This window comes from Aotus nancymaae, unplaced genomic scaffold (assembly GCF_030222135.1).
Source record: "Aotus nancymaae isolate 86718 unplaced genomic scaffold, 86718_ANA_hifiasm-v0.15.2.pri h1tg000064l_1, whole genome shotgun sequence".
NCBI classification, from domain to species: Eukaryota; Metazoa; Chordata; class Mammalia; order Primates; family Aotidae; genus Aotus; species Aotus nancymaae.
In genome coordinates, this window is record NW_026988479.1 from 25,457,931 (window position 1) to 25,591,760 (window position 133,830).

Genomic DNA, 133,830 nt, shown 5'->3' on the forward strand with positions numbered 1-133,830 from the left:
ATGAAAGAAGAGCAGGGAATTAGCCTGGAGCAAGCAGAAGCCGAACCCTTTCCTGGAACCTCAAGCTCAGCCTGGAGGGCTGTGCTCCTCATTCTTGGCAGCAGCTCCTACTTTCATTTGTCCAGGAGCTCTATCCCCTCCTCCCCTTCGAGGGCAGTCTGCAGATGGAACAGAGGAAGGGTGGGAAGAAGCTGTGGCCCAGAGAGGGTGAGTTCGCTCACCAAGACATACAGCCAGGAATCAGACACCAACTGTGATCCAGGTGGTCGTGGGACTTGGTGGGGTGTGTGTTGGGGGGTGCTTCTCAAAAGTGTTGGCTCATGTGAAGCTGTCATGGAGTCATGGGTCTATTGCTGGTCTGATCTCCAGAACACACGTGAGCTCTGGTCTGCGTAAGTGTGGCACCCAAGGGAAGAGCAGCACTGTGTGTGTTGGTGATTAGGCCAGGTGCACACCCTCCAGGGGAAGAGGGGCTACAAAAGGCCTGGAGATGGCTCCCTCTGAAGCAATGCCCCACATCTCCCTAGAGACCTGCAGGCTGCATCCTCCAGGGATGTAATTCACCTGCTCTCTGTGCTCACAGGACTCACACTCGGTCTGCAAGCAACTGATGGGAGCCCCTGTGCGGCCCAGGACTTGTCATCTCAGCACTCGCCATACAGTGACCGTGTCAAGGCCTGCTGCCAAAGGGCTTTGTGTAGCAGGGCATATGGGCAAGGAACAAGGACAAAGTAAGGAACGGGGAAAACAGAGGGCTCTGGCTTGCTCAGGGGCCTTGCTGGAGGGCCCAAAACGGGAGTAGGAGCCAGCCAGGACAGGAAGAAGAGGTTGAGAGAAAACTCCTAGCTCACAAAACAGCCGGTGGAAAGGTCTTGAATCAAAGGGGAACTAGGAATCATTCAGGGATTCTGGAGAAGTCCCTGGGGCTGAGGGGAGGGAGTGAGTGGGAGGTAGGATTAAAGGTTGGGTCCTGGGTCTTGGGGGCTGTGGGTGAGAGGACCCTGTCCCTCTGACCCAACGGGGGCAGATCCTCGGTTTGATCCTAGGCCCAACTCTGTCCAGCGAGGAAGATCCGGGCGGGATCCCGAGGCGCGGCCCCACCCACGGTGCAAGGAACACAGGGGCGGGGAACTCCCGTTCTTCCCGAAGTGCCCGCTAGATGGCGCCGGGTCTCCGTGCTGTGGGGGGAGAACCCGCCTCAGCCTGGCAGGTACACGTGGAGGGTGGAGGGTGGAGGGTGGAGGATGGGGGGTGGGTACAGGGTGAGGCGCCTCGTTTCTAAGCCCAGAAAATGGTTGGGACGTCCCAGGATGTGGTTGTGATGTGACGACGGCCTTGATGTATATTCTCCTTTTGTGTCCCATCACACCCCGGGAGCTCGGATTATTATTCTCATTTTGCTGAGCAGGAAGCTTTAAGTGGGAGGTCAGAGCTGCGCCCAGGTCACTCAGCTGGTTCAGGGTGGAGTAAATGGACAAAGATGGCATCCCGGCCTCCGTGCTCCCTACCTGCCCGCAGGCCGGCTCCCAGAGGGCCTGCACTCAGTCCATCCAAAGGGAATGGTAGGACCCGATGGGCTGGCAGTACCAGGGCATGGATCCCGAGTCATTTATTCATTCAGCAGGTTTACTGAGCACCTACTGTGTGCCAGGCCCTGGTGAGCGATAAAGCAATGGATAAGACATGGGCAAAACAATGGATAAGACATCTCCTTCCCCGTGGAAGGGACAACCTAATGGGGAGGCAGCCAGGGTTATACAAATAAGCCCGCCAACAACTTTATCATTAGAGATTGTGGTAAGGGCCATGAAGGAAGCACGCAGGCCTGAAAAGGTTGCAGGATAGGCTCACTCTATTGAGGTGGGCAGGGCTCAGGTGCAGGGAGGACTCAGGAGGAGATATGGAAGCTGACACCTGAAGAGTGAGAGGGGCAGCCATGAGGAGGGCTGGAGGAGCAGCCTTCCCAGCAGAGGGGACAGCAGTGTACAGGCTGCCAAGATTGGAGCCAGAGAAACTGCAAGGAGGTGGGGTTGGGACCTCGAGAGGGGAAAGTGGTGAGGCTGTCCCTGAGGGCAGGGGCCAGATCCTCTGGGCCTGCTAGGCCCTGCCCTGTCGAGGAGTATATAGGTTTTGTTGTTTGTTTGTTTGTTTGTTTGTTTTTTGAGATGGAGTCTAGCCCTGTTGCCCAGGCTGGAGTGCAATAGTGCTATCTTGGCTTACTGCAACCTTCGCCTCCCAGGTTCAAGCGATTCTCCTGCCTCAGTCTCCCAAATGTAAGGCCAGTTGCCTCGCCGGGAGCACGGACGCACACACCACCCCACCCTGCCGGGAGCTCGGACACCCCCCTCCCTCACCGGGAGTTCAGACACCTCCCCCGTCCCTCGCTGGGAGCTCAGACATACACACCCCCTCACCGGGAGCCCGGAAAAAAAGCCCCGCCAGGACCTACCCGGTACCATTTTGTCCCATCTGGGCCCCACTCACCTTGGGCACAACCAATCAAACGCCTCCACTCCCTATAAAACCCCATGTCTGAGAGGAGTCCCTGCGACTTCTCCGGCCCCTCCTGTTGGACCGTAGAACCTCACCCGGGAGCCTGAATAAACCCTTCGCAGTGGATCTTCTTGTGCTGGCCTCAGTTTCTTAGTTTTAAACTCGGCAAGAACAAACCTTACACCAAGTAGCTGGGATTACAGGCACATGCCACCACACCTAACTAATTATATTTTTAGTAGAGAAGGGGTTTCACCATGTTGGACAGACTGGTCTCGAACTCCTGACCTCAGGTGATCCACCAGCCCTGGCCTCCCAAAATGTTGGGATTATAGGTGTGAGTCACTGCACCCAGCCAAGTGTAGATTATATTCTAATTGCATGGGAAGGTGGTGAAGAGCTTTAAGCAGGGAGCTTTATCCACATATTCTGATTTGTGTCTATAGAAGTCCACTCTGGGCCGGCCGGGCGTGATGGCTTGCGCCTGTAATCCCAGCACTTTGGGGAGCTGAGACAGAAGGATCGCTTGAGCCCAAGAGTTTGAGTTCAGACTGGGCAACACAGCAAGACCTTGTCTTTATAAAAATAAAATAAATGAAAGTCTACTCTGGCTTTGGAGAATAGACTGAAGGTGAGCAAGAGAGGGAGCAGGAGGAGGTGGAGACGGTCATGCTGGTGAGAGGTGATGGGGGCTCAGACCGAGATGGCAGCTGTGAAGATGGAGAGCAATGGTCAGATCTGAGAGATACTTTGGAAGCAGAATCTCTAGAATTTTCAGATGAATTAGATGCAGGGGTGAGGATGATTCTAGGTGCTAGGCTTGAACAATGGATGGGTGATAGGGCTATTAACCGAGGTGATGGGGAGGTTACAACGGGGGTGGAGGCTGGAATCAGGGTCAGGCCCTGCTATTTTTGGAGCCTTCTGTGTGATATCCAGTAGAAGGATGGGGCGGGCAGTTGGAGTTATTGGAAAGCTCACGACTGCTGATGTAATCTCAGGAGCCTCTAGGTTGCATTTTATGTCAAGGGATGGGATGAGATCCCTTCACACAGTCCACAGTGAAGGCCCCATCACTGGAGGTGTGCAGGACAGGCTGGCTGATGCCAGTCAAGGCCACTAGAGAGAGGAGGCCCCTTTGAGGGGAGATGGAATGAAATAGACCCTGAGGATGCCAGGGACCAGGACTCAGTGCCCCTGGGGCCAAGCGGAGGAGCTGGACATGCTGGCTCTGTCTCTTTGTCTGCTTAGATCTTCCTCTCCTGTGGCACCCTTCCCCCACTACCATCTGACAGGGCCCAGAGACACTCAGACCCTGGGGTGGGGCCAGGGGTAGCCGCAGGGATGGGGCTGTAATTTCAACTGGGGGCAGGGCTCCTGAGTCTCAGCCACCTGGTGTGAGGTTCCTTTTTCTGGCACCTCCACATGATTGTCTCAGCTGACAGCCCCACCCTCCCACCACTGCAGCTACTCAGCACCTCTCAAGAGGAGGCCCAGCCCAGGGAGCAGATCTCTGCTGTGTCCCACCTGGAAAGGCATTGAGTCAGGTGACCCAGCATCCCCAGGGGTGGGGGAGGTAACTGATGGGGCTGCCAAGCTTAATTAGTGGTTGTGAATCCCCGAAACCTGCATCTGGAGAGGCCCCCCCTCCAGACTTTCATCTTCAAAACCTCCCAGCCAGCCTGGATGAAAGGGCCAGGGAGGGGCCAGGTATTAATAGTAATTATTAGTTTCACTAATAAAGAGAAGAAATGGGATTATCATCATGCTCAACAAGTTCTCCCCTCTTTGTCTACCTCTTCTCTCCTTCCTGTGTTCCTGTGGGCTCTTTTTCTTTCCTCTCTTCCTCCTTTTTTTTTTTTTTCCTCTTTTTTAATTTATAGAGATGGGGTTTTGCCATGTTGCCCAGGCTGGTCTTGAACTCCTGGGCTCAAGCAATCCTGCTGCCTCGGCCTCCCAAAGTGCTGAGATTACAGGCGTGAGCCACCGCACCTGACCCTTCTTTCTTTTTCTCCTCTTCTATAGGTCCTGCCACTTCCATCTGTCCTTGTTTCAACACCTTGGGAGCTGCCTGACTCTTTCGGATCCCTTGCTGTCTGTTGGGGTGTCTTAGGCCCTAGGACATTGGGGGAACACCTGTGCTCGTCTGGGTTGCTGAGGGAGAGATTTGTTAGGATGTCAGTGTCCATTCATTCATTCATTCATTCACTGTTTTATAAATAATAATAATTTTTATTTTATTTTTTTGAGACAGAGTCTCTGTCACTGAGGCTGGAGTCCAGTGGTGCAATATCGGCTCACTGCAACTTCCACCTCCCAGGTTCAAGTGATTCTCCTGCCTCAGTATCCTGAGTAGCTGGGACTACAGACACTTGCCATGACCGGCTAATTTTTGTATTTTAAGTAGAGGCCGGGTTTCACCACGTTGGCAAGGCTGGTCTCGAACTTCTGACCTCAAATGATCCACCCACCTCAGCCTCCCAAAGTGCTGGGATTACAGGCATGAGCCACCACACCCAGCAAAAAATAATTATTGAACATATACTGTGAGCCAAGCACTGGGTTGGGCGCTGAGGATTTGGTGCTAAATAGGACAGATGTGGGCTGTGCCCACCAAGTCAACATCCTAGCAGGGAAGATGGACGATAAACAATCAATGACAAATAGGCATAGGGTCACAGATTGTGGTGCACACTATAAAGGGAATAAATCACAAACAGGATGGAAAGCTATGTGGGTGGCTACTTTAGACTGGGGCACCAGGGAAGTGATATTTGGCAGAGACCTTAATGATAAGGACTCAATTATGAGGGAAGATTGGAAAAGAGTTCCTGACAGGAAGAACAGCCTTTGCAAAGACCCTGAGCTTAGCATGAGGATGTGAAGGGAGGAGAAAGTGGCCGGGGGCAGTGGGGAGAACCAGAGGAAGAAGGAGCAAGATGAGCCGGGGACAGGACTGGCACCACAGGCCTATGGCCTCTACAGTTGCACAGGACCCACGCTTGGTTGAATGCCCTGTGGTTGCTGTCCTGAAATACTTTTTATCTTTTTGAGACAAAGTTCCACTCTGTTGCCCAGGCTGGAGAGTGCAGTGGAACAATCTCAGCTCACTGCAACCTCCTCCTCTTGGATTCAAGCAGTTCTCCTGCTTCAGCCTCCCGAGTAGCTGGGACTATACGCGCGTGCCACCATGCCCGGCTAAGTTTTGTATTTTTAGAAGAGATGGGGTTTCACTGTGTTGGCCAGGCTGGTGTTAAATTCCAGACCTCAGGTGATCTGCCTGCCTCACCTTCCCAAAGTGCTGAGATTACAAGTGTGAGCTACCTCACCCCTCCCTGAAATTTTTTTATTTTATTTTATTTTTATTTATTTATTATTTATTGAGACGGAGTTTTGCTCTTGTTACCCAGGCTGGAGTGCAGTGATGGGCACGATCTCAGCTCACTGCAACCTCTGCCTCCTGGGTTCAAGTGATTCTCCTGCCTCAGCTTCCCAAGTAACTGGGACTACAGGCGTGTGCCACAACACTGACTCATTTTTGTATTTTTAGTGGAGACAGGGTTTCACCGTGTTGGGCAGGCTGGTCTTGACCTCCTGACCTCAAGTGATCCACCCACCTCAGCCTCTCAAAGTGCTGAGATTACAGACGTGAGCCACAATGCCTGGCCTGAAATTCTTCATAATGATTGAACAAAGGCATCTGCATTTTTATTTTGCACTGGCCCCTGCAAATTATGTAGCTTGCCATGGTTGGGAGGTCAGCAAAATAAGTGAGTATCTGTGCTTAAAGATGTAAAGGCTGCTTAGCTTACATCTTTAAGTGTTGAGTGAATGAATAAATGAATGAATGATTTTGCTTTTGCAGAGTTCATCTACAAGGCTGTCAGAGGGCCACCTTTGCCTAGACCAGGGGCTGCTGCTGCTATGCAGAGAGGGGTCATACTCAGACACGGCCCCAGAGTGACCCCAAATCCTGCAGTATCTGTTAGATTTTCCAGGGCCCACTGCCTACGGGGTTCCCAGGGCTGTATGCACCAGGCCTGAAGCAGCACCTTGAACAGGTGGGTGAAGCCAGGCTCACCCCACCTCTGCATTGAGAAACAATGACTCCTCTACCCAAGGTAGAAACTTTCCTGTGAAGCCTGACTCTAGAGCCAGACAAACTTGAGTTCAAATCTGGCTTTCACATTCTGATTAGTGGATGTGACTAAGTGTACTTTGTACTGGTGATTTGCTTCTCTGAGCCTCAGTTTCCTCATCTGTAAAATAGGGATCACTACTACTTAGAGTTGTTGAAAGGATTAAATAAGTAATAAGAGGAAAGCTTTTGGCACAGTCAGAACTTAGAAAATATTTTCTTTTTATTTATGTATTTATTTATTATTATTTTTTATTTTTTAATTTTTTTAGAGACAGAGTTTCACCATGTTGGCTGGGCTGGTCTCAAACTCCTGACCTCAGGTGATCTGCCTGCCTCGGCCTCCCAAAGTGCTGGGATTACAGGTGTGAGCCACTGTGCCCAGCCAGAAAATATTTTCAATAATAATAGTATTATGGCTGGGCGTGGTGGCTCATGCCTGTAATCCCAGCATTTTGGGAGGCTGAAGTGGGCAGATTACCTGAGATCAGGAGTTTGAGACCAGCCTGGTCAACATGGTGAAGCTCCGTCTCTACTAAAAATACAAAAGTTAGGCGTGGTGCCACGCACCTGTAATCCCAGCTACTCAGGAGGCTGAGGCAGGAGAATCGCTTGAACCCGGGAGGCAGAGGTTGCAGTGAGCCGAGATCACACCACTACACTCCAGCCTGGGCAACAGAGCGAGACTCCATCTCCCATCTCCAAAAAAATAAGAAGTGTTATTATACAATCTTTGCAGAATTGGGTAAACATTTGCTTTTGCCCCTAAATGTCTGCATAGTCATGAACAGGTCACTGAATCCTCCTGAGCCTGTTTCCTGTTCAGTTGGGATGATAGCAAGCTAACCCCTCTCTGACCAGGATGGTTGAGGAGGAACCAACACCATCACTGGATCACTGTGGAGCTTCTTTGTAAATTGATGTGCATGTGTGGACCGCTTGCACATTCCAGACCCACCCCTATCTATCCCATCTTAAGGCAGGCTTTCTCCAAATCTGCCCACCTGGAAGGAAAAGCACCCTCAGTTCTTGGCAGTCTCTGGATTCTTAGCCCTGCACTGCTGCTCTCACACTGGGAAGTTGGCCTGGGAATGAACGTTAAGTTCAAGGTCCCTGGTTAGGCAAAAAAGAGGCAGGTCCAGAAGCTGGAGTAGGGGAAGGGGAGGATGAGCTGAGTGAGGACAAAGGAGCTAGAGCCAAAATTCCTGTTGGCCTTGCTTCCTGCCTCACTTTGAGGCAGGAAGCAACCAGAAAGCTGCAGAGAATTAGTCCTTGACAAAGGACCCGGGCAACAGTCTCAGGCTGGGCAGAGCCCCCACTTCATCTCCCACATATGCTCCCCAAGGCTGATTTGCAGGAGCTTCCAAAACCATTAGGAAGCTCTAAGCAGCACCAACCTGAGAAAGGGAATTTCACCCCACAGGAGTCCTTGGCCGAGAAACTAGGCAACTGGGAAAGAGAGAATAAAAGCCCCCACAGCTGGGCGTGGTGGCTCACACCTGTAATCCCAGTACTTTGGGAGGCCGAGGCGGGTGGATAACTTGAAGTCGGAAGTTCAAGACCAGCCTGACCAATGTGGTGAAAACCCTGTCTCTACTAAAAATTACAAAAATTGCGGCCGGGCGCGGTGGCTCAAGCCTGTAATCCCAGCACTTGCGGGTGGATCACGAGGTCAAGAGATCGAGACCATCCTGGTCAACATGGTGAAACCCCGTCTCTACTAATACAAAAAATTAGCTGGGCATGGTGGCGCGTGCCTGTAATCCCAGCTACTCAGGAGGCTGAGGCAGGAGAATTGCCTGAACCCAGGAGGCGGAGATTGCGGTGAGCCGAGATCGCGCCATTGCGCTCCAGCCTGGGTATCAAGAGCGAAACTCCGTCTCAAAAAAAAAAAAAAAAAAAAATTACAAAAATTAGCCAGGTGTAGTGATGGGTGCCTGTAATCCCCGCTACTTGGGAAGCTGAGGCAGGAGAATTGCTTGAACCTAGGAGGTGGAGGTTGCAGTGAGCCGAGATCATGCCACCGTACTCCAGCCTCAGTGACAGAGCAAGACTCCATCTTAAAACAAATAAAAATCCCCCAGAGCCATCCCAGAGCAGAGAACAGGGGCTCTGGGGTCAGGCTGCTTGGGTCCGAGTCTAGCCTCTGCCACCATCTAGCAGTGTGACCTCGAGGTTACATAGCCACTTTATAGCAGCCTGGGGACTTGAATTCAGGCCATCTTACTCCAAGGTTTGTGCTTTTTCAAATCTAGATTGGACGCCTGCCTTCCTGCTGTACCCCGCATCTTCCTCCCCAAACCAGACTTTGGCCGAGCTGGATCCCTAGAGGCCAAAAGCCAGGCTGTTTTCTGTTGCCCTCTGTGGCAGGAACTCTGTCACTTCCTTCCCAGTTCTCCTGACCATGCGAAACAACCTTGGGGCTTTCCTCCGAGGGGAAACCCAGCCTGGAAGCATCCCATGGAAAATGTGGCTGCCAGTGACCTCTGATGTTTGTCTCCTTGGCTGCCAAGGGTCTGAGTGCTTGGGAGCACAGCAAGGTGTGGGGCTTCCTCAATGGGTAATGCCCATGACTCCCAGGAGCCTATACTCAGCCTCTCTCTGGCTCTGTAGCCTGGGACAAGTCATAGCCCCTCCCTGGGCCTCAGTTTCCCACCTGTAAAAAAGGAGAATGGGCCAGACATGGTGGTTCATGCCTATAATCTCAACACTTTTGGAGGCTGAGATGGGAGGATTGCTTAAGCCTGGGAGTTCAAGACCAACCTGGGCAACATAGTGAGACACTGTCTCTACAGAAATTTTCAAAATTACCTGGGTATGGTGGCTCATGCCTGTAGTCCCAACTACTTGGGAGGCTGAGATGGGAGTATTGCTTGAGCCCGGGAGGTCGAGGCAGTAGTGAGCTATGATGGCACCACTGTACTCCAGTCTGGGTGACAGAGTCAGATCCTGTCTCAAAAAAAAAAAAAAAAAAAGGAAGAGGGGTGGCATAGAGTTGAGGAGCAGTGGCAAAGTTCTCACACTGGCCCTCTGGCTGGGAGTTTATGATGTGTTGATGACAAGTCCTCCTGCCATCTTTTCCTCTTGGGCACTTGTGAGGCTAAAATGGGACTGTGGCAGTCAGGCACTGTGGCTCATGCCTGTAATCCCAGCACTTTGGGAGGCTGAGGAGGGTGGATCACCTGAGGTTGGGAGTTCAAGACCAACCTCACCAATGTGGAGAAACTCTGTCGCTACTGAAAATACTAAATTAGCTGGGTGTGGTGGCAGCACATGTAATCCCAGCCACTTGGGAGGCTGAGGCAGGAGAATGGCTTGAACCTGGGAGGCAGAGGTTGTGGTGAGCTGAGATCATGCCATTGTACTCCAGCCTTGGCAACAAGAGGAAAACTCTTGTCTCAAAAAAAAAAAAAAGAAAAATAGGGACTGTGACTATTAAAGGACTTTGAAATGGAATCCAGAGCTGGACAGCGGAGCAGATGGCTTAAAGAAGCTGATGATTGTTTACTGAGACCCCCAGTCCCCAGCTTCAGCTTCAGCACACCTCACCCAGGCTGCTGCCTATGGCCAATCACCCATTCCCCCAGACCCTCTGCAGGACCTATGGTTGTGGGCCAAGGGAGAGCCTGGGGAAAGGTTCCAACCAGGTTTCTGGGCCTGGCATGAGCATCCTGCTATGGTATGAATGTGTGTGTGCCCCCCAAATCCATGTTAAAATCCTAACTCCCAGCCTGGCGCGGTGGCTCACGCCTGTAATCCCAGCACTTTGGGAGGCTGAGGCAGGTGGATCACGAGGTCAAGAGATCAAGACCATCCTGGTCAACATAGTAAAACCCCATCTCTACTAAAAATACGAAAATTAGCCGGGCATGGCGGCGCACGCCTGTAGTCCCAGCTACTAGGGAGGCTGAGGCAGGAGAATCGCTTGAACCCAGGAGGCTGAGGTTGCAGTAAGCCGAGATCGTGCCACTGCACTCCAGCTTGGGTAACAAGAGTGAAACTCCGTCTCAAATAAAATAAATAAAATAAAATCCTAACTCCTAAGGTGATGATATTAGAAGGTGGGGTCTTTGGGAGGTGATCAGGCCACGAGGGCAGAACCCTCATAAGTGGAATTACTGCCCTTATAGAATAGACCCAAGGGAACTCATTCACCCCTTCCACCATGGGAGGATGCAGTGAGAGGGTGCCATCTACAAATGGGGAAGCCAGCCCTCACCAGACACCAAACCTGCCATAGCCTTGACCTTGGACTTCCCAGTCTTTAGAATGGTGAGAAACAGGCTGGGTACAATGGCTTACACTTGTAACCCCAGCACTTTGGGAGCCCAAGGCAGGCGAATCACTTGAGGTCAGGAGTTGGAGACCAGCCTGGCCAACATGGCAAAACCCCATCTCTACTTAAAAAAAAAAAAATTTAGCCAGGTGTGGTAGCATGCACCTGTAATCCCAGCTACTTGGGAAGCTGAGGCACAAAAATTGCTTGAACCCAGGGCTTGCTTCCCCATTTGTAGATGGCACCCTCTCACTGCATCCTCACAGGCAGAGGTTGCTGTGAGCCAAGATCACACCACTGCACTCCAGCCTGGGTGACAGAGCAAGACTCTGTCTCAAAAAAAAAAGAAGAAAAGAAAAAAAGATAGAATGGTAAGAAACAATTGCTGCTGTTTAAAAACTACCCAGTCTATTTTGTGATAGCAGCTCAAATCATAAGACACGAAGACAAATCCCAAAGGCCCCCCATAGCTGTTGTGTCCAGGTGGGTGAGAAGTCACCCACCTGGACATCACCCACTGGGACACAACAGCTGTGGGGGGGCCTTTCTGCAGCCTGCCTGATGTCTGCCATGCTGGGTTTGTGCCTTGACTTCCCCACAAGCAGAGATGGGAGAGGAAGCTTGGGAGTAGGAAGAGAAGCCTGCGGCTACCCAGGGGGCATTCCTTCTGGCAGAGCACAACACTCACCTTGTGCCTAACTTGGGAAACCCCTTCTGTTCTTGGTCTCAGTTTCCCCATTTACACTGTGAAAGGTGCCATCACATGCCCTCAGAGAGCACTTCTGGCTCACCAAGCCCCAGACTGTGGGCCTCTGACTTCTGCTCTCCACAGGTTCCTGGGGATCCAGCCTTAAGCAAATGGAGATCAGTTCCATCCATCTGGGGTTTCTTTCTTTTTTTTTTTGAGATGGAGTCTTGCTCTGTCGCCCAGGCTGGAGTGCAATGGTGTGCTCTCGGCTCACTGCAACCTCCACCTCCTGGGTTCAAGTAATTCTCCCACCTCAGCCTCCCGAGTAGCTGGGATTACACGTGTGCACCACCACGCCCAGCTAATTTTTGTATTTTTAAGTTGAGTTTGGGTTTCACCATGTTGGTCAGGCTGGTCTTGAACTCCTGACCTTATGATCCGTCTGCCTCAGCCACCCAAAGTGCTGGGATTACAGGCGTGAGCCACCATGCCTGGCTCCATCTGGGGTTTCAGTTCCCCTGCTCCATCTGCCACTGCGCCCCCAGATGCCCCCAGAGTGGACACAAAACAATGGGGTGAGGCAGGGGCACACCCCCTCCCCAAGAGGACTGGAAGGCAGGAGCCTTACTTCTTACTTCCACATGGATGGAGAAGTGCCATGCTGGAGGGATGGTGGGAGAGGTGGCTCTGCAAGGGGTATGCCCATCCCCTCTCCCACAGGCTGGCCAGATGGTGGGGGCAGCCAGGGAGGGCTCCTTGCTCTGGCCCTACCCCACAGGCTCTACAGGGAACTGGATTTCTTTCCATACAAAACACATGTGGGGAGAAGCCTTCATGTGTGGGCAGAAGGCTTCAAATGCAGATTTGCGCTCATGAAACATTTTATTATTTTTGTTTTTTTGTGTAAGTTCCAGGATACATGTGTAGAACATGTATAGCTATGTAACCTGGTTTGTTACATAGGTGTAAGTGCCATGGTGGTTTGCTGCACCTATCAACCTGTCACCTAGGTTTTAAGCCCCACATGCACTAGCAATTTGTCCTGATGCTCCCCCTCCCCCCACCCCCCACCCCCCACCCCCCACCTACAGGCCCCAGTGTATGTTTTTCCCCTCCATGTGTCCATGTGTTCTCGTTGTTCAACTCCCACTTATGAGTGAGAACATATGTGGTGTTTGGTTTTCTGTTCCTGTGTTAGTTTGCTGAGGATGATGGCTTCCAGCTTCATCCATGTCCCTGCAAAGGACATGATCTCATAACGCTTTTACACTGTTGGTGGGAATGTAAATTAGTTCAACCATTGTGGAAGACAGGAATCATCCTCAAAGATCTAGAACGAGAAATACCATCTGACCTAGCAATCCCATTACTGGCTATACACCCAAAGGAATAGAAATGATTCTATTATAGGCTAGGCATGATGGCTCATGCCTGTAATCCCAGAATTTTAGGAGGCTGAGGCGGGTGGATCACCTGAGGTCAGGAGTTTGAGACCAGACGGGACAACATGGTGAAACACTGTCTCTACTAAAACTACAAAAATTAGCCAGGCATGGTGGTGCAAAAAAAAATTTTTTTTTTTGTTTAAATCATTCTATTTTAAAGATACATGCACATGTATGTTTATTGCAGCACTGTTCACAATAGCAAAGACATGGGACCAACCCAGATCTGCCCATCACTGATAGACTGGATAAGGATGTGGTTCATGAAACATTTTAATCTGGCGGAAGCATGGTTGTAGCATTTCAGAACTTCCGTATGCTGCAGAACTTTAGCATCTCAGAGGCATAGCATCCTAGAATTTTAGAAAAGTGAGTCACAGGATTTAAGGTTTCTAAATTGTGCTGTCCAGCACTGTAGCCACTAGCCACATGTGGCCATAGAGCACTGAGAATGCGGCTAGTCCAAACTGAGATGTGCTTTCAGTAGAATACACAGTGCATTTGGAAGTCTCAGCAGAAAAGAATTTAAACATCTCATTAATCATTTTTTTATATTAATTACATGTCAACATGATATTTTGGGTATGTTAGTTTAATGCAATATCTTTCATTTTATTTTTAAAATTTTATTTATTTATTTATTTACTTATTGCAATGGGGTCTCCCTCTGTCGTCCAGACGGGAATGAAGTGGCTCAATCTTGGCTTATTGCAGCCTTGACCTCAGGTGCTCAAGCAATTCTCCGACCTCAGTCTCCTGAGTAGCTGAGACCACAGGCACACACCATGACACCCCAGTAATTTTATTTATATTTTGTAGAGAGAAGGTCTCACTATGTTGCCCAGGCTGGTCTTGAACTCCTAGGCTCAAGTGGTCCTCCTGCCTTGGCCTCCCAAAGTGCTGGGATTATAGACATGAGCCACCCACTGTGCCCAACCAAATAAAAGATGTTTCTTATTTTTGTTATTTATTTATTTTTATTTTATTTTTTTGAGATGCAATTTCACTCTTGTCACCCAGGCTCGAGAGCAATGGTGTGATCTCAGCTCACTGCCACCTCCGTCCACCTCCCAGGTTCAAGTGATTCTCCTGCCTCAGCCTCCCGAGTAGCTGGGACTACAAGCACATGCCACCACACCCAGCTAATTTTTGTATTTTTAGTAAAGACGGGGTTTCACCATGTTGGTCAAGATAATCTTGATTTCCTGACCTACTGATCTGCCTGCCTTGGCCTCCCAAAGTTCTAGGATGACAGGCATGAACCACTGCACCCAGCCAGGCTAATTTTTTCACATTAATTTTTTGTAGATACAGTGTCTTACTATGTTGCCCAGGTTGGTCCCAAACTCCTGGGCTCAAGCAGTCTTCTCACCTCAGCCTCCCAGAGTGCTGGGATTATAGATGTAGGCCACAATGCCAAGCCAAAATATATTTCTAAATTTAATTTCACAAGTTTCTTTTTACTTTTTAAAATGTGGTTACTGGAAAATGTGGCTGTTCATACATGGCTTGAATTATATTTCTTTCTTTCTTTTCTTTTCTTTTTTAGACAAAGTTTCGCACTTCTCACCCAGGCTGGAGTACTGTGATGCATTCTCGGCTTACTGCAACCTCTGCCTCTCAGGTTCAAGTGATTCTCCTGCCTCAGCCTCCCAAGTAGCTGGGATTACAGGCACCTGCCACTGTACCCGGCTAATTTTTATTTATTTATTTTTATTTTTAGTAGAGACAGGGTTTCACCGTGTTGGCCAGGCTGGTCTCGAACTCCTGACCTCAGGTGATCCACCCACCTCGGCCTCTCAAAGTGCTGAGATTACAGGTGTGAACCACCGTGCCCAGCCCTTGCATTATATTTCTAATGAACTAAGCAGTTCTAGAATATTAGAATCATATTTAAAATCTCAGAATGTATTATAAGGACACATGCACACGAATGTTCATTGAAGCACTGTTTACAATAGCAAAGACTTGGAACCAACCCAAATACCCATCGATGATAGACTGGACAAGGAAATTGTGGCACATATACACCATGGAATACTATGCAGCCATAAAAAACGATGAGTTTGTGTCCTTTGTAGGGACATGGATGAACTTGGAAACCATCATTCTCAGCAAACTGACACAAGAACACAAAATCAAACACCACATGTTCTCACTCATAGGCGGGTGTTGAACAATAAGAACACATGGACACAGGGAGGGGAGCATCACACACTGGGGTCTATGTGGGAGAACTAGGGGAGGGACAGTGGGGGGTGGGAATTGGGGAGGGATAACATGGGGAGAAATGCTAGATATAGGTGATGGGGAGGAAGGCAGCAAACCACATTGCCATATGTGTACCTATGCAACAATCTTGCATGTTCTTCACATGTACCCCAAAACCTAAAATGCAATAAAAAATATATTTAAAAAATAATAATAAAAAAATCTCAGAATCATGAAATTGTGGCATTTCAGAACTTTATTGTGACAGAATTTTAGAACCAGATTTCTAGATCATTACTTCGCTGACTGAATTTTAGCACTAACTCTCAGAGCCTGGAAGAACTTGAGAAGAATCTTGGTCTTTAGCCCACCCAAGGCAAGGATGCTCCTAGCCCACCCTAAGCAGTGCTGATCCAGCCTCCGCCTACCCCTCTTCTTCGCTGGGTAGAGAACCTTCCCTCTGACAAGGCCACTGGGTGTTTTGAATGGTTAGGAAGAGTTTCCCAATGTCCCGTGGTACCTGCTTCCCTCAGCTTCTCCATGCTCTCAGTAGGTTTCCCTACCACCTGTGGGGTCTCACAGGACAAACCTGCATCTTCCTCCCCAGCAAAGGCAGGGGTGCTGGGTCCTGCCTCTCCCGCTCCCCGGGCCACTGTCCTACAGGCTGCAAGGCCTCACTTGACACCAGTCTCTGCAGCTGGGCTTCAGGGACCCACACCAGGACTCTCAGCTCCTGGCAGGCCTCTCTGCTTCCCCATCCCTCAGCAAAGCTGTTCCTGGGGCCCCAGTAGTGCAGCAGCCATCCTGCCAGCCTCTCCCGATGTGTAGATTACCCTTTCTCTCCATCTGGGTGACTGGCCTGTACCTCCTGGTCTCTTAGTCCTGCCTGTTCCCAGCCCCGGGGAGACATGGGATGAGTGACTACAAGTGCCAGGGTAAGAGGTGGCACAGGAATATATCTCAGGTCGATTTCAGGAGCCCCAGGTCTGCCCAAAAAGTGCTTTTTTTTTTTTTTTTTTTTTTTCCCCAACTTTAAGAGACTAAGGAGGAAGAAGAAAGAGGCTTTCTCACTGACAGTCAGGAATTCCAAGGCAGCGCTGCGGGCCAGTGACTCACCCAGAGGTCTCCACACAGAGCACAAAGGCTGGAATCAGGCAGGGTCTTGGTGGAGCAAAACTAGAGCTGGGACTTGAAGGAAAGGGGTGCTGGGGCTGTGACGAGGTGGAGGGGAGGGCATTCTGGGCAGAAGGAATGCTGAATACATGACCCAGTCCCAGGCTACCTGGATAGGGGGTCAGAGGGTGACAGGTTAGCCAGGTAGGTCTGCAACTGAGGGCAGCTTGGGAGTTAGTCGTGCGCACGCGCGCGTGTGTGTGTATGTGTGTGTGTGAGAGAGAGAGAGAGAGGAAGAGACAGAGAGAGAGAGAGAGACAGAAAGAGAGAGAGAGAGAGAGAATCCCAGTGAGCTATAGGGGAGTACTAAGTAAAAGTAACAGTAACAACTATAGCTTGGCCAGGCATGGTGGCTCATGCTTGTAATCCTAGCACTTTGGGAAGCCAAGGTGGGCAGGTCACCTGAGGTCAGGAGTTCAAGACCAGCCTGGCCAACATGATGAAACCCCGTCTCTACTAAAAATACAAAAAAAAAAAAAAAATTAGCTGGGTGTGGTGGTGGGTGCCTGTAATCCCAACTACTCAGGAGGCTACAGGAGAATTGCTTGAACCGGGGAGGCAGAGGTTGTGGTGAGCCAAGATCATGCCACTGCAATCCAGCCTGGGCGACAAGAGCAAAACTCGATCTCAAAACAAAACAAAACAAAACAAAATCATACACATAGAAAACCTATAGCTATGCCAGCCATAGTGCTAAGCAATTTCCTAATATCTCATTTAATCCTCTCAACAACCTTACAAGGTAAATGCTATTATCCTCCTTCTACAAATAAACACTTGAAGCCAAGTTAAATGACAGTAAATGAGGGCTGACACAGGATAGTCTGTGTTAGATTTGATTCTAACACAGGATAGTCTGACCTCAGAGCCCAAGCACTGGAGAGAGGGTGAATTGCGGAAGAAGGGAGGTGGGGTTTGTATGGTGTGTGCAGAGTCTGAGCGTGAGTGTGACCGCATGCTATGTGTGCTGTGGGGCTTATTTCTGCCATTTCCCTCACTCTTCCCACCCCCAGCCCCAGCTCCATCTCACCCACACACAGCTCAGACAGGTTGAAGAGAGGGCCTTGGAATGATAAGAATGTTCATGCCTGTTGGAACAGAGAGCCCCAGACAAGGTCTGGCCACCACACCAGTCCCAGAGCTGACTTCCCGCCGGGTCAGCACTGCTTCCCTACCCCCTGCTGGTATGTCTATAAGCAGCTGGGAATGGCATCTGGGCTCAACCCTGGGGGTCCTTGCCAGCTTCTGAGATACGCAGGATGGGCAGAGAGGAATGCTAATAGATACTCTTCCAGGTCTTGTTCCAGCTCACCTGCTGGCCACCGCTGGTCTACGCAGGCCCCTCTTACTCCTTGGGCCTCAGTTTCTCCATTTCTATAAGGAGAATTGGATATGTTTGGGGACAGGAGAATGATACAGAGAAACAAAGTGGGCTGTGTGTGTATATGGAGCGCTGGGCCTCGGGAACTGCAGACAACCTCCAGACCAGGCAACTTCAACCACCCCTTCCTGCTTCACTCATTGGGAGCGTTGTCGGATTCTGCTGTGGAGGCACTGGGACCCTGAGCCAGCCATCTAACCTTTCAGTGTCCGTTTGAATCCTTCCCCTCTTCTGGGGGTTACTCTAATGTTTTGACTTGAACGATGTCAAAAAGTGAAGAGAATCAGAATCGCAGAATGAGAAGGCCAGATGACAGAGGAGTGGATGAGAAATGGCCTGTGGCAAGGGCAAGGTCATGCCAGAGCCCCTCTGACCAGCAGCTGCTGGGTGTGGTGACTCACGCCTGTAATCCTAGCACTTTGGGAGGCTGAGGTGGGTGGATCACCTGAGGTTGGGAGTTCGAGACCAGCCTGACCAACATGGAGAAACCCTGCGTCTACCAAAAATGCAAAATTAGCCGGGCATGGTGACACATGCATGCAATCCCAGATACGCAGGAGGCTGAGGCAGGAGAACCGCTTGAACCTGGGAGGCGGTGGTTGCGGTGAGCTGAGATCCCACATTGTGCCATTGCACTCCAGCCTGGGCAACAAGAGCAAAACTCCGTCTCAAAACAAACAAACAAAAAACAAAAACAAAAAAACAATCCCTGGATGGCCCTTCACACCTACCACCCTGACCTCACCTGAGCCTAGCACTCTACTCACCAGGCCTGTACTCAGCCCTGGGCCCTGGACCAGGCCTTAACCTCAAGGGACTTTAAGCCTCTAGCCAATAAGGGTCATTTAAAGACCACTGCGCTTGGGAGTGCTTTACTTTTGTCAGGTTGTAATTGGTGCATTACAATGAACACAGTAAAAGGAGGAATGAAGTGATTTATGTTTATTCACAGAAGCTGTTTTCTTCCCCTTGTGAGGATTTTGTAGATCTTTCAGCCTCCATCCCTGTTCTCTTAGTCAAGTTAAATGGTCCGGGGACTGAAGATACCAGTTTAGCCACAGCTTGGCTCTTTTGCAAGGTAAGGGGATCTCCTGCAGGTTGGTCAAAGCTTCATTTTCTCTTCTGTACAATGGGGGTGAAAAAAAAATCTCCACTATGTCAACCTCTCAGGGCTGCTGTGGAGCACTGAGGAATTGGTGTACACAATGAGAAAGTGCTTTCTAAAAACCAGGAGGGCCAGGCATGGTGGCTCATGCCTATAATTCCAGCACTTTGGGAGGTTGAGATGGGTGGATCAGCTGATGTAAGGAGTTCGAGACCAGCCTGGCCAACAAGGTGAAACCCTGTCTCTACTGAAAATGCAAAAATTAGCTGGGTGTGGTGGCAGGTGCCTGTAATCCCAGTTACTGAGGAGGCTGAGGCACAAGAATCACTTGAATCTGGGAGGCAATTCTCTACTGAAAATGCAAAAATTAGCTGGATGTGGTGGCAGGTGCCTGTAATCCCAGTTACTGAGGAGGCTGAGGCACAAGAATCACTTGAATCTGGGAGGCAATTGCAGTGTGCCAAGATCTTGACCTTGCACTCCAGCCTGGGCAACAGAGTGAGACTCTGTCTCAAATAAGGTAAATAAAAAATAAAGACCAGGAGGAGGCCAGGCACAGTGGCTCATGCCTGTAATCCCAGCACTTTGGGAGGTTGAGGTGGGCAGATCACCTGAGGTCAGGAGTTTGAGACCAACCTGGCCAACATGGTGAAACCCTGTCTCTACTAAAAATACAAACATTCGCTGGGCATGGTGATGGACATCTGTAATCTCAGCTACTCGGGAGGCTGAGACAGGAGAATTGCTTGAACCTGGGAGGCAGAGGTTGCAGTGAGCTGAGATCACACCATTGCACTCCAGCCTGGGCAACAAGAGTGAAACTCCATCACAAAACAAAACAAAAAACAGGAGGAAACTGCTACATGTGAAACGGATTGTGCTAGCTGAATCCTATGGCAGCTCCCAGGAGTGAGGGATGAAGGTCTGGGGAAGGCATGACAGGCATTTTTAGGTTCTGCCTGAAACAGGAATCCTGGACCCCAAGACAAGACTGCTTTGGGAACCCACTGGAAGTGCTCTTCAAACAGCAGCAGCACTGATGAAAGTGGTGTGTAGAAGGAAAAGGCATGAGGGAATCCCATGGAATTGAGGGACAGAGACACAGAGCCCAGGTAGTCTTGGCTAATTTGAAGGCTTATGGCCCCTGGGCATTGGGAGGTAGCGTAAGTTGTGACAAGAACTTCGTCTTTTTTTTTTTTTGAGACGGACTTTCACTCTTGTTACCCAGGCTGGAGTGCAATGGCGCGATCTCGGCTCACCGCAACCTCCGCCTCCTGGGTTCAGGCAATTCTCCTGCCTCAGCCTCCTGAGTAGCTGGGATTACAGGCACACGCCACCATGCCCAGCTAATGTTTTGTATTTTTAGTAGAGACGGGGTTTCACCATATTGACCAGGATGGTCTCGATCTCTTGACCTCGTGATCTACCCGCCTCGGCCTCCCAAAGTCCTGGGATTACAGGCTTGAGCCACCGCGCCCGGCAAGAACTTCGTCTTTTAGTTGGATGGACCTGGATTCAAAACCTCCTCTGCCACCCCTGTCTGTGTGATCTGGGGGAAGTTGCTGTACCACTCTGAGCTTCACTTGTTTGGGTTGCTGAAGTAACAGACACAAGAAAGCAGGTGGCATGCATCAGAGTCATGATTAATTGCCGTGAATTACCCACATTCCCCTATATCAGACAGTCTTTGGTTTCCACATTTTATATCCGTTGTACAGCTGAAGCATGGATAGCCTGCCCATTTTGCAGACTTTCTCTGCCATTTGTTTAACAGATAGCAAGGTCTGACAGGAAGCAAATAGTCCCAGCACTTGAAGAATTCACCATGTGTGTGTTGGGGGGTGGAGGGGCGCAGTGGGGGGTGGAAGGAAAGAGAGAGGAAACTGTTACAGCATGTGGTCAGTGCTGTAATTATGGTGACCATGTTCTCCAAACCACAAATCAGGTCACGTGGTCTGACAGAAGCTATTTTCTGCCTCCACTGAAGTCCAAACATGAAATCACATGTAGTTACACATTCACTGAATCACCTTTTCTTTTTTTGAAGAAGCAAATGACATGAAATTTGGATTGTCCTTGACAAATCCTGCTATATTCCCAGAAAATCACTGGAGCTGTGGCTGGGGCACATACGGACCTCTAGCAGGAGCAAGAAGGTTTCCTGGACCAAGTGCTACTTAAGTGGGACCTTGAAGGCTAAATAGGAGGCTTCCAGGCAGAGAAAAAGGTGCTGGCCTAGATGCCCTTGGGACAGGACTTACTCTTCCTGCCCTAAAGACAGCCCTGGCCAGGTGGTGGCTCATGCCTATAATCCCAGCACTTTGGGAGGCTGAGGCAGGAAGATCACTTGAGCTCAGGAGCTCAAGACCAGCTTGGGTAACATAGGGAGACCCTGTATCTACAATTCTTTTTTTGAAACAGAGTCTCGCTCTGTCGCCCAGGCTGGAGTGCAGTGGCACGATCTCAGCTCACTGCAACCTCTGCCACCCAGGTTCACACTGTGACACCCCTGATTCTACTGTCTCAGCCTCCTAAGTTGCTGGGACTACAGGCACGTGCCACCACACCTGGTTAATTTTTCGTATTTTTAGTAGAGAGACGGGGTTTCACTGTGTTAGCCAGGATGGTCTTGATCTCCTGACCTCGGCCACTCAAAGTGCTAGGTGGCCACTCCATCAACTTTGGCCTCCCAAAGTGCTGGGATTACAGCATGAGCCACTGCACCCAGCCTCTTTTTTTTTTTTTTTTAAGAGACAAGGTCTCATCCTGTTACCCAGGTTGAAGTGCAGTGGTGTGTGTCATCATGGCTTCCTGCAGCCTCGATCTCCCAGGCTCAAGTGATCCTCCTACATTAGCCTCTCAAGTACCTGGGACCACAGGCACACAACTCTATGACTGGCATATGTATGTATATAGAGACAGGATCTCCCTGTGTTAATCAGGCTGGTCTTGAGCTCCTGTGTTCAAGTGATCCTCCTGCCTCAGCTAAATTTTGCTTTTTAAATTAATTGGCACGTGCCTGTAGTTCAAGCTACTCAGGAGGCTGAGGTGGGAGGATTGCTTGAGCCTGGGAGGTCAAGGCTGCAGTAAGCTGTGATCACACCACTGCACTCCAACCTGGGCAATAGAACAAGACTCTATCAAAAAAGAAAGAAAGGAAGAGGGAGAGAAGGAGGGAGGGAGAGAGAAAAGCAGCTTCCTGGGAACTGGTGGTGCTGGCTAAAGTAGGCAACACTGTTTTCAGTTACTTTTCACTTTCATTGTTCCAAAGACCCACCCTAGCCTCCTAGGAAACAAGATTGTTACAGAAACAAAATTGTTACAGACTAAAACAACACAGTTACACTGCACTGTTTCTTCCCATGTATTATAGCTCTTTCTCACAGTGGACTGTATAGTCCTTGAGGATAGGAACCACATGTGTCTCATTCATCTCTGTGTCTCCCTATTTCCCTTCTGCCACCAAGATGGTGTGAGGAAGACTACAGAAGAGGCACTAATAATTGTTGAATGAATGACTGAGTCAATGAAGTACCATTGATGGGCATTTTGTTAGGTAGACAGTGTCCTCTGTTTCATGATGTACCTGTGAACTTTCTTTCTTTCTCTTCCTTTTCTTTCTTTCTTTCTCTTTCTCTTTCTTTTCTTTCTCTTTCTTTCTTTCTTTCTTTTCTTTCTTTCTTTCTTTTCTTTCTTTCCTTCCTTCCCTTCTTTCTTTCTTTCTTTCTTTTTCTTCTTTCTCTTTCTTTCTTCTTTCTCGTTCTTTCTTCCTCTCTCTTTCTTTCTTCTTCTTTTTTTTTTGAGACTGAGTTTTGCTCTTGTTGTCCAGGCTGGAGTGAAATGGCATGATCTCAGCTCACTGCAACCTCCGCCTCCCAGAACCTGTGAACTGTCATTTCATATTTATTCAGCAAGTGTATGCTGGTTGCCTATGCCTGGTGCTAGCCGGGCGTGGTGGCTCAGGCCTGTAATCCTAGCACTTTGGGAGGCTGAGGTGGGTGGATTACCTGAGGTCAGGATTTCAAGAGCAGCCTGGCCAACATGGTGAAATCCCATCTTTAAAAATATGTATATATATATAGGCCGGGCGTGGTGGCTCACACCTGTAATCCCAGCACTTTGGGAGGCCGAGGCGGGTGGATCACGAGGTCAAGAGATCGAGACCATCCCGGTCAACATGGTGAAACCCCGTCTCTACTAAAAATACAAAAAATTAGCTGGGCATGGTGGCGCGTGCCTGTAATCCCAGCTACTCAGGAGGCTGAGGCAGGAGAATTGCCTGAACCCAGGAGGCGGAGGTTGCGGTGAGCCGAGATAGCGCCATTGCACTCCAGCCTGGGTAACAAGAGCGAAACTCCATCTCAAAAAAAAAAAAAAAAAAAAATATATATATATATATATATATATATATGCCTGGTGCTGTGTTGGGCACTGGGGCTCACGACATCTGAGACAAACACAGTCCTGACCACATGGAGCTTAAAATTTAGAGGGAGAGGTGGTAGGTAACTATGAGGGTGATGAAGAGGGAGATATGAAATGTATACAGAAAGCCTGGTTTGGATTGGGATCTGAGGGAAAGCGCAGGAGGAAATGAAGTTTCATCTGAGATCTATAGCTGGGTATGGTGGTATGCACCTGTAGTCCTAGCTAATATGGATGCTGAGATGGGAGGATCGCCTGAGTCCAACAGTTCGAGGCTGCAGTAAGCTGTGATCTTGCTCACCGTATTCTAGCCTGGATGACACAGCAAGACCCCAACACTAAAAAAAAAAAAAAAAAAAAAAAAAAAGGCCAGGCACAGTGGCTTATGCCTGTAATCCTAGCACTTTGGAAGGCCAAGGTGGGTTGATCACCTGAGGTCAGGAGTTCGAGACCAGCCTGACCAACATGGCGAAACCTCATCTCTACTAAAAATACAAAAATTAGCTGGTTGTGGTGGCGGGCACCTATAATCCCAACTACTCGGGAAGCTGAGGCAGGAGAATGGCTTGAACCTGGGAGACAGAGGTTGCAGTGAGCCAAGATTGCACCATTGCACTCCAGCCTGGGTGACAGAGTGAGTCTCTGTCTCAAAAAAAAAACAAAAACAAAAAAAAGGCTGGTAATCTCAGCACTTTAGGAGGCCAAGGCAGACATAGGCAGGCAGATTGCTTGAGCCCAGGAGTTCAAGAGCTGACTGGGCAACATGGTGAAACCCTGTCTCTACAAAAAATTAAAAATTAGCTGGGCCTGGTGGCACATGCCTGTAGTCCCAGCTACTTGGGAGGCTGAGGTGGGAGGATTGCTTGAACCTGGAAGGTCAAGGCTGCAGGGAGCCATGAACACACCACTGCACTCCAGCCTGCAGGAAAAAAAGAAAAGAAAAAGAGAAAAAATCTCAGGCCTAAAGGATTACAACGAATCATTCATCTAACATTTAAACAGTCAACCCTCTGAACCCACAGGTTCTGCATCTGTGGATTCAACCAACCATGGATTGAAAAAAATATTTTAAAAAATTATCTGTATTAGGCCAGATGCAGTGGCTCATGCCTATAATCCCAGCACTTTGGGAGGCCAAGGTGGGCAGATCACCTGAGGTTGGGAGTTCGAGACCAGCCCGACCAACATGAAGAAACCCTGTCTCTACTAAAAATACAAAAACATTAGCCAGACTTGGTGGCGCATGCCTGTAATCCCAGCTACTCGGGAGGCTGAGGCTGGAGAATTGCTTGAACCTGGGAGGCAGAGGTTGTGGTGAGCCAAGATCTCGCCATTGCACTCCAGCCTGTGCAATAAGAGTGAAACTCTGTCTCAAAAAAATAAATAAATAAAATAAAAATACAAAAAATAAAAAATTGTCTGTATTGAACATGTAGAGACTTTTATTCTCTAAACAATAGAGTATAGCAACTCTGCATAAAATTTACATTGTATTAGGTATTATAAGTAATCTAGAGATGATCTGAAGCATATGGGAGGATTATATGCAAATACTAAGCCATTTTATGTCAGGGATATCCACACATTTTGATATCCATGAAAGGTCTTGGAATCATTCCCCATGGACACTGAGGGACAACTGTAACTATATAGTGCTTGTCCTGCGACAGATAACACACTAAGGGCTTTGCATATTTAACTCATTTAATTCTCACAACAGCCCTGGGAGGTATGTTGTACTACTATTGTCCACACTATAGAGAGGAGGACTGAGCACAGAAAGTTTGAAAAACTGTCCCAAAGTCACATAGCTTATATGTGGCAGAGTCAGACTTGAGTCCATATTCTCTTTTATTTATTATTATTTTTTCTTTTTAACTCTAATCTCTTTGTTGATCTCTTGACACAAGTCTTCAGAAAAAAATAAAATAACTCTAATCTCATGACAGATTATGGAGTCCATACTCTAAATGGGAAATTAGGTAAAGGGGAAGGTGGAGTATACTGTGAGGGCAGTGAAGCCATAAGGCAGGACAAGGCAGATAATTTATCCTGGGAACTATGGGCCATTCTGGTGGTTTTAATTAGGAAATGGACATGATGATGTTGCAGTAGAGTCAGAGAGGGCGGGAGAGACACAGTGAGGAGGCTGTAAACACAGGGCAGAGTTCTGTGCAGCTTGGATTAGGGTGGCGGTGATAAAGAAGAAGGCCAGGTGCCGTGCCTCACGCCTGTAATCCCAGCACTTTGGAAGGCTGAGGCAGGTGGATCATGGGGTCAGGAGTTTAAGACCAGCTTGGCCAAGATGGTGAAACCTGTCTCTACTAAAATTACAAAAAAATTGCTGGGTGTGATGGTGTGTGCCTATAATCCTAGCTACTTGGGAGGCTGAGGCAAAGAATTGCTTGAACCCAGGAGGTGGAGGTTGTAGTGAGCCAAGATCATGCCATTGCACTCAAGCCTGGGTGACAGAGCAAGACACCGTCTCAAAAGAAGAAGAAGAGGAAGAAAGAAGAAGAGGAAGAAGAAGAGGAAGAAGAAGAGGAAGAAGAAGAAGAAGAAGAAGAGGAAGTAGTTGGAGAAGAAAGATGGGGATGGGTTGGAGAAAAAACTGGACACAGGACCTATGGGACTGGCTCACGGATGGGATGTGGGGACAAGGGGGGATGTCAGGTTTTAGGACAGAACATGTGAAATGCGATTTGGACACACAGGAGGAAGAGGAGAAACAGGTTGGTGAGTTTGACCTTTGACTTGTTGGGTTGGAGCTGACCTTGGGACAGCGTGGTAGGTGGAGAGGGGTATGAAGTGGGTAGTGCAAGCCCCCTAGGGTGGAGGAGGGGGTCTAGGCAGGAGGGCCCCTCAGCACAAAGATGGTCCTGTGGGGAGGGAGGAGGCCCTCAAGGGTAGTCTTCCTCAGAACCTCCCAGGGTGTGGTTAGAAATGTAGGTCTCAGGCCGGGCACAGTGGCTCACACACTTTGGGAGGTGGGTGGATCACTTGATGTCAGGAGTTCGAGATCAGCCTGGCCAACATGGTGAAACCCCATTTCTACAAAAAAATACAAAAAACGTAGCCGGGCATGGTTGCACACGCCTGTAATACCAGCTACTCGGGAAGTTTAGACAGGGGAATCACTTGAACTCAGGAGGCAGAGGTTGCAGTGGACCGAGATTGCACCATTGCACTCCAGCCTGGGTAACAGAGTAAGACTTCATCTCAAAAAAAAAAAAAAAAATGTAGGTCCCACGCTTCACCTGGATCCATGGCAGCCACCTCCCTGGGTGGGGCCCAGGCCTCGCCCCCTTATAGGCTCTCCGAGTGACAGTGAGTTGGAAGGATTTAAACTCAGCTCAGTGAACAGCAACTCAGAAGACCTGAGGAGGAGCAAGTGCTGCCAGAGACGTGCAGTTGCTCACAGGCTGCCTCCAAATACTGTGGATCTGCCACTCCCCTAGTGAGCTGGGGAGCTCTCTGACCTGACTGGCCTGTTTGCTTCCTGCCCTTCCCTGTCCCTCCACATTCCCACAGGTGACTCTTATCATTTTCTTTCTTTTTCTTTTTTGAGATGGAGTTTTGTTCTTGTTGCCCAGGCTGGAGTCCAATGTGCGATCTCGGCTTGGTGCAACCTCTACCTCCTGGGTTCCAGTGATTCTCCGGCCTCAGCATCCTTAGTAGCTGGGATTACAGGTGTGCGCCACCACGCCCAGCTAATTTTTTTGTATTTTTAGTAGAGATGGGGTTTCATTATGTTGTCCAGGCTGGTCATGAACTCCTGATCTCAGGTGATCCACCCACCTCAGTGTCCCAAAGTGCTAGGATTACAGGCGTGAGCCACTGCACCTGGCTCCTTATCATCTCTTTCACCTTGCTTACGGCCTGCTCATTCTGCTAGGCCCTCAGGGTAAGGTCCAGTCCATGGACCTTATCACACACAAGGTCACCCATCATCTGCTCCTGACCTCCTCTCCAGTTTTCTTGCTCATTTTTTCCTTCCTGTTTCCTCCATCCACTTCCCCCATGCAACACTCTGCTTTTCCTGAGCCTTCCATGAGCCCTTGGCATGAGTTGTTCCTTGTGCTGGGAATGTCCATCTCCCCACCCTAATCCCATCCATTCTTCCTGACCCTGCTCAGAAGCTGCCTTCCATAAAAGCTCTCTCAATATGCTCCCCTCTGGCTGGGCACAGTGACTCATGCCTGTAATCCCAACACTTTGGAAGATGGAGGCGGGTGGATTGCTTGAGGTCAGGAGTTCAAGACCAGCCTGACCAACATGGTGAAACCTGGTCTTTAATAAAAATACAAAAATTAGCCAAGTGTAGTGGTGGTTGCTTGTAATCCCAGCTACTCTGGAGGCTGAGGCAGGAGAATCGCTTGAACCCGGGAGGCAGAGGTTGCAGTGAGCTGAGATTGCTCCATTGCACTACGACCTGGGCAACAGAGCAAGACTTCATCTCAAAAAAAAAAAAAAAGAAAGAAAGAAAGAAAGAAAAAATGCACCCCTCTTTTTCTTAAACCACAACATTGCATTATACCTCACCAGCAGGCACTCAGCTCCACCAGCCTCTGGACATAAGGAGGGACATGCAGGTAATCTCCAAACAAATCTGGACACTTCTTGGGAGTATAAGCTCCTGTTTCTTTCAACTCTGCATCTGCCTTACCAGGAGCACAGTGCCTGGCACAGAGAAAATGCTCACAGGACCTCATGCAGCTGGAAGGGACCCTCTAAGGCAGAAATTAGCGTGAGAAAGACCCAGACCATCTTCAAGGACTTTAGACTGCTGAGCACAGGAACATAGATCATCAAGGAAAATTTGCTGGCCTATGCTGATTTCCCTCACCAAATTGGTAGAGTGACAGGACCATGTCCTAGGAAGTCACAAGCCTATCTCTATATGTGGCCTGCACTTTGGGCTTGTGGCCATCACTATTAGGTTCAGTCCTATCTGACTATACCCAGTCCAAAGGTGTCACATGGTCAAATATAGAAGTCAGAAGCTTGGTCCCATCTTCCAGCATCTCACTTTGTTCAGGCCTCCATGTCTTTCCCCCTCTGAGATATGAGTAGGCTGACAGCCCCTTTCCCCAACACAAGGAGGTTGGCTTTTGAAGGAAACAGGAGGACTCTCTCCCACCCTCACAAGTCTGACTTGGCTTCTCTGTCCTCCTTTGCTTTGCTCTGGTGGCTTGTATATTTTTTGAGCTTTGTTCCTACAGTTGGATAATCTTGAGCCTCTGAAGGTCCTTAGGAGTCCACCAATCCACTGTTTTCCAAATTTGCCCCAGCCTTACCCCAGACCCAAAGACTCAGGGGCTCCAGTGGCCTGGCGATCTATATCCTTAGCAAGCTCTTTAAGGGATTCACTCATTCCCCCACTGCACTCCTTTTTTTTTCTTTCCCTTAAGCATTCAGGAAAACCAGCACTCTTTTTTTTTTTGAGACAGAGTCTTGCTCTGTCATCCAGGATGGAGTACAGTGGCATGATCTTGGCTCACTGCAGCCTCTGCCTCCTGGGTTCAAGCGATTCTCTTGCTTCAGCCTCCTGAGTAGCTGAAATTACAGGTGGTTGCCACCATGCCTGGCTAATTTTTAATTTTTAATTTTTTTTTCAATAGATGGGATTTTACCATGTTGGTCAGGCTGGTCTTGAACTCCTGACCTCAAGTGATCTGCCTGCCTCAGCCTCCCAAAGTGCTGGGATTACAGGTGTGAGCCAACACACCCGGCCTTGTATATTTTTTGAGCTTGTTCCTACCTATAGTTGGATAATTTTTTTTTTTTTTTGAGACAGAGTCTTGCTCTGTTGCCCGTGGCATGATCTTGGCTCACTGCAACCTCCACCTCCTGGGTTCAAGGAATTCTCCTGCCTCTGCCTCCCGAATAGCTGGGATTACAGACTGGCACCATCACACCTGGTTAATTTTTGTATTTTTAGTCGAGTTGGGGTTTCACCATGTTGGTGAGGCTGGTCTTGAACTCCTGACCTCGTGGTTCGCCTGCCTCAGCCTCCCAAAGTGCCGGGATTACAGGCGTGAGCCACTGTGCTTGGCCCAGTTGGATAATCTTGAGCCTCTAAAGGTCCTTAGGAATCCATCAACCCACTGTTTCCCAGACTCAGGATCTCCAGAGGCGTGGCGACCTGCATCCTTAGCAAGCTCCTTAAGGGATTCACTCATCCAACCCCACCCCGCTCATTTTACAGGCTGGCTCACGGATGGCAGAAAGCCCTCCACTGAGAGCAGTCCTATCTGAGTTCCAGCCTAGGCTCTCATCAACCTGCCAAATCATCTCATCTCTCTGGGCCTCATTGCTTCCATCTGTATAACGGGGACAACACTGTTAACCTGCCTAACTTGCAGAGTTCTTGGGATGGTTAGAATAGCAGAAGGGGCGGGAGGCAGGCAGGCTCAGCGGGAGAAGAGATTTGCACAAGGTCATCTACCTCTTCATCTGCTTGTTTTGTGCCGGGCGAGGGAATTCTGCCGGGAACAACTTGTTGGGGGAGATGACATTCTAGTCCACAATGAAACCAGTAAATGAACCAGATAATCACGATAAAGGGGTTTTCGAGAGTCAGGGCAAAGGTGTGTGTTGGGGGAGGGAGGGTCTGCCCAGGAGGGGTCACTCTGGCAGAGCACTGGTGGTCGGGGAGCTGTCCCAGGAGGTCCTGGAGAGCTGTCACAAGCCCAGTGGTGGCAGAGCCGGGAGGCCCTCTCGAGCCCAGCCAGAGCGTTCCCAGGGCCCTCGGAGCCGCGGCGGGCGCGGGTCTTTGTCTCCCACATTCTCTCTGCCGCCTCTCCCGACCCCCAGCGCTGTTCCGTCTCTGACCCCGAATAACTTGTTGGTTTCCCCCGGGCTTTGTTTCCCGGGGGTCACCGCCTCGGGGAAAGCCGGGCAGCCGCCCCAGCCCTCGTGGGTCCTGCATCTGACACCCCCTCCGGCCCCCGCCCCCTACCCGCTCGGAGACAGGGGTCAAAGGCAGCCCGCGTCACGTGGTCGCCGAGCAGCACCGAATCGGCCGGGAGGGCCGAGGGAGAATCCGGGTGGAAGCCGAGAGATCCAGCCCCGATAGCAGCGCTCCGTCCCGCCCCGGCCCCCGCCCCGGGGCGCTCACCGCACGCCCGCCCGCCGCCCCGGCCTCCGGAGCCCTTCTCCGGCCGGCACCCACGCGGCATCACGAGATCGAACCCCGCTCCCAGCGGCCGCGATTCTGTGTGGTAGGCGCCGGGCGGAGGGGTAGGGGGAGACGGGCCGGGGGCCCTGGGCGCGCGGGTACGCCCCTCTGGGCTCCGCGGGCCTGAGGGGGCGAAGCTGCGCACCCCAACTTCCAGTCTCCAGGGAGATACCCATCCCCGCCGCGTGACGAGAGGGGGGCTGCGAGCTGCCCCGGGTAGCGCCGGGCCGGGACTGGGGGCTGGGCACCGGGAGGGAGAGGGAGCGGGAGCGGGAGGAGAGCGGGTGGGAGGAGGCGGCGGCGTGGAGCGGGGGTGGGAGCGGCGGGAGGCGGCCGCGAAGGGGTTAACCTTGACCGGGGCCGGAGCCGGGAGGCGCACGCACGGCCCGGGGGACCCAGGCGTCCTGCTTCTCGCCGGGAGCGCTGCATCCCCCGAGTGGCGCCCCAGCTGAGGCAGGTAAGAGGCTGGGAGGGCCCGGGCCTGCCAGTCCCCTGTCGCCGAGCCGGCGTGGCCCGAGCCGGGCGTGCAGGCCGCGCGGGGCCCCAGCAGCCGCCGGCGCAAGTTTGGTGCGGGCGGGCGCCGGGCGGGCGGGTGTAGTCGGCCAGGCCCCGAGCGCGGGGGTGGGAGGACAAAGGGGTGGGGGGCCGCGCGGGGCCGGGGGCAGGCCAGGGTGCGGGCGAGGGCAGCGCGGCAGCTGTAGGTCACGGATAATGTCACTCACGAGGAATGCCCCCTCCCCCTCCCCTGCTCCCGAACAGGGGAAACTTTTGTCTAGCGAGGGAGGGGGTTAGAGGCCGGGTCCTGCCTTCGCGAAGGCTAAGGCAGCCGGACCGGTTTTCTGCGGGCTCCGAGCGGCCTGGTCTCTAACTCCCCTCCTCCCTCAGGGTCTCTGGAGCGAGAAGTCCTCCCTTTGCACCCAGCTTTTTAACGCCCGGGGACAGGGGTGAGGAGGGAGAGCCTGTGGGACGGGTGGGCTCTGGGACCCGCCGGGAATCCAGCGACTGACCACTTGGCTTTTGGCAGAGTCGAGCACCCCGGGCCCCTGAACGCCCCATTGTCGGTCCTCCCCACCCAGGAGAGCTTTCAGAATGGCCTGGGGGCAGTTTTGCCCACCTGGTCTGTTCAGAGCGACCTGGGTGTTTGTCAGTTTCCAGCTGTGTGACCTTCAGTAGTTTCCCTACTTTCCCCTGGCCTCAGTTTCTTCACCTATAAAATGGGGAGAATAGTATTTGCTAGAGTAAGAATGAGAGGAGTGTATGTTACTTCAGTAAATGGTGGCATGCTTACATTCAACAAGTACATTTCACGTTTACTGCGTGTTAAGCGCTGGACTAATTCACTGCTTTACATACATTCTCTCACTTAATTCTCCCACATTACTATTAACCACATTTTATGGAGGGGGAAACTGAGGCACAGGGTGGTAAAGGTCACACAAGTAGCAAGTGGTGGAGCTGGGATTTTACCTCCCTTTCCCAGCCTGTATCTCAACCACAGAGCTCTACAAGGTCTTGCTGTGACAACTCACAGTTTATTTCTTCTTCTTCTTCTTTTTTTTTTTTTTTTTTTTTTTTACAACTTTGGCCTTGTACAGTTTCATTTTCAGTTGAAATTATGGGGACGTCTGTCCTCTTCCCCATTTCCCCCACCCGCAGGTAGTGCTCCCTTCTGCCTGGTACTCTTTCCAAGTGAGGTCTTGTGCCCTGGCTCTTGTTAGCGTGGCCAGCTGGAGCAGGAGAGAGGTTAGTTGGAGCCTGGGCCTGGAGCTCCGTGATGGTCCAAGTGCTGTTGCTGGCTGCTGGATCCATGGCAGTGTGGGTGGTGCAGGGAGAAGCCCGTCTCCTTGGCTCTGACTGGAGACAGCTGGTGGCTTTGTCAACAGGCCTCTCTCCCTGGCACCCAGGGACAGCCGAATCTTTACTTTTCATTCAGACGAGGTCACTTTCAGATCAGCAGGGGCAGAGGTAGGACAAGGGTGCTCTTGTGTAACTTGACCATGGCAGGGTCCTCACTGCTAAATAATGGACAGGTCTAGATGCCCCAGCCCCAAAGTTCTTGAAGATAGTAATAGTGTCAGGATTGCAGAACCCTAATGGAGAATGCATGTGTGCATATGTTCCTGAGCCTAGCTAGTGCGATGTTGGGCACTCTGTAGACCCTCAGTAAATATTCCACAAGTGAATGTGTGAGGTGGCTCAGACTTCTGTTGGCTTTCACACCTTGGGCTGGCCTAATCATTTGGTGGGGGTGACATCTTATGAGTACTGATCAGGCTCTGATTGAGGGCCTTGAGTAATCACTTTAAAAATGGAAAACAAATTGCTGTTTAATTAACAACATCTTAAAATCTAGGGTTGAGAGAGCGTGTGATAGGTGGAGGTAGATAATGAGAGAAATTCTTGGAGAAGGGAAGTTTGTGCATTTCAGCCCTACCTGCTCCGAGGGCTGTTCCAGCACTGTGTCTGGGATTTGCAGGATTTGTAGGCTTTTTGAGGGCCCTGGGAGTAGGGGGCCCTCCTGGGCTGATAGTTCATGGTCAGCTTGTAGAAATAAATGTGGAAATTCCGTTGCTTTGCTGGACATTGAGGGGACTCAGAAAAGCAGGACATTGAGTGGAGGAGTTGGAAGGCTGACTTGTCATATGGTCAGACTGTCCTTGCCATTGTGGTCAGAGCAAGAGGAAAGGCCTCTCGGGGAATCAGCAAGGAAAGAAAGAGCCCCAGTAAGCAAGATAACATGGATAGTGAGTCTCCTATCACAAGGAGGTATGCGAGGAACAGTTTTGCAATCACAAATTGAGGACGTGGTCAAGAATTTAAGATCAAAGACTCAGGGTTGGCATCTGAGAAACTCACCAATGGGCTCTGGTCTCAGCAGCCCAGAGCTCTCTCTGCCCTGGGCTCTGGACCTGCTTGGCTGTGCTTTGGCTACCCTTCCATGCTTCGGGACCAAAGCCAGGCCTGCAAGTCTCTAGAGGCTGGGCAGACTTCTACTGGCCTGGAATTTGGATTTGAGTATATGGCTTGAAATATCTGGACTGTTTGGAGGACTTGGACATTCTTTACTTGAAATGGAACATTAGGGTAATTTGTGAAATGTGTATGGAAAACGTCTGTGGCTGAGGGTGACAGGGGACACAAAATGGGGTGAAGTCCTGCTGGATTCTGGAGAGGCTGTTCTGATGGGGTAGGGAAGACAAGGATTCGAATGATGGCTATGGGGCAGGATCTGATCAGTTATAGATGGGTTTGGAAGGTCAGTGGAAGGAAACGCTCTCTGCTTATTGTCAGCAAGGCTTCCTGGAGGAGGAAGTGTTTTCCAGGGTGCAGCCTGGGGGAAGGGGGACAATAGGAGACAAGAGTGGGTTGTGCGAGGCTGCAGTGCCCTGCTCAGGAGTTTGAATTTTATTGTCGCCTATAGAGAGGACAGAGGGTTGTAAGTAGCTCATTGACTCGATGCCTGTTCCTGTGCCTTGTGTCAGGCACTATGCCAGGCTCTTCACAGACACCCCATTGAAGTCTCACAATACCCTGCAAAGTAGCTGCTGCTGCTGCTCCTGCTGTTGCTGCTGCTGCTGGTAACCCCTGCTACCCCTGTCCCATTTTCATGTTCGGAAATAGAGGCTCAGAGGGGTGGAGTCACTTATAGAGCTGGAATTTGAACCCAGGCCTGAACTATTTCTGCCTTACTGTGTTGGTTCTCAGGGGTCTTTTGACCAAAGATGGTGGCAAGACTGGCAGAGTTAAGACCAGCCCAGAGATGGTGCTCATCATGGTCCTGCAGAAAGCCGACCACAGGCTGACTCAGGCAGTGGGCTGAGATGGGAGGAGGGGGAAGCTGCAGGACTTTGTAGCTGTCTTGGAGTTTGGGGTTGTCACAGGTGCTCTTAAGATTTGGGGAAGAACCCTTAAGGGACAGTATTACTGCTTTCAAATCCCTGAAAGGCCCTCTACAGGTAGGGGGCATGGTCTTGTCCTTCAGGGCTCCCGAGGTTGGAGACAGCAACAAGGGTGACAGCTCCAAGGAAGCTAGCTGGGAAGTAAGCAGCGGGAACAGCAGGGCCGAAAGTATGCAGAGGGTGCAGGAGGGTGTACCAGCAGGGTCAGGCCTGGGTGACCACTCTCAGTTCCCTTTTCACCTAAGAATCTCAGCATTTGCATGGTGCCCGGCCCACTTCCACCCCCTGCTTTTCTCACAGCTTTGGAGCTGCTCTTCCTGCACGTCTTTGGGAGTTCCATAAGGCCTGGCCTGCAGAGCTCCACTGGGAGAGTCCTTGTCCTTTGGAATACACTCAGCCCAGCTGACCATCAAGGGGTCCCTTGGGGATGTCTGGAGCAGTGGCCAGAGCTGGGCTAAGGGACTGTGCTTTCACAGAGGATTTGAACTCTCTGCTCCCATTTCCCATCTGTGAAATGGGGTCAGTCTCTCTTTTCTCAACTGTGAAGAAATAAGACTAAATCATGAATCAGGCTGAATCCATAGGGCCTAGGTGAAGTGGGCTGGTGAGTTTGTCGATTTGAAAGTGGAGAGGTGTTTTTTCCCCTCCTTCCCTGTAGTGGAGGTTAAAGGAGGCTGTCTGTTTCTGGGGGTCACCAAGTAAAGCTGCTTTCTCTGCCTGTGGGGCTGTTACAGAACTCTGCCCAGCAGCTTTGGTCTTGGAGGTGTGGTCAGTAGAAGGGGTAGATGTTTGGGGGGCAGCGGTCTTGGACCTTGTGGCCTCAGGGCTAAAGCCAGTTTGCCACCAAAATCCTTATCTAGAAGGAAGAGAGCTTGTGCTAAGTTGCCTTTTGGCCCTTTTTATTTCTACTCACCTTATTTCTTGAATATAGATTGGATTAATCTAATTTTTAAATGTGCATGGCGAATAAGCATTTGTTTATTTGAGGGCAATGTATGGGAAGTACCTGCTGTGGGACTGCAGGGCCCCTTCTCCCACTCCTCCTCCACCGTCAAGCAGAACTGGCCCCTTTCCCTCTCCCTGGCTGTGCCCTTGGCCCCTTCCTGCCTCTGTATCTCTGCTCATGGTGAAAATGCTACACCCCAGTCACTTCCCCTTGCTCACCTCAAAATCCTCCCCACCAGCACCCAGCTCCATCATCACCTCTTCCATGCAGCCATCCCTAATTCTCCAGAGCTGGTGTTGCCTGCTCCCTCCTTTACAAGTGCAGAACCTGTTACCTGGACCTCTCAAGGGATCCTTCAACTACTAGCTTTGAACTCTAGTTTCCTAAAGACAAGTCTCATCTCCTCTAGGCTCTGTGCTCTGGAGGCAGGGGCTACATATGACCGATTTCCAATGGGGGTGTGCAGTATTGTGGAGTGGAATCAAAAGTCCTGAGCTCAGATCCCCATTCTGCCACCGTTAGCTGCGTGATCTAGGGTAAATTACCCTAAATCTCCCTGGACATCAGATTACTCAACTGCACAATGGGGATAATAATAGTTCTGTTTTGTTAGGGAGGTTAGGGAAATCAGTGCTTTGACATGGTAAGTGGGCAGTAAGTAGAAGCTCTTCAAAAGATAACAGTGGTTACGATTATTGTTTGTAGCTAGAGGGGATCTGTTCTTTTAGAGATCAGAGAAGGAATCCGTGGAATTTGAGTTTCTGAACTTTGTGCCTAACAGCAGAGATGGCATGTGCAGATGAGGAAACTGAGGCCTGGAGAGAGAGAGAGAGCAATTTGCATGGCATGTGGAAACATCTGGTCTCATGTAGGAACCTGGACAGGATTTCTTTTCTTTGTTATGCCTCTGTTTTTCCTCTTCTTTCTTGTCATCAAGTCTAAGGTGCTTGAGTTCCATGGGATCAATCTCCTCCCTGTTAACCATATTGAAGGATGTCTAAAGCTTATACCAGATAACTTGGGCTGGCTGGGAAGGTTCCGCTGGGCTGGCGGCCCTGTGGCTGTCCTTATAACCAGGGACCCATACCTCAGATTGCATGGGATGGAGCTTTTTGAGGTCTCCTACTCAGCCTCGCTTTGCCTGGGATTGGGGAGAGGATGGTGGCAGAGAGAGGTGACATGGGCTTAGTCTTGGAGCGGGTGATCAGGAGATCCAGACAGAGCACAGGTTGAGAGCCAGGCCCTGGAGCTAGGTGGCCTGTCTTCAGATCTCTGCTGGGCTGCTTCCTATGTGTCAGACCTTGGGCAAGCTGTTTAGCTCTTCCTTGTACAAAGGGGATGATAATTGTCCACATCTGACAGCATTTAGAAAGATAACACACTGTGAGCCCAATCCAGGTGAGTTATCGTTATTATTGTGGTTGATATTATTATTGACTAAGGAGCTAACTTAATCCTCACAACAGCAATAGGAGATAGGCACTATTATTCCCTTTTAGCGGATATGGCAACCAAGGCTTAGAGAGGTGGGTAGCTAGCCTGGAGAAGTTTAGTCCCAGGGGATTACAGTCAGGCAGGCCTCTGGCCATAGGAAGTAGACACATGTGAGGTGCCAGAAGGCAAATCCAATGGGTGGATGGGCCAGGAGCGACTGACTTCAACACAGTGTAATAAGGAGACTTAGAAAAAAATTAGAGCAAGCCGAGATGGAAGGGATTGTGTCTGCAGGGAGCAACCTCCCTGTTTCTGGGAGCAGAATCCTGGAGCTCATGTGATTAAGATGTGGTAGGGATTCTGGCCTCCTTCAGACCTGAGGTCTGGCTCCCCGAGGGAGGGCTTGGATTCTTATCATCCCAGGCTGTCCAAGGGATTGGCCAAGGGATTGGCCTGTCTGGGCAGGTCCCAGGGTGGCGTTAGGTGGAGGTTTGCTATAGTCATTCTGCACGGCAGCCACCTCTGGTTTACACCACCAGCCTTGCAAATACGACCTGCCCAGGCAGAGGCCAGATGAGGAGAAATGAGTGTTGTCATAGCAGGGCCTTTACTCATGCTGCGTCCTCTGCCTGCATTCATTCCCTCCCCCTCTCCTTATGCCTGGGCAGCTCCTGCTCATGCTTCTATGAGTGTAAGCACCATCTATTCATGGAAGCTGTCCCTGATCCACCTGTAAGCTAAGTCAGTGGTTCTAAAAGTTGGTTTCTGGCCCAGTAGCATCAGCATTACCTGGGAACTTGTTAAAAGTGCAAATTATCTAGCCCTATCCTGGACCTACTGAATTAGATACACTGGAGGGTGAGATTCAGCAATCTATGTTTTAAGAACCCTCCAGGTGATTCTAATGCATGCTGGTTTTTTTTTTTTTTTTTTGAGACAGAGTTTCCTGCTTGTTGCCCAGGCTGGAATGCAGTGGTGTGATCTCGGCTCACTGCAACCTCTGCCTCCCAGGTATAAGTGATTGTACTGCCTCAGCTTCCAAGTACCTGGAATTACAGGCATGCACCACCACGCCCAGCTAATTTTGTATTTTTAGTAGAGACAGGATTTCTCCATGTTGATCAGGCTGGTCTTGAACTCTTGACCTCAGGTGATCTGCCCACCTCAGCCTCCCAAAGTGCTGGGATTATCGGCATGTGCTACTGTGCCCAGCCTTTTTTTTTTTTTTTTTTTTTGAGATAGAGTTTTGTTCTTGTTGCCCAGGCTGGAGTGCAGTGGCATGATCTCGGCTCACTGCAACCTCCACCTCCCAGGTTCAAGTGATTCTCCTGTCTCAGCCTCCCAAGTAGCTGGGGTTACAGGTGCCTGCCATCACGCCCACCTAATTTTTGTATTTTTAGCAGAGACGGGGTTCCACCATGTTGGCCAGGCTGGTCTCGAACTCCTGACCATACGTGATCTGCCCATCTCGGCCTCCCAAAGTGCTGGAATTACAGGTGTGAGCCACTGTGCCTGGCCGCATGCTGAATTTTGAAAAATTCTAGGATAGGTCATAAAAAAAAAAATTGATGCCTGTTTCCTTGGGCTCTCTTGTTTTTAGCATATTCAGTCACCCAGCAGATGTGGGGGACCCAGAGTAAAGCCCAGGTTCTCACCCCCTGTCTTCAAGGAGCCCCCATCTTGTAACAGATCCCTATCCCCCAGGAAACAATCTTGTGACACAATGAAGGGGTACAACAGAACCCCAGCATAATCATGGAGCCAAGAGCCAGTGCTGGGGCAACATGAGGAGGGCGGGATAAGGGAACTGGAAGAGCAGGGGAGATTTTGTGGGTGGCAAGCATGGGTGCCCGAAACATGGCAGCTCTCTTCTGGGTCTGGGGCCAGGGCAGGGTTTGGGCGGAGAGCTAGGCTCTGCCTTAAAGAATAGTGTGTTCAGGGCTGGGAGCAGTGAGTGGCTCATGTCTGTAATCACAGCACTTTGGGAGGCTGAGGCAGGTGGATCACCGGAGGTCAGGAGTTTGAGACCAGCCTGGCCAACGTGGGAAACTCGTCTCTACTAAAATACAAAAATTAGCCAGGCTTGGTGTTGGGTGCCTGTAATCCCAGCTACTTGGGAGGCTGAGGCCGGAGAATTGCTTGAACTTGGGAGGCAGAGGTTGTAGTGAGCTGAGATTGCGCCACTGCAGTCTAGCCTGGGCAAGAGAGCAAGACTCCATCTCAAAAAAAAAAAAAAAAGAAAAGAAATAGCATGCTTAGGTGTGTGTGTGTGCACACATGTGTGTTTGTGTGGGTGCACACATATGTGATTACAATGGCCATAGGTGGTCTGAGAGGGCTGAGGGGACTTAGCTGCCATCAATCTAGTGGTTTTAAGCATCTCAATAATTTTTTTCCTTTTTTTTTGAGGCAGAGTCTCACTCTGTTGCTCAGGCTGGAGTGTAGGAGTGTGATCTTGGCTCACTACAACCTCTGCTTCCCAAGTCAAAGTGATTCTCCTGCATCAGCCTCCCGAGTAGCTGGAATTACAGATGTGTGCCACCACACCTGGCTAATTTTTATACTTTTAGTAGAGATAGGGTTTCACCATGTTGAGCAGGCTAGTCTTGAATTCCTGACCTCAAGTAATCCACCCGTCTTGGCCTCCCAAAGTGCTGGGATTATAGGCGTGAGCCACTGCTCCCAACCTCAATAATTTTTTTTTTTTTTTTTTTTTTTTAGACGGAGTCTTGCTTTGTCTCCCAGGCTGGAGTGCAGTGGTGTGATCTCGGCTCACTGCAACCTCTGCCTCCTAGGTCCAAGTAATTCTTCTGCCTTAGCCTCATGAGTAGTTGGGACTACAGGTGTGCACCACCACACCTGGCTAATTTTTGTATTTTTACTAGAGACTAGATTTCACCATATTGGCCAGGAAGGTCTCGAACTCCTGACCTTGTGATCCACCCGCCTCAGCCTCCCAAAGTGCTAGGATTACAGGTGTGAGCCACTGCGCCCAGCCTAATAATTTTAATGATGATGATCATAATTGCTGCTCACATTTATCGACAGCTTATAAATGCTTGCTGGGCACTTCCATGTCACCTCATCAGAAGTAATTCACCCAGAACAATCTTATAGGTAGGCACTATTATTGTCCCCACTTAATAGATGAAAATACTAAGGCCAAACAGCTGTAAGAGGGTAGATCTAGGAATCTATGGAGTTATATGGAGGTGCTTAGAGGCATGATCTCACTGGAAGGAGAGCAGTAGGGCATTGTCATGGAGTGTTTGTGTCGCAGGCACAACTTATGGAGGTTTTCTAAAGATGTCCCCAGGTATATATTCTGTCAAATGAGTGAATCAGGCTTTGAAGGAAGGTGGATGGGATCGTGCTGGGGTGGTTAGGGCTCCAGCCTCTAAGCAGGGCTTCCACTGCAGACATGGTTGTTCTCCTGTTTTGTGGATGGGTTGAGGCCCAAAGAGATTCAGTGGTGAGTTCAAGGTTCCATTGCTAGGGCAAAATAACAAATCAGAGAGATAAAAGTGGATCTCTAGCTGGGCATGGTGGCATGTGCCAGAAATCCCAGCTACTCAGAAGGCTGAGGCAGGAGGGTCACTTAAGCCCCAGAGTTCAAGACCAGCCTGGACAACATAGTGAGACCCCATCTGAAACAACAACCAAAGGTGGACCTCCTTTGGTTCTAACGAGGGGGTGTGAGATTCAAGATCACAGCCCACTGTCCACTCTGCTGCCTTTTCCTGCCTCAGTGTCCCCACGCTGCTGCCCAGGAGCCCAAGGGTGGGCAGTCTTTCCCTGACACAGGAACCCCTTCACTTCACATTTAGGGGATTGAGGCCTAGTGGAGCAGGGACTCACCCACGGCCACACAGGGGGTCAGAGTTACTGTTGAGGCCAGAACTCAGAATTGTCTCAGGTCTAAACAGGAAGGGGTTTGTTTTCTAAAACCTGTCCCTACCCCACCCCTTCATTTGCAGGCTGAGTAGCCATCGCCCTCTGGGTGGCCCAGGGCAGTGCAGGGGGTAGAGATGGGGGTGCCTTGTGAAGAGGCTGCCAAGAAGGGGTGGGGCAGCTTCCAAGAGGAAGAGCACCAAGAAGCCCAAACCCCAGACGGAAACCAAATGTATTTTCTGGGCCCTGAGAGGATATTTGGAACAATGGAGGTGGGATGGGGGAAGGTAAAAAGGGCTTCTTGATATCCTTAAGAAAAAAAAAATAGAGGCTTTAGGTTTGACTTTTGTTTCTCTGAGGATGTTTGTGTAGCTTTCTGAAGGCAGGATCCCAGTGCTCTGTGAGGCTTGTCAGGTGCTGTTTTTTTTTTTTTTTTTAATACAGAGTCTTGCTGTGTCGCCCAGGCTGGAGTGCAGTGATGTGATCTCGGCTCACTGCAATCTCTGACTCCTGGGTTCAAGCAATTCTCCTGTCTCAGCCTCCCAAGTAAGTAGCTGGGACTGCAGATGACCGCCACCATGCTTGGCTAATTTTGGTATTTTTAGTAGAGACAGGGTTGACGGGGTTTCACTATTTTGGCCAGGCTGGTCTTGAACTCCTGGCCTCGTGATCCGTCCGCCTCAGCCTCCCAAAGTGCTGGGATTACAGGTGTGAGCCACTGCTCCTGGCCATCAGGTGCTGTTTTTATAGATTTGAGGCTTTGGGGCTGGGAAGGACTTGATCAGGTAGTCTCCTCACTTTATAGTTGGCGAAGTGGAGGCTGAGAGGTGAGGGACCTGCTTGAAGTCACACAGTGAGGCAGCTGTGGACTTGGATGTTCCCATGTGTTGCAAGGGGCTGTCCATCTTGACTTATCACCTCCTGGGACCTGGCTGGCATGGGGGCTGGGCAGTCGCTGATCAGGGGTCCCCTTTGAAATACTCATTGCTGCTGGGGATGGGATAAGGCCAGGTCTGGTCTTGGGTGAGATGGGCCCACTTGCGGGAAGAAGGCTGAGATGGTACGCCTGGTAATGCCACCCCTGTCCAGATGCCAGGCCCAGCTGTACACTGTCTGCCCAGCAGCTGGGAGCTGTGAGTCACACCCAGTGGATACAGAGGCACAGGCCATTGTGTGCTGTGATTCATTCTGTTCTTCCAGCCCCAAAGGGATGACGAGGCCCTGAGTGCCGATTCATGCCCATGCCTGTGGATGAAGCTGATATGAGGAGGCCCAGGGGACCCAAGGGAGTCGGCTCCCTCTGCTGCCTCCGTCTCTTGAGTATCCAGTGATTGTGACCTGTCCATTCCCACCAGTGCAGGGGTCCATGAACCCCCAAAGGTGCAATGTGTTGTAGGCATTTCTGTGCTTTCTTTTTCTGAAGAAAGAGTCTGTTGATTTCATGAGGTCATCAGAAGGCTGGGTGTTCCTGTGGAGTGCTGACAGGGGGCTGTGTGCACTGCAGGCTTGAGAAGGGGTGGCAGTGTGATGCAAGTATAAAGTAGCCTGGTGGCAGTGTAGCATCCTGGGTCAGGGTGTGGTCTTGGAGATGGGCTGTTGGCTTCTGAGCCGGCCCCTCCACTTAGGAGCTGTGTGACATTGGGTAAGTTACTTTGTCTGTGCTTCCTCTGTAAAATGGCAATAACAGTATTTATCTCATGGTGTTATAGTTAGACTTTTAGATAAGGTAATGTGTTTAAAGTACTTACCTCAGTGCTTGGTACAAAGTAATCATTTGGTAAAAGTTTGCTGTTGGTAATTCTAGCTCTGCTACAGATTTGCTGAGTGATCTTGTAAGTGCCTGATCCTGGGGTCTTAGTCTCCACCCCAGCTCTGCACCCTGCGTTGGGCTTTCCAGGAGCTGCGGGACCAGCTTGGAGAGCAGGGGTGGGTAGGGGAGGTGGGGAAACCCTTTCTGCATTCTGGGACTCCCCAGCCCAGACCCTCCCTGGCTTTGTCCTGGGGCAGGCCAGGCAAGGCACAATTCTCAATCTCCTTTTGTCTCTCCATGGTCTGTTCCTCTCCCATCCCCCCACTGAGCTGTTGTTAGCCGACCTGTTCCTCAAGCTTCAGGGATGAAATCGGACCCATGCTATTCTGCCACTGCTTGATTTAGTTTAGTCCGGAGGTTTGCTGGGCTGGCCCCTCCTCCCACTACCTGGGGACAGAACAGAACTGATGCCTCTATGCCTGCTTCATGCCTCCTTTCTGGGGAGGAAGCGCAGGAGTCTAGATGGTTTGGGCTCTTGGTCCACACTGCCAGGTTGTAGGGTCAGGAGGTTCCTGCCCATGGCCTCTGCAGTTCTAGTGGTATGCCCCACTCCCTACCCAGGTTTCCTTCCCTGGCAGAGCCTTCTCCATCCTTGCAGCCCAGCACCAATGTCTCCTCTTCCAGGAAGCCTTCCCAGGTACCTCAGCTGCAGGGAAGTTGGCCTCTACTGAGCTCCACGGTGTGTTCTCTGCCCCTTTTAAGAAAACAGAGGTCACAAACTGGCAGGCCACATTTGCCCTATGGGCAGATTTTGTTTGGCCCATGCCAAATAGAGAGCTGGTTGCCAACCGTAGTTTTACATAAAAACTCAGACATCTGGCTTTATTTCAAAAATTGGAAGATAGGAAAACCTTGAGCCTACATTCTCCTTGAGTTATTGCTGGAGATGAGGCATGTACCCTTCGCCCCATCCCCAGCCAGCCATTTCATACGCTTGCATGATCTTTCTGGTCACTGGAGGCATCTGAGTTTGCAACCCTGTCCTTAAACCATGAACCACTTTCTCTCCTACATTGTTCCTTTGTGGGCTTTTCCAGGGCAGAGGGTGTGGGGGCTGTGGGCTGAATCACCTTTGTGTCCCTTGAAGCATGGAAGCATTGGAGCATCATGCTTAGGCCCAGGACGGTGCCCCAGTAGGAGTGTAACAAGTGCTTCCTGTGTGAAGGCAGGTGTGGCCATGGTCTATCCCTGCCAGCTGTGAAGGCCTCTAGCAAATGCCTCCTTTCTGGGGCGTTTGGGTCAGCCTGCTCCATGGCCCTCAAACCCTCCCCGAAGATAAGCTCTTCCTGCTTAGCCACTGACCCAGGCGGCTTCTTAAGCTGCAGATAACAGTCTCTGAAAGGTTGGCCCCACCCTGCAGTGTAACCAAGGAGAGGAGCATCCACCTGTAGCTGTCCCCGGGTCTTACTCTCATGGCGGACTTGGAGGAGTTTAGGGAGGGGAAGACTGTGCTCAGCAGCCTTCAGAGGGTGTCAGGTCCAGACCTCTGTGTCCTGAGGCCGGCAGGGTGGTAAGGGGTGTGGACCATTCAGATGTTGACTGGCCTGGGCTTGCTCTCCACTGGGCCTCTCTGTGCTTTCTTTTCCTCCTAGAGTATGTTACTTTATCCCACAACTCTCTTGTCTGACTGTCTGTCCTTTCAAGGTTTATTTAACTCTTTTAATTGAAATCTTAAGTATCCTCTAGGGCCTGCTAAGATGTCTTTTTTCGGAAGAGGTCTTAGCTGAGAGGCTGCAATTGTTCTGGCTATGATAAAAACCTGGGAAGCTTGCAAAAATGCATGCAGATTGCTGCCCCCACCCCCTGCTTCCTGCTCTGATTCCTTCATTCTAGGGTGTGGTCTCCTTCTCCTGAGAACATTCAGACCAGGGGGTTTATAGATCACTCTTCAAGGACTCTGTCTTAGTGCATGGAGCCTAGGGCTGGTAAGGAGGAGCCCTGGGTGGCTGTTGGGCTAGGTGACATAAACCATGCCCCCTTTTCTCTCTCTGAGCTCCCCTTTTGCCCCCTGTGTCAATGTTCTGGGCTTCCCCAGTTGTGACTGAGTGCAATGTGAGCCATCCTTAGGATAACACAGGGGCAGGTGCCAGTGTCTGGGTGGGGTGAGGGCTTCTGGTCCTGGCCCCACCCTAGCCAGGCCCAGAGGAGTTTCACATTCACATTAGGGAACAGGTCAGGAGAGGGGTGCTCTGATGCAGGAGAGGAGGCAGGCTGGAAGCTTGGCTCGAAGTGGGCAGGTGCTGTGCCTATGGGGAAGGCCTGGCCTGGGTGGCCTGGTGACCTGGCCACAGGCTGAGGGGCTCTCCTGCTGTGTGATGCTGTGGCAGGCAGGCTGAAACATCAAGTGTAGGCATGAGCAAGCCATTTACAGCCGGGTAAACTGAGGTACATAGAGGGAAGACACTCTCCTAATGTCACATGAGTGGGTGGAAAGCTGGGCTGGGACCCCAGATCTTCCAATGCCAGGCAGGGCCACACTCTGCCGTCTCCACCTCCCTCTGCAGGGCCAGCGGCAGATCACCTAGCTGGGACAATCATCTGATTGTCTATGACGACCTAGTTAGAGCGTGGAAAAATGAACTATCGTCATAGCCACCCTGGAGGCATGAAACCGGTTGGGTGTGCAAATTACCCCTCAAACATTCTCCATCCCGTTTTTTTTTTTTTTTTTTTTGTCTTTCCTTAAACTGTCTCCGATGGGCCAGCTGCCTCTGTGCCCGCTTCTGCCTGGCACTGGGCTTCATGCTCTTCATTCTGAGAACAAAGCTTCCTTCTGACAGTCCTCCTGCTGACCACAGGAAAAGGGCAGGCGTAGCACCGGCCTCCCTCCTCTGCCTCCTCTTGCTGGGAGCATGGGGCGGGCAGCCTTGGGTGGATGCTGAAAGGGCTGTGAAGGTGGGTGGCGGTAGCCCAGTCCACGTTCCCTTTGGCAGCCCAATTGTCAGGACTCAGAAGTTCTCCCTCATGGCCAAATGGAGAGGCCAAGGCACTGGATAGGGACAAATGTAAAGTCTTGTCTTCCATTGGTCCAAGCAGTCAATTGGACCAGAACAGGACTGGGGATTTGGCTGGAAACTGGGCAGGTGAAAACCCTCAGGGTTTCCGCTGGCCTAGGTGGAGTCTGGTTATCCGCCTCTAGCCCCGATCTGTAGCGGCTGCGTAGGCCTAAAGGTGTGTTCAGATGAGGGAGAGAGTAGTCCCTCATTCAGGATATTTGTATTAAACATCTACTTTGGCCCAGGCCTTTTTCTAGTACTGGGATGTAGCGGCAAACAAAACACGTGGAAACCCTGTTTTAGAAGTGGAGCTGACATTCAAGTGGGGGGATGAAATGAACGACTCCATCACGCTCACTGTCAGGTGGTGAGATGTGCCTGGAAGAAAAATAAAGCTGGATCGTGGGTCGAGAGTGTGACTCGAGGAGTGATCCTGCCATGTCGGGTGGTTGGGATGGTCCCTGGTGAGGGGCAGTACACTCCAGGAGGGCAGCCCATGGAAAATTGAGGGAAGAACTTTCCAGGCAGAGAAAGTCAAAGGGCAAAGGCTCTGGAACTGGAGGGCACAGGTGGCCAGAGGCAGGGTGGGAATAATGAAAGGATGGTGAAGGAGAGGGGCCAGAGGGCATATGGGGACAGGTAGGGCCTCTTGGCCATGGGGAGGACTTTGTTATGTGAGTCTGAGTGGAGAGGAAGCTGATGGTGGGCCTGGCGCGAGGACTGAGTGGTTTCGGCACACGTTTTAGATAGACTGCTAGGGGTGAGGGTGGACACAGGATGACTGGCTGGGAGGCTGCTGCAGTCACTCCATGAGACAGATCAGGCGGGTCAGTGGTGGGTGGGGACGGTGGGGGAGCAACCAGGGGTTGGTTCTGGATTTATTTTGCAGGATGAGCTGATGGGATTTGCTGGTGGATTAGATGTGGGGTGTGAGAAGAGAGTGTTGACCACAAGGTTCCTGGCTTGAAGAATTGGAAGGACAGTGTTGCTATTTACCAAGACAGAGAAGGCTGCGGGACAAGTAGGTTTGGGGAGAGCAATTCAGATCTGAGGTCAGCTGTGCTAGGTTGAGGTGTATGCTGGTGGAGGAGGGGCATGGTGCACATGGGTCTTGAGCCCTGCATGTTCCTGTTGCTGTCAGGAACAGGACCCAAAGCTAGGAGTCTGTTGTGTAAGAACAAATGTTTCCTGGTCCCTTCATGTCCTTTTCTCTGTCCGCAAACCTCCCCCTGCTTTTGTCTTCCTTTTGCACGAGGAAAAGGCAGATTCTGAAGCCTCATTGTCACTGTGATGGTCCTAGCCTTTCTGCCTGCCACGCCTCCTCAGAGGGAGTTCCTTCTGGGATAGGTGGGGTGGGGGGCAGAAGGGTGGGCTGTCTGCCCAAGGATAAGGCAGAGGTTCAGGCCTTATCCTTGCTTGGCTACCAACAGAGCTCTTTGCCTTTGTTTCCCTTTCTGTATGGAGAAGGGTTGAGGTGGCCCCAGGGTTCTGAGGGTGGCAGGGAGCATTTGAGGAGGCCACTTGGCACAGTGGTTAAGAATCTGGGCTTGGGGTCAGGCAGATGTGGGCACGAATCCTTGCCTGCTGCTTGGCTGTGAGACTCTGGGCAAGTAGCGTAACCTCTCTGAGCCCCAATTTTCTCATCTGTAGAAATGGGCCAATGATATTACCTGCCTCACAGGGTTACTGTGAGGGTTGAATGAGGAAATGTCCATAAAGCACTCAGCAAGGCCCTGGCATATAGCACACCTCGTTCACAGAGGCTGCTGCTCACAGTGATCTATGCAGGCAGGTGGGTAAGGGACTTGGCCTAGTGGGTCGGAGGAACCATGGCAGTCCATTGAACAGGAGCATGCCAGGCATGTGGTTTGATGTGGCAGCCATGAACATGGAGACTTGGGCTGAGTTTTCTTAGCAATTCTGAGAGCCCCTTCTGCCTTCCAGAGTGAGAGCTGAGGGCCGGCCCTAATGGACCATCTTCCTTTCCCTAGCCAAGAGTCTTCATTGACTTGGCATGGGCAGCCTCTGTCTGGCACAGGTCCCTTGGGGTGGGGTGGTCATTTTCCTTAAGGACTCCTGTAGGACCCCTTGTCTCTACATCCCAGTGGCTGGCCTTAGGGAAATGTGAGGGAGGGGCTTTGGAGGTGAGTGACATTGAAGGGACTTAAGTTACATGTAGGTGGAGCTCTGGTCAGGGCTGGTGGGTCAGGTGGGCCTGGAGTTGCAGTCCCCTGGGCACTGGAGTGACCTCGGTTTCTGATGTGCATCCAGGCTGGGTGGTGCTTGCTCCAGCGGAGCCATGGAGAGGTCGACAGTGGGTGGAATGTGGCCCCCTCGGAACCCACACTTCACTGGTGCCCAGGCATGCCAGCCAAGCCCTGTGCTTCTGCAAGCTTGTTTCCCAGCAGTTGAGCTGTGCCAGGACAGCCAAGGACATTTCAGAGTCCCCAGGGCTCATAGCCAGGCTGTCACTGGGCATTGCTTGTTTTCCCAGGGCCCAAGAGTCTTTAGGGATGGAGGGGGTTCTGGAGATATTCCAGGGACTTTTCTTACCAGCCTGGTAAATTGAGGTCTGGAGAGAGCAAGGCACTTGACCAAGGTCTCGCAAGGCCACCTCCCTCATATCTGTCACTCCCCTCTGTTCCCATGTCCTCTGCTCAGACTTCTGTCCCTCTGCCTGGACGTTTATAACAACCTTCCTCTTGTGGGCTCCCCAAGAGCTTTGTCTGTCCTCCGTTATTGTAATCTTGTCATAATCTGCCAGATGCACACACTGTTTGTTTTGTCTACCTCCTGTCCCCTCCAGTGACTGCCCATGACAGACTCTCCCTGACAGAGCTGTGCAGCATGAGGTTTAGGCCCCAGGCTCTGGAGCCAGTCTGAACTCTGTTTGGATGCCAACTCTGCCCCTTCCTGGCCTGGTGACCTTGGGCCTGATACCCTACATTTCTGAGCTGCTGTCTCTGAAATGAAAACAGTAGCAATACTTAGTTTACAGGAATGTCAGGACAGTTAAATAGGATAACGTGTGAAATGCAGAGTACAGCACCTGGTACCGAGTAAACGCTCAGAAATGGGCATTGTTGTCCCAAAGGCTCATCAATTCGCTGAACTGGAAAGTCGCGAGCATGGAGGAGTAGACACGGGCTGGGACTGGGAAGCAGAGGATGTGGGCTGCAAGTTCACCTCGAACACTGTGCTCCTGTGTACAGGTTGGGAAGCCACTTATCCTCTGGAAAGCCCACTTCCCTTTTCTGAGAAAGGGGGCGGAAATCCCTGCTATACCTTTTTAAAGTTGGCATGTGATGCCACAGCAATGCCTGTGAAAAACTTTGCATCTGTGTAATGATTTAAAAATGGCACAGCAGTGTCTGTGGTGTGCTGATGGCGATGAGGGCATTGTAACCACAGCAGTGGGCAGCTGGCCGGGCTGGAGGCTGGTCCATCTATGGAATGCTCAGCGCCCACATGGACTTCCCCGTCCCCGCCTACCTGCTCCCGGTTGTCCACCAGCCTGCCTTTACATTTGCCCTGGCATTACATGCTAGAAAATGTGGGAGGTGCAAAGAGCTGATGGCATTTCCCTGGCTCTAGTGGGTTTTGTGTTATCTGTGGCTGATGCCATGGAATATAGGGATTAAGAACCAGACAGACGCTGGTTCGAATCACAGCTAAGCACTTCCCAAGAGGGGGCTTGAGCAGGTTGCTTAATCTCTATGAACCTCAGGTTCCGTATTTGTAAAATGATGCCGTGATCAAGTAGAGGACAAGCATTTAACAAAGAGCCCAGAACACAGTGGCATTGGGTGGTTGTATAATGTGTATCCTGCGTGGAACATGTGACTCATGGGTTATTGATGGCAGGGAGCTGGGGCCACTGTGCCCATTTCTGGGGATTTGATGCAGAGGTCGGTTATGCTCCTTACAGAATAACCCGGCTTAGATTTAGGAGGGTACCTGGAGTCGTAGGGCATGATTCAAATTTTAAAATTAATTTGTTTTTTCAAATTTTATTTTATTTTTTAAGGTGGGGTCTTGCTGTATCTCCCAGGCTGGCGTGCAGTAGTGCGGTTGTAGCTCACTGCAGCCTTGAATGCCCGAATGCCCAGGCTTCAAGCAATCCTCCTACCTCAGCCTCCTGAGTGCTGGGACTGCAGGCACGTGCTACCATGCATGGCTTCATGAGTCTGTTTTCTGTGACCAAACTGAGGCCGAGAAAGGAGTGGTGCTTGCTTGAGATCACAGGCAGGTTGTGTAGGGCTGGGCCTAGGATGAGGCAAGTGGGGCATCTAAATGCGGCGTCTCAGGAGATGCCCACTGTGTGCTTGCCCATTGTGGAGAACAAAAGCCCCCGCCTCTTTTTTGAGAGAGGGTCTAGCTGTGTTGCATAGGCTGGAGTCCAATGGTGTGATCTGGGCTCACTGCAGCCTAAACCTCCTGGGCTCAAGTGATCCTCCCACCTCAGCCCTCCCATATAATTGACTACAGGCACACACCACTACAGCTGGCTAGTTTTTGTAATTTTTTTTGATAGAGAAGGGGTTTTGCTAAGTTGTCCAGGCTGGTCTTGAACTCCTGGTCTCAAACTCCTGGTCTCAATCTCCTGGGTCAACCTGCCTTGACCTTCTAAAGTGCTAAAATGACAGGTGTGAGCCATGCACCTGCAGTGAGCGCCTTCTTAAAGGCTCCTCGCTGGCCTCACCTGAGCCTAGTCCTGCGTGAGTCCCTGATCTAGGACAGGAACCCTGGTATCCTGGCCCCATGAACCCTGTTCTGGACCCCTGCAAGGTACTTTCTAGAGTCTCACTGAGGCCCCCTCTTCCCCTTTAAAAGGAGCCTCTGTGAAGTAGGTCACCTGATGCTTTTTGCTCCATGTTCCTGCTCTCTAGCTGTTGTCTGTGTCCTAGAGAAAGCCAGGCCCACTTGCCCCCATCTCTCCCCACCTCCTGCCCCCTCCCCTGCCAGCTGCACCTCCATTAAGTACCTTGAGCCCCTTAACACCCGAGGTGTGTTGGCGGCCAGCTCTTGTCTTGATGACAAGCCCCAGCAAGTCTACAGGGACTGGCTGCTTTCATGTGGGCCCTCGGTGAAGCCTCCTTGGTCTCAGCAGGCCCTGTGTTGTGCCCACCAGGCCTCCAGGAGATTAGGGGGCTTCTGTGGCTCCACAAGCCTCAAAGCTTTTCCCTTGCTCTGTGTTATCCCTAGCCCACCTGGCTTCCATCCTCACTGGCCACAGGGCTTGTGGGATTTTCATTTCTCAAAGGCTCTGGCATCTTCCGGGGTGGGCTAGTCTTGGGGTGTATATCTGAGCCATTCTCCCTGTCACCACTGCTGGGCCTACCCCCTGGACTTAGGTGACTTCTTGAGAGGTGGCCAGGCTGCAAATCCCTGGAAGGGGCTTTTAGGATTTCCCTGTCGCTGGCAGGACTCTTGGCCACCCACGTGGTGTGACATGAGGAGGCTGGAAAGCCAACCCAATCTCCATTTTTTTTTTTTTAACTGCAGCTCTCAGAGACTGCATTTCTACCATTATCAAGTTGCCTTGTGTTCTCCTTGGCATCCTCTAAGAAGGCAAATACGTTTCAGGTGGGTGTATTTAAGTGTTTGCTGTCAAGAAGCATGCCCTGGCCAGCCTGGCCCTTTTCCAATATACTGTGTGACCGAGGCCAAGTGCTTCTTCTCTCTGGGCCGCGACTTTGTAAGACCCTTTTCACCTCTAGCACTTGGAGGCTCTGGCATGGATTCTCACACCCTCCATACCTTTGCCAGTCACCTTTCTTCCTCCTCTGCAGGGTGGGGCACAGGGAAGGGCCTGGCAGCTGAGCTGGGTGGGGGCAGGGGCCAAAAGCCAGCATCATAGACACTTTTCCCACCAGCTGGGCAGATCAGTTTGTCTTCTTCTCAGGACAGGTAGGGAAACTGAGGTCTGGAGGGGGAAGGGCCAGAGCCAGAACCAGGACCCAGTTATCTTTATTGTCAGTGTGTTGTTTGCTGCTCCCTCTCTTGAGAGGGTCAGAGGACTCACTGGCATCAGGGTCAGGGACATGCTTTTTTCTTTCTCATGGAAGGCTCCTCCAGGCAGGGCTTGGGTGAGGCAAGCAAGGTGCCAGCAGTCCCCTGGGCACAGGTCAGAATCAGAGGAGGACATCCTCTTTCTGAGGTTAAGGAGGTAGGGGCTGGAGGCCTTGACAAAGGAGGTGGCATGAAGGGGCGTGGAGGCTTCTAGGAATGTGGTTGGTGGTGCAGGGTGCCCTAGGGCCACCTCCCTCCCGACCTTGCTTCTGCCTTCCCTTTCTTCCAAGGAGGGGACTGGGCCAATGGTAATGCCATTTTTCCTGGTTCTGGGTTTAGGTGCAACTGTGTTAAGTGAGCAGCGTGGAACCATCGAGAGGACATGGCGAAGTGAAGAAGAGCCGCAAGCCACTGCCTGGAGCTCCGGTGGGTCTGGGTCTGGTCTTTATCTCCCTGGCTCCTGTGCCCTCTGACCACTGTCTCTGGCCCCGAGCCCTGTCCATTCCTTCCAGGCTCATCTGAGTGTGTGTGTGTGTGTGTGTGTGTGTGTGTGTGTGTGTGTCCCCAGGAGGGCCCTGCGGGTACAGGCTGGCACTTGAGTCTGGCGCTGGGTTCTGCCTTCATTCCAGATCAGAAACAGCTCCTGGGACTGCCCCAGGGAGAGGTCCAGGCTGACCTGGCAGGTTCCCGATGGAGGAGAAGGAGCAGGAGGCTGAGGGATGGGAAGGAAGGGCTCAGTTTCTCTTTTGGCTTCTCCAGACAGCTAGGCACGTCCAAGAATTAAAGATTTACTTCAGGGCTACAGGGGAAGCTGGAATGGTAAGATCCCAGGGCTCTCAGATGCTGCATTTGTGGCTTTGGTCCTGTCTAGACTGTGAGAGCCATGGCTTGTCAAAGCCATAGGGGCTCCTGGAGAGTTTCCATGTTCTTAACTTGGCTTTTGATGGGGGCCAGTCACAACCACTCTGAATTTGTGTGTGCGGATAGGGGAGAAGCTCAGGGAGTGATAAAATTGTTTTTAACTTCACTGGGCATAAATGACAAATGAGATAAGGGTTGGGAAGTGCTTGGTAGAGTGCCTGGCAACTGCCAGGCCATGAGGTGAAGTGCTTCCCATTGTCCTTTGCAGTGCCCTGCTAGCTGAGATCTCCTGCTTCTGGCCCTCACTCCCGCCTCTTCCTTAGCACAAGGCCTCTGCCTGGGACAGGAGGTGGCCCCGCTTTCTTATATGGGGGTGCCTGGTATGAGGGGTGAGGACCCTCTGGCTGAAGTCCTGCCTTGCTGGGGCCCGTAGTACACCTCTCTGCAGTTCAGGCTTTCCCAGGAGGCTGAAGCTCACCGCTGCTAGAGAAGCCAGATCAGCAGCTCCAGGGCTGGTCTCCTGCAGGAAGTCTCTCTCCTGGGCTGCAGACCTGGCTTGGGAGTGATGTGGAAAGTAGGACTGTAGAGGGGTCACGAATGGGGGCTCTGGGGTGGGCTGGGAGGGGCATCCTAGCTCCATCTCTGCCCAGCTGTGTGACTTCGAGCTGGTTACTTACCCTCTCTGAGCCTCTGTTTCCTTGTCTGTAAAGTGCTCATAGCAGTGACACCCCTGTCAGGGTGTTAGGATTAAGCACGGTGGAGCAGGGAAGGCTCCTGGCACAGATGTTCATAAGAGCTTATTGTTGGCCATCAATGAGGGAGGTTATGGTATGTGTCGGGAAATGCTGCTTTGTTCCTTTTGAGTGTCTGTGATCTGAGCCTAAGAAAAAAAATAGGGTTGGATTTGACTCTGTCTAGGCAGATTTGGGGGTAGGGTGGGAAGAGAGCCCCATTTTGGGAAGCTTTGAGACCATTGCTTAGTGTTCTGTGTGATGGGCCTGACAGCCTTGATATGCGTGAAGAGCCTCAGTGGGACTGTCAGGACTGTCAGGGACGGACAGTCCCGGGGACAAGGACTGGAGGGTGGCCGGATGACCTGCCGTGTTCCCCACACGGCTCCGCCCCCAGGCTGTCTGGTATGTTTGCTCAGTAAGCTTTTTTCAGAGCTGGTACAAAGGTAAACTCGCAACTCAGGCCCTGTTGGAAGAAGGACACATTCTCAACAAGTGAGGTTGAAGTTCCTTAGGTTTTCTGTTGGGCCTTCCCTGCCAGGGACCCAGAACAGATTCGCAAGTTGAGAACCAGGGAGTGAACCAGTGCTTTATGCTTTGTTTGCCTGTTGATTGATGGATGATCTGTGGGCTACTTTCACGAAAGATCACTAAGGCTGCTTGTGATACTAAAACACATATAAAATGGATGAAAACAAACAGAAAACTATTCAAAGGGAGTGGAGAATGGGATGTGCAGGGCATCTGGCAAGTGTTAGCTGTCTTAGGTGATCACAGAGGGGCTACCGAGCTGGGGGCTGAGGGGCCCGGGCTCTGGAGCCCAGCAGCTGTGTGCCGAAATTCCCATTCACCCCTTTATTAACTCTGTGGGCTGCAGCAAGTGACTGGCCTCTCTGGGCCTCAGTTCCTCATCTGTATAATGGAGGGAATCTAGGTCATGGTGCTGTGGTAAGGTTGAAATAATGGTATGTATCGCAGACATGACATGTCTCACAAATGGAAGTTAATGTTATTAATGCATTTAGCTTGGGATGCTGCGTAGCAGATTCACAGAGGGGAAGGTAATTGGCAAGGGCACATGGCTCTTGAGCACCTGCTGTGGGTAGGAGACTGTTTGTGCCTTGGACAGCTTTCAGTGGAGTTAGAAGCCCCGCATTCTAGTTGCAAGAACAACGGATACCTGGTGCGGCATGGTGGGATATGGAGCAGGGGAGCTCAACCAGGACTTTAGAAATCCAGAGCAGCTTTGTTCACCTCCCTACTGAGGCTGGCATTGGAGGAGGAGGGACAGGGTTTTAACGGACAAGAAAATAGACCAAGGTAAATGAGAGTGGGGCATACCAGACAGCACAAGGCCAGGAGGTCTTTTCCCCTCTCTGGGTCTCAGTGTCCCAGGGGCTTACTGCAGGGCAGACTGTGCTCTCTGTGGCCCTGTGACTCTGAGCCAGACCTCCAACAGTCTCTTTCCTGGTGGTGACAGTCCTGGACTCTTGGGGTGACTGACAGGCGGCAAGTTGGCCCCCAGCCAGGCAGCACTGCGGGGTTATGGGGGATGGGGCATACAGCAAATTCCAGCAGAGGAAGGGATTTGCTTCTGGTCTGAGCCTCCCAGGGGTGTAATCACGCTGGAGAAACTCCCGCACAGCTGGGAAGCAAATGTGGAGGATTTTCCTTGCTGGGCTGGATGTGGTGGGTGGGGCAGGCTGTGGTAGGGTGGCTGGTGGAGCTGTGGGGTGTGGCTGGGTGGGGGGTGGTGGTGTGACTGTGCTGGGGATGTGACAGGCTGGGAGGGGCTGGACTGGATCAGCTATAGGGAGTGGCCCTGGGTGCATGTGGGGCCACCTGTGCCCGTGCTGGCAGCCACTGCTACCCCCTCCCCTGCTCAAGTCCCTGCCCAAGCCGAGGTACCCATTCACATCCTTCTGAGCCTGCTGGCAGAGCTCTTTCTGCACTGACCTCCTCTCGCCCCCACCCCATGTGCATGTGGCCCAGATGCCTATGATGGTGCCATTTGAGCCTGTCGTATGCAAGTGAGTGTGGTGTATGTGTTGCCGGGGATGGGGAGGGGTATGTGGTCCACAGAGGGCATTGTCAAGAGTGACCTAGGCTGGAAATAAAATGTGGGCTGGGTGAGAATTCAGGGCTGTGGGCACCTTCCCCCATTCACTGCAGCCATATTGTACCAGAGTCATAAAACCTCGGGTTCCAGAGACCTCTAGAAACTCTTGTGGGAAGGTCACGGTCACCACAGTATTTTCCGTGCCTCATGCCATGCTTGGCACCTAATGGAGCTCAATAAATACAGGATGAGGAAACAGGTCGTTTGCTTGTTCTGGATTCCCAGAGAGATTTCATACCTCCTTCCTGGAGCCCATTCTCTTGCTCCTTCCCTCTGGCGTCAGCCTGGCCTCCCTTCTCTCTTTCTCGATTCACTATTAATTTGATATGTGGCCTTGGGCCAGTTCCTTCCTGAGCCTCACTTTCCAAATCTGTTACTGAGTAATCATTTTATTAGCTTATATTACTATGTGCCAGGCACTGAGCTCAGTGTTTTATATGCATCATCTCTTTGTCTTGGCAGATGCCCTGCAAGATAGATAAGTAGTATAAACCCCATTTTAGAGTTAGTGAAACTGAGGCTCAGAGAGGTTGAGGGATTTGCTCAAAGGTCATAAGGCTGGTAAATAATGGAGCCAACAGGCCAGGCATGGTTATCCCAGCACTTTGGGAGGTCGAGGTGGGAGGATCACCTGAGGTCAAGAGTTTGAGACCAGCCATGCCAACATGGCAAAACCCTGTCTCTACTAAAAATACGAAAATTAGCCAGGTGTGGTGGTGCATGCCTGTAATCCCAGCTACTCGGGAGGCTGAGGCAGGAGAATCGATTGAACCTGGGAGGTGGAGGTTGCAATGAGCCAAGATCGTGCCATTGCATTCCAACCTGGACAACAGAGCAAGACTTCACCTCAAAAAAAATATATATATATATGTTTATGTGTATGTATATATATGATGGAGCCAACATTCAAGCCCCAGCTGGGCGCAGTGTCTTATACCTGTAATCCCAGCACTTTGGGAAGCTGAGGTGGGATAATTGCTTGAGCCAGGAGTTCAAGACCAGTCTAGGCAATGTAGAGAGACCTCGTCTTTAATAAAAAATTAACTGGGCATGGTGGTGCACGTCTGTAGCCCTAGCTACTTGGGAGGCTGAGGTGGAGGATCACTTGAGCCTGGGAAGTTGAGGCTGCAGTAAGCTGTGATTGTGCCCCTGCATTACAGCCTGGGCAACAGAGAAAGACCCTGTCTTAAAAAATGAAAATATGCTGGGCACAGTGGCTCACATCTATCATCACAGCACTTTGGGAGGCTGAGGCAGGTGGATCACTTGAGGTCAGAAGTTCAAAATCAGCCTGGGCAACATGGTGAAACCCTGTCTCTACTAAAAATATAAAAATTAACTGGGTGTGGTGGTGGGCACCTGTAATCCCAGGTACTCGGAGGCTGAGGCTGGAGAATTGCCTGAAGCCTGAACCCAGGAGGCAGATGCTGCAGTGAGCCTGGGCAACAGAGCAAAATTCTTAAAAAAAAAAAAAAAAAAAGAAAAAAGAAAAGATTCAAAGATTCAAGCCCAGGCAGGCTAGCTCCAGTCTGGGCCTTTAATTGCTATACTCGCTGTCGCTGCTAGACTGAAATAGAAGATGTGCACAGCTCTTCTCAGGAGGCCTGCTGGCGCACAGTAGGGACTGTGTACATGTGAGTCAGGTTATAGGTCATAATTCACCATGAAAGGCACGGCTTGCTCAGTCTCCATACCTGCTCTTACGGAGCTCTTGGTCTCATTCTGGGAGCCCATCCATTCTTCTCAGGCCCAATCTGGACCCCTTTCCCTGGCCCCAGTCTCTGGACAGCTTTCTCCTATAAGAAGGCCCTTGTACCTCTGCGCCTTTTCTTTTAAGGGTCTTGGGGAGTATTTTCATGTGGGGATGTTAGATAGAGAGTGACTTCAACTCCAGAGCAGTGGCCACGGTTACCGTGGTATTTCCCGAAAGTGCCGCGTTGCCATGGCGTCTCCATGACAACCAGAGCATCTCATTCATTATCCCCAGCACCTTGGCAGGAAAAGCTGGGACTAGGACTAGGAGAGTGCAGTGGGAGCCCAGCTGAGGGCTGTGGGCCACTGGCCCTGCCTACCCCAAGCCAAGGTTCTTTTGCAGGCTCTGAAGTTATCTCCCTCCCATGGGGTCTGGGTTCACATTTCAGCTCTGCTACTGACTAGTTGTGTGATGTGGGGCAAGTGACTTAACCTCTTTGAGTCTCATTTTATTCAACTGTTAATGTGGATAACAATATTAGTTGTAAGGATTAAATGAAATAAGGTATAAAAAATGCTGGCCAGGTGTGGTGGCTTACACCTATAATCCCAGAACTTTGGGGAGCCAAGGCGGGTGGATCATCTGAGGTCAAGAGTTCAAGACCAGCCTGGCCAAGATGGCAAAACTCCATCTCTACAAAAATTAGCTGGGCATGATGGTGGGTGCCTGTAATCCCAGCTATGTGGGAGGCTGAGGTGGGAGAATTGCTTGAACCTGGGAGGTGGAGGTTGCAGTGAGCCAAGATTGTGCCATTGCACTCCAGCCTGGGTGACAGAGTGAGACTCCATCTCAAAAAAAAAAAAAAAGGAAGGTGCGGTGGGTCACACTTGTAATCCCAGCACTTTGGGAGGCCGCGGTGGGTGGATACCTGAGGTCAGGGGTTTGAGACCAGCCTGGCCACACATGGTAAAACCCTGTCTCTACTAAAAATAAAAAATTAGCCAGGTGTGGTGGCACGCGCCTATAGTCCCACCTTCTAGGGAGGCTGAGGCAAGAGAATCACTTGAACCCAGGAGGAGGAGGTTGCAGTGAGCTGAGATTGCACCAGTGCACTCCAGCCTGGGCGACAGAGTGAGACTCTGTCTCAAAAAAAAAAAAAAGTGCTTAGCACAGTGCTAGGCTCATAGTATATGCTGAAGGTATGGTGTCAGCATTCATAATGACAATTATAATGTCGTAGGTGTTATTTTTATTGTAGAAACCCCTGGGTTTCATGGAGGAATGAAAGGCCAAATGCAAAGTCAGGAAGGAAACCCGTATGAGTCAAGATTTGGTGGTTTCAATGTGACTGTGGCAAGTCACTTCACCTTGAAGTCTTTGTCTCCTATCTGTAAATTGGAGATAATAACAGCTGCTCATTCATTTATATCCCGAGTATTCAATAAGGATCTGACTCTGGGAAAAGTGGGAGATTCCACAATGAATCAGACTTGGTTCCTGTCCTTGAGTGGCACCCGGGCATGGGGGGAGGAGGAAGAAAGGACACTGTTTTGTGCCAAGGACCTCTGTGTGCTGGTTGTCATCAAGGGCCTGTGCAGAGGTCAGTAAGCCCTGGTCCTGCCCCACAGATCTGCAGGCTACAGGATGTAGAGCCACGTATAGGAATGCCCCCCGTTTACTCTGCACAGACCATATGCTCAGGTGCACCTAGGGGCTGGGCAGGAAGCCAAATGGGGGGAGAAGGTTGGCTCTGAGACTGTACAGAGAGGCTGATGGTGTTAACTGCAGGACACACGGCCCGTTTGAGGATGGCACTCTAAATGCCTAAGCTGATGGTGGCCAGTGAGGATGTGTGCCCAGTGTCACCAGAACGTGCCCTCTTTAGAGAAAAGTTAGAAGTTCTGATTTTTATGTAAAATCTCCTGATTTAAAAATGTTGCTAACTAATCCTAAATTAAAGAAAAATGCCATGCAAGCCAAAGAGCACAATCTGCATTTCGTTTGGGCTCCAGGGTCCTGGTTTTCAGCCTCTGTACCATGGAGCAGGATGATGCGGGAGCCTGAGGAATGAGACTTAGGAGTGGGAGAGGGGGCAGTAGTTGGAGATGACTTCAGAGGGGTGATGACTTTGGAACTGAGATCTTGAAAGATGAGTAAGTGTCCCAAGGGATCGGGAAGGCATTCCAGGCAAGGGGAATTTCATCAGCAAAGGCCTCGACGTTTGCCCGAGATTGGTGACTGGCTGGGAGAGGCTGGAATTTAGGGGAAACTGCTGGTGATATTTGCAAGGACCAGCAGGCCCAGGGTGGTAGGGGCCATTAAGGTCTCAGCCCCAGCTGTCCTTGAGGCCTTGGTGGCTCCAGGGGGATTAGAAGCCCCTTAGTTCTTTACCCCTTGAGCCACGGGAGCTCTGGAGTGCAGGCGGGAGAGGAGGGCCTTGGGTGGTGGGCGGCAGCCTCTGAGTGGGTTGCAGAGGGGCTTGTGCTGGAAGCCCCTTTTGCTAGCAGGCTGAGTGGCCAGCGCTTTGCTACAAAGCAACTGGCTTCCCCTCGCTCACTCCCGCCTCAGGGTATTGGGCCTTCTCTGAGGACAAGGGCTACCTTGCTCTCTCTCTGGCATGGGTTTTGCCATGGCCTTATGTTTAGCTTCCTGGCTTCTATCCAGGCAGCCAGCCAGCTCCCAGAAAGGGCCATAGCCTCCAAAGTTAGGGCTTCTTTTCAGCCATGTGTGAGGGGAGGACAGCAGCCCTGGCTGCCTGGCTCTCCGTGTAATAAGTGTGCCTCGTGCCCTCTGTGAAATGAGCTGCCCTCCCCTGCCTGAGCCTTAGGGCTGTCAGAGACTCTCAAGAGAGGGATGAGCTTGAGAGTGCTTCGTGAGCTAAACTGTGATCCACATCGTGAGGGATTGTCGAAAGTGTGTTAAATAAGCAACAGGGGTGCGTGATAACAGCAGCTGTGTGCCAGACATGGTTCTGAGCATCTTATGTATCAACTTATTTAATGTTTACAACCTTGGGCAGTAGGTAGAATTTCTGTTTTACATGCTTGGAAACTGAGGCACTGAGAAGTTAAATAACTTGCCCAAGATTACACAGCTACTAGGTGGTAGAGCTTGGGTTTGAACCAAAGCCACTTGGCTTTAGTCTGCACATGTAACCAGTAGGCACCATTAATCTAGGCCCTTCGGCCTGTGGATGGGTGGCGAGGAGGCTTTGAACTCTTTGATATCGTTATGACATTTTCTTTTTTTTGAGATGGAGTCTTGCTCTATTGCCCAGGCTGGAGTATAGTGGCGCCGTGGCGCCTCACTGCAGCTTCTGCCTCCCAGGTTCAAGTGATCCACCCACCTCAGCCTCCCAAAGTGCTGGGATTACAGGTGTGAGCCATCAACACCATTATGACATTGTGTGTGTATGACTTTATTGTTAAGAATTTTCGTTTTAGATTCACAGCAAAATCGAAAGGAAGGTACAAAGATTTCCCATATGCTCTCTTCCCCTGCACATATACACAGCTTCTCCCATTATCAGCATCCCCCACCAGAGTGGTACTTTTTTTTTTTTGAGATGGGGTCATGCTCTGTCATTCAGGCTGGAATGCAGTGGCGCAGTCATGGCCCACTGTAGCCTTGACCTCATGGGCCCAAGTGATCCTCCTGCCTCAGCCTCCTGAGTAGTGGTGACTGCAGGCACATGCCCTGATACCTGGCTCTTTTTTTTTTTCTTGTAGAGAAGGGGATCTTGCTATATTGCCCAGCTGGTCTTCAGCTCCTGGCCTCAAGTGATCCGCCTGCCTCGACCTCCCAAGGTCAAGGGACTACAGGTGTGAGCCACTGTGCCTGACCCACAGTGGTAAATTTGTTGCAACAGATGACCCTGTATTGCCACATCGTTATTGCCCAGAGTCCATAGTTTAGGGTTCACTCCTGGTGTTGTACATTCTGTGGTTTGGACAAATATATAATGACTTGTATCCACCATCGTCATCTCATACACAGTAGTTTCACTGCCAGAAAAATTCTCTTTGCTCCGCTGATTCATACTCTCAACCCCCAACCTCTGGCAACCATGTGCATTTTTAAAATGTGCATATTTTTTATGTCTGAAAAATGTCAGATTCCCACAGGGGTTCATGACTGCCACATTCCGGAGACTCTGGGCTGCATCATTCACACTCTGAAAGGTTGTTAATCTGATAGAGGGTCACTGACCGCAGTGCTCAGGCCTGCGAGGAGTGGCTGGCAGCTGCTCTCCTCCGCTTCCGTGGGGTTGGGTGGCCAATGTGGGCAGCGCACCATCAGGGCATTGCCACCTCCTATCCACTGTGCTTCTGTCCTGGCCCTAGGCCAAGGGGTGGTGTTGGGCTGTGGCCACAGGCTGCCCTTATCAGTGGTAAATGGGACACCTGGGTACCCTGAGTGTAAACAGGACCAGTCACCCCAGCCTTCCTGGCTCTGCCCAGGACACCTGCTCCTTCTTGCCCTGCTCTCAGCTAGAGTTGCAGGGAGTCCCTGGAAAGTGCCACACATGCTCTTATCTCCAAACTGTGGCATGTACCATTCCCTCTATCCACCCCTGGCCAACCCTTACTTCTTGTTCTGGTTAGCTTAGGTATCCTCCTCCAGGAAGCCTTCCCCATCCCCTCCTTCCCACTGCCAGAGAGTTAAGGGCCCCTGAGCTCTGCCAAACACCCCTCCCATCCCCACCTGTCACACTTACCCCCTGCACCGCAGATGCCCATTTTCTTGACTGCCTCTGGTTCCTCAGGGGACTGGCACATAGTGGGCATTGAAATGTAGAATATCAGAGGTGAAGGAGCCTGCCAGAGATCACCTGCCGCAACCCCTCTCTAACATACAGGAAGCCCAGAGGGGGTCACACAGCGCATCATGGCAGAGCTGAGACCAGACCTGTTGTCCCAGTCACCTCTTCATTTCACAAACAAAAAGCAGAAATAAAGATCACCCAGAAATAATCACTGTTAATGCTTCTTTTTTTTTTTTCATTTATCACCAGTTTCTACCCTATGCACAAAAATGTTTAATAAAATTATGACCATGCATACAAACTGTTTTATAAACTTTTTTTACTTTGACAATATATATGGTAATTATATTTCTATGTCAGTACTTGTCCTTCTTCAACATAATGTAAATGTCTGCCTAGGATTTCATTGCATGCTTGTATTATAATTTTTTTTTTTTTTTTGAGATGGAGTCTCCCTCTGTCGCCCAGGCTGGAGTGCAGTGGCGTGATCTTGGCTCACTGCAACCTCTGCCTCCCAGGCTCAAGTGATTCCCCTGCCTCAGCCTCCTCAGTAGCTGGGACTACAGGTGCACGCCACCACGCCCAATTAGTTTTTGTATTTTTAGTAGAGATGGGGTTTCGCCAAGTTTCCCAGGCTGGTCTTGAACTCCTGACCTCAAACGATCCACCTACCTTGGCCTCCCAAAGTGCTGGGATTACAGGCATGAGCCACTGTGCCTGGCCGTTGTGTTTTAATTCCTAAATACAATCCCCCATTGTTTGGCATTTGCTGTTATAAGCAGCACTAGGATTTGTATTCTTGCGGAGAAGTCTTTACACACTTCTGCAGTAATACCTCTAGGATAAATTCCTGGAAGTGCAACTGTTTGGTCTGGGACATGCTGTACCCATGATGAGCACATCACATAGTCTTGGAGCTGGAAGGGATTTCAAAGATCTTCACCTCCTAGGCTGGGCCCAAGCCCTGAATCCCCCCTGGTCTCCTTAGCCCTGGCTTTTACACCTTCCTTCTAGACCTGGGCAACTCTCCTAGTTTCGAACTGCTGTGACTGATAGAAAGTTGCTCCTTGGGTTGCTGGGAAATCTCACTTCTTGTGGCTTCATTACTATTTAAGGGAGATGGAGGGCTGGCTGTGTTTGGGGTTGTTGTTTGGGATGAGGGAATTGGGGCCTTTGTGTCATGTATGTGGGTCTTCATTAACTCTTTCTAGTGAGTTGAGTGCAGGAAGCATGGCCTGGATGGGGGGAGTTCAGGGTTAGGGGGAGGCTGGAACACAGAGTTCTGACTGCCTAGGTGACAGAAGGCCCAGGGCAGGGGAGGCCTCCCCATCTACATCCTGTGGCAGGATGGTGATTCTCAGGCAGGCTGTTTGGTCACCTATTGTCCTGGGCTGCTGTTTGCACCTGTGGGTATGTACCCCAAGGATGAGAGATGCCTGGTTGCATTAGGGGCAAATATGACAGCTGCCATGTTTCTTGTGCCAAGCTCCTCAGGTACATTTACTTAACACTCAGCTACAGCCATGAGCTGCAGGGATGCTGGTGGTACAGATGAGCTCACTGATGCTTGAGAGATGTAATGGTCACCTGGGGCCCTCTCACACCGCCAAGGCACACATGCCCCACAGCCTGCTGATGATTCCTTGCTTGGCTTCATTCTGAGTCTTCATTCCTCCGAGAGAGACTCAGTCTTTTCATCCATCAGATGGGGCTGCTGGGCTCATTCAAAGAGAGCAACGGGTTAGGGAGGGAATGGAATATGGTGAGGATGCGGTATGTGGTTGTGATTTAGAACTCTACCTCTGGTTCCCAGGCTGTGCACATGCTTATCATCTCTCCTCATCCCTGTTGCTCCTGGATTTTTCTTGGCCTAGTCTTGGACTTTGGTAATGATCAAAAATAGCAACTCCCATTTGTAGATATCACATCCTAGGTACTGCTCTAAGTCATTTATAAATGTTGTTGAATTAATCCTCCCACCCCCATGAGATGGGTTCATAGTATTTATTGTCTGCCCTATTTTACAAATGGGGAAACTGAGCCTTGGCGATATTAAAGCGCTTGCTCCAAATCACGTAACCTTGGTTCGGCAGCCGTGCTTGCACCTGGGCACTCCTCGTCAGCTCCTGTGTGTCTACAGTTAGCTGAACCCTGAAGCCCACCCTCTGACGCTCCTGTTCTCTCCACTCTCCACAGCCTTAGCCCCGTGGGCCCCACGGAGTGAGCGGCATGCGGCACCGCCGGGCCTGCCCAGTGTCCTCTGGCCTGCTGCCCTGCACCCCCAGAAGGCCCTGACGCCCTGGGGCACTTCTGCTCTGCACAGGACCACGCGGGGGTTTGCCATGGTGACATAAAGGGGCGCGGAGGAAGGAAGGAGTGTGACCAGCCTGTGGACTGCGCCCCTGGCTGGGAGGAAGGACCGGGGGCCCAGATCCTCCACTCCCAGTGCCCCCCGAGGGCCTCGCTTCCTAAGTCTCTGTGAATTTGTTGCTTGGTGGACAATTCTTGTGTCTCCTCTTGTGTGGGGCCTTGGGGTAGCCAGGGCAGGCCAGGCCTCCAGTGGCCAAGGTCTCGGGGGCCAGGATGCCTGCCCTGGCATGCCTCCGGAGGCTGTGTCGGCATGTGTCCCCGCAGGCTGTCCTTTTCCTGCTGTTCATCTTCTGCCTGTTCAGCGTTTTCATCTCGGCCTACTACCTATATGGCTGGAAGCGAGGCCTGGAGCCCTCGGCGGATGCCCCCGAGCCTGACTGCGGGGACCCACCGCCCATGGCCCCCAGTCGCCTGCTGCCACTCAAGCCTGTGCAGGCAGCCACCCCTTCCCGCACGGACCCATTGGTGCTGGTCTTTGTGGAGAGCCTCTACTCACAACTGGGCCAGGAGGTGGTGGCCATCCTGGAGTCCAGCCGCTTCAAATACCGCACAGAGATTGCGCCAGGCAAGGGTGACATGCCCACGCTCACCGACAAGGGCCGCGGCCGCTTCGCCCTCATCATCTATGAGAACATCCTCAAGTACGTCAACCTGGACGCCTGGAACCGGGAGCTGCTGGACAAGTACTGTGTGGCTTACGGCGTGGGCATCATTGGCTTCTTCAAGGTACACAGGAAGCAGGGACCCTGAGCAGTTCAGAGCCCCCTCTCCAGACTCGTAGCTCAGTGCCTGACTTCTCATCTGTGAGATGAGTGTAATGGTAGCACTCGCCTCCTAGGGTTGGGAGGGTGAAATGGGCAAGTTTATGTAAAGCATTAGGAGCATGCAGTGCCTGCTGCCTGGCAAGTGCTCTGTAAGTATTAGGGGAGCCTGCTAGGGGGATCACCTGGTATGTATGAGGTCCAGCACACAGCAGGTGTTTGCCTTAAGGAGGCCACAGGGATAGGTGTGAAGTCGGAGGGCATGCTCTGCTAGGTGCCCCAAAACCTGTCAAGGCAATCTCCCCGAGGGAGGGCCTGTGCACCCATTTTTCAGATGAGCAAACTAAGCCTCCAGGGGTTAAGTTACTTATGTAAGGTTATGCAGCCTGTAAGTGGGGAAGCCGAGGTTTGAACCTAGACATAGACAGTTTGGGCTCTCTATTCTATGCTCTTTCCTCTTGGTTGTGGTGGAGTATGGCGTTAATGTACCTCCTGACCCAGACCCATTTTGCATGAGGAGAAAGAGGGGAATGAAATCCTACTGGGCAGATGGGGAGCTGCTCTGGGCTTTATGGGGCTCCCAGAATGACTGCTGGGATTGGGGTCCTTGCAGAAAGGGTGTCCCAGAGAATCTGTCCTTGGTGGAGGGAGGTTGGGAATACTGGGTGGGGGATCTAGAGGCTGTGCTCAGAGAACTCTGACCTGCAAGATGAAAGCAGACACTAGCTGGGACTCTAGTTGGATGCTTTGGGGGTGGCAGGGAATTTGTTCCTTCATTCAACAAATATTTACTGAGCACTCACAGTGTTTGCGGTTCTGTGCTAGCAGTGATCAAAGTGGATAAAGTCCCTGCTGTCATGGAGCTGGCATTTCAGTGCTGGGGGAGTGGGTCGGTGACAGGCAGTGAGTAAATAAACATCGGATGGGGCAGGTGTGGTCAGTACAAAAAGAAACAAAACAGGGAAAGGACACAGGGTAGTGGGGGTGGGAGCTTGACATTATTTTAGGAGTCATCTTTGATAAAGTGACCTGAAGTGAAGGGAGGTGCCATGTGGCTTTCTGTGCAAAGAGCCTTGCAGGAAGAAGGGACAGAAAGTGCACAAGTCCTAAAGCAGCCTCTTGCTTGGTGTGAGCCAGGAGAGGAGGAGCAGGAGATGGGTCAAAAGTGGCCCGTGTCCACTGGTGGGTGCCCATTTGTGCCAGCCCTTCCTGGTGAACTTGTACACTGGGCCCTGTCTGCTGGAGGGTTTCTCCTGGCATGTTCTTTCACACGCTAATACAGCAGGAAGCTCTGCCACTGAAAGCTCTATTGTGAGCCAAGAATTTGAAGGCCCTTAGAAGTCCTGCAGTAGAGCAGCCAGTGAGATTTGTTCTCCACTGGCTTGATCACAAAACCCTTTCTTCCACAGAGCACCCTCAGGGGAACGCTGGCCTGCTTTATGGCTTTACAATGATATCAAGTCAGACTGTCTCCATTGTCTGTTTTTCTCTTTTCTCTTGGACTCTGCACCCTTTCCTGCCATGAACTTCATTAAGTTTTATTCAGAGCCCCAGGCCTGAAAAACATCCTGACGTTTATTGAGTGCTCATTCAGTGCCATGCACCTGTCTACATGTGTTATGCAGATTCACGCACTTCACACTGATAAACCATCCTCCAAGGCAGGTGGCTAGCAGCTTGATTTAAGATAGGAGGAAACTGAGGCAAATACAGGGTAAGCAATGTGTCCAAGCCTACGCCTCTAATGACTATAGATCTGGGATTTGAACTCAGACACTCTGGCCCCAGAGGCTTTAGTCTTAACCACCGTGTGATGTGTCCAGGAGCCTCACATACCATTTATTCAGGAGAAGTGGCATCAGAGGCCACATCCAGTGCACAGAGTTCCTGCAGTCTCTGGGGACCAGACAGTGGGCTGTGGTCATTGGAAACAATTGATACAGTGGAGCTTGGGTGCTGTCTGACCCCAATTCCTTGCTCTGCAGAAGGTGAACAGGAAGCCCAGGGAGGGGTGGGGCCATGCTCAGAGTCTCACCGTGGGGCCAGTGACAATTCTAGGACTTGGTCCTCTTCCTACCCTATTGCCCAAGACAAGACCGTCCTTGGTTTTGAGCAGAGGCCTGTGGTTTTCTGCTCAAATGCATGCCCCCTGGTGGTCAAGGCACATCTTTGCACTGTTTCTGCAAACCCAGCTTCCCCGCTGTGTGTTGGGCTTGCCGAGTGGGGAGTGTTTGTGGGCTCCAGGGATCTGCAGACTCATTTTCCAGTTCCCACTGATGCCGGATTCCCAGGGCAGTGTGAGAGCAGGGACTTAAAAGTCCAGATAGGTTCAGATCTGTCTATCACTTAGAAACAGAGTGACTTTGGGCAAAACGTTCAACTCATCTGCACAGTGGGGCTAGTTACAGCTCCTGCCTCACTGGTCTGTATTGAAAACAAGACTGTGGGTGAAAAGCACTGAGCCCATTGCCTGGTACCGGAACCACTCAATAGATGGCAGCTATCATGCTTTTTCATCTCCAGGTTCAGCAAACACAGCAGTGATAGCACTGTGTCTCTCTTGTGGCCCTGACCAATCTGTGCCCCTCTGAGATCCTGGAGAGTGGGAGTAGGATCATCCTCATCTGGGTCCCCAGTTCCTGGCACTGTCATGCCTCAACCTTGAAATTCTGGGTGGCCTGGGGCTAATCACACCCTGGCAGAGGCCTGGCAAGGACTACCTGACCTCTTTCATTGAGCACTAACTGAATGTCAGACACTGAGCTCAGGGCTTTGCAGGCATTTTCATGTTGAATTCTCACAGCTATCTTGTGAAGTAGGTACTTTAGATAAGGACCTGAGTTTTAAAAAGTTAAATGGCTTATCCAGTGTGACATAGTTGAGTGTCCCTTGTCTGAAATGTTGGGGACCAGAAGTGTCTCAGATTTTGGAATGCTTGCATTCTTTTTTTGTTTGTTTTTTGAGATGGAGTCTCGCTCTGTTGCCCTGGCTGGAGTGTAATGGTGTGATCTCGGCTCATGGCAATCTCCACCTCCCGGATTCAAGTGATTCTCCTGCCTCAGCCTCCTGAGTAGCCTTACAGGCGCCCACTATTATGCTGGGTTAGTTTTTGTATTTTTAGTGGAGACATGGTTTCCCCATGTTAGTCAGGCTGGTCTCGAGCTCCTGACTTCAGGTGATCCGCCCGCCTCGGCCTCCCAAAGTGTTGGGGTTATAAGTGAGAGCCACCTTGCCTGGCCAAAATGCTTGCATTCTACTTACCAGTTGAGCATCCCTAATCTGAAAATCTGAAATCCAGAATGCTGCAATAAGCATTTCCTTTGAGCATGACCTTTGGGGGTCACATTGGTGCTCAAAAAGTTTTGGACTTTGGAGCATTTTGGATTTTCAGATGAGGGATGCTCAATCTGTGGTAAGTTGTAGAGCCAAGATCTGACGGTCAAGCTTGTTGTTCCTAACCCAGCCACAGGAGATAATATAAGACCAAACAGACTGACAGGGAGCCTGAGGCCCAGAGAGGAGATGTGGGATGCCCAAGTCCCCCATTTAATGGTGAGGTCTGTGCTCGGCCTCCACCTCTGCATTCCTGAATCAGGGCTCTTCCTCCCTCTACTGGGGGACCCCACTGGAAGATTTGGTGTCTCCAGAATGGGTACTGAGTGGTGAGGAGCAAGACGGATTTCCACTGCTATGGGGCGAGGCCTGCAGTGGGGCCAGCCTCTCGGTGCTGGGGCCCTCCATTCCCTTCCTGGCTGGTTCCTTTCATTGCCAATGGGTAGGCCATCAGTGACTTGGCTTTCTCCCTTCCTCAACGGCTGGGCAGCTGACTGAGCCGCCAGTGCCTGGCAGTCAGCTCAGGGTCGGGACTTTGAAATAGGATCCCTCAGCACCCGTGGTTCAGTGTGGCATCCCAGGCCTCAGCAGGTGATGGACAAGGCCTGAAATGTCTCCGGTCCCTACCACTTCTGTCCCAACGCAGCCCAAGTAGTTACTATCCTTGGTCAGAGCCATCTCCCCAGCTCCAGGCTGCTCATGACTCCTAAGACAGCCCTGTGCACTCAGCCTCAGCACATGAGGCTGGCTCAGGACAGGGTGGGGAGGTACTCTTGATGTTTAGAGAATCACATGCAGGCTACTTAATGTGGTTTATGAGGCCAGGACCCTGCAGAGCCTTTTTGAGAATGAAGAAGTGAGTAAAAGGCACTCTTCTGGACAATTGCAGCTCTGCAGCAGGCACAGGCTCAGCCAAGCCTTTCCCCCATCCACCCACCACTGACCTGTGCACCCCTGCGAGTGCTCCAGGAGTAGCTCAGCTCTCCTCACCCCGCCCTCAAACACACACCAGACCCCGTTTCCCCATCCAAACTCATTTTGCTTTGCCCTGCCCCATTCATTCTCCTCGCAGCAGCCACAGGGATCTTTTTAAAATGCAAATTGGACCCTGTCTTCCTAGGCTTCAGAACCCTTTGATGCAGTCTTTGAGGGCTTCTGCTGCCACTTCAAGCCTCCAGCATCCTGCAGGTCTGGCTCCGGCCTGAACTTACTGCCTCATTTCCTCCATTCCCTCTTGGTCACTGCGCTGCCTTCTTGCTATTCCTTGATCACGCCGAGGCCTGTCCTACTTCAGGGCCTTTGCACTTACTATTCTTGGCCTCTGCCTTTCCCCTTGTTGTGCTTATTTGTTCTTTATTTTTATTTTATTTTTTTTGAGATGGAGTCTCGCTCTCTCACCCAGGCTGGAGTGCAGTGGCACGATCTTGGCTCACTGCAACCTCCACCTCCCGGGTTCCAGCAATTCTCTTGCCTCAACCTCCTGAGTAGATGGGATTACAGGCACCTGCCACCACGCCTGGCTAATTTTTGTATTTTTAGTAGAGATGGGGTTTCACCATGTTGGTCAGGCTGGTCTCAAACTCCTGACCTTGTGATCTGCCTGCCTCAGCCTCCCCAAGTACTGGGATTACAGGCGTGAGCTGCCATGCCCGGCTTTTAAAAAAAATGTTAGCTCAAAAGTCCCTTTCTGAAGGAGATCTCCTCTTTCTCCAGGAGACATGAGCTTCCTTCCTCTGTGTAGCATGTGCCACACTGAAGTTTTATATTTATTCCTGTGATTTTGGTGAATGTCTCTCTTCCCTCCTTGATTTTAAGGTTCATGAGAGCAGGGGCCATGCCTTTTTTTTTTCTTACGGTATCACTGGCACTTAGAACAGTGCCTGATACAGTGAAAGTTGTGGAATGAACTGATGAAACCTTGATTGAGCATCTGTCATATGCCAGGTACTGGAAAGCTGGCTGTTCCTCTTTTATTCCTTTTAAAAATCCAGTTCTGCATTAAATTATGTGTGTTCCTGCTGGATATCAGACTGGGCACCAGGGGTCCAAAGGTAAAACATCATAGCTGCTGACCTTAAGGGGTTGCAGGCAGGTGGGAGATAGAATGCAGAAAATATAGTATTACAGCCAAGGTGAGAAATGGTGCAGCTGAGGCCTTAACATGGTCCCAGGGAGGCCAGTACAGAGAAGATGGTATATGCCTTGGGTTTTGAAGTATGAGCAGGAGTTTGTCAGGAGGAGAAGATAGAATGGAACTGTAACAGGAACAGGGACAAATTGTACTATATTGAGGGGCAGGTGGCTGGGAGGGTGAGGAAGGTCATGAAGGAGCAGGGTCTGTGAGCCTAGGGAAGAGGGAACTGGGGCATTGTCTTCAGACTTCCAGGGAGCTGGGAAGCTGCGTGCCTTGAGAGAAGGGAGGCAGAGACTTCATCACTGACAGCAATGACTGGGCAGGCACCAAAGCTGGATTCCCGTGAGGGAGTGGCCTCCAGGGTGCTAGGGGTATATGGAGCGCCCCCGGCAGAAACCCCCTCTTTCAGCGTCTGCATTGTCATCCATGTAAGATGTCTGAAGAAAAGGTTGTGTAGCCAGAGCCAGTTTGGAAACCCCAGGCAACCATGCCTGGTGGTGAGGTGTGTGGGTGCCAGGGCTAGACCTCTTGGCAGTGATTCATAGCTCCTCCCAACCACTGTGCTACTGAGGGCAGCATGCCCCTCTAAGCCTCAGTTTTCACACCTGTGAAGTGGGGTAACCAGGCTGATATGAGGACTGAATGAGCAGCTTCTGATCATGTCACAGGCCCTGTTCTGAGCACTTTGCCAGTATTGATACTGATCATCCTCTACCACCACTAGAGTTACTTGCTGTTCTTAGCCACATTTTACAGCAGAGGAAACTGAGGCACAGAGAGGTGATAAAACTTGCCAAAAGTCAGGCAGTCTAGCAGGATTCAGGTTCTCAACTGCTAGATTTTCCTCTGTGTGGTTTAGCCTCTTAGGCCTCTGTCTCCTCATGTATAAAATGGGTATGAGAGCAGTGCCTCCATCGTGGTGTCACTGGAGGATTATCAGCATTCCTGTCTTCGAAGTGCACGGCACCTAGTGCCTGGCTTTGGTAAGTGAGTCCTGTGTGTTTGTGAGTATATTATTTTACAGGGTGGGGCGCAGGGCCAGGGTGGTGAGCCTGCCATGAATGTTCGTGAATATTGATACCACCGTTGTGGTCCACATGTGAGAGCCTGTGTCCCTCGGGGCTCTGGATGTGACAGTTCTATTCCCCCTCCTTCCCCACCTTGACTGCAGGCCAATGAGAACAGCCTGCTGAGCGCACAGCTCAAGGGCTTCCCCCTGTTCCTGCACTCAAACCTGGGCCTGAAGGGCTGCAGCATCAACCCCAAGTCCCCACTGCTCTACGTGACACGGCCTAGCGAGGTGGAGAAGGGTGTGCTGCCCGGCGAGGACTGGACCGTGTTCCAGTCGAACCACTCGACCTATGAGCCTGTGCTGCTGGCCAAGACGCGCTCATCTGAGTCCATCCCGCACCTGGGCGCGGACGCTGGCCTGCACGCCGCACTGCACGCCACTGTGGTCCAGGACCTGGGCCTGCACGACGGCATCCAGCGCGTGCTGTTTGGCAACAACCTGAACTTCTGGCTGCACAAGCTCGTCTTCGTGGACGCCGTGGCCTTCCTCACTGGGAAGCGCCTCTCCCTGCCGTTGGACCGCTACATCCTGGTGGACATTGACGACATCTTTGTGGGCAAGGAGGGCACACGCATGAAGGTGGAGGACGTGAAGGTATGGCCGGGGGTGCCAGACCGAGCAAGGGGCAAGGCAGGCGGGGGCTGGCAAGCGTCCCCCTTCAGGTGCCCCATCGTGAGTGTGCCCTGTCTGCGTCTCCCCCGTGCCAGGAATTGCTTAAAAGACAATCCCACTCTGCTTCCTACCCTGCCTTGGTTTTTATTAATTGTCTTATTAGAAGCAAGTATCTTTTAAAACTTTATTGAAGTATTGGCCAGGCATGGTGGCTCATGCCTGTAATGCCAGCACTTTGGGAGGCCAAGGCGGGCAGATCACTTAAGGTCAGGAGTTTGAGACCAGCTTGGCCAACATGGCAAAACCCCATCTCTACTAAAAATACAAAAAAAGCTGGGTACGGTGACTCATGCCTGTAATCCCAGCACTTTGGGAGGTTGAGGTGGGCAGATCACGAGGTCAGGAGTTCCAGACCAGCCTGACTAACATGATGAAATCCTATTTCTACTAAAAATACAAAAATGAGCTGGGCATGGTGGTGCGCTCCAGTAGTCCCAACTACTTGGGAGGCTGAGGCAGGAGAATCACTTGAACCTGGGCGGTGGAGGTTGCAGTGAGCCAGATTGTGCCACTGCACTCCAGCCTGGGCGACAAGAGCAAGACTCTGTCTCAAAAAAAAAAAGGGAGAGATTAATTTCCATTTGCCTTTCTTTTTGTGTAGTCTGCAAAAAGAATTAAAAAATAGAAAAAAATATTAGCCAGGTGTGGTGGTGCATGCTTGTCATCCCAGCTACACAAGAGGCTGAGTCAGGAGAATCACTTGAACCTGGGAGGTGGAGGTTGCAGTGGGCCAAGATTGTGCCACTGTACTCCAGCCTGGGTGACAGAGTGAGACTATCTCAAAAATATTTAAAAAATAAAAGTTTGTTGTATTGAAGTATTGAATATAGAGAAATTTTGCATCTGAAGCTGGGAGTTTAAGTTCATATGGTATCTGTGGAAGAGGACATCCAGACAAAGATGGGAGCTGTGCAGTGCTGTTTATCCGCCTTTAATTTAAATATGATGTTTAACTCTTAAAAATGTTTATGTTAATGTCAAAGCGCCTACAAAACTCTTAAAATAAGGATGAGATCTTGAGTCATGCATGAGGCAGATTTTAACTGAGGTGTAAGTAGACAGTGGAATACATGTGTTTAATTCAAAAAAGCTTGCTGGGTGGGTGTGGTGGCTTGTGCTTGTAATCCTAGCACTTTGAGAGGCCAAGGCAGGAGAATTGCTTGAGCCCAGGAGTTTCAGACCAGCTTGAGCAACACAGGGAGACCTCATCTCTACACAAAATAAAACATTAGCTGAATGTGGTGGTGCAAACCTGTAGTCCTAGCTGCCTGGGAGGCTGAGGCAGGAGGATTGCTTGAGCTTGGAAGGTTGAGGCTGCAGTGAGCCATGATTGTGCCATGGCATTCTGGCCTGGGCCACAGAGCAAGACCCTGTTTCAAAAAAAAAAAAAAGTGTTTACTAAACAAAACTATGTAAAAGCACTTTGCAGACCTTAAGATTTTACACACATGTGAACTGTCACAGTGACAAAGAGCCTACAAATTAAAACCATTAAACAATCTTTAAAATACAGTTTTTATCTACTCACTATTTTACTTAAACTTATTTGCAAAGGAGATGGCATCCTAGTGTAAATGGGAAATTAGGATCAGTTGCCATAAATAGAGGGCAACCATAACAATAAATCCAATGAAAACAAAACAAGGGGATTACATTCTAGAGACATTCTTCTGTCTGCTCACAGCCTGTCCTCTCTTACAGGAGATTAGCAAGTGTTAGAAACGTATTAGCACCAAACCCAGGCTTGTCTTTGATGTTAGCAGAAGGCTTTAAAAAGAGACTTGTAAGAGGAATACTTTTCTGAGTAATTCCGAAATCACTGGTAAGGTTTGGTCCTGGGGCCTGGAAGGAGGACCCTCGTGGTGTTCATCCCGCTGCCTTGGTGAGGAGTGAACTCTGAACCTTACACCTCCAGAGAAGAGCAGAATGGATGGCACCGCGGAGCAGGCACTGTCTGGGGAGCTAAGACCTAATTTGAATTGAGTCCTAATTTGACCCTAATGGACTAGGTGACTTGGGCAGGTCCCCTCCCATGCCTGAACCTCAGCTATAAAATAATGAGATGGGGTGGATGGGAGGATTTCAGGCTATTTCCTGGCACCCCAGGGGTCTCCCATAGGTGCCTGGATAGCTGGGGTGGGAGTGAGGGGTGTTTTGGTGCCAGGCTCAGCCCTGCAGGCTCCCGTCTCAGTTGTACCAGCAGTGCTGCTTTGGCTGCTTTTACACATTGTGTTTCCTCCTGAAATTTCATTCTCTTGAAGGCTCTCTCGTGTAAAGAACTTTTAGCCTTCCAGTCTTAAGTCTTCATGCAGTGCCATCAGCTGCCTCTAGCAAAGCAGATTGTTCTGTGTTCTACTTGAGGTGTTCTTCCAGTGACCCATGCTCATTTTCTCCTGCAGGAGCCTAGGTTCTTGCTGCCTGTCCAGTGAGTTCTGGTGAGACTGTGGTCCAGGGTCAGATTGAGCTTGAGATCAGGCTCCTGTGCTTACTGTCCCTATAAACCCTGAATTGCTCTCTCTCATTTATTTTCCATATGTATGTGTGTGTGTGTATGTGTGTATATATATACACACTTTTTTTTTTTTTTTTTTTTTGAGATAGAGTCTCACTCTGCCACCCAGACTGGAGTGCAGTGGTGGGATGACAGTTCACTCAAGCTATCCTGAGCACAAGCGATCCTCCCACCTCAGCCTCCTGGGTAGCTGAGATCACAGGCACATGCCACCACACCCAACTAGTTTTTTGTAAAGGCCAGGTTTCACTGTGTTGCCCAGGCTGATCTGGAACTCCTGGAGTCAAGCTCTGTGCCCACCTTGGCCTCCCAAAGTGCTGGGTTTACAAGCGTGAGGCACCGTGCCTGGCCCTGTTTTTTCTATTTTTAAAGTGAGAGGAATGATAGCACTTTGAAGCCATTTCTGTAGAACAATACAAATGGAGAAATAGAATACAAATCAAAAATACAAGTAGAGGCACCCTCTTGCACGCACTCAGCTCAATTCAGATTGCAAAGTGCTTCTCCAGCCACAATCCTACTTGCCTTAAACATTTTTGTGAGTCAGAAAGGGCAGAGTTTTTTTGTTTTTTTTATTCTTTAATCCCAAGCACAGCCTACAACAGAGCCCTTCTTTCAGAGACATGAATGTCGCCTCGTTAGCTTGTACAGTACTGGCTGTACAGCACAATTTAAATAAAACCACAGCAGCTGCCTCTTCAGGGCTTGGTGAATCCCTGTGCTCAGCTCTCACTGGGCATTACTTCATTGGGTCCTTACAGCAGCCCTGTGAGGTGGGTATTGTTCTAAGTCCCATTTTACAGAGGTGGGCACTGAGGCTCAGGGAGCTGAGGTAACTTGCCCAAGGCCACACAGCTGGAGTGTGCATGTCCACCAGGCAGTGCACAACCCTGGTAAGATGCTGGTGGTGATGCTATTGCCTGGGGAGGGCCAGGACTTTTAGTTTGCAAAGCGCTGGCTCTTACAGGTTTCTGAGTGGCTTAGTGGATCATGCATCCTAACCCCAGAGTACACCTGTATGTTTGTTTCATAAGTGTCTGTCCCTTCATTGACTTGCAAAGTACTGAGTACGTGGGGCATGGGAAGATTGCATTGCTGGGCACACAGAGTCCCATCCTCGGAAAGGTCATGGCCCTGTAATATCAGCCTTGCATTTCAGCAGCAAGGAGAAATCCTCCACGTTTGGAGGAAGACACAGGCTCACAGTGACGGTGACCACAAACGTATCGTTGGCCACCATTTTTCATCACTTACCAAATGTCAGGCAGTTTTACATACAATATCTTTTTTATAATTATTTGATTTTTTTAGAGGAGGGTCTTACAGTTGGACCCTTGTTGGGTTCTAACTCCTAGGGTCAAGCGATCCTCCTGCCCTAGCCTCCCGAGTAGTTGGGATACATGTGGTTATCTTACTGAATTCTTCCAAGAGTCCTCTGAGGGAGATATTATCATCCCTGTTTTCCATTTGATGAAACCGAGGCCTAGAGGGGTGTGAAGGCTTTTCAAGGATACATAGCAGAACTGAGCGGGAGTCTAGGTTTTCCCTTGCCAGAGGCCTGGGGGAAGGCAGCATAGGGCTGGCTTCAAGGGTGTCTGATCTGCGCAGCCACACAGAGCCCATGCTCAGAGGGGCCCGTTATATGGTTTAATACCTGCTGTTGCCTTCTCAACATTCTTTATAATTTTTGAACAGGGATTTCCACATTTTTTCCACTGCCCTCAGTGGGAGGAGCAGGGAGCTCCTGGCTTCCCCTCACTCCTTCCTTTCTCCTCTGCCTGTCCTAGGCCCTTTTTGACACACAGAACGAACTACGTGCACACATCCCGAACTTCACCTTCAACCTGGGCTACTCAGGGAAATTCTTCCACACAGGTAAGTGGGCCTGCCCCTGCCCTCACTAGCAACTATTAGGACTCCTCAGCACCCAAACCCTCAAAGCACCCATCCACGAAGGCAGCAGGTGGGTTTACTGGCCCACATTAGGGGCAGATGTGACGCCCCTGCGGCCCCCCCCCCCCCGCCAACGAGCCAACAGCCTACAAGAGCAGTCCCAGCCCAGGCAGAGGCCATCTGGGGACAACAGCAGCGGCCACTTGTCTCTCCCTAGCCTTTCAGGCTGTGCTGTCCTGGGGTGGGACTTTTTCTCTATCTTGTCTCTCCCTCCTACCTTTTAAAATTATGTGTATTATTTCTGCTTATAAAAGAAACTGGTTGAACTTTAAGAACATTACAGAAACATGTAGCATAGACAGCGAAGATGCCCTGTAATTGTACCCACCTCAGATGACCAGTGTCCTGAGTTTAGAGTCCTAAGGGTTGAGGGTGAGGGCTATAGGTTGCTTGGTGCACACTTTCCTTACTCTTTGAGACTTTCTCAAGTTCTTCATCTGCTGTCCTTCAGGGACTGGGCAGGAAAGAACAGCCCCTCAGCTGGTCATCTGCAGTAACCACTCCCCCTAGTTGCCTTCTGCCCGGGCCTCAGTGAGGCAGCCTGTCTTGAACTCTAAGAAAACCATTTTAGTCAACAATTCAACAGATGGAGGAGTATATGCAACATAGCTCCAAAGCCAAATAGGAGTGATCCTGGGTTGTCTGTCTGTATCTATTATATTCTTTTTAAAACTTTTTATTTATTTTTGGCCAGGCACTGTGGCTCATGCCTATAATCCCAGTACTTTGGGGAGCTGAGGCAGCCTTATCATTTGAGGTCAGGAGTTTGGGAGCAGCCTGATCAACATGGTGAAACCCCATCTCTACTAAAAATACAAAAATTAGCCGGGTGCAATGGCACGCACCTGTAGTACCAGCTACCGGGGAGGCTAAGGCAGGAGGATTGCTTGATCCCAGGAGTTCAAGGCTGCAGTGAGCTATGATTGCACCACTGTACTCCTGCCTGGGTGACAGAGTGAGACTCTGTCTCAAAAAACAGAACCTCTCTCTGTCACCTAGGCAGGAGTACAGTGGTGCTATCATAGCTCACTGCAGCCTTGAACTCCTGGAATCAAGCCTGCCTTAGCCTCCCCAGTAGCTGGTACTACAGGGGCATGCCACTATGCCCAGTTATTAATATTTAAAAAATTTTTTGTAGAGATGGGGCCTCGTGATGTTGCCTAGGCTGGTCTCAAACTCCTAGGCTTATACGATCCTCCCACCTTGACCTTCCAAAGTGCTGAGGTTACAAGCATGAGCCAGTGGGCCTGGTTGTTTTTTATATTCGTAATCCTTAGTGTATCAGAGGTGGTTATAGTAATATATCTGAGACAGAGGGTCAAACATCCTGTATATATACAAAGAGTTTCCATAGATCATTAGATAAAAGACAAGTGACCTAATTTGGATCACTGGAATAGAATCAGAGCATGTATGTCAGAGGTAGAAGAAACCCTTGAGATCATTGACTCCAGACCCCAAATTGTACAGATGGGTCCAAGGATCTAGAGAGAAGGTGCTCTTGGCCAAGGTCCCCCATTGAGTCAAGGGCACACTCTAGACCAGAATTCAGGGCTCTGGGGCTCTGTCTGCTCCTGTACTGTGGCCCGGATGACTTCCAGGCAGCTCCTGGGTGGGCTGTGGCCATGCGCTCCCATCCCCAGGCCCAGGCTTAGGTTAGAGGGCCCAGTGGGCGGGGCTGAGCTACCTGTGCCGCTGCAGGTACCGATGCTGAGGATGCTGGGGATGATCTGCTGCTGTCGTATGTGAAGGAGTTCTGGTGGTTCCCCCACATGTGGAGCCACATGCAGCCCCACCTTTTCCACAATCAGTCCGTGCTGGCCGAGCAGATGGCCTTGAACAAGAAGTTCGCTGTCGTGAGTAAGATTCCCTGCAGGGCAGAGCGGGACGGGCTAAGGGCTGGGCTGGAGGTCCAGATTGCTGGCCTCTTGCTGCTTTTGCAGCCTGCTCTCATGGATTTTTACGAACATCTCTGGGCCAGGGCCCAGGGAGAGCTGCCTTTTTAGCCACTGTCTCCTTGAATCCTCAAGAGAATAGTCCCTTTACAGACAAGAAACCAAGGCTCAGGGAGGTCACACCAGCTACCAAGAGGTCCAGCTGGGACATAAACTCAGGCCGTTTGTCTCCTGAGCCCAAGCTCTTACTAGAAGGGGAGTCTCTGGAAAGCTTGAAGAGGTGCTCAGTGAGGAGGGAATGAGCCCTGGGTGCAGGTAGAATGAAGAGAAGGCAGGAAAGGGCCTTGTCCTTGTCCCTCACTACAGGGTACTTGAGTCCTTTGTGCTAGAGGCATGTGTACCGGACCGAGAGTCAGGAGACCTGGGTTCTAATCCCAGCTCTGCCAGTTTCCTGCACTGAGATTCTGGGCATATTTCTTGCCCTCCCAGGCCTCAGCCTCTCCATCTGTACCATGAAGGCTCAGATGAGCGGCCCTGCCGATCTAACCTCTGATTTCCCTCTCCCATTCTACAAAGGGGGAATAAGGCCCAAAGGGGAAGGACTCCTATGCTCACACTGCCCTGGTCATCCTCTCCCCAGGAGCATGGCATTCCCACAGACATGGGGTATGCAGTGGCACCCCACCACTCTGGCGTGTACCCCGTGCACATGCAGCTGTACGAGGCTTGGAAGCAGGTGTGGAACATCCGCGTGACCAGCACGGAGGAGTACCCCCACCTGAAGCCGGCCCGCTATCGCCGTGGCTTCATCCACAATGGCATCATGGTGAGTGGGCCCCTGGAATTCCAGGAGGTAGCTGTCATGTGTGTGCACATGGTGTCCTGGGAAGCGTGGCTCTGGTTTGCTAGCTTAGGGATGGAGATCAGCTTCTGCTGCCTCCTCTGGCACCCGAGGCTCTCTGTCTCAGGGAAGGTGGGCTGCCACTCGGGCCCCTTTCATGAGCTCTTTCTTCGCTTTGTGACAGAGGATCAAGGAAGAGTGAGCATTCTCAAAAGGGGTTTCTGATGAGGATGTGGGACAGGGCTCCATTACAGTCTTTTTGCTAATTAAAAATTTTTTCTTGACTGGGCGTGGTGGCTCACACCTGTAATCCTAGCACTTTGGGAGGTCCAGGCGGGCAGATTGCTTGATCCCAGGAGTTTCAGACCAGCCTCGGAAACATAGTGAAACTCTATCTCTACTAAATACACCTGGTGATTAGCCAGCTATGGTGGTGCGTGCCTGCAGTCCCAGCTACTTGCAGGGCTGAGGCAGGAGGATCACCTGAGCCTGGGAGATCGAGGCTGCAGTGAGTCTAGATTGCACCACTGCACTTCAGCCTGGGTGACGAGTGAGACTCGGTCTCAAAAAAGAAATTATTTTTTTTTCTGGGGCTTCTACCATGTATCTATCCCTTTTCTAGGCACTGGGAACACAGAAGTGCATAAAATGGAGGAAAGTTCCTGCCCTTGTAGACCTGACATTCTGGTGGCAGGAGACAGACAATATGCTCAGGCATGTGTAAAGTACACAGTGGTCAGGTGGTGGCGAGTGCCACAGACAGAGTGAAGCCGGGAATGGAAGGAAGGAGTGCTGGCAGGAGGAGAAGCTGCTTTAAATAAGGTGGCTAGGTGGGCCTTCCTGACGCATGAGGAAGAGCACTCAAGGCGGAGAAACAGCAAGTGCAAAGCCTGAAGCAGACTGTGCTGGCTGTGTTTGAGGACCAAATAGGAGGCCAGCACGGCTGGAGGGGAGTGAGGGACGGTGGTCGATGTGTCATGGGTGGGTGAGGGACCAGATCAATAGGGCCATGTAAGGCCAGCCATTGGATGGCTGTGGGCTTTTAGGCTGAGATGGGAAGGTTTTGAATGGAGCGTGATCTGACTCATCTTTGAAAGGGATTTCTATCATTCTGGCTGTTGTGTGGAGCAGATACTGTGGGGGACAAAAGTGGCTTCAGGGAGACCAGTTAGGAGGCACTGCAGTCTTCCAGACCAGAGGTGGCAGCAGCTTGGGCCAGGATCCGACGTTGGGATGTGGCCATACTCTGGGCTTAGAATAGTTAGGCCATTGGTTAGATGAGCTGGATGCAGGGGTGGGAGGAAGAGAGGACTCAAAGATAACTGCAGGGTTTTTAGCCTGAGTGCTGGAAGGATAAGTTGTCATTGGTTGAGCTGGGGCAGCCGTGGGTAGGCAAGGTTCATGTGTTTGTCCATCAGTCCATCCATCTGTCCACCCGCTGACCTTAGCACCAGGCCCTTGTGCTGAACTCCAGTCAGTCGTTCAGCTCCTCAGCCCTGAGCTCCAGGGATGAGGGGGTGACAAGGCAGGCACATTCCCTCATCCCTTGGAGCCCACAGTTTCGTGAGGGGAGACAGACAACAAATGGCTAAGCCAGTGTGTGACAATGAGTGTCACCAGGTGAGGTTTGAACGTTGCGAGGGGGCTTGCAGAGGGCTTGGAGAGCTGCTTCAGAGAGGGCCAGGCAGGGACCGTGGCTGCAGCAGTCCAAGTTTCCAGAAACATTTCCACTCTGCTACTTTTAGGCCTGCTCATTTTGTGCAGAGAATAGCAGTGAAGTTTGTAAAATGGCAAAGGTCTGTGGGTCACTGCGGGGCGTGCTGTGCTGCAGGCTGCACCCAAGGGTGGGGGCTGTGTGGCCACATGGGAGATTGCCTTTCTGAGGAGCGGCTGGCCCTTCTTCTGAGGAAGAGTCCTCCCACCACCCTCATCCCAGGAGGCACCATAGCTCCTCTCCCCTGCCCCCTCCTCAGGTTCTCCCTCGGCAGACCTGTGGCCTCTTCACACACACCATCTTCTACAATGAGTACCCTGGCGGCTCCAGCGAGCTGGACAAGATCATCAACGGGGGCGAGCTCTTCCTCACCGTGCTCCTCAATCCTGTGAGTGCTCCACAGCCCATGGCTGCTGGTGAGAAGGCACTGCTGGGCAGCCCGTCTACAGCTGACACAGGATTCTTGGAGCCAGGAAAGGGTGGGGAGGCATGAGTGAGTGCCTGGCAGTTGGGAGACCCACTTTCCAGCGCTGGCCCTGTCCTGCCTCTGTTGTGTCACCTTGGCTAAAGAATCCGAGCGTGGTTTTTTTTTCCTTTCCTAATCATGCACTTTAATACAAAAGTGTTGGCATTTTTAGGGATGTTCCCTTCAGTCTTTGCTCATGTGTGTGTATACACATACATACATATATAAACTGCATTTCAGTTTTCTAGGTCTTGCTTTTCTTATTTGTAAAATGCAAACAATTATCCCTACTCTAATAATATTTAATAAACATCAAATGGTGGTTGTTATTCAGCTCTGTGGGCTGAGTACTCTTTATCTTCCATACACCACACCCCTCACATTTACAAAACAAAAAGCAAATATTTGGGGTCAGTCAGACCTGAGTTTTTGTCTGTTGCCTCATCCAAGTACATGCAGCAAGTTTGTTGACAGCCCAGCGTACCTTCCACTGGTCATTGGGGGCCTTGCAAGCTGAGGCAGGGTCAGAAGGGGCAGAGTTAGGGGTGAGGGTGGCTCAGACACTGATGGGCCCTGCCTCTCTCCTCCCCTCCCCTGGAGCAGATCAGCATCTTCATGACGCACCTGTCCAACTACGGGAATGACCGCCTGGGCCTGTACACCTTCAAGCACCTGGTGCGCTTCCTGCACTCCTGGACCAACCTCCGGCTGCAGACACTGCCCCCTGTGCAGCTGGCCCAGAAGTACTTCCAGATCTTCTCCGAGGAGAAGGACCCACTCTGGCAGGTGGGGGGCTGGGTACTTTGCTGCAGGGATGGAATGGTACCTCTCACAGGTGCACACTCCAGACATGGACTCGAGGCTGAGCCCTCATGCCCTCACACTCTCGCTCGCATGTAAACTCAGGCTCCCCTCTACTCACCAGGGTGGGTGTATCCACTCCTGTGCACACACACATGCACGTTCATACATGTGCATACCTCCCCATGCAGACCTACATGTGTGCACAGTCATATATAGCCTTGGAAAAGAAAAACAGTGTTAAAAAACTGAGTGGGCCGGACACAGTGGCTCACGCCTGGAATCCTGATACTTTGGGAGGCCAAGGTCGGCGGATTGCTTGAACCCAGGAGTTCAAGATCAGCCTGGGCAATATGGCAAAATCCCGTCTCTACAAAAAGTACAAAAATTAGGCGGGCATGATGGTGTCCATCTGTAGGTCCCAGGTACTTGGGAAGCTCACGTGGGAGGATCAATTGAGCCTAGAGGTTGGGGCTGCAGTGAGTTGTGATCATACCACTGTACTCCAGCCTGGACAACAGAGTGAGACCCTGTCTCAAAAACAAAAAACAACAAAAAACTCCAAGTGAACACAGGGCTGACAAAGTATAGTAAGTAACTGCCCTGTCTTAGACAGACTCAGATAATCTCTTGTGTCTCTTCCAACTCCAGCAGGCTCTGAGCAGGAAAAGGGACTGATGGGAGGGATTGGGGAGCAGTTTTTGGGAAAGTCTGCTCCTTGGGGCTGTTGAAAAGTAGAAGCAGAAGCTGGAATTGGTGGCAGTCTCATAGTTCAGACTAGGAGTCCACAAACCATGACTCATGGGCCAAATCCAGCCTGAGACCTGTTTTTGTAAAGCAAGTTTTATTGGCACACAGCCAAGCTCACTCTTGTATGTACCGTCTGTAGCTGTGTTCATGCTGTGACAGCAGAGTCGAGTAGTTGCAATGGAAGCTTTCATACCCAAAGCCTAAAATATTTACTAAACATTTACTAAAAGATTTACTAAACTTTACAGGAAACATTTCTTGAGCCCCTGGTTCAGACGCAGGTTGTCCAGTTAAATTCAACAAGTCCTTATGAGTTCCTGTTATGTGCTAAGCACGGGGCTGTGCCTTTTGCCAGGCTCTTTGGGGGACGTGAAACTAAGCACAAGTGGAGACTGCCTGTCAGGGGCTCAGTGTCTGGGGTGGGGATGTGACATGAGCTGTAAGGGCCACAGATCCATGTGCAGTGGGAATCTGCTGACTGGGTTCTGGGGCGCCCCACGCGTCTCTTCCACTGTTGTTTTAGGACCCCTGTGAGGACAAACGTCACAAAGACATCTGGTCCAAGGAGAAGACATGTGACCGCTTCCCAAAACTCCTCATCATCGGCCCCCAGAAAACAGGCAGGTCTCTCTGCTCTTGACCCAGCTTCCCCAACTACCTGCTGTCTCAGCCACAGAATTCTGAGGACTGCCTCACCCTGGCCCCACTCCCTGATAATTTGCTCCGTCTTTCCCAGGAAGTAGGAGTGAAGTTGGGTGAACACAAATTGCCTGTCAGTATAGAGGGGAAAGGTGGGGGCTGGAATTCTATTTATCCTGAACCATTCATAGCCTCAGGGAGCTCTCCCTACATCCTCCTGGGAGTCTCCAAGTCTAGGTAGAGAAGCCCAGATCAGTTGCTTTGCAAGTTTGAGTAGTGCCAAGCAAAACTGGTACAAAGAGGACTGTGATCAATTAGCCATGTCTGCCAGAGGTACAGGAGGGAGAAGCAGTGACATGATTGCTAAGCGTTTGTCACCCATACAACCCTGCAAGGCACAAATGGGTACTCCCATTTTATAGACAGAAACTCAAGGTTCAGACAAGTCAAGTGACTTCCCTTTACACATTCAATTAGGTAATGGCAATTCCAGGTCCTGAACTCTGGCCTCTGTGGCCCTGAAACATATACTCTTAATTGCCAAACTCTACAGCCTCCTTCTCTTCTGAGCTGTCTTATAGCATGTAAACCATAGATTCATACCACAGAAAGTGAATGAACTCCCTGAGGAGGAGGTAGGGCAGGATGCAGTGAGGAGGTGATATTGGGAAGAGGAGACATGGGAACTAGATTTCTTAGTTCTTTAAGAATTTCACGTTAACAGAACTAGAGGGTCATAGACTCCCTTTTCCCTGAGCTCCTAGCAAGTGCCCAGAGGACAGAGGCCCAGAGCTGGAAAGGACCAGCTCTTCCGGGATGCTGAGGCTGCCAGAGTACAGTGGTGAGAAGGATTCTGAGGCCAAGTCCTTGTTTAGTGAAGAATGCTGTGATGGATTAGTGATGTCTGCAGTATACGGGAGTTGCAGTGTCCACATGCATGCCACATATTTACCACCCTGGATTTAGTAATTCCTTCATTGGACAGATAAAGAAGCTAAGACCCAGAGAAAGGCATAGACCTTCCCAGGATCCCCACTGTGGGTAATGGGGAGCTAGGCTCAGAACCCAGACTCTATCTTTTGGCTGGGTGCTGGGCCCTGGGTCTCAGCTGTCTCCCCTCCCGACAGGCACCACTGCCCTCTACCTGTTCCTGGGCATGCACCCGGACCTAAGCAGCAACTACCCCAGCTCTGAGACCTTTGAGGAGATCCAGTTTTTTAATGGCCACAACTATCACAAAGGCATCGACTGGTGAGTTGGCCTTTCTGTCCACAGCAGACGGGAAGGCCACCCTGGGGCCTCCCACAAGTCTGCTGTGGCCACAGCAGGAAGCAGCTGGAGCTTGCTCACACGCAGCTGAAGTTCCTGTAAACAGGGACAAAGTGCGGCGACCCTTGAGTCATGGTGCGACAGTGTTGTCATAGACAGGACACTCGATGAGGAAGCCCTTTGCCCCTTTGCCCCTCTGCTCTACTGCCTGCAGTCAGAGATGCTGAAGCCGAAGTCCACCCCTCCCTTGCTTGCAGGGAGGCATCCTGAGTCCTGGGGAGGAGGATTCACCCAAGTTCCCAAGGTCTGAAACGCAAATGTTCTGGCCCTCCTCACTGCATGTGGCTGACTGAAGCAGAAGGTGTTCTTGTGGGCCCTTCGGGGACAGGTCACCAGTCTTTGGGCATCACTTGGGGACGTCATTAGGATTGCTGCTTCCCACTGGAGCCTGCAGAAGTTACCTCTATAGAAGTTCCCAGCAGAGGGTCCCAGCAGAGGGTCCCTTAAGGGTGTGGGGGCCAGAATAGAGACAGTTTTACTCTCCACCTTTTCAGTTTGCATCTTTCTCTATTTGCCTTTTTTTTTCTTTTCCTTTTAAAATTTTCATGTCAGGCAGATAATGTGCTGACATCATAACAAAGTCTGAGGTGGGTGCACCTCACACATGGGTGTGAACACCCAGTCATCACGTGCATGGATTGCAAAGTTTGCCTTTTTAAACCTTGTTCATGTGTTACCATTATTTATTATTTTTATGTCAGCCTGTTCCCTGGGTGGAGAGGTTATGGGCCTTCTGTCTGTTTTTGGTATTTTTCTGTGCGTATTTATCTTTTTTATCTGTGTGTCATCACTCTGTCTGCCTCTGTATCTGTCTTTCCATCCATCCAGCTACCTACATTTTTTTTTTTTTTTTGAGATGGAGTCTCACTCTCACCAGGCTGGAGTACAGTGGTGTGATCTCAGCTCACTGCAACCTCCCAGGTTCAAGTGATTCTCCTGCTTCCCAGGTTCAAGTGATTCTCCTGCCTTAGCCTCCTGAGTAGCGGGGACTACAGGCACAAGCCACCACGCCCAGCTAATTTTTGTATTTTTAGTAGAGACGGGGTTTCACCATGTTGGCCAGGATGGTCTCGATCTTGACCTCGTGATCCTCCCACCTTGGCCTCCCAAAGTGCTGGGATTACAGGCGTGAGACACTGGCCCCAGCCACATCTATCTACATTTCTAGCATGTCCACAGTGTCTTATCTAAAATCTACTGTGGCTAGATGGATTATTGGAAGTCAACATTTTCAGATTTTAGAAAAGTAATAAGGTGTGAAACCACATATTTAGTAACATCTTCAGCGATGCCTGGGGCGGCAACCTGTTAGGAAATTCATTAATACGTCTCTAGCAAAGTATGTGAATATTTACACAAAGAAAGAGGAATAAGTCAGGTTTTGTTGCCAAATGGCTTTGCTGCAAACTTAGGAAGCAAAACCTGTGTTTTCAGAGCTTTCTCATTTGAGATATTGTAAACAAAGGATCGTGGACAAGCAAACAAAATTCAACAAGATGAAAGAAAGCATGATTCCTTGGCCCGATCCCCAAGAGTTTGATTTTGTAGGTTGGTGTAAAGTGAGCTACAGGAATCTAACAGGCTCCCAGAACGCTCTGATGAAGCCTATCCCTGGGACCACCCTAGAGAAGCCCCACCTCGCTGGATAGGATAGGGACCCTGTACCGTTCATGAGGGTGGGCTTTGCTTCCCACAAGCCTCAGAAGTCGGGCCCTGGAGTGTTCATTTGGTTTTCAGAGGTTCTTCATCCAGAGGTGGCCATCGCTCTGGTGGGATATGGGCAGCTCACCCACAGCAGGCTGGGAGGGGATGTGGGTGGCAGGAGTTCCTGGTCCACAGTGACAGCCCAGAAGGTGTTCCCCCAGGTCAGGAAAGAAAGCCCGCCATCTGGAGGCCTCCTCTCTCTGTGCCAGCCTCCCTGGAGCAGCCCTGGAGCCGCTCTGAGCCCCAGCTCGCCCCCTAGAGGCAGAGAGAGTGACAGCTCTGGCAGTTTAGCCTGGAGCAGCCGAGGGGGCGGGATCCCAGAGTTTAGGATTGAGGGGCGTTACCGCTCCCCATGACCTACAACCGACGGCGAACCCACAAGTCTTCTGATCCTCCTGACCCCAGAGTCTCCTCGAAAAGGAGAAATTTGAAACCAGGAGGCTGCCAAGAGACCGTTCCCCTCCAGAATCCCCACTGGAGGCAAGTCTTTGTTTGGTTGGGAGCAAAGTGTCCCGCCTGCTCTCCGAGGAAGTTCTATCCCAGCGCCTCACCCACCAGCCGTGTTCCCTAGCTCCCTCCTCAAGAATTTTATCTGTGAGGTCCCTCTCTGGGCTTCCTGCAGGTACATGGAGTTCTTCCCCATCCCTTCCAACACCACCTCTGACTTCTACTTTGAGAAAAGCGCCAACTACTTTGATTCAGAAGTGGCGCCCCGGCGGGCAGCAGCCCTTTTGCCCAAAGCCAAGGTCCTGACCATCCTCATCAACCCCGCGGACCGGGCCTATTCCTGGTACCAGGTAAGTGGGGCTGGGGTGGAGTCCCTGTGTGGGGGGGCGTAGGGCTCCTTTGGATACTCAGTTCCTCACTCACTCAACATATATTAGTAAGTACCTACTGTGTGCCAGCCCTCAGCCAGGCACCTGGAGCATGGTGGTAGCTGAGAATAGAGTCCCTGGTGGAGGAGTCAGGCAGAAATGGAAAGCCAGCTGCCAGTCCTCCTAGCGTCATTCAGGGTCCTGCCTCTGATTCTGACATTGACAAGAGATGGAGGCTGGTTACACCTTGAGGAAGCTTAGATTTGGTGAACAGTGACTCAGGATCATACTGACTGTAGCTTCCTCGCTGGACACTGGGGTGGGAGTGGGAGCTCGTGGAAGGACAAGACACAGCACTGCCATTCACAGTGGAGAAGGCGGGCTCCTGACCAGGTGAGGCAGTTACCTGGACTGTGATATGTGGAGAGGGTGTGGATCCGAGCCCCTATCTGGAGCATGTATGAACCAGAGCTCTCTTTAATGCCTATGGCCTGACTTAATTTCCTGCACGCCAGCCCACTGAACCTGCAGGAATGCTTTCAGGCCTTCCATGGCGGGTCAGGGGGAGTCCATCCCCTCCCTGGCTGCCAGCATTCCTGGGATTATGCCACACTACCAAGCACTTTGATTCAGAAGTGGCACCCCAGCGGAAAGCCACCCTGCTGTCCAGGCCGAGGTCCCGAGTATCCTCATTAACCCAGCAGACCAGGTCCGTGCTTGGTGTTGGGGAGGGAGTGGGGCCCTGGGCTAAGGGAGGTGTTGCCAGCGAGGTGTCCCCTGTCCTGCCTGGGACAGCCTCTTCAGGCCTGGCCACTGGCCTGTGCCATTTCCCACCTCTCTTTGAGCCTCTTTTCTCAGATGTGACAGTGGCTGCCTCCCGCCTGGGCCTTCTCGGTCTCCGCAGGGCTGTCACCTGCCTCCTCTTTGCTCACATGGAAGTCTCTCCTCCTGCCCCTCCCTGAGCCTGTGGGGAAGCCCTCTCTTACTCTTGTTCTCTAGGGCTTCTGTTTATGCCCTGATGTTTGCTTTCTCATGGGCTTTTTCTTTAGGAGAAGAAAACCAAGAAACACTCATTGGGTATTTCTCTTTTCTGCTGTGCCATGTGCCTCTGCCTCCTGGCGCTGTGCAGGGAACTGGCAATCTGCTTTCCTTGGGGAACGCAGGGTAGAGAGGGAGCTGCCACAGGTTGGGTCAGTCCCTGCTCTGCACTGACACTGCTCTACATCTGCCACCTCACTGGAGAGTCATGGCGGGTTTCTAGAAGGCAGAGGAGGGGTTTGATGTTTGTGTCCCCTTCTCGAAGATGAGAAAACCATGTTTCAGTAAGTTTCATGTGGTGGCATTTGAATCAAGTCTGGTGAATCTAAGACCCTATTCCTTTTTCTGTCCATGGTCAAGAGGGGTAAGGGAGAGAAGGAGAAGGGACGCTCATTCCCCCCAGGAGGGAGCGGGAAGGCGCTGGAGGAGAGGAAGGGTGGTGGCCTGTCTCAGAAGAAGGTCTGGACGAGGAGGAGGCTGCTGTGCACCATTATCGTCCCGGCCCTGGGCTGTGTGTGGTCCTCAGGGGAGGGGGTTGGCAACTGGTGGGTAATGCCTGTTGCGCAGGTGCCTGAGCTCTGGACTTCTGTTCTTAGTGAATTCTGCAGATGCCAACCTCCCATGGCATTACTTCAGGTGGTTCAGACCTGCCAGTCTCCCTTTTATAGCTCTTTCCAAATCCTGATTTCCGTAAAGGAGAAATGCTCACTTTAGTGCAAGTGGCTCTTACGGCCTTTCTAACACTGCCAACCTCTGCTTTCAACAAAGAGGGCATGTTCAGGGCCTGTTGCAGCCATTTGTGTGTGGCTGGAGTTTCATAACATTGCTTTGTTTTCATTGCATTTATGAGTGGTTGCCTTCTATATATGACAACAGTGAAGTGGTGCGATCTCAGTTCATTGCAACCTCTGCCTCCCGGGTTCAAGTGATTCTCATGCCTCAGCCTCCTGAGTAGCTGGGACCACAGGTGCACACTGCCATGCTGGCTAATTTTTGTATTTTTAGTACAGATGGGGTTTCACCATGTTGGCCAGGCTGGTCTTGAACTCCTGACCTCAAGTGAGCCACCCACCTCAGCCTCCCAAAGTTCTGAGATTACAGGCTTGAGTCACTGCACCCGGCCTCAGGAAATCCTGCTTTAGTCCAGCTCCCCTATTTCGAAGATGGAGAAGTTGGGGCTCTGGGAGCAGTGGCTTCCCCTGACACTGGACATGGTGAGAGGCAGAGCCAGGACTCAGACCCAGAGCTCCTGGGTCCAGCTGAGGATCTTCTGGCCACCTCGCAGTCTGCTGTCGCTCTAAGGCTACTTCCTTTGTGCCCTCCATGTGACATACTGACCTTTCCTTGTCTGCAGCACCAGCGAGCCCATGACGACCCGGTGGCCCTAAAGTATACCTTCCATGAGGTGATTACAGCTGGCTCCGATGCGTCTTCGAAGCTGCGTGCCCTTCAGAACCGCTGCCTGGTCCCCGGCTGGTACGCCACCCACATCGAGCGCTGGCTCAGTGCCTATCACGCCAACCAGGTAGCTCCTGTCCCTGACCCTGTGAGGGCAGTCACAGTACTGGCTTGCTGTGGTTAGCGGAGAGCCTCAGACTCTTTCTCACCAGCCACAGGGCCAGATATGCCCTCCTCCAAGTGCTAGACCCTTGGGTCTATAAAAAGATTTTATTATTATTATTTTGAGACAGGATCTCTGTTGCCCAGGCTGGAGTGCAATGGCGTGATGGCAGCTTATTGTAGCCTCAACATCCCGAGCTCACATGATCCTCCCACCTCAGCCTCCCAAGTAGCTGGGACTACAGGTGTAAACCACTGTGCCCAGCTAATTTTTTTTTTTTTTTTTTTTAAGAAACAAGGTCTTACTATGTTGCCCAGGCTGGTCTCAAATTCCTGGGCTCAAGCAATCCTCCCTTGGTCTTCTAAAGTGCTGGGATTACAGGCATGAGCCACTGCACCTGGCCTAAAAAGACTGTAGACCTGTTTATCCCAAGGTTGATACATGAGAACTCCCCAAGCCTGTGTCCCATCACCACAGACCTGTAGCCCTAAGGGGACCCAGAAAGCCCTAAGGCAGTCAGGTGATGGAGGGAGAGCCTGATTGGAGGGCTGGTATCCCCCTCCAATTATACCAGGCCTTGTATTTATTTATTTATTGTGAGATGGAGTCTTGCTCTGTCTCCCAGTCTGGAGTACAGTGGCATGATCTTGGCTCACTGCAACCTCTGCCTCCTGGGTTCAAGCACTTCTCCCACCACAACCTCCCAAGTAGCTGGGATTAGAGGCATGTACCACCATGCCTGGATAATTTTGTGGTTTTTTTTTTTTTTTGAGATGGAGTCTTGCTCTGTCACCAAGCTGGAGTGCAGTGGCTCAATCTTGGCTCACTGCAACCTCCGCTTCCTGGGTTCAAGTGATTCTTCCGCCTCAGCCTCCTGAGTAGCTGGGACCACAGGCGCGTGCCACCACGCCCGGATAATTTTTTTGTATTTTTAGTAGAGACGGGGTTTCACCGTGTTGGCCAGGCTGGTCTTGAACTCCTGACCTCAAGTGATCTGCCTGCCTCAGCCTCCCAAAGTGCTGGGATTACAGGTGTGAGCTACCATGCCTGGCCATACCAGGCCTTTTAGGCAAACTTGTGGAGTGTTTGAGCAGAAGAGTGACATGTGGGCTGGAAGCCAGAGAGAGGCCAGAGAAGGATGTTTGTAGGGACTTGAGGGGCAGGCAGTGTTTTGGTGATAGCTCTCACTCCTGCTCTCCAAGAAATGTCACTGGGCAGTGGAAGCTGGTGGAGAGCAAGAGTGAGACCACAGAGGACTGATCTTGGGGACACCTGCCATTCAATAGGGGAGGAGGAGCTAGATTCTAGAGGGTGCAGGATTCCATATTTATAAGCAGGCCCATTCCTGCTGCTGTGACTATTGTCCCTGTTTGCCACCAAAGACAAAGCAGGTCCTGATCCCCTTTCTCCCTTTCCTCGTTTCCAGATTCTGGTCTTGGATGGCAAACTGCTGCGAACAGAACCTGCCAAAGTGATGGACACGGTGCAGAAGTTCCTTGGGGTGACCAACACCATTGACTACCACAGAACCTTGGCGTGAGTGTTGCCTTTGCCTCTCAGCAGGTTATTTCCCTGATAAGGCACCTGGGCCAAAAAAGCCAAAGGCTTGAATAATTATGAGAGAGACAGAGGTTAATTAGAGTCAGCAAGTATGAGAAATTCTTAATATGATTTAAGTCATATTAATAAAGGTATCACCTTAAGAAAAAGGGAGGTGATAAATCTGTTCTACTCTGATCAGACCATCCTGGAGTGTTCTCTTTCATCTGGGCTGACCATTTTCAGAGTGTTTTATGTAAGTAAGTTAGATCACTAATGAGCCGCCCCAATTCTCACAAGTTTTCTTAGCATTAGGTTTTTTCTTTTCTTTTTTTTTTTTGTAAGACAAGGTCATTCTGTTGCCCAGGCTGGAGTACAGTGGCGTGATTTCGGCTCACTGCAACCTCAACCTCCCAGGCTCAAGTGATCCTCCCACCTCAGCCTCCTGAGTAGCTTGGGACCACAGGCAGTTAAATTAGCGACTCCTGGCTAATTTTTGTATGTTTTGTAGAGATGGGGTTTCACCGTGTTACTCAGGCTAGTCTCAAATGGCGTGGTGACTCTTGCCTATAATCGCACCATTTTCGGAGGCCAAGGCGTGCGAATCGCCTGAGGTCAGGAGTTTGAGACCAGCCTGGCCAATCTGGCGAAACGCTGTCTCTACTAAAAATACAAAAATTAGCCAGGCATAGTGGCAGGTGCCTGTAATCCCAGCTGCTCAGGAGGCTGAGGCAGAGAATGGCTTGAACCCCGGAGGCAGAGGTTGCAGTAAGCCGAGATCGCACCATTGCACTCCAGCCTGGGCAACGAGAATGAAACTCTGCCTCAAAACAAAAACAAAAACAAAAAATCTTACTCAGCACCTCATGCAAGTGCGTCAAGAATGCCCTCCCACCATGAGTAAGTGCCTGCCCAAATTCAGGGACTCAGGGCTGGGAGAGGCTTCTTTCCAGTGCTATGTCACAGATAAGTGACATACTCAGATGAGGGGACCCCAAGAGAAGGAGGAATCAAGCCACCCTCCCTGGCTCCATTCTTGGAAAAATCTTGCCACAAGTATATTCCCTCTTCACTGTGGTGGGAGTTGAAGGTGGAGAAGGGAAGTCAGTCCTTCACCTTGAGGGAGAAAGGGCCACCTGCTAAGGCCGTGGGCCATGGTGTCGGAGCTGCCTGGGTTAGGGCCCCGCATCCATTTCCTCGACCTTTCAAGCCTCAGTTTCCTCTGTAAGTTGGGGATAAAGGTAATAATCCCTGCGTCCTGAAGGCCACTGAATTGAATGAAAGCTTTATGTGGAGCTCTTAGCTGAGTGCTTGGCATACACTAAGTGATAAATAAGTGGTAGCTGCTGTTGTCCTTGTCATCACCACCACCACCACCATCATTGTCATCATCTATACCTATCCTGTGACCCATTCAGAAATCTGTGTTCTCCTCCTTGATTCATGGGAATTCAGTGTTCTTGATGCCCTCATGCTCAAGAATCTCCTAATAGTTCCTGATCCAGGGCTGAATTCTGATGTCAGTATCCTTCCCTTCCCCATGACAGCTTCAGATCTCATATCCCAAAAATGCCTGTGAAAGCAGAAGGCTGGGCACAGTGGCTTACGCCTGTAATAATCCCAGCACTTTGGGAGGCTAAGGCGAGTGGATCACCTTAGGTCAGGAGTTCTAGACCAGCCTGGCCAGCATTGAGAAACCCTATTCTGCTAAAAATACAAAATTAGCCAGGATTGGTGGCGTGTGCCTGTAATCCCAGCTACTTGGGAGGCTGAGGCAGGAGAATCGCTTGAACCTGGGAGGCAGAGGTTGCAATGAGCCAAGATTGCGCCGCTGCACTCCAGCCTGGGCAACAAGAGTGAAACTCCATCTCAAAAAGAAAAAAAAAAAGAAAGCAGGATAATGTTGGCAGTCTTGCTGTATCATTTCTGAAGTTTACTCCAAAAAATAAAACACTCCAGTGATAGGCATGCTTAAGTGGAGCTGTGGTTGCCGCATGTTTTGATAAAGATGAAATGTATTAAAAAGCAAAAGAACCTCCACTAAACACCCCCTTCCCCGTTGACACTGGAAGGGATACAGAAGGCTTCTTGGGGGTTTTTATTTGTTTGTTTTAAAAGTTACTCAGCATTGAGAATGCTCAGAAAAGATTTCCCAGAACATTGAAGGATGGGAAACTGTTCATGCTGTAGTTTGCTGAAGGGGCTGCGGCTGCTCAGGCTGAAGAAGAGGCGACTCAGAGTGTGTGAGCTGCCCTTTGCCGGGAAGTAGGGCAGGCACATTTAGTGCAGCCCAGGGCACATTTGATCCCACAGGTGGCACATAGCCCCCGACAGTCCATGTAGGTTCAAGAGCAGTACATTGGGCTCTGCTATTCCTGGGGTCCATGAACATGGCTTTAAGGTGGGAAGTGGCTGGGCTGAGCCAGCTCCCATCCAGAGACTTTCCCACCTTTGCAGGTTTGATCCAAAGAAAGGATTTTGGTGCCAACTGCTCGAAGGAGGAAAAACCAAGTGTCTGGGCAAAAGCAAGGGCCGGAAATATCCCGAGATGGACTTGGATGTAAGTGGTGGACACACTACCTATGGCAGCTGCATAAGTGTAAGGGGCCCATGTATGGGGTTGCGGGGGCTTCTCTTCCCTTTATCATGCACTCAGCATGTTCATGGCCTTAGCTTCTCTTGGGTAGTATTTCTAAGAGTAGGAAATGTGGGCTGGGACATAGTGGGTCAGAACTGATTTTGTCAAACAAGTGTTGATTACCTTCTATTAAGGGCTGAGTGCTGTGGGGTTTTGAGAATGAGCCAGACATGTTCTCTGCCTTCAAGGAACTCCTGGTCTTGGAGGGAGATGAGTCACAACACCAATAAGTAGAATATAGGCAGAGCGCTGTGCACAGTCAGAGAGGGCACACAAGCGCTATGGGAATTCAGAACAAGGGAATGACACTTGAAGCTGAGAGGGGTAAAAAAGGCTCCTTAAAGGAGGGATGGGGGTCTCTGGAGTTGCGCCTAGAAGGACGAGATCTATTTTATAGTATTCGGACTTATGGAATGGGAGAGTAGGTAAGAACAGCATGTGTAAAAGCATAGGGGAAAAAAAGAAGTTTTAAAAAATATATAGGCAAAAGGTCACAGACCGTGTGTCTTGTTATTTCCTCCTTTTCCTACTTTCCTCTTTTTTAAAAATTTTTTTATTTTTGAGGCAGGGTCTTGTTCTGTTGTCTAGGCTGGAAAGCAGTGGTGTGATCATGGTTCATGTACCCACCCAGGCTCAACTGATCTTCCCGCCTCAGCCCCGCTTGGTGCTGGTATTATAGGCGTGAGCCACTGTGCCTGGCCCTGCCCCACCTCGGGTTTTGATTATTAATTCTCTCTCTTCTCTCCTTATCAGAAGAATTTTGACCTTGTGAGCTATGATGCTCCTGCCAAACGGGAATTCTCTATTGGAGGCTACCATTTAGAAGGAGATTGTGGATAAATAATAGGTGTATGGGGGATGGTGCCAGCAGCATGGTGGGGTTTTTTTTTTTTTTAGACGGAGTTTTGCTCTTGTCACCCAGGCTGGAGTGCTGTGGCATGATCTTGGCTCACTGCAACCTCCGCCTCCCAGGCTCAAAAGATTCTCCTGCACCAGCCTCCTGAGTAGCTGGGATTACAGGCGCCCACCACCACACCTGGCTAATTTTTGTATTTTAATAGAGACGGGGTTTCATCATGTAGGCCAGGCTGGTCTTGAACTCCTGACCTTCGGTGATCCGCACACCTTGGCCTCCCAAAGTGCTGAGATTACAGGCGTGAGCCACCGTGCCTGGCTGAGCATGGTGGTTTTAAAGAGGAGGTCACTCTTAAGTCAGCACATCACCAAGGTCTGAGCTTTCCTTCCCATTACAGTCCCGAGCCTTCCTAAAGGACTATTACCGGGACCACAACATCGAGCTCTCCAAGCTGCTGTACAAGATGGGCCAGACACTTCCCACTTGGCTACGCGAGGACCTCCAGAACACCAGGTAGCCACGGCCACTGCAGCCAGACTGAACGTTTGTGACAGCAGGGATGTCCCGCCACACGCTGAGCCAGACTGACCTGCAGAGTGGGGAGCTGGGCCGGGGCAGCCACGTGCTTATGAGCAATACTCTGTGGAGGCCTGGTGGGGCCAGGGGAGCACCCAGGCAGGTCCGCAAGCGCCTTGGAGCACCCACCGCTGGATCTATGGCCTATGGGACCTCCCTCGCCAACAGAGGTCCATTCCGTTCCCAGCTGCTCCTGGAGAGGCCGCTTCCTGGTAGGAGGGAGTCTGCGAGACTCTTCTGTCCCTCACTGTGTTCCACCCACGTCCCCTCTCTTCACCTATCACTCCCTGCTTCCTCAGGGTGCCCCTCAGTATTCGCTGCCATATGCCCCTGTCCTCCAGACTATAGGAGAGGAGAGCCTTTTGCCAAATCAGGGAGAGAGACTGGACATTTCTCTGACTGTTTTGAGCCAGGCTTTTCCAAAGAGCCAGCTGGGTCCCCAGAGTCAGTCCCTAGGCTGGATGGGAGGGTGACCACCTCGAGAGGACACGCAGCCTCCACTCCTGGTTCCTACGTTCATGTCTCACCCTCCTGTTCTGGGGAAAGAATCTCTGGTTCCTACAGTTTCCACCCCATCCTCAAGGCTTCCTGCGGGGGCTTTGGGGCACTGCCTTGCCATGGGGCCCAGAGACCTGGACCCCACCTGCGCCCCCTTTTTTCCCCCTGGGATATGACATGTGTGGTGTTTCCTGTGGTAAAAAACTGAGGCGGGCCAGGAGTCTGCCAGTATACATGTTCCTGAGTACAGACTCGGTCCCCACACCCAGCCTTACGCCCAGGCAGACATGGGCGAGGTGGTGAGACTGCCGGCCCCCTGTGGCTGAGGGCTCCCAGAGACCCCCTTAACTTCCCAAATACTAAGAAGCTAAAGTATTTTAATATTTTTTTTTCTTGGTACCAGAGTTTATACTCTGGGTACTGGGGTCACACTGTGTTATATATATATATATATAATGTGTATATATATATATTCTATTTTTTTTTGGTTGGGTTTGTTTTTAATTCAGTCATACAAAATGGTAGTAAGCCCCAGTCTCAAGGGGCATCCTGTCTTAGAGCTAGAGATGAGGTGTCAGGGAGGGAGGGTGTGTCCTCAGTGGCCTGGGGGCTGAGGAGACAGTTGGAAGGGGCCCTCCCCAGTGCTGTGGCTGCCCTGGGGCCACCCCAGGTGAACAGAGGTGGTGAGATGGCCGGGAAGACCAGCTGTCGCCAGGACATCAGGCTGCACGAAGTCCAGTGACCCTGAGGGAATTTCAGCCAAAGGAAGCTGCCAGGGCTGAGCTAGGAGAACTGGGGCAAACAGCTGGCCCGCCCCCTCTCCCTCACATGGTGCTAGGCTGGGAGCTGCCCTGAGAGCTGGGATGCCCCCCAGGGCCCACAGAACTGTCTCCAGGCCCCCTGTAGACAGTGGGATCTCTGGGCTGATTTCTGGTTGGGGTCTGCTCCTACCCCCCACCCCTGTTTAACAATGTGAAGTGACTGAGGCTGGGGTGCCTCTCCCTGGCCCCCTCCAACTGCCAAATTCCACTTCCCCCAACACCCAGGAAATACTTTCTGGAGAGCCTTGTCTTGTTCAGAAGACTCTAGCATCATGGGGCTGGAAGGTCCTTTGACGGGTATGAAACAGGTCCAGAAAGGGAAAGTGGCCTGCTTGGCTGATGTCATGGAGCTGGCTGGGAGCAGGGCAGAGCGTTGAACCCAAGGCTCCTGGTTCGAAGTGCTGTTGCGCTTCTTCCAATGCCACACTGCCTCTGAGCCCATCCTTGGGACCCTACTCTGTGTCAGGTTCCTGTCCCTCCCTCCGTCACACCGTGGTCATTCCAGGACATGGGGACAAACCACTCCTTTCCAGCCAGGGTGCCTTTGAGCCTTCTCATTCCCAGCTCTGCGTTTGCATCCCTGTTGTGTTCTCCTCTCTCGAGAGGTCCTTCCCCAGCCTGCGGGGGCCTGGGTCTGTTCTGAGCTGATTCCTTTTTCTCCAGTTCTCTGCTGGGAGGAGGAAAGTTGGACAGTCCCCGGGACCAGCTGCAGGTGGTTTGATAGAATACAGAGCGGTGTCCCCATCGTGCCTCTCAATGGGGTCTGCAAGCCTGGGAAATTTGGGCGTCATTGGCCCAGCAGGGATGAGGAGCAAAGTGTCTGAGGACAGGGTGGCATGTCTACTTGTATACTCATGAAGACTTGCCCATGCCATGGAACCAGGGGCTCCTAGAGAGGGGCTGTACCTTCCATAGTTCCAGCCCTGGGCCTCATTCCCATCCGTCAGTGAGGGAACTGGGCTGCGGGGCGGGTGAGGATCTTATAGCTCCTGGGTTCTGAAATCGACTCTCTGGGCCTGGAGGCCTCTCTCGCATAGACTGGAAGGGCAGGAGAGGTGGGCTGGCCTGGGGCAGGAGCTCCACTTCTTTCTGCCTCTGGCTGTGGGAAGGAGCAGGCAGTTGGAAATCCTGTGACAGCAGAGATCGTCTGGATTTTTGCCTGGGCCCTTCTGTGAGCCTGGGGACTGGACCTGCCACAGGTTCTAAGTCTGTCTGTCTAGGTCACTGCTGCCACTGCCACTCCCACTAACAGACCGTTCTTGAAGACCCACTAGGCCCAGATGCTGCTGGGACTTGCAGGTATGGGGGATGGAAGGAGAGGCACAAAACTGCGTGAGGGGCTGTCAGCTAATGGGTACACGGACACCCCTTCCGAGAAGAGAAAACCACAGATGCATGGGGCAGCATGGTCAGTCTTTAATGCCCACCAATTCACTCTAAGCGTTTGGCCAAAACCGGGAGAGAGAAGTAGCTGAAATTGTTCAGGTGGCTTCACCGTCTATTCTGTGGTCCCCTCCATGAGCCTTTGCCCCAGGGTGAGCGCAGGCAGGAGTGTCACTGCAGCTGCCTCAGTCATTCAGGGTTCCAGAGCCTTCTGTGGTGGAGCATCCAGCTGCTTGGAGGATGAATCTGAAGTTTAAAAATGAGCCTTTTCTGAGCGCCCCCCAAGACGAGCAGTCAGTGCTTCTGGGCCCAGCTAAGGAAGCCATCTGCTCCCAGCAGAGGAGAGCTGCTGCACTGACCTGCAGAGGTTGAGCGTGCCCACGGCTTGTTAGTGGGAAGAGCAAGTACAAAAATGTTTTACCAAACATTTAATTTAATTATGAATGCCCACTCCCCAGCATCTAGATCTAAAATTATTAACATTTTGCCACATTTGTTTTCCTCCCTCTGTGTGCATATATATTTTTTCTGGCCTAATTTAAAAGTACGTGGCAAACATCATGAAACTTCACCCCTGAAAGCTTCAGCCTGCATCTCCTAAGAGTTGTGGCTTTCTCCCGCACGTTGGCCCAGTATCACAGCCAAGACGAGAAGGCATTTCCCAAGGACACCTGCTATCCACTCTGTATTCAGTTCCCCCAGTTGTCTCCCAGATAACTCGTGCCTGGTTTGGAATCAGCATCCAGTATCGGTGCACACATTGCATTTTCTAACTATGTTTTTAAAGTCTCTTTGAATGCTGGAAGGTCTTCTCTCAGCTCACGTGGAGGTTTTCAATGACATTGTTTTTGAGGCCCTCGGCCTGCTGTCATGTTGACACCTCACGTTCTGCATTTGTCAGGTTGTTTCCTCATGGTGTCGCATAACCACTTATTCTATCCCCCGTACTTTCAAGGCTAATTTAGGCTCCATGGGATTTTGCCTTTCGTGCTGACTTGACAGCTTCACTCCTGCCTAAGATGAGCCTCCACTGTCACCTGTACCAAGTGCCAAAACAGCAGAGGGGCCGGTTAGAGCAGGAGCTCTGGGGAGGGCCCGGGAGGGCTCCCTGGAGAGGGCTGCAACATCGGGGCCTCAGAAGGAAGGACACAGGGCTCTGGAAGGAGGAAGCTGCACACCTGGAGGCTGGACCTTCGACCCTGGGGATGGGCCTCAGGGCACCAAACACAGCATATGTCTCTCTCTCTCTGTTTTGGGGTCCCAGGTTTTCACTTCCCAGAGGCCCGTGATCCGTGTGTGCTGGAGCAGAGCCAGGCTCTGGGACACAGCAGGGAAAAGCCTCCATGGGGAACTGTGTCTCCCACAGCAGGAGCTGTGAAATTTTGTCCCAGCGGGCTCCATTTAGTAGCTTCTTGACATCTTCCTCCCAGGGCCTCAGTTTCTTCATTTGTAGAATGAGCAGATAGGGGCTACAGCAGGAGTTTTCACACATCAAAGGAGGCAGCTCTGCTCTAGTTGATGTGAGGTTGAGGGGAGCCTAGACCCCCTGCTGCCCAGGCTCTTGAGACCACACTGGGTTCCTGGCTTGCCAACTCTGGGCTGGATGCCCTCGCCAGCTCAGATGGCTGGAGAGTTTTCAGTTTTTCCAAGGGACGGGCATAGGGTTTATGTGGGGTCAATGCTGAGAACCTGGGGGAAACTGGCTGCGTTTTATCCTGAGAAGTTCGTCCCTGCTGTTCTTCCTCTTTCTGGCCCTGGAGGACAATGAGGGAGGAGAGGGTTTTCTATGACTGTGTTAGCTTTTGTTATTAGCAAGAGGGCTCCTTTTGTAATCTGTGCATGAAATTCATGTCATTTCCTGGGAGAGGAGAGGGCCGACTGGAGAGGGTGGGGGGCACATTAGGGGAGCAGGCAGAGGTTTCCTTCCCTCATGGGGGGTGTGGGGAGAGTGGGGAGAGGGGGCGCTACCCGGTTCACCTGATGAGGGCTCTCAAACCAGCCGTTTTGGGTTGTGTTAAAGGTGAGACCTTCCTCTATTAATGTACAATCTCGAACTAACTGCTAATAAAGTGGGGTTCTGTTTGTACACCCTGGTCCTGTCTGTCTGACGTTTTTACAAGGCCTGCAGGAGAGGGTGGAGTAGGGGTGCTTGCATGCACAGCCAAAGCCCAGGCGACCCCGCCACCTCCGGCATGCACATGCGCCCACACATGTGTACACGCATACACACATGGTGACTTGGTCAACCAGATCATTTCCACTGGGTTGTAAATGGAAGCTTTTCCAGATGGAGCAGAGGCCCAGCCTAGGGCAGCCACAGGGGCACTCAGATGACAAGGAGTCCTCAGACAGGATGGACTGCTCAGAAGCCCGGGGGCTGAGCACTGGATGGAGAGAAGACTTGGAGGCTGGAACCATTTCTGCTACTAAGGTATATTGCAGCTGGGGGCAAGCCACTTTTACTATTTTATCCCATTTCCCTCACCTTTTAGGCACGTGGAGGGAGTTGGACTCTGTGGGCTCACTTGGAGAACTTGCCTAACATGCAGATTCTCAGGTCTACTTCCAGAGATTCAACTCCAGCAGATGGGGTAGGGCCCAGCATCTTTAACAAGCCCTGCGGTACACCGAGGCAGCCCACTTTGGGAAGCTCTGACTCAGATCCATGGTTCCTGTGGGTTCTACTTAGTACGGAAAGCCCCACTGTCCAGGAGAACTTTGGGTAAAACAAATGACTTTGCAGCCCTCACAGCCTAATGAGGCCAGACTCCAGTTTGCCTGGAGAAGGAGAGTTCACACAGGCAGGGGCCAGACCAGTGTCTGCAGTGCAGTTGATCAGACCTGCTCCTTCAGAATCCCCTTGGGAAGCTTTAAACAATATATATTCCTGGGCTCCCCCCAAATCTGCTCATTCAGAATCTCTGGGGTGGGATCCAGCACTGTGTACTTTATTTTTGTTTATTTATTTTTTGAGATGGCGTCTCACTCTGTTGCCAGGCTTGAGTGCAGTGGCGTGATCTCGGCTCACTGCAGCCACTGCCTCCTGGGTTCAAGCGATTCTTCTGCCTCAGCCTCCCAAGTAGCTGGGATTACAGGCGCACACCACCAGGCCCAGCTAATTTTTGTATTTTTAGTAGAGACAGGGTTTCAGCATGTTGGCCGGGATGGTCTCAATCGCTTGACCTTGTGTTCTGCCCGCCTCAGCCTCCCAAAGTGCTGGGATTACAGGCATGAGCTACCACGCCTGGTCACTGTACTTTCACAGACTCCTTGGTGCTCAGGAAAGTTTGGGAACATTGAATGAGGCCATGTATGTCAGAGAAGGTCCCCAGAAATGTGCACAGACCGCTTCTGAGGGGCAGAGGAGGGGCATGCTGGGGACGCAACTGGACAGTCCTGCTTCCCAGGACCCAGTGTGCTCAAAGTGAACATACCAAAATGCCACCTCTGAAGACACAAGGGCAGCACCCGCAGAGTCTTCTTTGGAGTTCATCAGCTGGGAGCTTGGTACAGGTTGGGTGGCCCTCACCAGCAAGAACACGGCTGGCGGCTGCAAGGACAAGAGGAGTTCCAGAGGCATGGTGTAGAAGGGTGTCTGTGCCAGCCGAGATCTCAGCCTGCAACAGAGGTTTTTGAATTTAAATACAGCTGAGATTCTGTTTTGAAAGAATCACTTAATTGAAAACCAGGTAAAGGTGGGGGTGCTGTCTAGTTGGCATGGGGGTGAAGCTCTGTACTCTTCCCAGCTCACCTCCTCCCTGTCTCTCAGCCTATCTTGGAACCCTAAGATTCCTTGAAACATTGTGAAAACCCAATCCAGTTACTTTCAGAGGTCCCAAAAGTCCCCAAAGGGTTAATGAATAGTAGTTCATCAGCCCCTCCTCATTCCCCATGGCGAGGAGTCCACCCAGGAAATCTGGCACCCCAGGAGTGGTTCGGGCTTCTAGAGGTAGGCAGTTCCTTGGAGAAGCCTGGATGATGTACACTGGGCAGTGTGTTTCACAAAGGTAAAATTCTGGGAACAACCTAGATGTCCATCAACAGGGGATCAGCTAAGTAACCTCCAGTGTATCCATTCACTATACCATGATGATTTGGTTGAAAGTAATGAGTTCAGTCTCCAAGTCCTGCCAGGGAAATTTCTATACAATTTTTTGATTTCTGACAGATCTATACAGTGTGACCATCGTAGAAAGAGAACACTACAGTTTGTCTTTTTCCTGGGATTGTAGCTATATGTATGTCACATCAAACTAATAGTAGGGGAGGAAAGATTGAGAAGGGGGACTTTCAAAGGGGACTTTAGTCTTGGCTGAAATATGTATAAAATAAGGATAATGTATTTGCATATCATTTGTGGAATGAAAAAGTCTTAATGAAAAATAGAAATGGACAAAGAAGAAAGGGGGACTCCAAGCAACTAGACTTACACAGCGATGCCATGAAGGCCAACATTGCTTTACCCAGCCCTTAAGCTCCTATGGAGTCAGGACCTGGTGGAGGCCCAGGGTGCTGCTGATGAATTTCTTGCCTTGCTGCATTTATCCTAAGCATCAGTGAAGACCCTGAGTTGAGGATTCTGACCTTCTTGTGACTGTAGGCCAGTCTCAGCTCCTCTCTGGCCCTGGGAGCTGAGCTTCCCTGAGCTGACAGACGGGGAAGCTAGAGTTAATATCAACAGTGCTGGGACAAACTGGCACCATGTATCTCCCGATGTGATGCAATAAGAAGGACCCAGTGCAACACCTGTGAAATTCCTGACAAAAACACGGGACACAAATCCTGCCAAGAGGAAGAGACAGACACATCCTTATTGAGGGACATTTTGCAAAATAACTGGCCTGAACTCCAACAAGGTCAAGGTGATGAAAGATACAGAAAAGCTGAGAAATAATTCAAGATTAAAGGATGCTAAAGAGATGTGGTAAACCAATGTCATGTGTGACCCTGGTGGGGTCCTCCCGGACCATGAAACAATGAGCTATAATATAAAGGGTACCATAGAGACACCTGGCAGAATGTCAAGATGAACCGTGTGGATTCGATAATATATTTGATCGATGTTCAATTTTCTGATTTTGATTATTTTACTGTTATGTAAGAGTTTCTAATTGTTCTCCAGAAGTACATGTGAGATATTAGTTTTTTGCAATTACTTTTGCACCAACCTAATATTTAGGAGTAAAAAGGAAGAAATGGAACTGAATTTTGACTCCTGTTCTTTCTCTGGTGGTACTAGATGATAGGTACTCATCAGATGCAGTCCAAAAGATATCCACCAGGGGGCACTATCACCCCAGCCGCTCACAGTGTAGTCAGTGTCAATGTCTCCCTGGAAGACTGGGCTGGTGGTTAATGGTAGTGGGGCAATAATATTATAATATTAATATCAATGAATTAAATAATATAAATAATAAAAAGTTTTTCTCATTCTGTGTCAGGCAGGCCCTCTGCTTATCAAGAGCTATCTTTAAAGTTTTTTGTTTTTGAGACAGCTCTGTCACCCACGCTGGAGTGCAGTGGGGTGATCTTGGCTCACTGCAGCCTCAAGCTCCTGGGCTCAAGCCATCCTCCCACCTCAGCCTTCTGAGTAGCTGGGATTACAGGCATACGCCACGATGCCTGGCTAATTTTTGTATTTTTTGTAAAAATGGGGTTTTGCCATGTGGCCCAGGCTGGTCTTGAACTCCTGACCTCAAGTGATCCTCCTGCCTCAGCCTCCCGAAGTGCAGGGATTACAGGCATGAGCCACCTCACCTGGCCTCTTAATCCTCATAACAGTCTTCTGAGGTAGGTATTGTCATTCCCATTGTATATTTGAGGAATTTGAGTTCAGAGAGGTTCAGTAACTGCCAGGATCACAGAGCTGGTAGTCATTGGTCCATGAGACTCCACAGCCTGGAGTCCACTAGGCTGTCCTGCCTCCTGGGCCTGAGGCTAGGAATGTGTCCTGGCACGGAGAAGTGCCATGACCGTGAGGCAGAAGGGGACAACTCACCTGCCTGGCCCTGCCCTTTTCGGGGCTGGGGACTGGGTGGTCCTGGGAAGCCGTTAAAGGTGCCTAAAAGTATGTGTACCTACAAATCTAAAAGAAAAGTACAAACAGGGAATGGTGTCACATGCAAGTCTCCTTCCACTCTCTTTCTTTTGCCCTCAATTCACTTCAGAGGAAACCACCATTAGCAGTTTCTGTGGATCTTTCTAGAAACTGTTTTACATATAAAAACAGTTGAGTGCATATGCGTGCCCTGCTGGTGTGTACCCTCATGCTCTTCTGCACTGTACTTCTTCATGGGCACCTCTGGGCAGTGGGTGGAGGGTATTTACTGCTCTGCATGGCAGCAGAGGGCTCCTCTGCATGGGTACTTGGATGGAGGGTATCTGTTGCTCTGCATGACAGCAGATGGAGGGCCCCTCTGCATGGGTACGTAGAGAAGCTCTGCTCTATTTCATCTTTCAGGGAGTCGGGGTAGAAACTGGAGCTTGAATTCCTTGGCCTTTGCCCCATTCTGGGATGTTCCCCCTTGGGAAGGAATAGGCTGCACAGCACAGTAGTCAAAATATGCACAGCTGGGTAGATCTGGTTTCAAATTCAGACTCAGCATTGGCTGTGTGATCTTGGTCAAGTACTTCATGTCTCTGAACCTCACTCTCTGCTTTTGTGAAATGGGAATAGTCACAGGGCCAAGGTAGCAGGGATGTTGTGAGGAGTGAAGAAGACAGTGTCTGGAAAGCCCTCAGCAGGAGCCTGCTACACAGTGAGTGCTCACTAAAGTCTTTGTCAGTTCCCGGTATCACACACATGCAGACCCCATTTTGGAGTCTGAGCCTGGGGGTGGCACTGCCACGTTTGTCCTGAGGCTGATCAGGACGGGCTGATGAGTCAAGTGGCCCACCCAGTTCGGAAACTCATTACATTTGATTGTTCTTCCTGGGACCTTGAAGTGGAAGTGGTGGGTGATCTGGGGACCGAGAATGACACTTCAAAACACACATACACAACTAACAACTTCACAGGAAAACAAGGAACATGAGAGACTGCTATAAGCAGCTGCACGTTAACAAATCACATGCTCTAGATACAATGGACAAATTCCTAGGGGCACACAAATTACCAAAGCTGACTCAAGAGGAAATAGAAAATCTGCCTATAACAAGTCAGGAGATTGAATCAGTAATCAAAAAACTCCCAGCAAAGAAAAGCCTACCACCAGATGGCATCATCAGTGAATTCTACAAAATGTTTAAAGGAGAATTAACATCAATTCTTAAACTCTTAGGAAAAAATCTAAAGAGGAGAGAACGCTTCCCAACTCATTCTGTGAGGCCAAGCTTTACCTTGATACTGAAGCTAGACTAAGAGTCTACAAGAAAAGAAAATTGCAAACCAATATCCTTTATGAATGCAGAAATCTTCAACAAAATACTAGCAAACCAAATTCAGCAGCATACTAAAAAAATTAGGCCAGGTGAGGTGGCCAATGCCTGTAATCCCAGCACTTTGAAAAGCCGAGGCGGGTGGATCACCTGAGGTCAGGAGTTCAAGACTAGCCTGGCCAAAATGGCGAAAACCCATCTCTACAAAAAATACAAAAATTATGCTGAGTGCAGTGGCTAATGCCTGTAATCGCAGCACTTATGGGAGGCCGAGGTTGGTGGATCATAAGGCCAAGAGATCGAGACCCTCCTGGCTAACACAGTGAAACCCCATCTCTACTAAAAATACAAAAATTAGCTGGGCGTGGTGGCACGCAGCTGTAGTCTCAGCTACTGGGGAGGCTGAGGCGAGAGAATCTCTTGAACCTGGGAGGTGGAGGTTGCAGTGAGCCGAGATTGTGCCACTGCACTCCAGCCTGGCAACAGAGCGAGACTCCATCTCAAAAAAACAAAAAACAAAAAGAAAAATTAGCCGAGCGTGGCAGCATGCTCCTGTAATCCCAGCTGCTTGGGAGGCTGAAGCAGGAGAATCACTGAACCCAGGAGGCAGAGGTTGCAGTGAGCCAAGACTGGGACAATGCACTCCAGCCTGGGCAATAGAGCAAGACTCCATCTCTCCCTCTCTCTCTCTTTTTTTTCAATTAAAACAATTAATTGAACACTCCATCTCAAACAAACAGCAAAACTGCAACAAAAACAAACGAAAAAATTATATGCCATGATCAAGTGAGTTTTATCCCAGGAATGCAAGGGTGGTTCTATATGTGAAAATAAATCACACACCATATGCAAAGACTAAGTGAAAATTGATGAGACTTAAATTGAAGACCTAAACTTAGAACTATTAGAAACATAGGTGCAAATATCTATGACTTTGAATTTGGTAACGGTTTCTTAAATATGAATGAAAAGCACAGGCAACAAAGAAAAAAAGATAAATTTGTCTTCATTAAAATTTCTAAAAACTTTTGTGTATCAACGGACACCATTAAAGCCGGGCACCGTGGCTCACACATGTAATCCTGGCACTTTGGGAGACCTAGGCACATCGCTTGAGCCCAGGAGTTCAAGACCAGCCTGGGCATCATGGTGAGACCCCATCTCTACAAAAAATACAAAAATTAGCAGGGTGTGGGGGTGAGCCTATGGTCCCAGCTACTCGGGAGGCTAAGGTGGGATGATCCCTTCAGCTTGGAAGGCGGAGGTTGCAGTGAGGATTGCATCGTTGCCCTTCAGCCTGGGTGACAGAGTGAGACCTTGTCTCAAAAAGAAAAAACAGGACACTATAAAGAGAGTTAAGAGACAATCCATAGAATGGGAGATAATATTTGCAGATTATATGTCTCATAAGGGCCTAATATCCAAAAAATATAGTTCCTTTATAGTAAGGAACAACTCAAGAACAAAAAGACAAACAACCCAATTAAAAATGGGAAAAGGACTTGAATGGACGTTTCTCCAAAGAAGACACACAATGGCCTACACACGAAAGCTCAACACATTAGTCTTTATGGAAATGAAAATCAAAACTACTTCTCACCCATCAGGATGGCTGTAATTGCTTTTATTTGTTTTTCTTTTTTTGAGACAGAGTATTGCTCTGTTGCCCAGGCTGGAGTTCAGTGGTGTGATCTTGGCTCACTGCAACCTTCACCTTCTGGGTTCAAGCAATTCTCTTGCCTCAGCCTCCGGAGCAGCTGAGATTACTGGCATGCACCACCACCAGGCCCGGCTGATTTTTGTAATTTTAGTAGAGATGGGTTTCACCGTGTTGGCCAGGCTGGTCTGGAACCCCTGACCTCAGGTGATCTGCCCAACTGGGCCTCCCAAAGTGCTGGCTTGAGCCACCGTACCTGGCCGGCTATTTTATATATATATGTGTGTGTGTGTGTGTGTGTTTGTATATATGTGTATATATATATGTATACATATATATACACACACACACACACATATATATATAAAAGGAAAATATGTTTTGGTGAGGATGTGGAGAAAATGGAACCCTTATACATTGCTGGTGGGAATGTGAAATGGTACAGCTACTGTGGAAAATAGTTTAATGTTTCATCAAAAAGTTAAACACTATTCACAATGACCAAAAGCTGAAAAGAACACAGGTGTCCATCAATAGATGAATGAGCAAATGAAATGTGGTATATAATACAACGCAATATTATTCCACCACAAAGAGAAAGAAATTCTGATACATGGTACAACATAAATTAGCTTTGAAAACATTATGCTAAATAAAATAAGCCAGGCATACCAAAAGATAGAATAGGCAAATTCATAGAGATAGGAAGTAGATTAGAGGTTACCATGGCTGAGGGGAGAGGGAGGATGGGGAGTTATTACCTAAGGGGCACAGATTTTCTCCTTGGGTGATGAAGAATGTTGAAAATAGATAGTAGTGATGTTTGTGTAACATTGTGAATGTATTAATGCCACTGAATTGTGCACTTTAAAATGGTTAGAACGGCAAATTTTATGTTAGATGTATTTCACCACAATAAAAATACATATACAGCCCTCCAGGCAGCTGTTTTTTAAAATTGAAATATAATTTACATACACAAAATAATGCTTTAAAGTGTATAATTCAGTGGTTTTTAGCAAGTTGTGCAACCATCACCACTGTCTAATTCCAGAACATATCATCACTCCAAGAAGAAACCTAATACCAGTAAGTGGTCATCCCTCATTCTTCTCTCAGGCCCTGGCAGACACTGAACCAGTTTTCTGTTTCAGTGAATTGCATATTCCAAACATTTCCCATAAATGGAATCCTTCTTCCATATGTGGTCTTTTGTGCCTGGTTTCCTTCACTCAGTGTGCTTTCAAGGTTAATCCGTGTTGTGGCTTGTATTAATACTTCATTTTTAGTGGCTGGCTACGATTCCATTATTGGTATGTTTGTTTATCCATTCATTAGTTGATGGACATTTGGGTTGTTTCCACTCTTTGGCTGTGGCGAATAGTGCTGCAGTGAACACTCATGTACAAGTATCTGTTTGAAATTCCTTTAGGTATACACGTAGGAGGGAAATGCTGGGTCATAAGGTAATTCTACGTTTAACTTTTTCAGGAACCACCAAACTTTTGCCTCAGCCATTGAATCATTTTGCATTTCCACCAGCAATATACAAGGGTTCCAGTTTCTCCACATCCTCACCAAAACTTGTTTTTTTCCCCATTTTATTTTATTTAGTTTTGAGACAGAGTCTCGTTCTGTTGCCCAGGCGAGAGTGCAGTGGCAGGATCATGGCTCACTGCAACCTCCTCCTCCCAGGCTGAAGGGATCCTCCCACCTCAGCCTCCTGACTAGCTGGGACTACTTCTGTATTTTTTGTAGAGACTGGGTTTTGCCATATTGCCCAGGCTGGTCTCAAACTCCTGGGCTCAAGATCTGCCCACCTCAGCCTCCCAAAGTGCTGGCATTGCAGGCGTGAGCCAACATGCCTGGCCTTATTATTTTTTTAAGAGATAGTGTTTTACTCTGTTGGCTAGTCTGGAGTGCAGTGGCATGATCATTGCTCACTGCAGCCTCTAACTCCTGGGCTCAAGTGATCCTCCCTGTCAGCCTCCCAAGTAGCTGGGATTACAGGCATGAGCCACTATTTTCCTTTCTTTGAGACAAAGTCAGGTCACCCAGGCTGGAGTGCAGTGGCTGATCTCAGCTCACTGAAACTTCTACCTCCCAGGTTCAAGTGATTCTCCAGCCTCAGCCTCCTGAGCAGCTGGGATTACAGATGTGTGCCACCTTGCCCAGCTAATTTTTGCACTTTTAGTAAAGACAGGTTTTCACCATGTTGGCCAGGCTGGTCTCAAACTCCTGACATCAGGTGATCCGCCTGTCTCAGCCTCTCAAAGTGCTGGGGATTACAGGCGTGAGCCACCACGCCTGGCCTTATTTTCCATTAAAAAAAAAAAAAATTATAGCCATCCTAGTGGATGTGAAGTGGTACCACATTGTGGTTATGACTTGCATTTCCCTAATGACTAATGATGTTGATTATCTTTTTATGTGTTTGGTGGACATTTGTATGTCTCTTTGGAGAACTGTTCATTCAGGTCTTTTGCCCATTTTTGAATTGGGTCATTTGTCTTTTTGTTGTTGAGTTGTAAGATTTTTTTTTTTAATGTGTTCTGGATGCTAGATTCTAATCAGATAGGTCATTAGGTCTTTGATCCATTTCGAGTTAATTTTTGTAAATGATGTGAGGTAGGGGTCAAACTTCATTCTTTTGTGTGTGGATATCTGGTAGTCCCTGCACCATTTATTTAAAAAATGATTCTTTCCCCCATTGAATTGTTATGGCACCCTTGTCAAAAATCAGTTGACCATAAATATAAGTATATACACGTATGGCTCAGTTGTATTTTATTGATGTATTTGTCTATCCCCAAGTAAGTTTCATTCAGTCTTGATTACGGTAACTTTGTAGTAATTACTGAAATTGGGACGTATGAGTCTTCTAGATTTGTTCTTCCTTTTCAAGGTGATATTTGGCTATTTTGAGTTCCTTGCATTTCTCTGTGAATTTTCAGATCAGCTTATCAATTTCTTCAAAAAATGTACCTGGGATTTTGATAGGGAATGAGTTACATCTGTTGATCAATTTGAGGAATATTATGATCTTAACAATATTGAGTCTTCCAATCTGTGAACACAGGGTGTTTTTCCATTTATTTATATTGTCCTTAATTGTTTTCAGTGAGGTTTGTGGGATTTTTTTGTCTCCAGTTTGACTCTACTGTTTTTTGTTTTTTTGAGATGGAGTCTTGCTCTATTACCCAGGCTGGAGTGAAGTGGCAAGATCTCGGCTCACTGCAGCCTCCACCTCCCGGGTTCAAGCGATTCTCCTGCCTCAGCCTCCCCAAGTAGCTGGGACTACAGGCATATACCACCACACCTGGCTAATTTTTGTATTTTTAGTAGAGACGGGGTTTTGGCATGTTGGCCAGGCTGGTCTGGAACTCCTGACCTCAGGTGATCCACGTGCCTCAGCCTCTCAAAGTGCTAGAATTACAGGTGTGAGCCATGCCCAGCCGACTCTACTATTTTTATAATCACGTAGAAAATGTTTAGAGTGTGAAGAAGGGATATGGGTAGAAACGACAACTGTGACTGAGTTGGCTTGGAAAGATGTGACCTGGATTAGGGTTGATTTGGCCCTCAGGGGCCCGTCTGGAAAAGGAGGTTCTGATCTTGGGGTCAGAGTTGGAATTTGCCACTCTTCCCTGCCCATGCCTGCCCCATGTGATCCCAGATGGGGGAACTGAGAAAGTCACATGGCTAGGCCCGGTGGAGAGGGAGAGTCTCCCCCAGGTAGGTGGGGGGAGTCCCAGGCTTGGGCTTTTCCTCTGGGACCTTGGGCCAGCTGCCTATGACATGGGAGGTGTGCTTCCTGGTCCCCTGGCGCGGCTGTGTAGCACACTGCCTTTTCACAGTGCCCAACAGGGAGAGCCCCTGATAAACCACATGGCCAGAAAATGGTCCCCACGTATTTTTTCCCTCTACTGTATCTGCACTCCTCACTTTTGCTCCCATCATCCCCTCCACCTAGCCTGTTTGTTCCTTTCCTGTTCCATCACCTGCATCCTCCCCATCCTTCAGGGTGTCTTCTCTAGAAAGCCTTCTGTGGTCCCTTATAGTCCTGGTTTCAGGGGTTTGCGTTCTCTCCTCTGGGCTCCTTCAGCATCCACCCTTTGGGCTGTGCCACCTGAGAAGATTCCAGCCTCCAGCACTGAGCTCAGATGGCTGATGTGGGGGTCTGGACCCCTCACTAGGTGATGAGCTTCTCAAGAGTCCCCAGTTCCATCAGGCCCCAAGCATAGGGTGGCACCAGCTGCCTGGCAATGACTATGCCCCGTGTGGGTTGATCAGACACAGGACAGGAAGTGAAAATCATGGGAGATCCTCCTACCCTACGTCCAATCTACAGACACGGGGAACTCTGGGCCAGAGGTTCCCTGACACCCACCTGTACCAGACTTCTAGCCTCAGAATCCACCAGGCAGTTATTAAAAATTCAAATATTCAGACGCTACTGTCCTAGATTCTGATTCAGGAGCCCTGGGAAGGCCCCCGGAGTGTGTGTTTTACTAAGTTCCCCGGTAGTCCTGTTACGTAACCAGGTTTGGGAGCTTCTGGGGCTGGGAAATCTTAGTCACTTCAGCCCAGTCTGCTTTCTCCCTGACCTCTCCCATGCCAGAAGGTTTGTTTCTAGGGTGGAAGATGGGCATGGATCCCTTCCCTGAATGACCCGCAACAGCCCTATAAATCCTCTCACACTCAAATCCCTCCCTTCTCCTCCATTATAACCTTTTTGGAGGCTCATTCCTCTTCCCTGTTGAATTCGTAGCCTTTAAGTCTACGAAGACCCCCAAGAGGTCTTCCTGGCTTGCCTCCACATACTCTCTGATCACAGATACCAGAGAATGGTCATTAAACATTTAGAAACATAACATTAAAGAGGCTGATATAAAATATATAATATGCGGCCGGGTGCTGTGGCTCACGCCTGTAATCTCAGCACTTTGGGAGACCAAGGCAGGCGGATCATGAGGTCAGGAGTTTGAAACCAGCCTGGCCAACATGAGGAAACCCCATCTCTACTAAAAATACACAAAATTAGCCAGGCAGTGTGTCACATGCCTGTAATCCCAGCTACTCGGGAGACTGAGGCAGGAGAATTGCTTGAACCCGGGAGGCGGAGGTTGCAGTGAGCTGAGATAGCACCTTTACACTCCAGCCTGGGAGACAACGGTGGAACTCCATCTTAAAAAAAAAACTATATATATATATATATTACATGGGTTATATTTATAGTGCAGAGGATTTAATTACAACATTTGTTTATATTATCACGTGATATGTATTTTTATTATATTACAGACAGATACATTACAGGCATTTAGGCCTAGTGCATAGATTTACGGGTGGGTCATGATACAGTAGATCTGAGAAAGCCCATCTAGTCTGTTACTTCTTTTCTTCTCCATTTTCAGATAGGTAAACTGAGGCCCAGGTACATGGGTAATGGGGCTCAGGTACCTGAGAATCCTTGGCCCCCACCCTGCTCACTTGCTCGTAAGCTCACTCAGGTTTGTGCAGACCCTCCACCCTCCAGTTCTCTAGCTAGTGGTGCCCACTGGGCTCCTGGCAGCTCGTGGCCTAAGGAGGAGAGGCAGTGGGCAGTTCCTCCATGGCCAGCCCAGCCCCCATCTGGCCTCCAGTGTGGCCAGGGCCCATCTTCACAGCTGGAGTTGGTTACCCAGCTGTTTATGGGTCTCTGCCTCTGGTGTTTTCAGTTCCGCCTTTGGGTCTGCTTTGCATCCCCACTAATGAGAACAATGCCCCAGGAGGTGGCGGCGGGTGGCTGGGGGACCACTGGACGGGGAGCAGTGGGCTGGGGCTGTGTCCTGGCTTCTGCCTTGCCTGGTTCTAACAAGGATTTTAGGCCCTTTACAAGGACACAGGAAGGACAGCAAGGTGGCGCATATGAAAGCGAGTGGGACACAGACACGCCTGGGTGAGGAGCAAGGAGGTGAGAAGGCTAAGAATGAGTCTGCAGTGACTTAGGCACTCTGGGCAGGCAAAAGCTGGGGCCAAATCTTTCCTTTTAAGAAAATGTGTTTTTTTTTCTTTCATCGAAAGAGTTGTAAATGTCCATTGTGGAAACTTTAGAACATACAGACACGTAAGAAGACAATTTCAATGTCTGTATCCCACCACCCTGGATAACCATGGTTCATATTTGAGGATGTTTCCTTTCTGTCTGGTATATAAAGTTGTTTTTGCAGAAAGGACAATATGCATATATTATATTTTACAAACCCCCTTTATTTTTATTTTTATTTTTTGAGATAGTCATGCTCTGTCACGCAGGCTGGAGGGCAGCATTGCCATCCTGGCTCACTGCAACCTCTGCCTCCTGGGTTCAAGTGATTCAATTCTCATGCCTCAGCCTCCCATGTAGCTGGGACTATCTGTGTGTGGTTCCATGCTTGGATAATTTTTGTATTTTTAGTAACGAGGGAGTTTCACGGCCAGGTGCGGTGACTCACGCCTGTAATCCCAGCACTTTGGGAAGCCAAGGCGGGCGGATCATGAGGTCAGGAATTTTAGACCAGCCTGACCAACATAGTGAAACTCCGTCTCTACTAAAAATAGAAAACACTAGTTGAGCGTGGTGGCAGTCACCTGTAATCTTAGCTACTCAGGAGGCTGAGGCAGGAGAATCGCTTGAACCCAGGAGGCGGAGGTTGCAGTGAGCTGAGATCACGTCATTGCACTCCAACCTGGGCGACAGTGCAAGACTCCATCTCAAAAAAAAAAAAAAAAAAGGAGGTTTCACCATATTGACCAGGCTGATCTCAAACTCCTGGCCTCAAGTGATCCACCCATCTCAGCTTCCCAAAATGCTGGGGTTACAGGCATGAGCCACTGCGCCTGGCCTACAAACCTCTTTTAAATCATAATAAAATGTCAACATCTTTATGTGTTATTCAATATTTTTCTACTACATCGAATTATGTTATTTCCAATACAAGATTACTGTGAACGAATTACAATCATTAGTGAAATACACAAAACTTAAAGCACAAGTGTCCCCCTCTTTCCTGTCCCCCAGTAATACTTCTAACCCTTTGGTGGAAATCTCTCAGACATTCTCCTGTGTACATTACAAACCAATGTACATGGTAGAGCTGTGTCATAGTTTTCTTGAATGATCCTCTCACACTGGGCATTGAGGTTAGGTGCACAGCTGCTTGAAGCTCACAGGTAGCCAGTGTAGCCAAGGAAGCCTCCTGGTTCTCCCAGAAAATCTTACTAGGGCGGCAATAATAAGCAATGTTCTCAACAACATGCTGGCCATAAACACAGGAATGAGTTCCACTGGGCTGCTTCCTGGCGCGGTCATGTTTGCTTTTCCTTTTTTAAATTATTTTTTAAAATTTTTATTTATTTATTTTTTTGAAATGGATTCTTGCTCTGTCACCCAGGCTGGAGTGCAATGGTGCGCTCTCGGCTCACCGCAACCTCCACCTCCCGGGTTCAAGCAATTCTCCTGCCTCAGCCTCCCAAGTAGTTGGGATTACAGGTGTGTGCCACCACACCCGGCTAATTTTTGTATTTTTAAGTAGAGACGGGGTTTCACCATGTTGGTCAGGCTGGTCTCGAACCCCGACCTTGTGATCTGCCCACCTCAGTCTCCCAAAGTGCTGGGATTACAGGCGTGAGCCACTGCTCCCGGCTTGCTTTTACTTTTTAGGTTAATACAAGTAATAACATTCATTGCAGAAAAATTTAAAAATACAAATAGGCATATGTAAGAAAATGAAAAACATCCATAATATGGAAATAAGCCCATGCGTGATGTTTATAATGTCTGTTGCATACTTCATTGGTCATGTCTGTTGCAGGCCACACACAGTGAGCTACGTGGCTAGTATGTCTGTAGCTACAGTTTTATCCCAGTTGTACAGGTGGCCACCTCTGGCTTCTTAGGTTTGGTGAATAGCCCAGTCTTTTGGCTGTAAGATGGTAGAGGCTGCTGGAGGACCCCGGCCTCCAGCTTCCGAGTCTGTACCCTGCAGCACCCCTCACTATAGAATAGAGCCCCTTGGTTTCTTTCACAGAACTGCCTGGAGGTTTTTCTCTTCCAACATAAGATGTTATAATCTGCTTTTTTTCACTTACAGATAAATTGTGACCATCTCTCAGTGTTGTTAAATAACCCTCTTTATGGAATTCGTTTTATGAATGTATCACACTTTATTTAATTGTTGAATATGTGGGTTATTCTAGATTTTTTTTAGTACCATAAACAAAGCTATGCTGAACATATTTGTGGCTTAACCCTTGAGCATGTTTATATATTTCTACAGGGCTGTTTCCCTAATGGCCCTCGTCGTCCCATTATACCAAAGGGCAGAGGGGTCAGCGAGACTCTGCGTGGGGAGAGCACCCAATAAGCTGTGCCCACCCGGTTCTTAGCTGGGCCAAGTCAGTTTGAGGGAGACATCGTAATCTATGTGAAAGACAGCAGGATGCCTTGTTCTTTAAACAGTCCCCTAGAAATGGTCTCAGCTGAGTTCAGAGAACCAATGAAAGGCTGGGAGCTTAGCTTGGCAAGTGACATCCATGTGGGCATGTGAGGGCAGCCCCCACAGCTCTGCAGATCGTTGAGTTTGAAGAGGAACAAGAGAAAAACCAGTCTGCAAAGGTGACGTCCCCATCTCCAACAGAGGAAAGAGGATGCGGCTCCTTCCTCTGCAGAGATAAATTCTGAAATTGGAACAACTCCCAGAGGGCCCAGAGCTCTGCTCCCAGAAGGACTCCAGGGGCTGTTCTTGGGGGGTGGGTGAGGAACGGAGGGGCTTCACATAGTCATTCTAGTGCATGGGGCTTGGCGGAGTCTCGGGCCACGAGTTAGCCAGGGTGGGAAAGGAGAGGGTCCTAGGCAGGGAAAAGATGAGCACGGCCTGGAGATGAGAGGCAGGGCCAGCGCTGCGGAGGACCTGAAAGCTTTAGTCTGTAGAGTGGAGGTTAGGGGCAGGGCTGCAGCAGGGGTGACAGGAATCTGCACTTTATCGCACATGACAGGACTGCCGTGATGGTTCAGTGAGGAGAGGCACGGCCAGGTTTGGGCCTCGCCCTGATGTTTTCTTCCTCCCTCCCTTAATTTCTCAGACACCCAGGAGCCAGGCTGGGTTGGTGCTGGGAGACAGGCAGGGAGGAGGACACCGGTCCTGGGCCCTTGGGCTGGGGCCTTCCGAGGCTTTGTGGGAGGGAAGGGAGGCTGAGCAGGGTTGCAAGTGAGGGAGGCAGCTCCGTCCACTGGAGGTCTAAGGAGAAGGCACTTTCCGCTCACCCAGGCAGGCTGCCTGGTGCTGGCCACCCCTGTGGGAAATGGTGCTCCCTCGACAGGACACAGGGTGGGTGGAGTTGAGGCAAGAGCAGAAGCAGGGCTCTGCAGCGTCACATCTCAGCTCTGCCTCTCCCCGGCTGTGTCGCCATGGCCCGGTTGCCCATGTAGAAGACTTTTTCTGAGTCATAGTTTTGTTATACATAAATGAAAACAACCCTAAAAGGAGGATTAAATGAGATGATGCATGAAATGCCCGGTCGCAGCACCTAGTAAGTGCTCAATAAACATTAATTATTACTGAAGCTTTGTCTGCCATGGAGAGAGGTAAGGTGGCCCTTCGTGGAGCTGAGGTCTGCCCCTCCAGCTCTCTTTATGAGGCCCTTTGAAAGGTGGAGGGGGCAGCGGAGGCCCAGGCCCTGGAGCTGAGGAAACCAGAGTCAATCGTAGTCCTCTGCTTCACAGATGCCACTCCTAGCCTCTTTGGAAGCCAGCCACCTTACTCCAAGGTGAGTTCGCTCCAGTTCCCCATTGAATCAAGTTGTGAGTCCCCCGCCCCTGGCCCTTGGGCTGACCTCTAGGTACAAAGTGCATACTATGTGTCAGGCCCACACTATGCACCAAGCACCCTCAAATGAAATCCTCACAGCCTCCTTGTAAGGGACTCCATTTATAGTCAGGGTAGAGTCCAGGCTCAGAGAGGTTCTGTGAGTTTCCCGGGCACAGACTGTGGGTGGCAGAGCCAGGCCCCTGCTCTCTGTCTGACCACAGACCCTGGCTTATGACTGCTGTGCTGTGCTGCGTCGCCCGTGTCCCCCACCCCCAGCCTGACCCCTACATGGGGTCCCCTCACACTCCTCCCTCCCCGAGCCTGCCCCACCTGGTCCGGCCGGCCTGCGGTGCTCTCACAAGGCGCCATTCATCCAGGCAGGCTGCTGATTAAAACCATGTGTGGTGTGGCCAGCCAAGGTGGCGGCAGCTCCGGAAGCCAGGCCTGGCCCAGGGCTTGTGGGCCTTGAGAGGGTTGGGGGAGGGGTCTGGCTGACCCACAGGCCTGCCAGGCTGGGGGTGCTCTGGGGCGGAACTGACCTCCCCAAGCCATGTACACACACCAAGGGGACTGTGAGCTGTGATTCTGACTCCTGGGCCCAGGCTGGGGACCTGGGAGGCAGAGAGGCCTTCTCCAGGTGAAGGTGGGAACCGGGCTTGGAATGTCTCAGACTCTTGCAAAGCCCTTTTCAAGGCTGCCTGGGAAGGGCAGGCCCCATCTACAGGGTTTGGTTATCAAGGAAGGGGTGTGTGTGTGTGTGTGTGTGTGTGTGTGTGTGTATGCATGTGGGTGTGTGCATGCATGGGTATGTGCTGAAATCCATGCCAGTTGCCCTGAACCCTTGGACTCATGATCACTTCAGGGTTTCCTAAAGGCAGTTTTGTGCAGTGTTTAAGACCATGGGCTCTGGGGGCATAAGACCTGGGTTTGAGTTCCACTTCTGCTGCTCCTGGGCTGTGTGACCAGAGGCAAGCTGCTCAGCCTCTCTGAGCCCCTTTCCTCATTCACCAAATGATGAAGGAGGCCTGGTCGGCCAATGTGGTTGAGAAAAGGTGGGGCTACATTGGCTGGGTAGGCTTTTTGCTCGTGGTGGCCTTGAGGATGTGCCACCCCCCAGCCCCAGGGCCCCAGTCATTTGGCTGTCACTTCTGACCTCCGAGTTGTGGCTTGTTGGGGAGCTGGGAGGCTGCTAAGCCTGGAGCACCTGGGCTTCCTCTGAGGCCAGTTGGTGGGGGTGAGCAGGGGATAGGAGGGGTGAGTGGGGGAAAGCAGGGGAGAGCAGGGGAGTGTGGAATCCTCAGCCCGGTGTGAGGTGTGGCTGAATTTGCTGCCCCTGCTCAGGCCAGAACAGAGTGAGGCATTGTTCAGGGGGCTGCCTTCCCTGGCACCAAGGCCTTCACAGGAAAGGGTGGGCGGGCAGGTGGGCTGGGCCATGGCCGGGACTGACCACAGGCTTGGCTGTGCTGGGACCCTTCGGGGGCCTGTCTCTCAGGAGGCACCCTGGTTTCCCCAGGAACACATGTTCTACTGGGCAGTGCAGGCCCTCTGGGAGAGAGGCATTTGAGGGCATTTGGTCCTAACTGAGTAGACCCCATGAGATACCCTCAGCACCTTCTCCCAAGGGTGGGACTAGTCCCAAAATAGGAGCTCCCTGGAGCCAGGGGTCCTGAGATTCTACCAACGCCAGGGTTGCTGACCTCAAACCCGGAAGATCCCTGCCCCTCCTTATACTAGGCGATGCTCAGGCCCGGAGGAAGAGGTGCCTGTATCACCCAGAGAGCTCCTGGGCAGAAGCTCAGCCTTGCTCTTTGGGGTGGGCTGCTTAGGGAGGGAAGCGAGCTGTGATGAGGAGGGGCCTAGAGCTGACGTAGAGCAGCCTCCACCTCCCGGCCACATGACTGGGGCAGCCACTTACCCTCTCAGAGCCTCTGTGTCCTCCAAAAGCAGAGAAGAGAGTCCCACCACAGGGGCTTCTAGGAGGGCTGAGAAGGTGAGTTAGGGGTTCAGAGCCTCAGAGTGGCTCAAGCTGTGCTCTGGAGGCAACCTGGCTTCTAAACCCAGTGCTTCCCCTGGCCAGCTTTGTGACCTTGGGCAAGGCATGTTCCTCTAGAAACAAGAATTTAAAAAACATCTTCCTCAGGGGATTTTTTTTTTTTTTTGACAGAGTTTCGCTCTTGTTGCCCAGGCTAGAGTGCAGTGGCGCGATATTGGCTTACTGTAACCTCTGCCTCCCGGGTTCAAGCAATTCTCCTGCCTCAGCCTCCCGAGTAGCTGGGATTACAGGCATGCACCACCACACCTGGGTAATTTTTTGTATTTCTAGTAGAGATGGGGTTTCTCCATGTTGGTCAGGCTGGTCTTGAACTCCCAACCTCAAGTGATCTATCCGCCTGGGCCTCCCAAAGTGCTGGGATTACAGGCGTGAGCCACCTCGCCCGGCCTTCCTCATAGGATTTTTTGGGAAACAACTCACTGCTATGCAGTCATGGGCTCGCCATCACACTTGGCAGGCTCTGCGATCATCGGTGGCCAGGCTACGGTCACCTGACATTCGGTCAGACGCTGATCCAGGTGTTCTGTGAAGGTATTTCATATATGTGATTAAAGTTCATAATCAGTTGACTCTTACATAAGGGAGACTATCTGAGATGATCCGGATGGATTTGATTTAACTAGTGTGAGGCCTTAAAAGCAGAGCTGAAGTTTCCCTGAAGAAGAGAAGCTGTGGACACCAGCTTCAGTGCGTTCTGTGCCTGAGGGTTCCAGCCTGCCCTTTCGGAAAACCTGCCCTGCTGTGTTAGTCAGGGTTCTCCTGAGAAACAGAACCAATAGAAGGTATGTGCATTTGTGTGTGTGCATATGTGTGTATGTGCATGTGTGTGTGTGTATCTGTGTGTGTGCACACATGTATTTATATAGATAGATTTGTTATAAGGAATTGACTCTCCATATTTTGGAGCCTGACCCATCGCAAGAGCAGCAGTTGGCAAGCTGGAGCCCCAGGAGAGCTGAGGATGTAATTCTTGTCTGAGTCTGAAGGCCTGAGAAGCAAGAGAGCTATTTCAGTTCAAATCCAAAGGTAGAAAAAGCTAATGTCTCAGTTCCAAGGCCAGCAGGCAAAAATAATTCTCCCTTACTGGAGGGAGGATCAGCCTTTTTGTTCTCTTCAACTGACAGGATGAGGCCCACCCACGTTATCAAGGGCCATCTGCTGTGCTCAGTTCAGTGATTCCCATGTCAATCTCACCCAGAAATATCCTCATAGGAACATCCAGAATGTTTGACCAAATATCTGGGCACCGCATGGCCTAGTCAAGTTGACACATAAAATTCACCATCACACTTATGCATTTCAGACTCACCTAGCCAGCCCCTACAATCATGTAAACCAAGTCTTTGCAATAAATCTCTTACTACACATCTCTTACTAGTTGTGTGTCTCTGCCTGAACCCTGCCTGACATACACAGTAAGCTGTGATAAGAATAACAATCGTAATTATTGCCTTGTCTGAGAAGTCCCTAGCAGTAGGTCTGCATGTTGTAGGCCCTTGGCAAGTGCCAACAAGTCCCATTTTTTTAAGGGGAACAGAAGTCACAGCAGTTTCTTCATGACTCTAGGCAGCAAGGACAAGTCCCATCCAAAGCCCCCAGCACAGACAGCCTCACGGCCCCACCTACGCTCCATAGCATGACAAGACTGGCTTCTCTGGGTGCATGCATGCCGAAGAGGGGCCACTCGCATAGCTCCGTTACGTGCCAGGCCCTTTGCCACAAACTTCACCTGTAACCAGTCATCTAATCCTCACAATAGCACTCCGAGGTGGTTACTGATGGCGGCAGTGGCCGGTTTGGAGCAGCCACGTCAGGGACATCAGCTGCAGCGGGGGAGGCACTGCCAGGACTGTGTGTTCTGCAGAGCTAGAGGGTGCCAAGAACAGGCAGGAGCCACGCCCCATACCAAGTTGGCAGGGTAGGAGCCCCACGTTGCCGGGCACAGCCACAGCTCTGGACCAGGGCATCCCTGTGCGCTCAGGGGCCTGGGAAGCCCCCAGCCCCGACAAGTTCCTATGTGCCTGCTCCCACTCCCTGGCCTCTTCCTGCTCCTGGCACCTGCTCCAATTTTGGAGCAAAGTTGTGGCTAAGCCCAGGTGCTGTCACAACCCAGCCAGGTGTGCACGCACTCGAGGTGGCACCGACACACCAGCACCCCCACTGCCTTGACCCTCTCTGGACTTTGGGCACTGATGAGTGTGGGAGGAAGGTCAGGGAGGGCTAAGGGAAGCTTGGCACTGGCCTGCAGGCACTCCTTGGCATGAACAGCCTGGACACTATGGACAGCATGTTGATGGCAGAAGGCAGACAGGTCCCTGGGCGGAAAGGAGCAGGTCCCTGGTGAAACTCCACCTTCAAGCCAGGGATGGCCTGAAGCCTGGGGACTGGGCTGCCAGTTCTGGGTGAAGTCCACAGCCCAGCCCAGAATAAGAACTTATGGTGCTTTTTTCAGGCCCGCCTATGGCTGCCCATGGACCATTCAGCGAGCACTTTCTCTCTTCTGAGCCCATAAAAACCCAGACTCAGCCAGACTCACACATATGTCTGGACTACCAGCTGCAGGGAGGAGCTGCCCACTGTGGGTTTCCTCTTTGCTGAAAGATGGACGTATCGGGACAACCTGACTACAGGAAGGAGCTACCCACTCTGGGTCTCTTGAGAGCTGTCCTGTCACCCAGTGAAGCTCCTCTCTGCCTTGTCAACCCTATGGTTGTCTATGTACCTCACGCTTCCTGGACACGGGACGAGAACTCTAGACCTACTGAATGGCAGGACTGAAAGAGATGTAACACAAAACAGGCTGAAACATGCCCCCCACTTGCCAAGTTGCAGGTGATGAGGAGAGAAGAGCTGCGGGCCTTCAGGGAGCCAGACCTATGGGCTCCCCGAGCCAGGGCTGTGACACCCTCTTTAGGACTCTGGTTTCTGGTGTCTCCAAGCTTCCGGGCACCACCATGTTTCCCGGTACCCACAGTGGAAGCTGCTTGTGGTATGTCTGGTTCAACTGCAGCCGCACGCGGAGCCGGTGCCTATGCCGGTGCCTGGAGCTGCACACCCTGCCACAGCTGGCACACCTGGCTGTGTGCAGTGGCTAGACCCTGTGCTCACTCACACACTCCTCGCTGCTCTACGCCTGGCTCACCCTTGGCAGGTGTGGGATCTGGGCTGGTAGTATGAGCTGAGTGCAGCCTGCTAGGCAAAGTGCATGGAGCAAGCCCAGTGGGTCCAAGCAAAACTTGGGCAAAGGCGCCACTGGCCACAGAGGTTTCCAGCTGTAAAAGCGACACACTAAAAATCCTGTGACACTACTATAATTCTTTCTATTTCATCCAGGCGCCTTGACTCACACCTGTAATCCCGGCACTTTGGGAGGTCGAGGCAAGTGGATCACCTGAAGTCAGAAGTTTGAGATCAGCCTGACCAACACGGTGAAACCTCATCTCTACTGAAAATACAAAATTACCCAGGTGGGGTGGTGCACGCCTGTAACCCCAGCTACTTGGGAGGCTGAGGCAGGAGAATCGCTTGAACCTGGGAGATGGAGGTTGCAGCGAGCCGAGATTGAGCCACTGCACTCCAGCCTGGGCAACAAGAGTGAAACTCAGTTTCAAAAAAAAAAATTCTTCCTATTTCACAGAAGGGGAAACTAAGACTCAGGGAAACCTATTATGTACCAAGATGCTATAGGTAGGAGGTGGAGGAGCAAGGGCTCAGCCTGAATCAGACACCCCCCGCCGCCCTCCTGACAGTTCTGGACCTGCCACTTCTAGATACTGGAAGAGGGTTAGGAGCAACAGTGAAGGATTTCTTTTATGTTTCCCTCCTTTCCAAGATGGTAGTGTGGGTCTACTTTGATCCTAGTCGAATTTCAGCTTTCAACCTGGAGTTTCTGATTCATCTTTGGCAGAGGAGCACAGTGGGAATCTGCTAGTGACCGTTAGGGTCGCTCCTTCCAGGTCCCCCCAGAAATCCCCTTCCCCAGGAACAGGCAGGGTTGGTGGGGCTTGAGTGTGCAGACGGGACTTGGCGGGGTTCTGTGGGTTGGTAATAAATGAACAGGAAAGGAGATTCCATTACGCAGGAATGTCTGGGGAGGGGGTGGGGAAGGAGCCGGCTCCTCTCCCAGCACCAACCAGCCATGCGGTCTTGATTGATGTGCCTTGCACCGCGGCAGCGGCGGGCCTGGTGGAAAGAGGCCCCTTCACTCACCCCTCCTGGAGCTAGGCCAGCAGCCAGATGTTCCCGGCCTTTGGGGAGCTGGGGTGGGGGCAGGGGAGGCCAGCCATGGGCCAGAGGGCAGCTGCCCAGACGGCGAGCCTCTCTACCTCCTTCTCAGCAGCTGGGCTCAGGTGGCGTTGACTGTACTGCTGACCTTTGGCCAGTGGCTGTGTCTCCTGGGCTTTGGCTCAATTCAGAATTGGGGGTGGGGTTCTCACCCACCCTGTCCTGCTGGGAGAGGCACACAGCTGCCCTGGAAAGGGCTTTCAGCCCCCAAAAGGAAAACGTCCCACCTGCCCAAGGTTCGTGTGTTACCCTGGCCAGAGACACAGGGAGAGGTGTGACTGGGGCCTGAACCATCCATGGAGGAGGAAAATCCAGATAAGGCTCCTGGATTGTGGTTTGGGGAGAGGGTCTGAAAGCAGATTCTGGACTTCTCAGAGAAGGTCCCTCCAGCAGGTGCTCACATGAACCCGAGGCACATTTCCTCGTGGGCTCCTCTCAACTGCTGTGATTGCATCAGAGAGCGGCAGGGTACCACCTCCAGCCCTTTCAGCGGTTTTTATTATTATTGTTGTCATTTTTTTTTTTTAAGAGACAGGGTCTCAAACTCCTGGCCTCAAGAAATCCTCCCGCCTCAACCTCCCAAAGTGCTGGGATTACAGGTATTAGCCATGGCCCCAGATTCACCATGTAAAATGACTAATTGCTAATATGTTGGTGTCATTTCTTCTGTTTTTTTTGGGTGTTTATTTTTTTTCTTTTTTGAGATGGAGTCTCGCTCTGTTGCCCAGGCTGGAGTGTAGTGGTGCAATCTCGTCTCACTGCAACCTCCGCCTCCTAGATTCAAGCGATTCTCCTGCCTCACATTCCTGAACAGCTGGGACTACAGGCGCCTGCACCACAGCTTGCTAACTCTTGTAATTTTAGTAGATACGGGGTTTCACCATATTGGTCAGGCTGGTCTCCAACTCCTGACCTCAGGTTATCCACCCGCCTCGGCCCCCCAAAGTGCTGGGATTATAGGTGTGAGCCACTGCGCCCAGCCCGTTTCTCCTATTATTTGTATCCTGGGTCTATGCAGTATTTATGTACGTTTACTTTTCAGAAAAGTGGGCTTATCATACCCATCCAGCTCTGTGATGTTTCTTCTTCTGCTCAACACCAGTGGTGCACACCTGGCCATATTAGGAAATCCAGATCCACACTGACCGTTTTAGGACCTGCTATTGTATAGCTGCCTGATATTGTTGGGCTTTTAGGGTATTTTCAAAATTTCCCTTGTATGGGCAATGGAACATTGAATCTCTTTGTACCTGCACCTGTGTGCACATTTCTTTGGGATAAATGGCAAGAAGTAAAACTACTGAAAGGGTAAGTCTGTGAACCAGCTGAGCTTGCACACGCAGGCATCATTCTTCCCCTCTGCTTATGTCCTTCCCTCAGAGCTGCCTGTGATGTCCTCTATGCCCTGACCCCACCTTGGAAGATGGTTAGTGGTACTGCAAGGCCCTTCACCTGTGGCTGGGGTGGCACTCTGGCCAGACAGGGTTGGCCGGTGAGCCCAGAAACGTCTCGCTCCATTGTTCTCTCTCTAGAGGATGTCGCGTGGTGGGGAAGGCCTGGACTGGAATGAAGAGGACCTTGGCTGGGTCCTGTCTGGTCCACACTTTACCCATTGGGAGGGATGGGGTGGCCAGTACCCCAGTGTTCTTCGGTTTATACAGTCTGTGAATGACCACAGGTCCTTTACAGTCTGCCCACGGTAAGGACTTCTGCGACTCACAGGGGGACTGTGACAGTCACAAGGGCAGGATGTTCATGTCATGGGCACTGCTCCAGGCAGCCCAGCTTCCCACCAACAGATGCGAGGAAACCCTGGCCAGGGTGAGAGCAGTTCAGCCCTGCAGTAAGCGGCTAAGGAAGACTCGGCTGCTTTTCTTTGAGGACAGGGTTGTGCAACCAAGCAGCATGAGCTGTGACTGCTCAGAGAAGTCTGGAGGAGTAGAATGGACTTGGAGATGACCTCTCAAGGCTTCCCGGAACTCAAGAATCCCAACTGCATGGAACTGAAACCTTTCTTGACATTCTCATGCAGACGCTCATTTACCTTTGCCTGTAGTTAAAGTCAACTACTGCCAGCAGCATTCTCTACCCTACACACACACACACACACACACACACACACACACACACACTATAACTAAAGACTGACCTTCATTACCTCACACATGCAGATCACACTCACACACACAATAATAATAATGTAGTAATAACACCTTCTCTTTTTTTTTTGAGATGTAGTTTCACCCTTGTCGCCCAGGCTAGAGTGCAATGGCACAATCTCAGCTCACTGCAACCTCTGCCTTCCAGGTCCAAGTGATTCTCCTGGCTCAGCCTTCCGAGTAGCTGAGATTACAAGCATGCACCACCACACCCAGCTAATTTTAAAAATATTTTTAGTAGAGATGGCTTTTCTCCATGTTGGTCAGGATGGTCTTGAACTCCTGACCTCAGGTGATCCACCCGCCTCAGACTCCCAAAGTGATGGGATTACAGGTGTGAGCCACCAGGCCCGGCCTATAATGTAGTAATTATTCTAATAACACTTATTGAGCCTTTACGTGCCAGGCCCTTCCCAGGCATTGTCTAATTCTCCTATTGTTAGCTTCATTGCAAGGGTGTGGGAAAGTCACTTGCCTAAGGTCACAGAGATGCTGAGCAGAGGAGCCCAGCCCTGGGCACACACTGCCCTCCCACCACTCGGACACACCCTGGCCCCCCAGCTCCCTGCACGCTGCCTTCCTGCCCGGGCTGCGGTAGCCGAGTGCTTACCACATGAACCCCCATGCCTCACCCAGCCCTTGGTACACAGTGGAACAGTCCTGGCTTGTTCAGATTCAGGCAGCTGGAGAGACAGTAAGTATAATAAACACAGACTGTGGACCACCTTCTTGGCTAGTTGTAGAGACACAGAGTTCTCCCCAGAACTGTGCTTCTGGACTGGATTGGGGGGCGGCCTCTGGTCCCTGTCCCTGAATCCTTGTCCTTTCTCTCCCTTTCCCTGTCTGCCTCTCCCCACTCTCTCCTCTTTGCCACTTGAGGACCTACCTACTGTGTGCCTGGCACTGAGGTGGCCACGGGGGCTGTGGTGGGGTGGGTAGCCCAGGTTCCAATTCTTTGGGAAACTGAGAGCTCATCCCATCAGGTGAGGCCTAGAAGGAGGGGGCTTGCTCAGGTCACATGAGGAGGCAGCGCAGAGCCAGGCCTCATAGCCGAGGCTCCCTGTGCCCAGGCCAGGGCTTTTATTTGGGGAGACAGCACAGGCCACCGGGAGCACTAGTGATCCAAATCCATGGCTCAGACATGGAACCCTAAGGGAGTTCAGAGCGGCTTTAACATAGGCTGTGTCTCCTGTGTGCTGGGTGCTTGTGTGTACCAGGCCCGTTTATATACATTCTCTTATTTAGTCTTCCTGGTAACAAGTAGATACTATGATTATCATCTTTCCCCCATTCTACAGACAAGGAAACCAAGGCTCACAGCCCTTAAGACTCAAACCTAGGTTGGTTTTCTCTAAAACCTCAGCTCTCCCAGCAGGCTGCCATGCCTTGGATGAGGAAGGCACTGGGGCACGCAATAGATAAAGGCTTTGGCAAGGAGCTGGGGTTTCAACAGACCTTGAAAAGGATGGGAGGAAAGAGGGGGCATCCTGGGAACTGGGCACTGTTTGAGCCAAGGTATGGAAGCCGAAACATACCCAGTGAGCACTGGGACCGGCAAGGTGGCAGCACGATCAGAGGGGAGGCTTTTGGCTGAGGGAGCCATTTGAGTTCTTGGCATCCTGCAGCTTCTACTTTGGAGGAAGGGCTGACAGGTGAGCCTGGTCCAGGTACCCAAGTCTGAGGAGCTCTTAGACGCTCTGCCAAGTTGGCCCCAGAGGAGCTTGGGAGGCCCTGAGCTAGGCAAAGTTCTCCTTGGGGTCATAAACCAGGCCCCATGGAAGGAGGAGCCAAGAGGCCCCTAGTGGCTGTGCCACCCCCAGCGAAGGACGCTGCCAGGAGCCGGCAAAGGTACCAGGCTCTGAAGGTCCTCAGGATGCATTTGCATCATGTTTTCTGCTATCTGGGGCAGCCACAGGCCCACATGCAGGACTGGCAGAGGTGAGTGCCAGGCAGAGGCTGCCCTCTGCCTTGGCTGATCTGGTGGGGCTGGAAAATCGGGAAGGGAGAAGGGAAAACCCATGCTTGACAGCTGTCTCTCTAGGGTCAGGCAGCTGAGCCCACTACTGTGATAAGCTCTGAAACCACAAATAACAGAGGTCAGAATCAATCACACTGCAGTGGAACTTCCTAGAACATAGCCCATGGGCTCACCGACCACCTCAGTCTCCCTCTCCTTGTTAAACGCCTCCTCATCTTTCGGGTCTTAGCTCCAGGTACTCTTCCTCAGGGAAACCCACCTTGATACCTAACCCCTAACCCCCACTCCAAGCTGGAGATATAGTCAAACTGCAGAATAGCACTTCTAAAACTGAGGCTTTTCCTGTCATAGTTGTTATTATATATTCATTTGTGGAATTATTTGTCTGATATTGTGCACCTCCTAACTGCAGGTTCTGAAAGGATAGTAATTGTGTCTATCATGTTCACCAGACTATCCTCAGGCCCTGGAATATAGTAAAAACCTGAGAAATATTAGGTGAACAAATGGATGCTTGAGTGGGTGTGGATGGGTAGGTGTACACATGGATTCATGGATAGATATATGGATGCATGGATGCATATGTGGATACATGGATGGATATATGGATGCATGGATGAATATACAGATACAGGGATGAATATATGGGTGCATGGATGGATATATGAATGCATGGATGGTTATGTGGATGCATATATGTGGATTCATGAATGTATATATGCATATATGGATGGAATATATGGATACAAGGATGTATATATGGATGCATGGATGAAAATGTGGATGTATGGATGGATATATGGGTTCATGGGTTGATATATAGATGGATATGTGGATGGATGGATGGATGGATGGATGGATGGATGGATGGATATGTAGATACATGGATGGATATGGGGATGCCTGGATGGACATGTGGATGGATGTATATATGGATGCATGGATGAATATGTGGATGTATGGATGGATATATGGGTTCATGGGTGGATATATAGATGGATATGTGGATGGATGGCTGGATGGATGGTTGGATATGTATATACATGGATAGATATGGGATGCATGGGTGTGTATGTGAATGCTGCATGTAGGTATATGTGGATACATGGGTGAATATGTGGATGTATGGATAGATATGTGGATTCATGGATGGATAGGTGGATACATGGAAGGATGGGTGAGTGGCAGGATAAATGAGTGGAAGAATGTATAGAAGAATGGATGCAGGGCAAGTAGGTGGATAAATAGGTGGATGGATACATGGATGGGTGTATGGAAGGATGGATGGGTGGATGTCTGGGTGGAACTTTAGAATGTTAGACTGTTAGAATGTTCATAATCATGAAACTCTAGAATACTAAAGACAGGTACTTTTTATTTATCATATTGTTAAAATAAAACATAGCTTAGCATTGTTATTAGAAAGGACAATTACGGAGCTCAGTTCCCTCTTATAAGAGATGAGCAGACAGGCTCTGGGAAGTGAAATCGATGTGTCCAAGGTCACACAGCAAATAAGGTGTCCACGAATCGGTTTTCTTACCACTGTGTGAAATAGCCTCTGGGAAAGGGTCAGAAGGCTTCGTTCCAGTACTGTCTCTTTTGAGGTTTCTGTGTGACTTGGGACAAGTTATTGGGACTTCATTTTCTCTCTAAAAGAAAAGATTGGGTCTTTCCCAGGGGCAAAATCTAGCTTTTCCCTTGCATTTTTGGGAAGGCCAGCCTTGCTGAGATGTGTTCGATATCCCTCCCCATACGTTTCTCAAAGCCCAATGGAGTTGTCAGGGTGGACGCTGGGCCCCTGGGGGTAAAGTGAAGTGATTTTACAGTGAGTGAGTGTGCAGTATGAATTTTTTTAGCATGAAAAAAGTGTGCAAACATGGTTTCATATTCCGTAGAGGATGAAGTCCAAAGGCCTCAGCCTGACTTTATGGCCCTGGGAACTTTTGGGACCTCCTATCCAGGTCTGGGTTGGGAGACCCAGCCTCCAACTCTCTCTTGCGCCAGCCTGGCCACCAGCCGTAGCTCCATGCATGACTTTCCACTCTCTGGTGTGCCCCGGGGGTCGGGGGAAGCTGCATGTTGTAAAAGGGCCCTTAGTGAGTTTCCAGCACCACATAACCTGCCTGGAATATTCTTACTACCCTGGACTTCTGCAACCCCAGCCTCTGAAGCTGGGGGTGTGTCTGCCAGAGAGAACTTCCCCTTCCCCAGAATGAGCCCCAGGCTGCCTGTCCCCACCCAGAGGAAAAGGGGCTCCACATGTTGGGAAGGGAAGGACCTCTGTAGCAGCCATAGAAGAAAGTAGGTCTTGAGCATCTTGGGGAAGCCCCAGACACAGGATTGTGGGAGTTAGACAGAAGGGGATCTCAGTCTGTCTGGGAGAGGTGGGGAGAAAAACCAGCCTTACAGCAGAGATTAAGGATGGGGTGCAGGAATTGGGGGCAGGGGCGGGGTGAGGAGAGAAGAGGAGGCTGGGGCGGAGCTCCCAGGGACCATAAAGTCAGGCTAATGAGGTCTTTGGACTTTATCCTCTGTGGAATATGAAACCACTTTTTTAAAAAAGGCATTCACACTTTTTGACATTAAAAATTCATACTGCACACTCACTCAATTTTATTTTATTTTTTTGAGATGGAGTCTTGCTCTGTCATCCAGGCTGGAGTGCAGTGGCACAATCTCAGCTCACTGCAAACTCCACCTCCTGGGTTCAAGCAATTCTCCTGCCTCAGCCTCCTGAGTAGCTGGGATTATAGGCATGCCCCACCATGCCTGGCTAATTTTTGTATTTTTAGTAGAGACAGGGTTTCACCATGTTGGTCAGGCTGGTCTTGAACTCCCAACATTGTGATCCACCTGCCTCAGCCTCACAAAGTGCTGGGATTACAGATGTGTGCCGCTGCTCCTGGCCGCAAACTCACTTATTTAACAACAACAACAAAAAGGCAGCAAAGATACAACTGAACGTTTAGTAAAAAATAAATTTTCCTTCCTCCTCTCCCAATTCCTTCTGGAGAAGCAATCCTTGTTAACAGGTCTTGTATATCTTTGGAGAGATTGAGGTTTTATTGATTCAGTGTGTTCCATTGCTTCCTTTTTGTAGGTGGTAACGTACTATACACACCATTCACTTTTCCAGTATATGCTTTATAATTTTTTTTTTGAGATGGAGTCTTCCTCCATTGCCCAAGCTAGAGTGCAGTGGTGCTTTCTCGGCTCACTGCAACCTCCACCTCCATGGTTCAAGCCATTCTCCTGCCTCAGCCTCTGAGTAGCTGGGACTACAGGCATGTGCCATCGCACCCAGCTAATTTTATTGTATTTTTAGTAGAGATGGGGTTTGGCCATGTTGGTCAGGCTGGTGTTGAACTCCTGACCTCAAATGGTCCGTCCACAATGGCCTCCCAAACTGCTGGGGTTACAGGTATGAGCCACTGCATCCAGCCTTATAGATAATTCTGAGCAGCACAGGTAGGTCTATCTCATTGGTTTGGCTCCCACTTGCTGTCCTGCCATATGGACGCTCTGCACTTCATTACCCATTCCTACGAATGGATATTGACTTGGTTTCTAGCAATTTGCTTCCACAAATGATCCTGTGATGAACATATCCTCACGCATCCACCTTTGAGCGTGTGGGCTGGTGCACAAGTTGGATAACTTCTTAGAAGTGGTATTGCTGGTCAAAGGATACATGCATTTAATTTAGTACATGTCACCACATTGTCCCACGGAAGGTTTTGAGCAGGGTAATGACAGGCCTCCACGGTCTGACCAGTTGCTGCTAATGCATTTGGCAGGGGGTAGAAAGAGTAAGTAATTGGATTATAAGCCACCCAGTCTCCAGGTCTGAGATGGGCTAAAGTATCTTCAAATGAGCGTTTATTCAGAGTCCCTGTGAGCCCTTTCAAAGCCCTCAGCTCTGTGCACTCTGCAGTGCTCTCTGGAGCCTGGGAGAAAGGGATTCCAGTCGACAAGTTCCTTTGCTGTGGGGAGAGGTCCCCGGTTCACCAGTCATGCAAGGACCCACATCCCCCCACTGCGGGGTGGCTGCAAACAGCCTAGTGGGGAGAGGACAGGCTGCCGACAGCTGCAAGGAGCGAAGTTCAGCCAAAGCCCGCACAGAGAGCTGCCAAGAGTTTCTTCTTTTCATTTTTCCAAGCCTTGCGCTTTGGGCTGGGGCACAGTGTCATCCTCATGTTTCCTATTATTTTACAAGGCTCCCATCAAAGCACCAGCCGCATAGGCTCTTTGATGTCTGAGCTGGAGCCTGCCTCCGCCTTGGGGAGAAGCATCTTTGCTGAGGATCAAGAGGAGAGTGAGGCCTGAGATGGTCCACGCCTCTCTCCTATGTGCTCCCCTGGCTCCTTTCCTGGCTGGGACCACAGGCCCCTGGAGAGGGGCAGAGGGACCATCACAGCCAGCCAAGCTCAGAAGGGGATGCAGAGGCCCAGAGCGGGCCAAGGGGCTGCTCCAGGCCACACAGCAAACTGGTAGAGCACTTCAGCTCTGGTGGTGATCAGACACTGGATGAGACAGCAGAGGGGATTCCTAGCAGGGTCAAACCAGGCCTGGCAGGCAGCCTTTGCCTCTTGGTTTCTCAGTTTCCCCACCTTACTTCCTAGAAGTCTTTTGGGGCTGGTACCGTGCAGCTGAGGGTGGTGCCTGTATGGATGTCTGCAGTCCCCCTGCATAGGTTCAAATCCTGGGCTCTGTCCCTTTTAGCTATGTGACCTTGAGCAAGTTACTTGGCACAACTGAGCCTCAGCTTTTTCCTCTCTAAAATAGGATAATGGCAATTCTCACCTTAGAGGGTCCCTGTGTGGGTGCAACGAGAAAATTCACAGAAAGTACTTAGCACAGTGCCTGACAGGTGAAGAGTCTTGAAAAGGAGGAGCTCCTATCGTTGTTGCTGAGGATGACAATGAAGAAGTGGGAAGGGGGCTTCTAAGGAGAAGGGGCTCCTGCAGCACAGACTTGCTGCTACACCTCCCCGTCCCCACCCCAGTCCTGGTCTAAGGATGGACTGGGGCCTTCTCTGCAATCCAGGGAATTAGCTTCTCCTCTGCCCCACCTCCCAGCCCCTATTTCTAATTCCAAGGCTCTCTTCTGAGCCTCAGGGTTAGAGGGGGCGGGGAACAGATGAGACAAAGATGCCAGGCCTGGGACGGGGGCACTAATGATGTCTGGGCCGGAAGGTCTGGTAGGTGGGGGAGGGGTGTCTGGAGGATGTGGCCTGCAGCCCTGACTCCTGGGGGCAGCCAGAGGGGAAGGGGGGTGGGTCTTGGCAAAGCTGAAAAGGCTAGGATTTGACTTGGAAACACATTGAGAAGTCCCTGGCGGCTGCCTCCTCAGAAACAGCCCCTCTGAAGTGGAGCCCGGGATGGGGAGGCTGTTTTGTATAAAGGGGCTCTGGGGACCTCAGTGATGGAGAATGAACTGAAACCTCTCCCCCAAAATTGCAGCATGCACAGCCGAGCCCCCAGCACTTCCTGCAGGCCTGACCCAGGGGCTGCAGAATTCCAGCCATCAAGCCTGTGTGGGACAAGGGGCAGGACAGGGGAGGAAGGGACCCTGGAGTGCACCGATAGGAAAGGGCAGAAACACCTTCTCAGATAGCCCCAAGCCCCGTCTGTTGGTTGACCTTCGCCTGCCTGTTTTTTGTCTCATCTGCATTGAGCCTGTGATGTTACTTACGTAACATTTTTCTTTAAATTGATTCACTTAAAAAAAACTTGAATACATTTATTTCAAAGGCAATTTGATATTGCTACTGTAAATGGAAGATGGTAACACTCCCGGTACATGGTAACCATGTAAATAAAATCCAATAAAAACAAAACAATGTTGTTAAATTTTACCTAGAGCCTAAGACTTGTTCTCTCTCTCCCTCTCTGATAAAAAAGGAGATTAACAAGTGTCAGAGCTGTGTTAAAGACAGGCTAGCACCCAACAAAGACTTTCTTCTTGATTAGATGTGCCAGATAAAATACAAGATGCCCGTTAGGTTTGAATTTCAGATAAACAATGAATAATTTTTTAGTATATGTCCTAAATATTGCGAAGGCCCTACTTACCCTGAAAAAAGTTATTTGTTGTTTGTCTGAAATTCAAATTAACTGGGTCTCCTGTATTTTTACTTGCTGAAT

General features: G+C 50.7%; 1 protein-coding gene, 1 long non-coding RNA gene and 1 other non-coding gene across 6 annotated transcripts; 1 reads left to right on the plus strand and 2 right to left on the minus strand.

The window, feature by feature from the left end:
* Positions 1–18,725: 18,725 nt before the first annotated feature.
* On the minus strand, positions 18,726–30,547 carry LOC110569603 (uncharacterized). Its single transcript, XR_002479678.1, has 3 exons — positions 30,456–30,547; positions 29,784–29,854; positions 18,726–18,980 (listed from the first exon to the last, which is right to left on the minus strand). It is a non-coding gene; the product is annotated as an uncharacterized LOC110569603 (long non-coding RNA).
* NDST1 (N-deacetylase and N-sulfotransferase 1) lies at positions 30,475–103,549 on the plus strand. Of its 4 annotated transcripts, none has more exons than XM_021677464.2 (16): positions 30,475–30,558; positions 51,843–51,929; positions 63,869–64,768; positions 71,442–71,936; positions 76,314–76,401; positions 78,181–78,335; positions 79,015–79,200; positions 81,189–81,317; positions 81,999–82,181; positions 83,470–83,566; positions 84,713–84,836; positions 87,241–87,415; positions 89,826–89,996; positions 91,459–91,568; positions 94,029–94,131; positions 95,463–103,549. In XM_021677464.2, the coding sequence occupies exons 3-16, from the start codon at positions 64,256–64,258 to the stop codon at positions 95,580–95,582; spliced, it is 2,649 nt and encodes an 882-aa protein (XP_021533139.1). In that variant the 5' UTR covers positions 30,475–30,558; positions 51,843–51,929; positions 63,869–64,255; the 3' UTR covers positions 95,583–103,549. The 4 variants fall into 4 exon arrangements, with proteins under 4 accessions (XP_021533139.1, XP_021533140.1, XP_012304610.1 ...); XM_021677465.2 differs by lacking the exon at positions 30,475–30,558 and adding an exon at positions 30,954–30,972; XM_012449187.3 differs by lacking the exon at positions 30,475–30,558 and adding an exon at positions 46,376–46,512.
* Positions 85,461–85,562, minus strand: LOC135270680 (small nucleolar RNA U13). Its single transcript, XR_010338820.1, has one exon. It is a non-coding gene; the product is annotated as a small nucleolar RNA U13 (small nucleolar RNA).
* Positions 103,550–133,830: the final 30,281 nt, after the last annotated feature.

Excerpts from the sequence above, each read along its gene's own strand:
- NDST1 (XM_021677464.2), top strand. The coding sequence starts at position 64,256 with ATGCCTGCCCTGGCATGCCTCCGGAGGCTGTGTCGGCATGTGTCCCCG. Across the intron at positions 79,201-81,188 it reads TCATCCACAATGGCATCATG|GTTCTCCCTCGGCAGACCTG; the intron begins GTGAGTGGGCCC and ends CCCCCTCCTCAG. Across the intron at positions 84,837-87,240 it reads TATCACAAAGGCATCGACTG|GTACATGGAGTTCTTCCCCA; the intron begins GTGAGTTGGCCT and ends GGCTTCCTGCAG.